Raw genomic sequence first — 109,785 nt, forward strand, 5'->3', positions numbered from 1 at the left:
TATATACATATATATATATATATATATATGTATATAATTATCTCGGATAGTTAAATTTACCATAGCATGTCAACTAAGCAATAATCACAACTGACTGTATTTAGCTCACTGACCCCATCTAATGTTCTGGAGGTTAAACTACACTAACAACAAAATACTCTACTACAGTTACACATACAGGTGAGTGTTGATGCATTTGTTGTTTTTACTGTTCACTCTTTTAATTAAGCAGGGTCTTAAATTAGATATTTCCCTGATTCTCTGACCGATCAAGAAAAAGTAATTAAAAGTAGCAATATAAAAACAAAGCTTATATGGAAAACTACTTTTACAAAACAATATTTGGCAATAAAATAATAAACAATATATTAGTATCATACACATTTTATATACACACATGTTTATTGTGTTATATGGTACTTAAGAAAAAAAAATGGAAAACAGTACATACAATACACAAATATTTTATTCAACTAATTTACATTAAATGAAAAGATAACATTGACATGTAAAGGTTTTTGATGTATTATTACAAGGAATGTTTCAATAAAACAAAAAAAAGTGCCTTTTTCACGTCTTTGGTCAAACACCAAAAATACATTGTTACATGATTGTTTTGATTGAAGAAGTGCTGGCAATTTAATTATGTGTGAGTATAATAAAACAAATGAAATATAAGCCACCACGAGGCAGCTGAAGATTGGCAGCAATACATGAAACATCCCATTTTCTCTTTCATTATTGCACTCTGAACTTTACTTATGACATGAGAAACAAAAACATAACAATCAAAAGTCTCATTCTGACTTGTTAAGTCGCCGTCAGCGTCATGACAGTGATCAGGATTACTGTCAGTCCGTTATTCGTCCTTTATCCATCCATTACGTGTGCACTAATTAATTATGTGACAAAAACACAACTAAGTCTATATCATGTTTTCTCTTTAAAAAAATAAACATGTGTAATAATATTAAGGGCACACACATACATCTTATACTCAGTAGGCTTTAGAGAAAAAAGTCATTTTACGGACAAATACGTAGAGATAATGCAATTTATGGCATGTTTTCCTTTAACTTTAACACCAACTCTCACCTAATTAAAAAGATGAATGGCACATACACACAATACTGCATTTTAAATGAGACAAACAGAACCGTATAAATGGTGACATACACAAGATAATAACAAACATAAATAAAAGTAACTGATCAATAATTTATAAAAAGCTTTACAAGGCCATTGCAGGCTTTGAAGAAGTCCTTCATTGTTTAACCTACATGCTATTCATTTTCATATTCAGTCCACTAGGTGGTTCTCTTTCCCTACATATAAAAACCTGTATTGACGAGACAGTGTTCAGGTTTTTTCTCTACACAAGGCACATGGTTCAGAAATGTTCCAGCTCAAAGTTCAGGCCCTGTCTTTTCTCTCTGAAAAGACTTGCTGCAGTTAAACAGGAAAACACAAATGCACATAATCGGACAAAAGAGTACTGCAGTAGTTTAGATGTTAATAGAAGCTGTTGAGATATTAATGCCTGACTCACTTTTATTGAGCCCACTAGTGACGTCACGTTGTCCATCCACAGCTACAACAGAGCAACATGATCTGGATCCTTTAAAGTTGGTTAAAAAGTCTTCACATTTTTCATTTAGGGAATAGTTGGATATTTTGGTAAATATGCTTATTCTCACTCTTCAAGAAAGTTTTACTAGACGAGTGATTCCTCTCTCATGCCTGGACACAAAATATGAAAATACAGCGGGCAGCCTTTCAACTTGCAGAGATGGAATGTAACTAAGCTTATTTACTCAAGTACTGTGTACTCTACGTAATATTAAAATAAGAACTTGTGTACATGTAGCGTACCTCAGTATTTTCATTTATGCCACTTCTACCCTCACTCCACTACATTTTAAAAGAGAAACTGCACTAAAATGAATTAACAGCTTTATGAGTAACTTTACAGATTGGACTTTTTGAATACTATACATATTTATGAATATGCTTTTAAACTTGTTTTGTTTTAGATTTAACTACAGTACAAAACCAAGTACACAGGTAGAGCTGAAATAATTAAATTAATTGCCAACTACTTACATTTTTCAATTGAACAAGCTGAAATTGTATGATTCAAGCATCGCAGATTTGAGAATATGGTGCTTTTCCGTTTAATATTTGTAATAAATAATTTTGATGTTCAATCAGACGTCAATTGATTTGAGAAAATTATCAAGAGACTGATCCTTGAAGAAAAATACAAAAAATTTAGAGAAAAATAAAATTGAGCCTTTCATGAAGTCGTACATTTCTACCATCTCAAACCACTTTAGCACTAAAATTGTGCTTAAACATATTGCAAGAGAAATAATGTTTATATGACATAATATAACTGTATAACAGACGGGCCATTTTATTTGTATAATATCACCATGTTGTGATCCATTATGTTGTATCTGAAGGAGGATTTTCAACAAACACCACATCCCAGAACATTTCAAGCCCACCAACACACTGAGGCAGAAACTGGTCCATCCCAAAGAGATAACACCCAGACATGAGCAGAGCAATGTAGTACATGCAGTTGAATGTAGTGAGGAAAGCACAGACCTGTACACTGGGGAAACTAAACTACCCCTTCACAAACGCATTGCACAGCACAGGAGAGCCAGCTCCTCAGGTCAGGACTCAGCAGTCCACCTACATCTGAAGTACAAGGGACATTCATTTGATGACAACAATGTCCACATTTTGTCCAGGGAAGTTTGAAAGAGGAGTGAAGGAAGCCATCTACGTCAAACCAGAGAAACCATCTCTGAACAGAGGAGGAGGTTTAAGACACTACCTACTGTGTATTACTACTGTAGTAGTAGTAGTAGTACAGTAGCCACATACAACACAGTCTTGGCTTCCATCACCAGGAAGTTTCCCCACAATTCACACCTTAGGACACATGGCTCACAGGGGGCGGGTGGGTCAACGACTCTCAACGACCCGCAAACGACTCCCAACAAAACCAACAGCAGGGTGGCTCCAGCCTATGAGGTGACCTCAACGACTCCTAACGACCCTACAAGGTAAATACCTGGGACTCCCATCACACAGTTAGAGCTGAAGAAGCCTGGTGAAACGTCTTCACGAAATGTGCTATAAATACTTTTACTTGAAATCGTCCTTAATACGCAGGTTATTTCATCGTTAGACAGGGCCAGCTAGCTGTGTCCCTCTATTTCCAGTCTTTATGCTAAGCTAAGCTAGTCACCTCTGACTCCAGCTCCATATTTTGTGTACACAGATGAGAGTGAAATCCTTGAAAAGAAAGCAAATAAGCATAATCCCTTAAAAACAGTTGAACTACTCCTTTAAAATCTTATGTAGTTCATATCAGCCGGTTTCGTCTCCTCACTTCGAACTGATTGCAGTCATTGCAGTGAGTCTGACTCAACCACTTGTGAGTCTTCATGTCTTCTTGGGGTTTGAGTTCTGCTGCTGCTTCTGTTTGCGGAGGTGCGCCTCGATCTCGTGCCTGAAGAACAGCATCCCCAGCTGGCCGTGCGAGGCCTCGTTCATGGCCTTGGACTGCATGCACATGCGGTACTGGTCCGGCGGGAGCTCATCGGCGCACTGCTTCTCGTGCCACAGGTGGAACAGGCCTCGTGACGGCGCCCGCACCACGAGGAGGTTGCTGTGGAGGTACTTCCTGTAGAGGTGGACGTCCTCACCTCCCCAGCCTTTGATGTCGATGTCAAAACCTCCTGCGAGAACAGATAGAATAGAATAGACGTGATTTCAAACTTCTTGATTCACAGCTTTCGTTAAACATGTGGTTGTGTAAAGAGATTTCAAACCTCTTTATATGCAAACACTTCTCAAAGCAATGTTTTCTCTGCACTGTGTTCACTAACTCTTAGTGGAATGCTGTTTGTGAGTCCTGATTAGAGCAAACAGAACGTGATCATAATCTCCGCACGGTGGTTGGTCGTTTTGTGAGGTGGCAGCGAGGAAACTCTCGACTGACGGCAACATATCTCGACCGGGCGTGTTTAAATCTGCTTCTTCGCATGTCTGGACCGTGATGCTCTCACTTGGTGTAACACAAGCTGGGTGTTTTGTTTTGAATTTTGTCTTTCGGCCTCCTCTCTTAACTCCTGCTCCGGGGCTAGACAGAGAGAAGACATGAACCCAGCAGATGAATGGTTCATTTGTTTGTGCGTACTCACGTTCTAAATAATGAATTCCATTGTCATTTCTGATGAGCATAAACCTGCAGGACTAAATGATGTCTTAAAGGAGAAGTTTTGTGACAATTTGTGAAACATGGTAATTTTCTTTCCCGTGGAGATTCATCTGAGACAATTGTGGTTCCTTTAGTTTAGCATAAACCCCTGAGAAAAAAAAAGGGGAATCAGCTCGCCTGCAGACCAGCACACTTGATTGTTTCGTCTGAATAAAAACAAGATTTCATAGAAGTCACTGAGCCGGAGCATGAAGTCGTCCACATATAAGCAGCTGTAAAACCACAACTTATCGTTTCTGTACGCATCAAGTCTTTCAAATTCATTTTCCGTTTTCTTTGACATCTGGAATGACACACTCTCATGTGACACTAATGATTGGGTATTTAGGCACATGAACAGTTTTATCATTTTGGGTTCAATAGCGCCGCTTTGGATAAAGTGACGCCTTCAAGAATTACGGTTGTGGCCTTTTGTCATCATGAATGACCTAGATGATGGTTAAAAGAAATCCGGTAGGTAACAGGTAATGCTGCACTCTGTCAAAGTTGTTACCTCCGCCAGACCACTTTATAATTGTTATTATTATTATTTGTTCATTCAGGGAGCATTAAGCTGTTTTGCAGCAATATACTCAGATTGCATTCATACCAGATATACAATATAGCACACACAATATATGATAATAACCACACAGTCAGTAATAATAAGATGATGAGAAAATCTAATAAAGCAAATAACAGTCACGTCTGGTGGGAATGGTGCAGTACGCAGCAATAAAAACAATAAAACTTTGGAGGGAAACCAAATTGGTGTAAATCTGCCGTGAGAGCCAATGTTCCTGATCTAATATATGGAGGGAGAGGACGGAGAGGCTACGAGATGAGATGCTAATATATGCTGCTACTGCTGCTCAGAGCTACTTCATGCAGAGTAATATAATAAAATTCCATCCGAGTTAGGAGAGTAATGCAATGTCGAGCCATTTTTTTTTTTTTTTTCCACATCCATTAAGTCATGGCACCATTAACATAGCAGTGCATATTTCCGTCGCCATCCAGGAAGCCCATTTTTACCCTCTGTTATGCAACGCCTCTGCACAAATAATCTACCCCCAGGAGCCACTGTTTATAAATTCCTGCATTGCTAAGTAAGATGTTGTGTTGGGTACGACTGCAGTGCTCTAATTGTTGTTGTTCTCTAATATTTACCTATGTTAATGAAGTCGGAGCGGTACTGGCAGGTCATGCCGAAGCCGAAATCCCTCCAGAACCCCGTGTCTTTCTTGATCACCTGCAGGAAAAACAACCACACGTCGTACAGAGGTCAGAAACATATCAGATCCATGCACAGGGGAGGTACTTCAATAGCTTCTCTGGGTTTCTACACAGACGCAGCTGGAGAGGGGGAAATATTTCTCAACCTCCCAGGTATAAAGCACAACGTTTTCAAGAAGTGGCTTGCAGAAAGGTTGAAAAAAGAAGAGGGAGAACATCAGATTTGATTGGTGTGTTTGTGTGTGTTTGTGTGTTTGTGTGTGTTACCAGTTGCTGCTCCACAGTTGGGATGTGTTCAGGGCTTCCATAGATCAGAGTGGGGTTGTACTGGCTGAATAGCACTGGGTAGAAAACCTTTTTACCTGCGATGTAGAGAGACAGGGCTGTCAGACAGCTGGGAAATTATTTTTTACGGAATGTGTGTGTGTGCCTGTGTGAACTTATAGCTTTGTGAGGACACATTTCGGGAAAGTGAGGACATTTGGGTCAGTACTCGCTTTGTAAAAGGGCAATTACAAAGTAAACACTTGCTTTTAGGGTTAGAATTAGGTTTAAGTTTAGATTAGACCTAAAACACAGCATTCTGAATGAGTGCTACGAGGATCAGATGTGTAAATAAATAATTAGAATTCAATAAAATGGGACGTTTAAAAGACCACAGGCACAGGTGAGGCAGCAGTGGGTTGACCAAAAGAGGTTTTAAACTACGGACCTCAAGGTCTTTTCTTTGTTTGTATCAGACAGAGGTGATTGGGATTAGGTATAATGTCCGAGTGGTTAGGGGTAGGCCCAGGGATCAGGGTTAGGATGGTTGGGATGGCTGGTTTGTCAAGACAATAAAATCTCAAGGAGGGTTATGGTGAAATGACCCCAACAGTTAAGCATTTAGTTGTGATGGTTAAGGTGAGGGTAATTAAAGTTGTTATGCCAATGAGTGTTTTCACAAAGATAGAAGTGTATGAATGTGTGTGTGGTTGTGTTTTCTGTGTGCGTCTCACCGGGTTGTGTGTTCAGTCGGCAGCTGTTGAGGAAGTCGGCGGTGAAGTAGATGTCCACGTCGCAGAAGAAGAGCAGCACGTTGCCTCCCTTCCAGGCTCGGGCCCCGACGTCCAGACCTCGACCCCGAGAAAACTCCTCGTCCAGCTGCAGCAGAGTGAAGTTCTTAAAGTTCACCTCCCTGCAGAAACACAGTGAGGAGCGAGAGCGGCGAGACAGACAAGCAGCAGTCAGTTTTCTTACAGCAAAAAGGAGACATGATTGATTTTAGACACATTCATTCAAAACCCAAAAATCTTATTCCAACTCTCCTGTAGTGAGACTGTTTCTGAGGCAGAAAATATAACAGTGTTATGTAGAAAGATGCAATTTCATGGAGGATTATAAAATATTTTAGAAAAGTCTTACATATTACAGATTTTTCACATCTCATTTTCAGATTCTTGATATTTTTCACCTTATATAATGTCTTTATAAAATAGTTATTGCTGTATATTAGTTATTTTATGCCGCCTCCTAAACAATATATCACTACTTTTCTATAAATTGCATTCATTTATTAGTTTATTAATTCAATCTACACAGTTTATCAAATCTCTATTGAAATTCCTTCATTGTATTAGGGGCAAGTTATTGATGGAATTGTTTTGAATTTAATTGTATTAATTATTTTTACTGTGTTGTGTTCCCTTTTTCTGTTTCATTGTGCTGGTTTTATTGTTCTTTTAATGATTTCTTTGCCTTTGCTAAAGCATTTTAAATTGCCTTCCCATTTGAAAGATGTCACATCAAATACATTTTCTGAGCTGATGTGCCCTGATTAAAAAATGTTTTGAATCAAAACATCATACATCTGCTTAATTGAACTGACACTAATGGGACGACAGAGAAAACGAGAGCGAATAATCAAAGTAAACTGGATGTGATGAACTGAGACGCATAGAGCAGAAGTGAGATTTCGACTGACATGTTGGTTGAAAAGCTTCCGAAACTGAGATTCTAATTATAAAATTATTCGGCAGGTAATCTTCCATTCAGCTCTGCAGCCAAACAGGTGCCATTATCTACATTAGGTAATTCAGCATGGAGCATTAATCCTGTCGCTGGATTAACAACCAAGAAAAGTGGCTAATTTACTCCAAGGGGTTCAGATTCACTTAGTGGTGATTGGTTTGTAAGTTGTCTCTTAATTTGTTTGGGAATGTGCAACACTGAAGTACGATGCTCCATCAAATGAAACGCTGAGGGCCTTAAGCTGGCTCTTACATTTTCACCTTCTCAAACAGACAAAACACAGTTTCTTTCTTTTTTACCTTAAAATAGCAGCTTCAAAATTGGTTTGATGGTTCACTTACCATCAAACCATCACTGCCTTTCTTATTTCCATTCCTCAATGTGAATGTCTGTTCATGCTCTATCTAATTTTGCCGGTACGATCTTCTGCTCTCCAGAATCAGGTCCAGCAAGTTTAAGAGTAATGATGAACAGTAGATCAGTTAAAAAGGCTTAGAGGTCAATAAAAAACATTGAATATTTTCACTCGGATATGGAGCCCAACACAATTAATTACCAGAAATGGCTACAGAGGGCACCGTTGCTCAGTAAACGTTACATACAGTTGCTTTAATCCTTTTCATTATTTCAGTTTATTTTATGCTTTCATGGTGGATATTATTCCTAAATCAATTCATCTTCAATCAAATTACAGCAACCTAATGCCGCACGCCACACACGAGGCTGGATCATTTTTTCAGAAGATGAGAACTGGTTTCGATTTCAGGAAAATATAATCATGCTGCTGTGAGAACTGTGCCTAATGAGTGTGTAAATACATCAGAGCGGTGAAGAAGCTGAAGGTCAGCAGGGACCCACAGTCCAATTTTGCCCCGGGCTTCGCTGGCGAGTTAATCTGGCAGCGATCCTCTGTTTTCTCCCCCTTTTTCTGCCTTTAGCATTTTCCACCCGCAGATTAAAACATCATGACCTCACAAGTCGTTACTCAAAAGTTCACATCAGCACAATTATTATTTTCTGGTCTGACTGCATTTCATGTTCTCAGTCTCATCCCGGTCATGATACGCACGAGCTTTAACTGCAGCCAAAAACGAATTACATGGGACATAACAAAGCTTCCTCCTGTGCTTTTTTCAAGGATGTGGTGAGAGTTAAGAGGAACAGCTGGATCCAGATGTGCACAGCTGCAGCTTTTTCCTTAACAACGCGCACTGTTAGTGACTAATCCTTTACTCATGCGCATACACACACACACACACACACACACACACACACACACACACACACACACACACACACACACACACAAACACACACACACTTCAGATGGATGATACTGAGGAGAAACTGGTTCACACGTCTGAGTCCGAGGCAGAACAAACAGGATCAAACCTCCTCTCTCATTCATGTGAGGCCGTGGAACAGAACACGTCATAGACAGACGTACACAGCTTTGTTGGAGGAAACAGGGACGGCCGGAGGAAACGTGGTCAGTTTGTTTTTGCCTGAGGCAGCTTGAATCACACTCCCCATAGTTCCCTCTCACTGTGCGTTTGTGTCGGTGAATATTGTGTATCTGGGTAAATAAATGCGTATTAATGTGAAAAAAGACTTTTGTCTCACTTCCACCATTTGAGCCTCTCCCAAAATAACAAAGTCTTTTAATCCTGAGTGGCTCTAAAAGCCCAGAGCAACATAAACACGACGCCACTTATGAGCATCTTATTTGTCTGTGTGAAAAGCAGCTCCTGTCAACCAGAGCAAACAATGTCCCCACCACCCAAAAATGTCCGATGACTTCAAATGCTGTGTGAAATGTTCAGGTCAAATGAGGACGCGTCCTTAAACATCTGACTGTATGAGTTTACATACGGTCAGTCAGAGTCCAGTCTCCTCGTCCGTCTGCAGTTTATGAATCCAAACAGAGTCGATCTGTTCCACAGTCTACACAGAGTCCCAGGAGAGGTGGACCCAGCCCACTGGCACTAAACTGTCCAGCACAGATGGCAGAGACCGCGCACAATAGCTCCGATTGTCTCACACAATGTAAACGCAACACCACGTTCCCATGTTGACTCAGTCTCAACTTTAAAGGGGCGAGGAGCTCATTTGTCAGAGATGAAGACAAGATTTAAAACTCCTTAGAGAAGTGTCTCTGATATTTGTATTTGTTTTAAAGGAAAGGTTTGGCATTTTGAAGGTTATGCTTCTTTGCTTTCTGTCTGTTAGAAGTTTATTGAGAAGATTGATACCACTCTCATGTCGGTACACAAAATATAGCTTCAGCCAGCAGCTGCTTAGCTTAGTATAAAGACAGATCCCTCTGTTCCCAGTCTTTATGGTCAGCTACATGTACGGTATACAGACCATAGACTGTAAATAACGATGGACGACATGACAGCCGCCAAAATGTGACGCCAAAGTGTCTGGATCGCCACCTGGTGGTGGTCTGCAGCACAGGGCATAAGTCCTGCCTCATCTATGTTAGTGGATAGGACATTGACCAAACTAATAAGTACACGTCAAAAATGTTTTTTCTCAAAGATGGTTTCTGTCATTTTAGTTAGTCCTTATCAAACAGATTTTTGTCCAAGAGATAATTTTCCTCTTGGTTTTTATTACTTTTATTACAATTTTATGAGGTGGACCGTCATGATCGACAGCTGAGATTGTCTCGCGATTGGTCGAGCACATGTATTGGCGGGACCTTGCCACCAGACCGGCTCCATCCCCTCATCATTCTCTGGCTCCAGTTACAAGATGGCAGCGTTCGTATCCAGGATATTTTGGCTTAATTTCTGGATGGTGGGAGGAAGTGGAGAACCATCATCCATCACTATAAATAGTTTCTACAGACATCTAACTCTTGGCAAGAAAGTTGTAATGAGCATTTCAGTTATCCGAAGCATCTAAACACTGAACAACATTTACAAATACACTTGTGCATGTTTACATTTTAAATTAAATGAAGTTGGATATTGGTCATTAATCATTTATTGTGATGATATTTCCATGATTAACAATTTATTGAGGGTGTAATTGTCGAGGTTGATATATTGTTCATCCATCCCTCCAAGACGGTCTCTGATAGAGTCTCCAATTAATCTAACCTGCATGTCTTTGGGTATACTGTTAGATAGATATAGTAGATAAATGGTTTATGTGTGTTGGCCTGTGTGTGTTAAAATAATTCTTACAGACAGACAGGCTCCACTTTTGTGTGTCATGTGGGAAAGTGAGTTTGAATCTCTGTTTTCTGTATTACTTTTTATATCCTGCTCTTTTTCTTCCTTCTGTGCCAAAGGCATCAGCACCCGTATTATGGCCTGAAATAGTCGGTTTGTTTACTGCAGGCGTGATGACTGGTACCTAGTAGCGGCTAAATTATTGAATCTGTGTCAGGGTGCGAAGCTTGTAAAGAGCTGTCATGTTGTGTCTCAGCAGCATGGCTGATCCTGTTAGTTCTGCTCGGGACAGGCAGCGGAGACCTGATTTCCTTTTGCTTTCCCTGGGAATTTCTGCCTCTGTGTAACAATTTGTATGTATTAACTTGTGTGGGGTTATAGCTGGAGGACTGACTGCAGGTCATGGTGACTACTGAATGTGAAAAGTCTTGACTGTAAGCCCTTATATATGCGTGGCCAAAACCAGGCTTCTTTTTTAATCTCAGCACATTTCTCAGATACCAGAGAAGCATGCTTGGTTTTTAGCCGTGGCATCGCTCTCTGAATAGCAAAGTCAGTCCGCTCACCACTTTGGTCCAGACGGAAAATCTCAGCAACTATAAAACAGATTACCATGACATTTTGTACAAACATTAAAACCATAGATATAAAGGTGGATGACGCTTCTCCACTTCCTCCCTCTATCCAGAAATTAAGCCAAAATATCCGGGATACAAATTAACGCTTCCATCCTGTGCCAAAGAGCAAGAGTTTGCCAATCAGGAGTCAATCTCAGATGTCAATCATGACATTTCTTCCCATTTTATTTGAAATATGTAATTAAAACCAAAATCAAGGGTCACCATGAGCTCTTAAACATACATCAGTGTGATGAGAACTAACCAAAATAACATCTATTTACTGACAATAAAATATTAACCGTGTCCATGTCCCATCGACTAACATGGAGGAGGCGGGATTTATGACCTATACTGTAACGAGCCACCAGGGTGCAATCAAGACACTGGCTTCACTATCGCTAGACCGTCATGTACTCCATCTTTAACTACACTCTATGATTCATGCTCCCTGGAGGATAAATCATAATCCTAATGACCTCAGTGATCCTCTGATCCTCCAAATTTTTTGTATGTTATTCATGTTCCCCAGAGGATAAATTCTAAAACCTATGATAATCCAGTGATCGTGCTTTCTTTTAGTTAACATTTAGTTTGTCCAATATGATTCATGACCCAGCACCTGCGAAACTAATGTCCTTTCCATTCGCTATCTAGCATGCTTACACATTTTGCTAAAACGTTGACTATAGTCAACATTACTGGCCAAGGATCAACATGTTAGCATTGTTGTGAACATTATTCGTGCTGATATTAGCTCAAAGCAATGCTGTGCTAATCACATATCCACACAGAGCTGCTCGCTATCTTGTGGCCCCATAAAATACATTTCAGCTAAAGCTGAATTCCTCATCATCGCTCTGTGTTTCTAATGCTGGTCAGTTTCTTTCTTCTAACCTTGGCATTTTTCATGCTCACAATAAATTTTTAACATCAAATTTCTTCCTGTTAGTCACATGGCTGCTGTTAACTGAGGTGGGAGGCTGGTGTGTCCTCTCTGGGCTACTGTAGAAGAAGCTAACAGCGAGCTGGGGAATCAGTAGTCCGTGCATGTGATGGAGAGTCGAGCTATGGGCTTGTTATGATCACTCTCAGGCTGTGCCCTCGGGCAAGTTATTAACACTGAGCAATTTACTGAGTGGGTCCATACTGGCGATCTGCAAAGACACATGCTTTCTCTGATATGAATACTTGGACGTCTTTCTAACTCCTCTCTGATTTGCGTCTCATTTAATCGACTCATAATCTTCTCTCCGTGACCTTCTGCTCAACATTATCTTCTTGCTTCCCCAGATCTGTCAGAGGCTCTACGGAGAGTCGTTGACCTACGTGTGAACTGAATGAAATGCCACTGCAGCACGACAGGCTCGTTTGAGAGGCTGAAACTTGGTCCAAAAGAAAGATCAGAGAGGCAGGCTCTGTCTGTCCAAATTGTTCGTCCTTCTCTTTTTATAAACATGTCCAGTTTTGTTTGAGATGATTGTTTCACGTTATTTTTCCATCCTCAGAAAATCTGCCTCTGCCTTGCTCTCCCATCTACTTTTCACACATCTCCTCTGCTGTCTTTCTGTTTTCCCCTGAGTGATCATCTCTGCTTCTGAAGCACAGTAATTATTTATACATATTGACGGGTATCTCTTTAGAACAGGTCACTCATTCTTCTTCCAGCTTTACACACAACCTCCCTCTTGCTCTCGTTTTCACTCTGTATCTCACGTTGTATAGGATCTTTGTTCTTGCATATGTTAAAGGCTCAGAAACGTACTGTACACCTCCCCAATGGATTCAGCTTGAGTTCTTGCTTTGAAGAACAGATGTGTAAGCGATGTACTTGAAATTTCCGTGGCTACTTCCATCTGCTTTAACAGATATCCCTGGTGTCTCCCCGAATGCTTGAAGACTGCAGCTCTGATTAACTGAAACATTGCCCTCATTAACTATCTACCATCAGTAGAGTCCCAACTTTCATTCAAATTCATCAAATACAAATTCATAGTCAGTTGAGTCCCATAAACATACAAGATTTATTTCATCCAGATCCATTATTGCCAAGGAAATTAAATTAAATCTCGCAATGTTAAAGAAAGTGATTCTGGATCTGCCCCCTCTGATCCGGATCCACACCTAAATTTAGTCTTCCTCGACCCAGTACCACATCCTTCCACCAAACTAAACGGAAACATAACCTCCTTTGCAGGGATGGTAAAACCTTTTTTTTTTCACCCCATTGAATCCAGGAGAGGGGTTGACAGGCCAATGCTGGAAAATTTGCCACAAGAAGTTTATAATGGCTGCTGATAGTCTTGCAAATGTGTGAGGGCTGACAGCTAGGAGTTAGAGCACCGCCCTATTAGGTGGGATTGGAGAGCTCCCCCCCTTTATAAGGACAGGTGCGGGCAATTACTGCCTCTTTGTCTGATGCCTGGTTGATGGTGGCTGCTGTGTTCGTGCAGGTAAGGGAGACTGGGAGAAAGAGAGGTTTTATTTTTCTGCCTTAAATCTAATGAGGTTTCTTATACATTCAGTTTTGTGGCTATGCCTCGACCCAGATTTCTGTGGCCCAATGTTTGAGAGAAGATTCAGGGTTCACCTCCCCGATGTCTGAGCCACAGTACAGAGTCAGCCATTGTCGCTGTGAAGTAGGGCCCCATATTGAGCAAGGTAATATTTAATAGCAACGTAAAGGGTGATTCCCCTCAAATGTATTTGGTTGCAGTTTGATGACTGACCTCGTCTCCCCCTCTTTGCAGATTAAGTGCCAGACCGCTGCTGTGCCTACACCAGTGATAACTGGCCACTAGTATGAGTTGTTTTTTACTGTTGGTCCGACGTCTCATGCATCACGTTCCTGATGGACTGTTCGACCTTTAATAATTGTGTTGATTGCTTATTTTTTAAAAATATTTTATTGTGACCCTGAACTAACCTGATGGGTGGTGGTCACTTGAACAGTGTTTGTTCTTGCAGTGTAAGTTGCAGTGGTAGTGATCAGTGTGCTCATGTGGTGGTGTCTATTGGGGTTTGCGATATTTTCTCCCTGTGGTAAATACGCTGCCTACATAATCTCCTATTTATGTTAAATTGTGTTGTTTCTGTTTCAGTATTTCAGTTATTTTAGCTTTTATGAACATTATGAAATGTTATTCGTTTTTACTTATAACCATCTGTCTTTTTTCCTCTGGTCCTTATTACAGTCCTCCTATTAAATAAAGATTTAATTTTGAACTGAATGCACGTCTCCCGCTCTTCTTGAACCCCCAAAATGTGATTGTGCCCATGCACACTGAGGTCATTGGGGTCTAGTACAATGCTGCTTTACTGACAGTCTAAACACTGTGCTGGGTCACAATGCCTTTTTATAAGAATTCAAGTGGTGCTATTAAAAAGCAGAGTGTGTGACTGCATGTGATTCCACAGCAGAAAAAGGACAAACAGCTGGAGGTGGTTCAGGAGCAGACGCAAACTAAACCAGTTTCTGGAGGTGAATTTAATTTGTAGGAAGGGCAGCGTAGAATCGGATCAGCTAATGATGCCATCACTGCTGGGAACAGATATTGACTTTTGTGATTGAGGATGTACGTGAGTGTGTGTGTACTTGCCTTCAGAGTGAGCAGAGTGTGGTTGACCCTGAACTCTTTTAGACTTTGGATTAACCTTTTGAAATACACCACCACACCCAGGGAACGCTTAGTCCTGATAGTGCTACTTTAGGTGTGTTTTGCTCTGTCCCAGTCTCAACCTTCACAACATCTTGACAGAAACGGGACTGGAACTCGTGATTTTAGGATCCCAGTGTCAGTACAGCTGTTGAGACAGAATATTCCAGCTAAAATGTTCTCCTGGTCTTAAAGATAACTGTTTATACTATAAAAGGGCTGAATTTGAATCTGTTTTTCTCTACATACTTTTCCGGTTTGTGTTTAGTTTAAGCACTGAGTAAAATAAACATGTGTTGCTGCTCAGCTGAACAGATTAGTCGGTCGATAAAAAGCAATTGTGATAATTGATTCATTCTTGAACTCATTCAATAATAACATTCAATACAAATCATATGTGAGAATTGGCTTGTGCTTGGTTTTAAAACTCAATTTGGTGCAAACTGAAATATCTACAAAAAACACTAGTTTGATTGTGGTGAACATGACATTCATGGTCCCAAAAGGATGAATCCTGACTTTGGATATCCATTTAGTCAACATCACCACCATGAGATTGACATTTTTCCTTTTATTGATACTTAAACAATTATGGTTTGTTGTGAAACTTACCAAAAAAATATGAATGTTCCCCATCTCTGCTGAACTCCTATTCTCCTCCTCTAGCACCAACTTGAGGTGTACATTCATGATTTTGACTGAATTTCATGAGAACTATTGGCACAAACATTAATGGCTGCCTAAGCATCGTCTGTGACAACTTGTTGATCAACGGAATTTTCCTTTTGCAGTCAAAACTATATTTCTGTCTCACCTACTAATCATCAGATATTCTGTGATGCACATATTGACACCTGGAGCCACTTTCTTGGCTGTTAATCGCAGTTATGATATATTTTATGTATTGTATCTATTAAATACCTTAAAGGTAAAATGAATCTTCTGAAATATGTGAAGACATTGCTTTGGGCTCTAGTAGTGATGGACTTAAATTGGCAATTAAATTCAGCGATTAAATTATTCACATAAATCAATAGGTTTTATCTTCATCCTTTCACTTTCAGCCTAATAGCACATGCACATCTTCCACTGTGAGCCTGCAGGCCGTTAGCAGTTGTATCTGTGTGTTATATGTATTGTGTGTGCATTTGCCCGGGGTCCCAGATTAAAGAACCACAGGTAGTTATCTTCTAATGATGACACCCATTCATTTCAACCCTGGTCCCAAAAGCCACATTAAAGAAATGATGCAGAGATTCATACCCCCCATTCAACTGATGAATGTATTGTTAGACTGTGAGGAGAATACAAAAAGCCTCAGAGTTCAAAGCAGGGCCATAGCTCTGGGGGGAAATTACAAGGCGGTGTGCTTCAACAACCTTCTCTCCCTGACTGTACCTTGACTCACTTTTGTTCCAACAGTGCATTTCTCAGCTCTCTGTCACTCCTTTAAGAATTCTCCCACATGCAGTACAGAAACAATATTGCAGGTTGCTGGGCTGTGTATTGGCAGAAATCTGGCAATATATTGCAAATGCGATACAGGGGATGAGATAATGTAGTCTCTCGGCGAGAAGGTTCCCGGTTCGAATCGCTGTTTCATGTTCTCCCTGTGTCTGCGTAGGATTTCTCCAGGTTCTCTGGCTTCCAAAGTTTGACTCTAAATTGACTGTAGAAGTGGATGTATGTTGGCCCTGTGATACACTCACGATCTGTCTGGTGAACTTAATTGTTTTGATGAAGTCATCTGTGACAGCGTTACTCGTCAACAAGGTTTGCTAATGCTAACATTAACGGTGTACCCTTATGCTACTTCCGATCTTACATTGATACTCTGGAGTGGAGGAGTCAAATGGCTGAAAATTGATTACCACACTGTTGTAAATTAAACACTGTCTGCTACGAATGTATGTAAACTATTAAATTGTTTTACAGAATTGATCGATCACGAAATGCATCATTGCGATATAAGTGTTTGAATATTTTCCTGTTGGCTGTTTGTGTTCTTTTCTCTACAGCCACAGGCTTTGCTTTCTTTATGCTTCATGTGACACTTCACTCTGAGACTATTTAACGCCGCCTCGTCTCTTATCTCCACCGTTTCCCCTCAGCGACAGCAACAGGAGGCGACACGGAGAGACAAAGAGGCGCAGTGTGATACTGGAGATAGTCCGACCGATTTCAAGGCCACACAAAAACCTTCAGGGCTGGGAAATCGACTAGCGTCACCATAGCAACTCCCTCGGGGAACTGTGGCTCAGTCCACACGGTGGATCTGACTCGCGATCAGCCACGTCTCCTGTGGTGTGGGCGTCCAGGTCCTGTGAGAGGGTTAGCATGAGTCACGGACGATCACGGGCCTGTTATGATTTATCTGTGTCGGCTGCGAGCCCTCAGCCCCTTGGCATGGGTGGCACACTGCTCCATTATTCATCAGCCAGATGACTGGCTGTGGCACGGTGCCGACCCAGGAGGGTTGTGTGTTTTGTGGGTGTCGTGAGATAGAGAGCGACAGATTAGAAAACGTGAGAGAGGGGTTTCTGTTGCATGTGGGGAAACGGTGACAAAATATTTACCCGGCTGTGTTAAACAAAACAAACGTAAATATCACTCCATCTTCTGCTTTCGGCCTCTAATTCAATGATCTGATCTTGGCTGCGGTTCCAACCCACCTGGACGTGTTCTCCAGAGTGCTGCGGACTTCGCTCATCTGCTCCTTCCCAAAATACACCACTGTCAGATGGACTCGGCCGTCCTGCCGCACACACACCTCCCTGTACGTATACACAAAGAGGAAGGGACAATATGGATGAAAGCATTCTCAAAGTGAGCAGGGGACATTACAGGAAGGAAGAGCACTGGGGACAATTGAGAGGTTTTAAATGGGAGGCCTGTAGAGGTTTCAATCTTTCAAAAAAGGAACAACTTGCATAATTTATTGATTAATTAAATAACGTTTAAGTCATTTCTTTAAAAAAAAGGCAAATATTATTGTATTTTTCGCTCTTGTCATAAATTAATTAAAAAGTTAACATCTTTGTATCTGGATGATTGTGATGTGCCTTTTGTAACTATTTCCTTACATTTATCAACCAAAGGAATAATTAGTCAATCAAAAAAAAAGCAAGCAACCCTGACTCTCCTCATTGTGACTCTGTGTTACAGCACAGGCAGAGATTGTGTGTGTGTGTGAGTACACAGACCAGGTGGCAGATGCCTGCGGGCGCTTTGATGGAGACGTGTCAAATACGTCACACGCATGCTGAAGTATAATTCACCTCCTCTGCTCAGGAGACTCAGGACTCGCACACATTTGTCAGAATGTCGCCCAGAAGCACTTGAGAGAAATTATCTTGTAAAACTAGATGAACACAGGATGTTTTAAAAGATGACTGAGTACGTGCCGAGGATACTGAGCAGTCGTGAAAAATATGATTTTTACTGTCAAAGATGCTGTTGTGTTGAAGGCTCTCTCTATTATTAGAAGTAAATTAATTTTTTTGGTAGGGTTATAAATGAAGCATTCCTAATTTTGTTACTCAGACCACAGAATATTAAAACATTTCTAATAATTTTATCATGTGCTGAAAATGAGTCTTTAAACTCCAGAGTCTGGCTGCAAATGTTTGCAGTTTGTTTACGCTTATGTGAATTCACATATCTCTGTATCCTGCACTGGGGAGGCATTTCACAGTGAATCAAGAATGCAGTTACGAGCATAAATGTGAGTAAAGGACATTTGATACGTCCCTCACCACCATCATCCCCTCAACGCACACGCGCACGTGCACCTCCCACACACACAGTATATCCTAGAAGACCGTTAATATGTATGAGGGTAAAGAGTTTGCTCAGCGACTTGCAGAGTCTTTTAAGCAAGTATACACTCCTTGCCATGCTTTATATCAACGTCTGCTGGTCTGCCCAGGGGGGTATTTTAATGGGCTGCAACACTGCTACTAAGCAGGATTTACCATGTAAAAACAGCTGTGATAAGCAGCCGTGGCAGCACAATAAATCACACACATTAAAGAGGATGTTTCCTCAGCTGATGGTGAAAGAGTGTGGAGCTGGAACAAGCTGCTGCTGCTGTTCGCTGATGATTTCTGAACGCATTTCAAAATATGATTTTTTTTTTTAATGACAGCAATTAAGTGATAAACTTTCATTTGACCTTGCAGCTGCAGGGATCCATGAAAAGAAAATCAAACCTTTGTGCTTTTTCTTTTTCATGAATTCTTTATCGCATCCAGAGAGTATAGCCTGGATCTGTTTGTGATGCATCAAAAATGTATGGGGTCTGTGAAACATTTCCAGTGAGCATGTAAGCTGCTTTCAGACATGCACTGAATGTGTAGCCCGGAGGGGCTCTATGTGAAACAGCTAATAATAATAACTTTATTTGTATAGCACTTATCTGAACCAGGTTATTAAGTGCTTCACAAAAGAAATCCATGGCAAAAAGATGAATGAAATGTCCAAGTAAGTTGCTCCTGGAACTTTTCCTGCTAGACCCCCCCCCCCCCCCCCCCCCCCCCCCCGAGTAAAATCTACAGAAAATGTCTGAGTGATCCCATGTGAGAGCACAGAAGGAAAATGTCTGCAAAATTCACCGCAAGCGTGTGGGCGAGTTGATGACGTTTTTAACACATGACCCAAAACAGAAAAAACAAAAATAATACAAATATCTCAGAATGAAAAAGAGGCGCCTTAGGCTCCACTTAGAAGATTATGACAAAGATTTCCACTTGGAAGTAAAACAAGAGTTTGTCGATATGCCTGTGGCGATGTGCTGCAGAACACACAACATTGTGAACATGCCTGACTTGGGCAAACTCTTGCTGCGTTCTTTTTATGTGAGACACAATCTCAAATAAAAAAATATGCTGACCCAATTTCCTGGACATTTTCCGGAGCTCGTGTCCGAAAACGGCTATGGTGACAGATGCAGAGATGGGAGCTGTTATTCATGTTCTTGTCTGAGTCACTTAACTCTCTCTCATATTATTTGCATTGTGATTATGCCTACCAGCACAAAAATAAATTAACTGATAACACTGTGTGCAGTTTCAAAATGTTAATTACATGTTTCTGCAGAAAAGAAAAAAAGCCTCCCTCATGTTAATTTCCTTTCCTCTAATCCCCTCCACTTCTTGTCACTGTCTGCCTGATCCCCAATTAAAATGTAAAACTGGAATAAAAACTGGGTTTGAATAGCAGAGTATCACATTTGTGTGCATTAGTTTTGCCGAGAACCTCCTTGAATAATTTGATTATTGTGATGCTTCTGTTTCTGTCACATTGTTTGTGTTACTGTCAAATCGGAGGAAGAGCAAAGAAATCATGATGAGAAGTGGAAGGTTCAGTCCCACCTGAAGTTCTGCATGAACTGTTTGAACTTGTCTGTGCGCCGGGACAGCGGGACGACGATGTTGATGGGGATGTTTGATGTGTCCACCCTCTCGTTTTTCACTTTCATCAGCGGTCCAAAGGGACGGAACAGGACCAAGCGTCTGAATTCATTACTCGACTCCCCTCTGAAGGTCAGCTCGTACAGCGTCCCTTTGTCCCTCTCTGTGCGAGTGATACCTGATTGATGAGACAAAGAGACATGAAGTCAGGACCTAAAAAAACCTATGAGCACATTCAATGGAACAGTTGGGGAAATTTGCTCATTTTTAACCAAAGTTATATGAAAAGATTGACACCAATCACAAATCTGTCTGTTAGATATAAAGCTACAGCAAGGAGACAATATTTTTAGCTCAGCATAAAGACTGAAGGCAGATGATAAGAGCTAGCCTAGCTCTGTCAAAAGATGTAGCATGTTTAATGTCCATGCTACATAAGGCAGTACCATAGACTGCATATAAAGATGGATGACATGACAGCTCCCCAAAAGTGAAGCCAAAACATCTCAATCGCAACCTGATGGCTGGCTGCAGTATAGATCATAAATCCTTCCTACTCCATGTGAGCCGATTGGACAACGGCCAAACTAAATAAGTCAAAATAACGTTTCTGCCAGTTTAGGTGATTTATCGTACTGACGTATGGTTATCATATTTAGAACGTTAGCATGCTAACATTTGCCGATTACAGAAGCTCCAAAACACTTGTCCCAGATTGGGTCATAAAATATTCTAAAACTAGGATATATAAAATTTTCTCAAATAATCCTGAGGGTGACACGAATATCTGCCACAAGTTAATAGAGCAATACTGCTACCATCGCTAAAAATACCAGCACTGTGAAGCTAATTATGTTACATTTTGTCCCTTTAATCAATACAGTTATACAATACTGAACCAAGTTGTGTTTTACAAGTTTACAAACTGTGCTAAAGCTTCCTCTACTTCCATGTTTATGCTAAGCTAAGCTAATGGTCTCCAGGCTCTATACATTTATATTGAATGCTGTTGAGAGTTACATTTGCTTTCAGGGCTTATCAGTCAGAAAACCTTGAAGGCAAACTTCTCCCATGAGCATTAGCTGAACACACACTGAGAGTGGTATTGATCTTGTCTTTTAGCTCTCAGCGAGAGCTAAAAGACAAGATCTTTAATGTTAGAGCTTTAATGTTAGACTTTGGTTTCTCTGCCTGTTGTTTCTCTGCCTGTTGTTTCTCTGCCTGTTGTTCCTCTGCGCGTTTACTTTGTCTCAATGATTAGGTTTTTCAGTTTTTATTTCTCCCGGGTGTGGCTCTTGTTTAGATCCCATGAGGTTTTTCCATTTGCGTAGGTTGATATCAAATTCTGAAAATTACAATAATATCTTTCAAGGGAAAAGCCTTTTTCGCATCAGCTTCATCATTATTTCTTTGTGTGTGAGTCATCAGTTCTCTGATAGCTACTGTGTGTATAAGAACCAGGGCAAATGAGGCAACGTGAGACATTGTCCATGCTCTCTGCTGCTGGGCAAAGAGCAATAACTGTTCATACACATATGACACATACACACTGAGAGAAAGGCTATTATGGTCATCTGGACCAATATCCTTATTTCATGCAATACGTCTGCTGGTTTCTCCAGAGAGAAAGTTGTTTCTCAATTACCCAGGTATTACTAAGGTTATTACTTGCAAATTGACCTGCTGAGGTCGACGGGAAGGGAAATGGGGAATAGAAAGTAAGAAGTGAAACCAGTCTGAAAAGAAAGAGAGAGTGAGGAAGAAAACAGAAAAAAAGGAAGTGCACGGTCTTCGAGGAGATAAGGAAAAGACTAGACACACACACACACGCAGATAGAAGACGATCAAATACAATGACGGAGAAAGAGCGAGAACAGAAAGTAGCTGTGGGTAAAGATCTAAAGTCTGATAGCAGCTTTCCGGTTAGGTTGGCCAACTTCCTGTGATGGGCGGCCTCAATCCCCAAAGGGACGCGATAAGCTTCAATTTAGTAAATATGTTGAAGAATTTAGACTAAATGCCTTCACTTCCTGTCTCTGTCTTTCTGTCTAAACTGCTTCCCTCTGTCCCTTTCTTGAGCACAGACCTCAGTGGTTGGAGAGGTCATTTTGCATACCTCCACTGTTTGTGTGCAGTTTCAGCTCACTAGCTTGTGTGTGCAGCCTCTGACAGCCGACAGCCAACCCGACTGCCTTTCTCCTGTCTGGCTATAGTTGACAAAAAAAAAAAAGAAGCTGTGTTTTCCCCGATTTGCTTAAAATCGATGGGTAAATCCATTAAAGGGCACTCACTGCAAAATACCAGCAGGAGAGAGTCGCTATTTCATTAAAAGCTCTCTGCACTCTCCTGCTGTCTGGCTCAGGATTTGTAGAGGCTGTTTATGTGAACGCACACACAGATGCGCACAAATGTATGCACATCTATTAAGATTGCCGTCGCGTAAACACACTTAGAACACACAAGACCACACACAGGCTCATGTAGATGTGAGAGGGTCCATGTAAGTGACCTGTGGCTCATTTCCTCTGAGCCAGGTGCACCTCCACCCACTCACACACTGAGGGATGGTGACCTTGCAAGAGGAGAACACACACACACACACACACACACACACACACACACACACTATAATAGCACGTTTGAAGAGATGCTCCACAGTGAATGAGGAGCAGCTGTGTTCATTTCCTGAGCTTGTGATCAGAGCTGAGTCCAGGAGGATATCCTGGCTGCGCACGTACACAACAACACCAACTTGTTTCTGACCTTCCAGGGATTCGTGTACCAAAAAAAAACCCTACAACAACCTCACAGTAACTGAAGGTAGAAGAAGAAACTGAGGTATAGTTATTCTGGGATAGAAAACAAAATTGTCAATAATAGAAATGGAGTACATAATATGGAAAGGTTCAGGTTTGCAAGACTGTCTCCAAGGAATTATGTTGACTTATTTGTTTTTCCCAATTACCTTGTGTTGTCAAGTGTTACGTTATTATCAGAGAGAGAGAGAGAGAGAGAGAGGTTATCCCGTGTGCTCTGATTGGCTGTGGCAATCAATGATTACACCTTAAATCATTCCCTGGAGTAGGTGCACAGCGGGTGGTAGAGGTGGATGGTGCATGAACAAAGCATGGGACTTTAGAATTGAGTCCATGTCTGTGTATGTTTGATTTAGGCAACAGAAGCAGGTTAAGGTTTAATAAACATGTGTTTTTCACACTTCAAGTTCAAGACCAGCCAGTGCCTCAGCATTGAATAACTCTGTTGCAGGTGCAGCTGTATCCACAAGATCTGATATTGTTGCAGAAAAAAATGTTGCCAGAAAATGTTACATTAAGGATCAACCTTTTCCCACTTACCAGGTACTATAATTAACAATTCCTTGTTATATTAATATAAATGTTAATGCAAGATACATTATGATTCCTTTAAAATGTATTTATTGTGATTATAAATACTTTATGAATATTTCTCGTGCCCTTTTCCACTGATCAAAAAAACCATTAACATCTGGCTTTTGTCTGCAAATGGGTATGAATACAATCAACATTCACTCCCAGGTCAAATGACTCTCCAGTAGATGGCTCCGACTCATCTTCTTTAGTTTACAGATCTATACGCTGACGCTGCACTTTCGTGCAGACTGAGTGTATTCCCAGCGTTGGCCAGAGTTTTCACACAAACCTGCATACACCCACTAATTTTGGTGTCAAGAGTTGTAAGCGACAAGGTTGAGATTTGAAGTGTTCTTACCTTCTATGAAGTCGGATGGTGCGTAAACTTTGCTACTTTGCGTCTTCTCTGCTGCGCCCCTGCTGTCCTGGGATGGGGGTGCGTTGAGGCTGTGCAGGGCCGTCTCCAGCACGTCCCCCAGCTCCTCCCTCTTGTCCTTCCTCACCGGCTTCTCCTCAGGGTGACGCGTCAGGCCCATCTCCAGCTGGTACACCCTCTGCAGCGTGAAACTCTCAAATGGCACCACCGCATACTCGCTGGGCAGCCTGATGCCGGCAGTCACCTCAGCCTTTGAGAGCTGGCTCCTCAGGAAGTCCTGGAGATCGGCCTGCTGGCTCTTGGCTCCTTGAGTCTCTACGAGGCCGCCTGCCTGGGACCCGACCCCAGTTTCCGGTCCCTCTGCGGGGCCTCCTCTCTTCAGGCTCTCCTGCACTCCTTTCAGCTGCTGGCTGCGCTCCTGCAAAGCCTCCTTCAGCTGTGCAATCTCTTTCTTCAAGGAGGAGATGTGGTGTCGGTGCTGCTCCTCACGCTCTTGGAGGAGCACCTGGTACGACTGGACACCCGCTGATCCTCCGCTTTGAGCAGGCCCAACTCCGGCTCCTCCTGTCCCACCGGCCCCCGCTCCCACTCCCGGTCCTGTGCCCCCCAGGCTGGGGTGATTTGATCCAGCGCGGGGTAACGCATGACTCAGCGGCGGGTCATCGGAGTGTGGGGGGCTGCAGGTCATCACGTAGAGCAGTGACAGGGAGCAGCAGAGGAGCACCAGCGCGCCCCCAACACGGGAGACCCAGGTTAAAAGTCCACGCCGCAACATAGCTGTATGTAGCATCAAACCTCACCACACACAAACCTACACACACAACCACACGGAGAATATCAAGTAACCTCACACACTCCAGCATCTATGATAAGAGTCCATTTGTGATTATGTTCCATCACCCGGCGAGGAGGCGGACTACTTATCGGTATGAGGTCATTTAATCTGAATTAGGTCATTGCCTCTCCACCGCCTGAGATTGCAACTTGTTTTGTCATTGGTAAAATAAATACATGAAGGTCACAAGCTTCTAAAAAAGCACTTTTCCCCTCTCTGCTGCAGCAATCATCTCCATGGTGTGAAAGAGGAGCGTCCCAGACGCTGTTACATCATCTATCACTCATACGTGACTCATCTGTTCACATGTGCTCAGTCAGTCCATAACGTCCTCTTCCTGTCTGCCCGCCTGCGTCTCTGATGCACTGAGAAAAAATGTTACGTTCCATGAGAAAGCGAATCCTCAGAGGTCAGCGGGGGTTTCTCCATGTTGTTGTTTCCTGAAGGAGAGAGACAGAGGGGTTTGCCGTTAGAGAGATAATCACTCTTAGCATCTTCTCCTCCACAAACTCCAATCTCTAGTGAAACAAATTCGGAACACGCCACGACTGCTTGAACATGTTAGTTTAGGATGGCAGAGAGTTCAACAGCCGACGCCAAACCAAGCATTCCTCAGGGACTGCAGCTCCTGGAAAACAATGTTGTTACTGATGTCTCTGAATATGAGGCTGTGTGCAGGGCTGTGTGTTTTAAAAAGTGTAGTGAGTTTGTGTTCAGTAGATACAGAGCAAAGAAACTAGGACATATAGTACCTGCAGTATATATATATATATATATATATATATATATATATATATATATATATATATATATATATATACAGGTGGTGAATGACTGCCAGACTGCTCTCTGTTCATTTCTTTATTTCACTTCTCTAACCACAGAGTGTCCTGGGATACAATGTCTGTTTTTTTCGAGTGACCTGAAATGACATCCGCGCCTATTTAAGACCATTACATCCATCATGAAGCATGTTTATGCCTCTGCTCCAGTGATGTCCAGCAGCTGGAGGCGTTATGTTTTTTTGTTTTCTGTGCGTTCCTCTGTCCCATTTTTGTGAATATGATATCTCAAGAACGCCACGAGGATATTTCTTCACATTTGGTAGAAATGTTCAGTTGGCCACGAAGATGAACTGATTTCGAGGTCAAGGGTCAAGGTTATTATGACCTCACAAGTCAATTTTTGTATCATTATCTTATGAACGCCTCAAGAGAGCCCGTTCAATTTTGGCTCAAGTTCTCTTAGGATCACAGATTAATTGATTAGATTTGGGTGGTCAAAGGTCAAAGGTCATGGTCATGGTGACCTCACAAATTGTGTTTTTTAACCTTTTGAACATGAAATCTCAAGTCTGCCTGTACGGAACTGCGTCAAATTGTGACCAGTTGTCACTTGGACTCTTACATGAACTGATTAGATTTCAGTGGTCAAAGGTCACTGTGACCTCATATGAGTCCAGAAAAGAAATATCTAGACCGAAACTGCGCTGGTGGCATCCAACTGCAGTGTGGTATTTCTATATTTAACATGGTATTTGAATCACTGATACAAAGAGGATTCCAAAATTAAGTTTCTCTCTAAGGTTATTTCATGCCCAGTGAGAAAAGCACTGGGTTGTTGCAGTTTTCTGGAGGACACTGCAACCACCTTCACCTGCACCCATTGGACGGTGCTAGCTGTCAATTACACCGTATCTACGCCCCAATGCATACTGCGCTTCATCGTCCTCTTCATTTTCCTCTAAATGGGACCACAATTTACTAAAAGAAGATCCTGCTGTATCGACAAAGACATGAAACTAGAGAACTAGATGCTAAACTGTGGATGAAAATGTTATAAGTCAAGTGAGAAGTCTCATAGACTTTTACAGAGACTTACCTCTTTTTATGCAGGTTTCAGACTCTTAACTTTACAGACTCATTGTCTATTTTTATATACATGTCTACCGTCTGACTTAAAGCGTCTTTCTTCTGATATTAGTTTTTTTCTTACTAAGTACAGGTTTTCGCTCTATTTCTCTGAAAATTGTTCAAGTGAAACTATCTTCAAATAGAAAGATCACTCTGTGGTTGAGATACTCTTTAACCATGACCGCCCCAAGGCTGCAATTTGTAATGAGTGGCCACAACTTATCTGTTTATTTTCAGGGATCACAAGCAAAAATACGGATGATATGTCATAATGTCATACACAAATATAGCCAAAAATACAAGATGGTAGATGTTGTCTTGTATCTAAAACTAGAAAAGTGTTTTCCTGGGAAGTTGTTTCGTGTTTGAGTTACACTGCGTATCTGTAAATGTATCTCTGTGTATCAGTCTTGGTCTCTTGACTCCCCACACAGTCAGCTCTTTTACAGCGCTGCCAGAAGCCGAGACTAATGAAAGGATCAGTATATGGCAGGAGTGAATACTGGACTGTGCTCCAACAGACGGCTGAATCAGGGGAGACAGGGCGTCTCTCCAACAGGACCTCCACTGACGACTCTTGGTGAGAGGACGCTGGGGGGGAGGAGCGGTTGAGTAAGTGCTAGAGGGCGAAATATGCCTGCTGCGATGGAGCATCATCCCTCATTTAGAGGAAAAACCTTGTGATGTGTCATTCTAAGTAGCCATTAACCCTCATACAAAGTATTGCACACTTTCTTTGTTTGGTTCACGAGCTGCTCTCGTTAGTTTTGAACACATGCTGGGAACCTCCTTCAAATAATTACATCGCTTCTCCTCGATGACTTTGACTTTTCCACTCTCATGACTTCCTGTAACACACGCAGCTACACTTGAACTAATGCCAGAGAGAGTGACCACCAGCCAGTCGCTCAAATGAAAGCAAGCACTTAGCTCTGACATTGTGAAGGTCAATTTGCCTTTTCATTTTACTGGCGAGCAAATGCACCTCTTTGCATTTCAACTACAGTAAACCTCTGATGTTTTTCAGTCACAGCAGGAGCTGAGCGACGTCCTTATCATGACACAAAAACTGTAATATTCCGCAACCAAATTTGTAATGACTTTGAGGCAACTTTCATTCTTTTAAGATAAATACACACTTTGTAACGCAACATAAAAAAGGCATATTAACTTGCTTTCATTATCATTTAATTGAATAGTCATTTATCAGATGCCTGGAAATTTAGAAAAATATTAATTTTAATTATTTGAGCAGCCCATATTCACAAATCACTTTGTCTCTTATGCCTTAAGAAGGTACTACGTCCTCTGTCCTTAACCATCGACAAGAGTAAGGAAAAACTACTGAAACAAATTTTTTTTTTGAAAATAATAAGAAAAGAAAAAAACTTGGAAACCTCAGAGGGAGCTGTGTGTGATGGATCCCTCTCCCAGGACGGACAGAAGTGCAACAGATGTTGTGCAACTACAAGCAGACAATCAGCCAGTGTGGCTCATGTGAAAGCAAAAAAGTAAATAAATAAAAGTAGAAAACCACTCAGGAGAGCACAAACCTCCGCCAGGTTCCATTTGCGAAACCAAATGGCACAAACTCATAAATTTAGAAAAAGTCGTAAAATGCCCTTTCTGACTATGTTTCCTGGATCCACCCCTTGGTCCGGACCTGCAGCCAAATTGAACGGCTTCTTAAATGGCCCATGTCTCCCACAGTTTCATGGAAATCCGTTCAGTATTTTATGTGTAATCATATGTGAAAAATGATTTGTGGATTTTGTTAAATCTTTTGTTTCCCCTGTGCTTCTTTATGCTAAGCTAAACTAACAGTCTGCTGGTTTCACTTTTCCATTTTCAGTACATGTTTATATATGAAAGTGACATTAATCTTCTCATCTTACTCTCGGCAAGAAAAAAAACAATAAATGTATTTCAAAATATGTTCATGTATTACTTTAAACATTTGATTGATTATTGCTGTTGATCTGTTTTCTGTTCGACTACTGATGTTAAACCTGACACTTAAACCATAATGATGCACAACTGTAGCTGACAGCGGCTCTTTCATTCCCCTGTGACGCCGAGGAGACGCGCTGCTTTTAGAGACAACTGTCAGTCGCGTCACACAAACACAAAAGAAGTAAAGATCCTCGGTGTCGGAGCGGCGAGTCCCTGCTGTCGAGTTATGAGAGACGGATTCATCACTGCTGAGAGGAAAACTGGTCTGATGGAGATTTATGAGCAGAGACTCTCGGTCAAACCCTCTGAATGAATGTGTTGATTCGGGCCTGGTTATTTGACTCCCCGTGGGGATAGGCATGGCTGCAACACGGCAACACTGGCTGCTCAATAATCACGCTGGATTTTATTGGTGGTGAGATGTCTGAGCAGGCGTCTCCAGTTTCCTGCTTTGTCACTGTAGCTGTGCTTATCTTTAGTGTTTTTTGAGGTGTGTCTTTTACACATTGTTCCATCTATTTATCAGTTTTCATTGTGTCTCAAAGAAGGAGGTGGGGGCCACTAATTTCTCCTCTCTGCACAAACACATAATAGCACATTGTAGAATTGGGTGTTGGTTGTTATTATATTCTTGGTTCGTGGAAGAGTTTGACCACCAAACATTCAGATTATGATTTGTGGTCATCATTCTGGATTGAAATCAGAGTGACTTGTTTTTCGATGACTGACAGATGATGTGTCTTTAATTGATGCTGCTTTTTCTCAAGTGGGCTGACACTGGATTTCTGAAGTCAACAGCGCTATGTCATCTGATAAACACAAAACACAAACTGTTTTAACATGGATTCCTCAGAGTCGGTTGTCAAGGAATTGTGACCAAGACATGGGCTGATCTGAACATTGGACATTTGAGAAATAAACTTGATCTCTGAGTATGTAATTGTAATGCAATTTGTTTTGAATCTCTGGACGACACTTTCTTGTAAGGACCAGTATTCATTGTCCGTGCAGCTCTGTATTGGTCTCCACCGACTCCCAATATTTGGCTCTTTATCGACCAAACGTTTCACCAGCTATTTGCTTACTAAGATATTCTGTTGTTTGTTGCTTGGCAGGTAGTTCACAGTGGATTTTAAGAGCTAATTTGCTGAAAACAATTGCCTGCTGTTAAAAAACTGGGGTATGAGAGCTGTTAATGAGGTCTGACTTTTTATGGGTTTGAAGTCCCCAACTTTCATTACACAAAGTCATTAAATCCACTGTTAATGTTAAAAAAAAACATCGATCTATTAGTTGGTCAGTCCACAACTTTGGTCCAAACTGAAATGATCATGTCACCCTCAGGATCAACCATAAGCATATTGACTTTAACATTTAGTTCAAAGCACCACAGTGTGCGTACATTCAGCTGCAGAGATATGCTAACATGTGCTGTTGACTCTTTGTGATGTTGCAGCTGTAACCTTAACTCTTACAATTGACACAGTTGATCAGTATTATTATCATTTCACCCAAATCTGCAGCTCCCCTTGGATTTATACAATGTGATAGCTCATTGTTTTGCTTTTCAATGTTCAACTTTACTGTTTTGGTTCACTCTCATGCATTGTTTTTAGTGAAAAAAGTTATTATCCCTCTGTATATGGCCGATATTCAGCTCAGGGGTTGGTGGAGACCCAAACCAGAGCTAACAGAGAATATATACTAGACTTCCATTCATCAGGTGGATAGATGCATGGTGGATAGATGCAATGAACGCTAGCGCTGCTCTATAACTGAAGGTTGTGTAAATAAACAACCAAGATTACCATATCAACTGAATAGCAGATAGTGGGTCTGTTGTTTTCGTAACTTGTGTCTGATGTAAGATTTAAACTTCAGCCAAGAACCGGAGATTTCCAGTAAACCCAAACTGTCACTGGTTTCTCTGGGAGGAAATTACACCATTATACTGTGTAAGCTCTCATGTGGCAACTTGCCACAACAACCCTTCCCTGACTTCAACAAACACTACATTCATATTTTCAGTAGAAACAATACAGACAAAATTCAACCCAACATAAAATTGAAGAGTTCCCGTTTTCTCTCTGTATGGGACTGTGACTTCCCTCTCTAACCCGGAGCCTGGGAGAACTGATAACAGCTTCCTGCTGTTTGTTACAACCTCTAACTGTCCGTGTTCCCCTGACACAGACTCTAACAAAGATCTCATGGAACTTCATTTACCAAAAGTCTGTTTTGCATAACAGAACTAACACGTCTACATGCAATATAATTACTGTCAAGCCCTGTTTACCAGCAGAGGAACAAGGCAGAGGATACGACTTCCTCAGATGACAAAAGTGATAAATGTGTTTTCAGGCGTATCACATATTTCATTCTCTCTGCTAGAAGTGGAGACAGAGGTGCAGGGAGGAGAGTGGGGAAGGGTCAGAGACAGAGAGATGAAATAAATAATCAGCCTGTCATTAAGAAGAAAAAACGATGGAGGGGGAAGAGAGTGATTTATTTGGTGGCTCGAGATATTTCCAACGCAGAGCTCTCCAGCCTCCAAAATCACTTCCTCCCCTCCTGCTGCAGCTTCCTGCCCACAAGGCGTGTGCGTGCGTGCGTGCGTGCGTGCGTGCGTGCGTGTGTGTGTGTGTGTACTTCAGTCTATGTGGGAATAAGTGTGTGTGTTTGTATCTGGTCCATTAGTAGTATTGAGTGAGGAGTGTAAGAGCGGCACGAATCTGCTGTCGCAAAACAGAAAGAATCAATTTCTCCTCTGGACTAAATGCCCCATTTCTGTTTGACCCTCACACTGGTGCAGCAGAAATCACACACAAGTGACAGGTTATGTACGTTTGTACCACAGCCGACACAGGTCGACCTTTAAATGTCCATTAAATGTCTGAGGCGTTTGAGAAACGACCCCGTGACCCTCTTGTCGAAACAAACGTGGCATCTCGGTCCTGCTGTCGGACTGAAAGAGGAGGTGGTCTTTGCTCTCTGCTGGGGTTCAAGCTCCCTCTTCTAGATTAATGTATGCACTGACAACACACAGAATATACGATCAACGACGGAAGCTATTTGCTGATGCATTAATCGAGACGGTGTGAGTGTGTGTTTGCGGGCGCATGAGGGTGTGTGAGTGAGAGATTGCAGCAGAGAGACCACAGAGAAGATAACGTATATCGGCTTTAAAGGGTCATACTAGAGTTTTTGCAGATTTCAGCTCTCAAACTGCAAAACCTGCACTTCACATTGTGGCTGCCAAAATTCAAATGCAGGCTCGGGACGTTTAGATGATTAAAACATTTTTTTCCCCCTTTGAAACCATTGCTTTCCATTGCAGGGTATAAAAATCTATTAACGGAATCATGAAACTTGCTTGAGTTGTGTAATCCCTTGCAGTGAACATTAATTCTGCAATGAGTCTTGTCAGCGGTTCATAACGATAAATGCAGAGTTTATCCATTTAAAGGAGTGATCCAGTCATCAATGAAGGCCATAGTGCCCAAAATATCTTAAAAAAGTAAAAGAATTATTGGTGCACATTTGTTTTTACAGCTTTTCACAGCACCGATGTGTCCAAAGTACATGTTGGGGCTATGGGAGCTAATGGAGCAATGAGTGAAAACTGTAACTGGTCAGCATGGACTGCTTCTGTCGTCTGCAGGTTGTTTCAAAAGAAGATTATGTGTCTTTATCGTATCATTTTAACTAACACACAAATAAAGAAAACCATTTACTGCAGAAGCCACTGTTCACCATGATCACTGCTCAAGTGAATGTAACAACGGTAATTCTGCGACCGCATGGAATCATCCGTATCTGTTTGTCTGTTTGTCTGTTGGTTTATATGCTACCTGGATTACGCCAGAACTACCAAACTGATTTCCTTGGTGGAGCGATGGGGCCCGAGCCCGGGGAGAACCCATCAAATTGAGGTGCAGATGTGGATTAAGCGGAGGATCCAATAAATTATGATAAATAGATTGTTTATGTTATCAGACCACTTCCACTTGATGTGCTCTGCTACACGATGCATCTATTGCCCTTCTGTCAGTCCCATGAGGAGGATCCCTCACATCTGGCTCCCTCTGAGGTCTTTACGTTTGTTTTCTCTGCTCGTTTTTTCCTTACTCTTGGGTTATACAAATACAATTTGAATGATTGAATTATGGATTGATTTACTTCCTCTTTTCTTTAATATTTCGACAATACGAACACCACAATCAGGTGTAGGATTGATGGAGGGACGTGCTTTATATCACAGAGTAAATGAAAGAATATAAACATAGTTACTGTGAATGTAATTCATGACATGACCAGATAACTTAAGACACATCTTTGGTGCAATCAATGCAAGAATCTGATGCTGAGCTACAAATCTTAACTTAACTCTTTAACTCCTTGTATCAAGTATAAATGACTTTTAGTCCCCTGTATCTCCAAAAACACTTAATCCTCCTTTCCACCCTAAGGAAACAGTAGACCTATTTTTTTTTACAGCAGACACTTTGACTTGTCACAGCAGGAAATGCACATGTAACTATAAATTCAACAACAGTTTAATTGCATTACATATCAAATTCCAGTGAGCCTGTATTTTGCAGTCACAGGAGTCTGAAACCACAATCCCTTCTCTCCCTCCTCCCTTCACTCCCTCCTCCCTTCTCTTCCTCCTCCCCTCTCTCCCTCCTTCCTTCACTCCCTCCCTCCCTGAGCGGAACGCAGCCTTCCTTACACTTTTTAAACACACCTGTGTTCTCTCTGCAATGACACGCCGACATGTCGACCCCTGAAAAGAAATGTTTAAAGTGACTCTTTGTTCGACCGTCCGTACTTGATAAACGCTCAGATAACTGTTACTCCAACTCCCCCGACGTACAACACAGGGTTATTGTTTAAAATGTGAGGTCTATTTAAAACGCACTGAGATAACCTCTCATGACACCGTCAGGGGGCATTTTCCTCACACTTGACAAAGACATTACACATCTGCACTCGCAGACTGAGAAGCAGTCAGAATGAGGAGCGGGAAGGAGGTCGATCAATTTAAACTGCTTTCAACACATTACGTCACGAGAATAATAGAGAAAAATGTATCATTCAGACTTGAGTTTAACCGCAGAGGGATTCCACAAGTCATTTAAGTGTAAAAAAGCAATATAAATGGATGTTAAAATTGTGGATTTGTCCTTTAATAAAAAGCCAAATTCTGCCTTCTCTTTAAATGTGTACTCTCTCCCCCCCCTACACATCCATTAAGTCCAACATGTTTACGGATGAGTGCATGGATGCATTAATCTTTTAAACAGTACCCCTCCTCCCTAACCCTCCCCTCCCATACACATCCACTCTCTCACTGCAAACAACCTGACGAGCCACACAACTCCTCATGTCCAAACTCCTTTCCACGTCTACGTCTCTCTATCCATGTCTCCCCGCAGTCTCGTAAGGTTAAGGTCAAGGGCGTTTAATGCATTTACGTTGGCCTCCGTGAATGTTGAGGGCTTCCTCACAGACAGATCTGTCTGAACCTGCCCCCCCGGCTGCCACGCTGTAAAAATGAGGAATGTCCTTTGGAGATGAAAACGAGGAGGAGAGGAGAGATTCATTAAGATATATACGTTTTAAGAATTAGTGTGAAAAAAAGGAGGCAGTGAGAGTGCCCACAGATTACTTGAGGGGAGAGACTAAGCAGTTAGATTAGACACATAGGGTGAGGAGAAAAATAAGAGCAGGGAGTGAGCGTGAGGGAGGAGAGGAAAGAGAGTGAGAGAGAGAGGAAGAGAAGACTTTCTTTGATGTCTCTTGTCCCCTCAGGTGATTCTCCCTCCCATTCATTAGGGGCCGGTTTCTCCGGAACCTTCCTGTCAACATGCCATCTGGAAGGCCCCTAAAAAAAAATAAAAAACACTACCAAACACTACACCCCTCTACTTACTCTACAAGCGTCCTGTTTGCCACTCACCCCTCCTCCCCCTTCTCCCTTTCTGTCCGTTGGTCCTCAAAGTGTTCCATGTCTTCGACGTTAGGTTAGATAGTGTGGATGAAATTTTAATGGTCCCCATGGGGAAAGTGGGTCAGTGGCCCAGACAGATGGATGGACGGATGGATAGATTTTTTTTTTTTTTTTTACATCAACAGTAGATAAAAAGACTTGATCTCCCACTGCAGTTCCCTACACTCTCAACTGTTCCTGTGCCCCAGGTTGTTTTCAGCAAACTTGCCTTTAAAATCCGCTGTAAACTACCTGCCCAGCAACAAACAGCCAACTAGTTGGTGAACGAACTGGTTGATAAAGAGCCAAATATTCTTGAGAACTGGTGGAGACCAAAACATAGATACAAGGACAATGAATATTGGACTTACATTTGTCAAGTGACTCCAAATAAATGCTACTGTTTTACCATGTCAAAAACCATTGGCCAATATATAATACTGTATATTAACCTAAAAAACGGTGAACCCAATGAAGCAGCTGGTAGATAAAGAGACACATATTCTTGGGCATTGGTGGAGAACAAAGCATAGCTACAATATCAGGTGACAGACCACCAACACCAAGAAACATCAGTGCAAATAGATGCTATGTTGCACCATGGGAAAAAAAGACGACCATTGGCCAATATATAATATATTAGGTCCAGAAATGGTGAAAACAATGAAGCATTAAATAAATGTAGTGCCAAATATTGATGGGAACTGGTGGAGACCAAAACATTGCAATAAGGACATTGAAAATTGGCTTACATTTGTTAATTGACTCCAACTAGATGCTAATGTTGTACCATGTCGAAAAAGACTATTGGCCAATATACAGTATAGCCAGTGTCAGTCAGGTTATACATTCAATATATTAGATTTTAATCCAATCACAGATAAATCAGGATACACACTGTCCAGCAATATCTGACATATCCATGCTTATACTAAATACTCAATGTACAGAACGCACATATTGTACATATTTCATATTTCATATTTCATATTTCATTTTATTTTATATATTTTGTAAATCTTTATAAGCTTATATTTCTATTCTTGCATGGAGCTATTGTAACAAACACAATTTCCCCCTGGGATTAATAAAGTATTTCTGATTCTGATTCTGATTCTGATAAGAGACGAGACAGAATCAGATTGTTTGTTCATAGCCCATCTCACCATGCTTTGATAATCAAATCTAAAGAATCCCTAGTCACTCTGATTTCAATCCAGAATGAGGAGCGGGAACGACAAACCCTTGATTTGAATGTTTGGTGGTCAAAAGAAAAATCTGTGATCCACACCAAAACACTGGTTTCTTCCAAAAACCAAAACTATAATAACATCACATTGTAGTGTAATGTAGTGGTGGTTGTCTGCTCTGACAGGACATTCTGCTGCTAACGTCTGTATAATCATGGTGCAGTACAATAAATCTTATTCTGTACAGAAAGACACTCCCTTCACATGCCTCACAGTTCCTGAGTCTGATTTTACAAGCGAGCAATTACGAGTGTCTGATAACATACAATACAACAACATCTGTTCGTCTCTCTGCACATCCTCACCTTTCGCGGCTCCTGCTCTGTGAGTGTAACAGAGGTTGATTTCAATTCATCCTGCACAAATGCCCGAGCTCGTTACTTCCCTCTTCTCACCGGACAGTAAACCACCACACAGCGGTTATTTCATTACATGCGACGGTAAAGAGAGGCTTGTGGTTTTGGCTTTTGTGATGTTTACAGCAACAACTGCAGCCTGAACCCGCTCCACCTTCTGCCGTTGACACTTTAACGCCGGTTTGCGTGAGTGAAATCGACAGCCAGCCCTCGAGGCGATCTACCCTTCAGTGGCAAACCATTTGATTTAATAGAGTTCTATAAAGTGGCTTCATCCAAATGAGCAAAGCCAACTGTAACATCATCAGGGGTAATTTGTCAATACGCTGCAGGGACGTTACATCACAGCCATTGAAATGTCACTGGGTAAATGTCCTGAAAGATTCTGTCATCTGATCCGTGAAACATGAGAATGCATGTGGAGTGTAGCACACACACGATCCCAGACTCATACGCTGCTTTCAGACATGCACTGAACTCCGCAGATCCTCTGCGTGTTCTCCAGAGGAGGGGCGTGTGTGAGCGCAGAAGTCAGAGTGAGAGGCTCCGGATTATCTGCAGACGTTCTCCGCCCGGCCTCCTTGTATAAAGTCAGCAGAAAGTTGGAAGAATCTGACTCTGGGAACCTCCAACTGTGTTGTGCATGTGTGAAAGCCTGGGTAAACTCCGGACCCAATTCAGGTCATGTCTGAAAACAGCTATTGACGTGCACTTAACACACACCATGGACATGCACGGCCATCTTTGACTGAGCCTGGAGAAAATAATGCTCTATTAGTATTTTGGCCGCATAAATATGAGTAGCCTAATAGTTGCTAAAGTTGGACCAAATGAAATCGCGATATCGTCCAGTAATAATATATTTAGATACAAAACAAAACAAAACAATTACTTATGCCCCTTGTCATGGGACACTGTCCCAAGCCGACATTATTTTTGTTTAATTTCAAAGTTTAAACATTGTGGTTTGCAATCGGCTCAAGATGCAAAACCGTATCGCTTTACAGGGAACTATAGCCTCTCTGCACTAATGTGTTAGCATGTGTTACGCTAGCATGGAGTTGGGGGGAGGGGTGCCTTTTTTCAGGTCAGAGCAATGGCCCCTCAAAACGTCTGTGAACGCCCCTGACACACACACACACACACACACACACACACACACACACACACACACAGTATAGATCACATATACGGAGCATCTTAAAGAGGGCAACTCACACTTCCAGGCACCAGGAGCACATATATGTCCTCACGTATCACATCATTCTATCTCCAGTTTATCAGCCGCAGAGGGACGAAGGCTCAGTCGTTTACCCTGAGATAATTACAGTGCGCTGTAGTGTACACACTCTCCAAAGGCTGCCTTGCTAAACAACCTGAAATCCCACATAATCTCCACTTTCATTGTTCCAATATGAGAAAAACAAGTCGGCCCACTCGCAGGCCAAATATTTCAGGGTGCTGGGTGCCTGTTAGTGAGGGCACTAAACAGGATTAGAGCTGTTTCCCTGATAGAGATCTGCTCTCTCTCTCTCTCTCTCTCTCTCTCTCTCTCTCTCTCTCTCTCTCCCTCTCTCTCTCTCTCTCTCTCTCTCTCTCTCTCTCTCTCCCTCTCTCAGTATGCTGTGTGTACTGGCTGTGCATGTGAGTGAGGTGTGCAAAGTGAAGCCGCCACTTTCACTGAGTACATGTCATTTTATTATGTGGAACCACTTCTAAAGGCTGTGGGTGGATTTTTTCCCCCTCTAATTCCTCCATATCATTTGCTTTCAGGTGACTCACGTGTTGACAAGGCGGCTGCTCTTAACAATATCATCTCATCTATATTATAGACGACTTGCCACCAATCCATTGATTAGTTTGAAAACAATCAATTTAGGTAAATAGGAGAACACTTAAACACAGACAACAGAAGATGATATATTTTTGCCAGTGTTTGCTTTTATGGTCAGTGTGTATGGGAAGAATTCAACTTAATTTAATTCCAATTGATAGTTAATTCATTCATGACGCCTCATTAAAAGTAGATCAATATCACTTATAATTAGGTTAAAGTTTTAATTGAGTGACAACTTACAACAAGCACCCTGTTAAGATATTAGAATTTGTTATTAGAATTCATATTTGATGGTTGTATTGGCATAGCTACATCTGTCATATACCTCCAGTGTGATCCCTCTCACCCGGTCAGCTCACCTGTCTTCAGCGGGCCTTGCTTCAGTCCATCCCGGGTGGAGGTTTAGTTCTTGTCCCGGCGCTGCGGTCCCGGTCCCCGGTCCCGTCCTGCAGCCCTCCGCCGGTCCACAGCTCACAGAGCGCGGGGAGCAGCGTGAGCGTGTGTACCACCGAGCACCGTGAAGCTGACCGGAGACCGGCCGAGCACCTCCGGAACATGAGGGGGGGCTGCCTTCAAAATAAAAGTCATCAGTAGTTGTAGCTTAGTAATAAACTCAAACTGTGTGAATTTATTGTTTATTATTTACGTGATGGTTAAATATTATATGTGGAGGTGTTTCCAACATGAGGGCAGTGGATATAGGCCATTTACAGACCTAACATTCTGTCCAGTACAACATAACCTTAATGCTGAAACTATTAATTCATTGATTTTAATTAAATCAATTTATTTGAATCATCAATTTAGATAAAACCTGCAGTGTCAAATAAATAAATAAAACCATACGAAATATAAAAGTAGGTCTCAAGGCTGAACAGTAGTATTCACATTTTCAGAAATTGTATTGACTTATTTGGGCTTTGGGAGGTGCAGCGCTGCACGCTGTATTTAATCTGGCTTAAAACTGTGAAGGAATCTTTCTTGGTTCATGGCTGACCTGGAAAACATCGTCAAAAATGAACCTGATAAATGAAGTTAGTTGTCCTTCCCCAAGACCCAAATAGCAACCGCTTAAAGGGACAGTTCACCCAAAAATGTGTAATTATGCAGTTTTGAGTAAAATTCAAATGTCTGGGTTTACAGACACTTGGATGAAACCACAGGAGCAGGATGAAGGCATTTTATGGTTTTTCCTAGTTTTTCCTTTTTTTAAGTTTGACGCATCGGTCTCCATTTACTTCAATTGTTTTGGATTTGGCTGCAACGCTGTTTACCCCTGAAACTTCAAAAGTGTTTTGTGGACTCAAACCCTTCGCCCACCGACGCCCATCGGGATAGTGGTGAAGAGATAATGAGTGCGTTTTCCTTTTTCTGTGAACTATCCCTTTAATATGTAATAGATCATTATTCTTCATTTATATCCTAGCCGTGATTGTGGATCATGATTGTTGATCTTGATCGTTGTGGCAGATGATCGTGGATAATGATTAAAACTAGATTGCTTAGATGTAGAATATGCCTTTGAAGCCGTCCATCAAATGATCTGCAGCGTTGTTTTATTTTGACGGTTTTGAGCGGAAACTCTGTCGCTACCATGTTGAGCTTGACTGGCGCTCCCTCCGTGCAGGTCCGCCGGTCCACCCAGCTCTGCACCTCCCTCCCCGCCTGCCCTCACATAAAGACGGCCTTGTTAGTTGCTTCAAGACACCGTTAAAGCAGCAGGAAACACTGCTGCCTTTCATTGGTGCAGCCGGACAGAAGTCCTGACTGACTCCCAATGTGAAGTCCACATAAAGATCCGTCTTCATTTCCACTCATCTGAGGCCCCGTGGCTCTCAATCAGGCAGGAGGCAAATATCAAGTGGAGCTGAGGAGACATCACATGTAATGTCTGTGTGATGAAGCCAGGGAGAACTGTTTCAGTCACACAAGTGAAAGAAGCAGCAACAGTCCAGAATGTTGAAAGTTAAAGTTAAAAGATAAACAATAAATGCATCATCATAAATATGATGCCGGGAGTATTCACTCTGCAGAATGGCCTATTCAACAGCAATATGATAATAATTATCATAATTTAAATTTCAGTTTAAATCAATCCTGAAACCAACTGGGAGCCACAGCAAAAATAATACAATAGGTGTGATCGATGTGATCAGATCTCTTAGTTGTAGTTAATAGCCTATAGCTGCTGAATTTTGTAGCTTGAATCTTTGCTCAATATAGGCTGTATATCATATTATTGAGTTTCAATTTTTGATGCATTAATGTGTTTGGAACTTTGATGTAACTACTGAACATAAGATGTCTCTCAACTTCAAAATAAAGGTTTCAGGTTTTAACATCACACGTGTTGAAGTTGCACATTAAGTTAAGTTGCACATTAGACCATATCGGCCCCCAGTCGAGTCTTAAGGCCCCCAAATTAACTTGGTTAAGCAGTTTTTTGAGACCATATCACTGTTGCCCTTGGCCTTTGACCTACCAGGGGAAGCCCTCCAAAGTAATGATTCCACCAAGGCTGGTGAAAATGTGCTGTTAAGTTTTTTTGCATGCACATGCACATGCACGCACACACACACACACACAGGTGTGTCTCCATAAGACTTCAGAGGACATTACATTTACTTATTGTAATTTCCTGGAGACTTACTCCAACTTTAATCATAGTTACAACTTGCTTAACCTTAACCTTAACCTCAACCTCAACCTCAACCTAAACCTAACAGAGTCAAGAAATCCAGACTGAAAGTGACTTTCAGGTAATTTATTCAGTGTTTGTGGTTGTTTTCCATTTCTTCCAGCTACAAACCTTTTGTGTGTCTTTGCAGCCGTTTGCATCCTCTTGTAGTTTTGTTTTTTCCTTTGTGTGGCTGGTTCTGTCTCTCTACAGTCATGGTTTGGATCATTTTGCCGCAATATAGTCATTTTTGTGGTTACATTGTCTCTGTTGTTGTTTTGTGTCTCTGCATTTGTCTGTATAGTTGCTTTCGCTCTCTGTAGTTGTCATGAGCCTCTTTGACTCATGGCCGAGATGCAGCCAATCCAAAAGAAAGTTCAGGTTGTCATGTTTGTTATTTTTCATGTTATTTGAATCCAAACATTTTGCGTCTCTTTGCAGCTGCTGTGTGGTTCTTCTTTGCCTCCTTGTCGTCATCCTTATGTTGTTTCACATCTATCTGTGGTCATTTGATTGACTTTCCAACAGGAAATGATAACAGCCACTTCATGCTGAGGCTCTGATCCCTCGGGGGCCTCTGGGCCTGTGCCACATTGGCCCGCTCACTAATCCATGCATGGATTTTACAGTTAAGTGGGCCAATAAAAACAGTGTAGTATTAGTATCACAGTGCACATACATCATGCTGCAGAAACTCAAACTGTTTAATAACAGTAGCCTGGAGCAGAGTGGGGGATTTAAATTGGGTGAGAAACCACATCATCATGAGCCTCTAGAATAAATGATCAAACGTCAAATCGATCAAACTACTGGTGATGTGTTTGCTGACGTGTAATAACACTATGTAGACATCAGGTGTAGTGTGTGAGAGACGTAGGGTAAACTGATCTCAATGCAGGTAAAATCAAGAGAAGTTGACACTTTATTGATTTCAAATATGAATGCATAGTGACCCCGTGTGGTAGAAAATGAAACAGCAACCTTCATAAATCTGAAAAGAGGCACACCAGAGGGAATATGTTGTTCACTGCTGTGGATCAGCGAAGTTTGCTTTCAACTGGATGATAGATGTCTACTTTGAAGTGCAGTTGTTGTGTCTCTAAGACGCCAATTTTGTTTTGTTCCTCATTTTCCGTCTCTTTCACCTTCAGGAGTTGTGTCACATAATTCTGCGAGATGTGAAGCTCTTTCTCTGCACAGCCCTCGGAGACATGCCTCTGATGAAGCAAGACGTAAATGAACGAAGCCTCGGGGCTCGACCTGGTGTTCTTCTGAAAAACCTGCAGCTTCCAATAAAACAAAGCGGAACGAGCTGGAGACGTCGGCCTGAGCTGGATCATTATAATGTCGTCACACATGTTGGATGTTGTTTTTATGTACAAAGTGATAACAGCAGTGTCAGCCTGCACAAGAGAGAAAGGCAATTAGGACCAAGGACGTGGATGTGCCAGCACGTTGGAAACAATGTCCTGTGGGCTTTTTCTGCATTTTAACGAGGCAAAGGGGAATTACTCCGCTTGTAAAGTGTGGGATGTACACAACGACCACATTGTTAGATGCAGACAATACAAATGAATCGGTACCAAAAAATTCACAGAATATATATGTATATTTTAACAATTAACATTCTTAGCAACTCATAAAAAAACAGGATATAAAAAATATACAGGCAGCTCAATGTAGAACTACAAGTCAAACTTTTGGAAACATACAAAGGCAAGCTCTCTGAAGAGAAGGTGTCTATTCACTGCAGGTGGGATTCAGCTGTATGTTCAATTAGTGCAATAGCTTATAAAGAACATAAGTTCAATATCCTTTTTAACGAACTGCAAAAGTACTGTAGCTGGCTTCTATTATTAACAATAAAGAACAGATTTCCTAAAGACCCACGACAGAAAAGCCTGAGATTTCTCTTAAATGCATAGGATGTTTGGTTAAAAAGAAACAGAAAGATCTAATCATGACTTGTGAGGAGTTCAATCTTTCCTTTTGAAGGATTGTACAGTGCTTAAGAGTTTAAGTGTCCAATATTTAACCAGAAAAAGCAAAAAAGAGAGAGAAATCTAAATTAAACTGATTTTTGCTTCTGGATCATTCCTATCCCTTTTGCCCCTGACACAGGAAGTCTTCACTTTGGTTTCGCTCAGGTCTCGCTGCGGTTGCTTAACGTGAAGTCGTTCCCTAACCCTTAAAGTTCTGAAAGACCTCTGCAGCGTCCAGCCAGGACCCGAAGCAGGCCAGGCCCCGGTCCCTGATCTGTTTCCTGCCCTTTTCCGTGATCACGTCACCGTTCTCCTTCACGATCACCAGTTTGGGCACCGCCGTGATCGTGTAGCGCTGCTTCAACTCACTGAGAGAAAACAGAGACAGAGACAAAGGTTTATTTTTAAAAGATACACATGGAAGAACTCTACTGCTCTGCTTCTTTTAAGATACATATATGCTTGAAGGGGATGGAACAAAAAGTTTAATTGTATTTACTCAGTACTTAAAGTACTGTATTTGTAGTACTTATGTACAAATCTGAGGTATATAGAGAATAACATTGGCTTCACTTTGACCTGCTATAGGATTAAAATACCGCTTGCTTCCCAAAGAAAGATCATCAACAATTAGCTAATTAATTGAGTTGTTGATTAATGAGGAATTAATCATCAACTCTTTTTAATGCTGATTCATGGATTCATTCACTTTTAGAACTGTAAACATTTCAGCTTCTTCTTAAATATTAGGATTTACTGCCTCTCTTTGTCAAATATGATTTTCATCTGATTACCTTAAGTTTTGGACTGTTGGTCAGACAAAACAAGACTTCTGAAGAATTCTAATTATACTCAGGAACTCTGACTCTGAGATTTCCTTTTAAGTAATTGAGAAAATAATCAGCAGATTAATCCATAATAAGATGAATCAGTTGAAGACTGATCTGAGACCATGATACTTGATGTCATGACACTGACAAGGGGCAATGTTGCCTTCATAACGAGTGTTTTTAAAACTTTAAGCACATTTAACGTGTGCACTTCTATGACACTTTGAATTGTGGTATTTCTGTTTTTACTTTAAAAGGTGAAAAGTTCCGTCCACCAGAGATACTTGATCTATTGATTGACTGATTTACACGTATGACAATAAGCAGTACAATATCGATATCGATAATTAACACGATAAATGTTACATTATTATTTATTTTAAGGTTTCAAGACTTTCTTTTCTCCTGAGGGAAAGTTTCTCAAAGGGCAGAGAATAACAAGACAGCAAAACATTTTACAATTCAGAGGTACATCAATTAGACTGTGTGTTATACGATACAATGTGCTTACACGATACATAAGCATAATAATTTGTTATTGCTATGATGACAATTATATTGTGATTATCATTAATATCGTTTTATTTCCTAACTCTACTTGAAAGACAAAAAATGTTTATATTGCCATTGATTGGAATTGGGAAATTATATTGTGATGATTATTGCTTAGTTTTAATTCAAAGACAAGAATATATAACATAAAATAAAGCATGAGATGATCATTGAATAGATCAGACTATAAATCAGCTTTAGATGAAGTTTGTGTCCTCGGATAAACCTAATCCCTGACAGGGTGACCCTCACGAGCATTTCACATAATCTGGAGCACAGCCTAATTCTCAGTATAGACACTCAGTGGTAAATCCTAATAAGATAGAGTGAGAGAGAGTCCTGTTTGTGGGAGGTTTAAAGTTAAACTCATTGCCTTCCATTGCAATACTGACTGTTTGTACTCGTCCGTCCAGGGCAGAGCCAGCCAGTCCCCGTGCATGTCGTGATAATATTCCACCATGTCATCGCTGGACTTGTCGGAGGAGACGAACACGATCTCAAACTGTGCCGGAGGTTCGCCCTCCTCCACCAGCTCCGTGTAGAAGTCGCACAGGACGGGGGTGAAGTCCCGACAGGGCGGACACCACCCGGCAGAGAAGTAGATCCCCACCACTTTGTTCCTCAGCGCCTCCTCCGGGTCCACGAAGTCCCCGTCCTTGTTGAGGAGGGTCCTCCCGGTGAACACCTCCACCATGTCTGCCCCCGCCTCAGGTCACACTCCTCACAGCAAGACTCCCAACTTTAGTTTAACTCATTCTGGTCAACACCTCCGCCTTGTTTGCCGGTAGAAGAAGAAGAAGAGGAGGAGGAGGAGGAGGAAGTGCTGCTTCTCTGAAGAAGTCTGACCCACTTTCCTTAAACCTTCACCTCTCTGTGAAATCCACTTACATCCGATCCCCGTAATCACCTGTGGACCAATGAGGACGCGAGAAAACACTGTTGTGGTCCGTCGAGCACGTGGTTGTCAGGGAGGAGACACACGTTCAACATCACAACACTTCCGGGTTGGACTTCCGGGTTGTGCGACGTGATTCCAGAGGGGGACGCGCGGTGAGTTACGTTTTCTCTCGTGAGTCAGAGACAAAAACATGTGTGTGTCTGAACCTCAGTGTGATGGAAAAAACACACAATGTGACAACGTAACACAACAGCGTGTCAACAAACACAGTTTCCCTGAGAACAAACGTTTTGCGACGTTTTGCCGACGCTGAACTTTCAAGTAGCACACTGGCGCATGCGCAGTTTGGTTTTCTATAGTTTCAATAACCATAACTTCATAATAATGTCTTATGATCATAGACTGTATATAAGAGAGCTTAAAATACATCCATGTTGACAACACAGCAAACATTTCAGGCTGTGTAATATGTGTAAAATATACCCTAAACACATATACTGATGTACAATAACAATATTCATGAAGAAAGCAAAACAAAAGGAACATGAATAAACACAATAAATAAAAAAAACATACAAAACACATGAATCAAAAATAATTGAAATTTAAGCACAGCACTTCATACAATAGCATATAAACAAGTTATCAAGTCACTGTTATCACTGATAAATTATCAATAAAAACAATGTGAAGTTCAAAAATAAAAACTGATGCGTCATTTCTCAAGGTGTTAAATATCTGCATGTGATGAAAAGTATGCAGACTAGTTAAGAATGAAGTATGATGCATGTATAGGCCTACATTTCTTCCATAACGTAAACCCACACACACTGAGCTGCACATTTTCATGTGACATATATTTGGTGCCGGAGGACAGAGTGTATTTAGAAGTATGCATTGCTATAAAAAAAAAGAAAAAAGCTCACTAATAAAATTACATCAAATATATACAAAACAGATGTATCTGAATTCTTGTTATGGGGTCTTAAATATTTGAAAGCAGTTTACAGTTTTATTTCACTTCATTTAGAAAGGCCATTTCAAAGTGTGTGTGTGAAGTGCACGAGGAAGCCAGTGTGCTTCCTTGTCTCTGTCGAAGTGAAGGACTGAGGTCATTTGGAAGGAAACCCAGCCGCTCTATTCTCGTCCAGCTTTCTCTGCCCATTATTTGAGTCAACTGCTGCGTTGAAAGACTGAAGGGACTTTTTTTATAACAAGGAATTCTTCTTTCCAAAAACAATTTCTCAACAACATGACCTCTAATTCCAATTTATCCAACATGCGACGGCTGGTGGAACAACTGAAGCTTGAGGCCAGTGTGGAACGAATCAAGGTAAAGAAAAGAGACATTTAACTGAGAATGGAAAAAGATGATTGAATATTTAAAGAGCGTTACAGTTCAGGGTTAAATAACCTACTTTTCACCATTTCTTATACTGTATTCTTTAAATATGACCAATGGAAATAAGATGTCACGAATTACAGTAGGATGTTTTGTATTTTATACAAAATATAGATTTTGTATGAGCATGGTCATTTCTTTCAGTTAGTGGACCACCTATCATATTTGGGTTGTCGTGTTGTGGAAAATCTTCCTCAAGTATCAAACTTTCTTTGTCTTTTTACGTCGTAGTTCATTATGGAGACCCCTCATTATTAGTGAGATGCTAATAAACTGTAAGGAGTTTCTCACTAATACATCATCATGTCTTCAAGTATTAAGTTTCTCATTTTCTAACAAACATTGCATTTATACATTAGTAAAAGTAAAACTTACAGTAATCCATCAAGATGACAGTTGAAGGGACTTTGGTCCAGATGATGTGCAGCTCTTTTCTAGAAGGTAAGTGATAAAATCGTGAATTGAAGAGCTGAAAATATAAAGAAAGTTTGTTGCAGGGGCATTTTCTGCAACGCGCCAACCCAAAAGTAATTATGATCACTGGCTGTTAACTGATCGATAAAGTGTGAGCGAATGACTTATTAATAAATACATCAATTAATGCATGTAAAACCTTTAAAAAAAGGGTGACTCATCAGAAAGTGATACCATAAAACCAAACATGTTCCCAGGTGTCCCAGGCGGCTGCAGAGCTGCAGCAGTACTGTCTGCAGAACGCGGGCAAAGACGCCCTGCTGGTCGGAGTCCCCACAGGCAGCAACCCCTTCAGAGAGCCACGCTCCTGTGCTGTCGTGTGAAGGTCAGAGACCACGAAAGTTTACTGCCTTTATTTGTGAGTAAACACCTATGACTGACTTTAAAATAAAGAGTCAAACGTTTTGCATTTTTTTTGCAGAGGAAGAAGAAGTGGAAACGTCTGTGGCATCTCACCCACTGAAGATCATGTTTTGTTTTTTAGGCCATTTTTCGACTATATTTTAATGTTTTCGAAGAGAAAACACATGGTTTTTTTGATTATTTTCAAATAAATGTCTTGTTTTACCACATCACTGTACTGTCATTCCATTTCTTAACATATAACAGTGCATTATGTACTTCATAGTCTCTATTGTAACACCTTTTGAAGGCTGTATTAGTTGGATCGTTGCTTTACACAGTGGACAGAGGAGCCAAAGAGCGATTAAGCGGATGTTTATAGGCAGGCTCTAAATTACACCCTGGAATCTCTCTGTGTCGGAGCTTCCTGACGTCCAGTCTAAGTTAGGAGCTCGGCTAGAGAGAGGAAACAGAGTTTCCTGTCTCGAACTGCAAAGACACTCTGAACAGAGTTATGTCCCACTCAGTCTCTCAACCTTACAGCTTTTTGGACGTGTTTATACTCTTATGCTTAAGTCCAAGGCTCTACAATAAGAATTATCATGGTGTAGAAATTGCATATATATATATCTTGTTGGCAATTATGCTTTAGTGTTTATAGTTATTTAAGTCAGTGCCTGATTATTTTATTTCTTTGCGTGTACTATGTAATGCAGATCTTGATTTATAGACATGTGAAGATGAAGAAAGTCTTAGATTCTGTCTAAATCAGCCTAAAAGACGTCTAGCCAGTCACGGGGAGGCTCTCTACTTTGTCACTTCCTTTTCTTCTCAGAACATGATCTCTGGACGAGTCTCAATAGTTTTCCCACTTTAGTGCCTCCTTGCCTACAAACCCTTTAAAAAAAATACAGCACACCAAGGACATGGGATGTTCCTCCTTTTGGAAGCAGAAATGTGATCTAAAATTGAACGTTTGCAGAAAGAAGAACATAATTTGCTATGTCAAATGTATCTTTAATGTTATTATAGCATAGAATAAAACTTAAAAACAAATATTAAAACTTTTACTTAAGCTGTGCTTTGGTTTAAATATTTAAGATACAGTAATGTTTTTATGATTTAACATATTCTTGATAGTATTTATCTTTAAATTTGAATTTAGAATGTCAACAGTTTATCTGAAGATACTGAAAACCTAAGATAAGCATCGTACATTTATTAGAAGTATTTTTCTTTTAAATGGTTTTAAATAGTGCTCACAACAATACAAAAATGTTAAAGATTTTTGTGGAACCTTAGGTACAGTGTCTGAAGTATTATACTGAATATCATAGTGTTTTTTTCTAGCCTATAGGGAGAAACTATCACAGCCAAACAGTATATGCACCTACAATGATCACATAGATTACAGGAAATTAATGTGATATAATCTTTAATGTTTTTCTCAGTTTATCTTTATATATTGACTCAAAATGCCTTCAGGATTGGACAAATTCTAAAATTGTTTCAACTTACTTTTTTCTTCTTCCTCTTAAACCTCCTGCTATGGTGGTGGACCAGCGGGGCTTTGATTTCAGATGTGGCTTGAAGATAATGAATTGAAATCCTGGGCAGCTCACGAGGGGTTAATCTAGTTAGTTTTCAAACCTCTCTGTGCAGTTTTCTCTTTTACAATAATCAAACAGATTCGTGCACAGCTTGAGGTTTTTGGCACATGGCACATGTTTTCCATGTTCTCTCTGATGTTTTCCATCCTTTTGCCAAAGGGGTCAACCGTTTCTCATATGCAGATTTAATCATCATAGGAAAAGCACGCGAGCGTCATGGAGAGACTGGTTTGATTGGAATCTTCGCTTCACTTCTGATGGCTGGTCATACATAGATATTGTAAAAATCAAAGTGAATGTATGACATCATAAAAACAAGCTAGAAGCACAATGTTAGGTGTCAGGATATGTTGAAAGTCTTTATTTGTTTCATAGGAGGAGCGAGGTGACTTGTGCCATCTGCTGGTCATGTTTACAGACTCAAAATATCACCATTCAATATTCCAAATTCAAATATCTTTCTTCATTAAAAGTAACTGAAAACCAAAATGGAAATACTCAACTACTTAATGGAGTCCTGCATTTAATATTTTACTTAGTTAAAAAATATATGTCTTATCAGCCCAATACACTTAAATGATCAAAATTATGATTTGACTTGTTCAGTTTGGGGGGAAGCATGTAACTGCTCTACTATTCATTGTTATGTTACAAGACAATTATCACTGATGAATTAATGTGTAAGAAACAATGCTGTAACATTGCGTTACATGTTTTGTCTGTAAAGATTTGATTCAGTTAGTCAAATTTAATCAAATTTCAGTTGTATAGCCCATATTCACAATTCACAATTGGCCTCTCTAGGGCTTAATAAGTTGCAACATCCTCTGCACTTAACCCTCGACAAGAATGAGGAAAAACTACCAAAGAAAACCCCTGCCAGTTAATTGTACAGAAAAACATCTCCCTCCCTCTGGAATGTGTTGAAGTGGAGGTACAAGGTTTAAGGAAATGAAACTACTCAGGAAAAGCAAAGAACATTAGTCGCTGCCACTGAACCGTTCCCTTTAAACGTTCCTCCAGCTGAGTCATACTCTGCAGGGGTCGGTCTGGATCGAGTCCAGATGTTACAGTGGTGTTACTCATCCTCTGATTCTGTCCCTCCTCCCACATTCATCTGCTCTCTGTTGGTCCAGGAAACCTTCAGAGCTCATGAAAACCTTCCATGGAAATTAGAAATGTATTTGTAAAGTGCTTTGCTGCTGAACAGGTTGTTGGCGGTGACTGCTCCGTCTGTCACTCCATTCTTAAAAACAAGGAAAGTCTCAGGTGTACAGGTGCAGCTGCTCTCTGACAAGGAAATAACCTGTGTGGCTTGAATGGAGCTGGTGTTCTCCTTTAAAGGTGTGGGCGGGGAGCGGAGAGCAGAGTTGGGTTTCAGTGCCACCCCCCTTTTTTCTATTCTCACACTCACCCTGTATTTGCAGTCCAGTCCCAGTCCATGCAGGGAGCCACTTTGAGCTGCGTGTGCGCTTTGATTATAGCCTCAGACTTTTCAGACCATGAGTTAAACGCCATCAATGAAGGAGCACGACACGACACGTCACTGGGGAACTTTCACAGCGTGTCCACACCTTTTTCAAAGGTCATTGACCTCTGAGAAAGCACTGATCCAGTTTGACTTCTACTCGCCAATGACACTGAACTTTCAGTTTTGGGATACGCACTTTTATCCTGTGAGGAGATGGCCAAGGCGTATAGACTCTATCTGGGAATAATAACAGGTACGTTTTGCGTTGTTTCACCCTCTCACTTGAATCTGTGCTCACTTGTAAACAGAGGGATGTGTTTATAACATAGTAATTATTATCTATAATCATATTAGAGTTTTGCAGCCTCAGAGAGCCACAGAGTTTACATATGATTACGTATAATACGTTTTCTAACATCTTCCTAGTGGCAGTTACACATCTGGGGACATATATATAGTTAGAATGTCAGTGTATAGGTTAATTCTGTATTGTTTATATAGTTGGTGCACTTATTCAATAGCCTCATGCTTTCTGAATAACGCACCCCTGTCAGGTTTGAAGACATTTCTCTACCTGCTGAGCTTTATTTGTATAGTAGTGTGATGCGATATTTATATATGCTAATCATTGTCAAAACTGGTGTCCCTTATGTAAAATGACACACGACATGAGGCAGAAGTGGGCGTGAATGAGCGAATTCACCGCTTTCTCTCTAACAAGGCCAGCTGGCATCCTGACTCAATAATAACTCAGATTAGGATTTTAAAAATGTTTATCTCTTATGTGATGCTATACATTTAACAACTTGGTTTTAATATTTGAGCATTTTGTATCATCTGTTTGTGTGTGTGCGTGTGTGTGTGTGTGTGTGTGTGTGTGTGTGTCTGTCTGCGTGTGTGTGTGTGTGTGTGATGTGTTTTCTGTTTGTGTTTCTTCCCGCAGCTCTGGCCATATGCAAATACTGCATCGCAGAGGGGAACGCCACCGTGGAGTCCACCAATCGAACTATAGACAACTGTCATCACCATGGCAACAGAGACAATTGCACAGGTAGATATGGACAGGAGGTCAGGGGCGGGTTCCTCCGCAGGTGTCACAAAAGGCTGTTTTTTGCGTTGAACGTTCAAGATGGTGATTTAATATTACAATGGACAAAGCACATTAGTGGATATGAACATGCAAACACAAATTTACATAAGTACATCTCACAGGAAAGGAAGAAATTGGGAAAAACACAGAGATAGAGGCATTTAATTGTGGAGACTGTCCAGACACCTGGACTGGGTTGCACCAGCTATTCATAAATCCATCATTAAGTTTAAACTTAAAGTCTTTCTAAAAGTCTGACTAGTGAGCTTTTAAATATAGTATTTAGCAATCATATGACGCATGCGTTGCTACCTCATCAAGACCAATAAACTTTGTAAACAAGAAGTCATTGTGGCGTTGTAGAAATCCCAATAATTACAGTTTTAGAAGTACAAAAGATATTTCATAATTTTTGCAGGTTTAGGTGAGATAAATGTTTTGTATGTCTGCATGTAGAAATAGGCCACGTGTTTCACAGTAAGTTCATGCAGTTAAAATGATTGGAAAATGTCTGAACGGACATTTTTTATTCATGAAATTTAATTTGAAATCTTTAAAGTAATTATTATTAAACAGCATTTATCAAGCTTCAGGTCAGACACTCCAACTGCCCCATACAGGGTCACTGCAGGACGCCATTGTTGTGGATTTTCCTGTTGGTTCAGTTGAATATACACCTGTAACTCCTGGCTGTTACTGACATTATTCAGTAATAATCCCCAGATAATAAGTCATCCTCATGGTGCAGGGCATTTTAATTCAGCAACGTGTAAAACATCCCTTGATAAAACGAAGCTAGGACCTCCAAGCGTGCATGCTGTAAGTCAACTCGAAATGGCAAACGTACAAACTATAATACATTAGTGGATCTTCCACTTTCTCAATCAACAAACCAATAAAACAAAATAGAAAGACACAACACATAGCCATAGCCAATGTTATACTGCCTAGCAAGAAATTTGCTAAAAAATACAATTGCTACTGCATTAGTGTTAGTTGAACTACTGGTTAAAACTCTGTCTAATTGCAGCTTTCAATTACCTTTATGCACCTAGTGCCAAATCAGATATAAGGTTTAACTGTCTCAGTCATATATACAACACGATTGTTGAGGTTAAAGTTATTAACAAATTTTCAAATTAGAAATATGTTTTACTAAAAAGAAAAATCTTCATCAAAATTCACTTTTTTTTATGAATTGCTAAACTTTTTGGGACCTACAAAGTTTATAACACGATTGATAACATTCTAATTTGCTAAACAAACAGCTTTGACTAGCGGCTTTAGCTTAACTTAGCTTAGCATAGCATAAAGACTGAAAATGGGGGGAAACATAATTTCATCTCTCTAAAACCACAAAATGTTGCTTTTACGTTTCATTCTTTTTTAAATATTCAACAGACACGATTGGTATTTATCCTCTCATCTAAACCAACTCTTGTTAAGAAAGCAAATAAACACACATGTGTTTCCCGAGTTATTCCTTTAAACTTTGTAACTGGATATTTATCTTTTCATCGCTGAGGTCATGGCAGCAGGCCGCATCTCGTGTTGCAGTGAACAACCGAAGCGCTCTCATTGATGTCACCTCAACAGTGGTGTTGTTTTACAAGAGCGCTTTCAAATATAATCTCAGGGGAATGACTTGTAAAGATAGCGGCGGCCTGTGGTTAGTGGTGGCCATAAGGTCAACGTTATGGTCGACCAGCAGCTGCAGGGTGTGTTTCACTGTGTGTTTGTTAGCTGGCTATAGATGTGAAATGGAGATTAAATCATCATGTGCTTCATGTAGTGAGGAATCACATTAATTGATAAGTGAGACCCGATGACACCAGGCGTTTGCTGGCACTGACAGGCCGGCTTCCTCCATGGATCGTATTGCACACAGTCTATTTATATCACGGCATGCCAGGAGGCGAGGGCGTAAGTCAAAGAAGCAAGCTGACAAAACGTGACAACTAAAACAAGTTTAGGATGTTAGCTTGTTGCTTTATTAACCAAGGTCAATTGAGAAGATTGACACATGACACTCACACCTATGGTCAAGCGATGACGCCCTCTAGCGACTCTACTTGCTTTTTTCCATTTGGGTTGCAGTTGTGATGCTATTACACTTGTTGTTATTATTGTTGTTTCTATTAAACTGAGCCTATACCTAACCAAACCTTGCTGGCTATATTAGAGCCAGTGGTGCTGGGTGATTGCCTTAGCTTAGCATAAAGACTGCATGCAGGGGGAAACAGCTAGCCTAGATTTGTCCAAAGGTACTAGAATTCACCTACCAGCACCACGGTTGCTATTTTATAAGGATTTATGTTGTGGGATTATTTGGAGCTGAGATCATTTGTACTTGTAGTCGTCCAACTGTTTCCCCATTTTTAGGCCTGTAGCTGTCGATCCTGCTGCCAGCTGCAGGCTTACAATGAACAAATAGATACTGCAGGAGAGTGATATTGATCCTCTCACGCTTGGCAAGACACCAAGGGGATTTCCTAAGTACTGACTTGGTTGGACGCCCAAAGTACTGATGGATTCATTTTTTATGTCCGTATGCTGCAGTGGATGTATTTACTGTCTTCCACTTCAAAAACTGCCCAAGAGTTCCCAAACATACAACTAGCAAATGTGAACTTAAACTGGAACACACATGTGGCACTTATCTGGAACAGAAATTTTGAAAATGATTATTCATTTTCTCCAGAAGACCCAAGAGATAGAGAGCCATGGAGCGGCCACTTCTCAACATGTCCTGAAGAACTGGTGCACTACTGTATCCACGGGGAGTGTCGTTACATTCAAAAACAGAAGGCACCGTCTTGCAGGTGAGAAACGTCTACTGCTGAAAGATGGGGAAAATTACAATTTACAGCTGTAGTGAGGTAAATGTACATTGTTATAAAGTAGAGTAAAGAGAAACCTGGCAACAACTATTGAGCAAGATGATCTTAATACAGAATGGATGAAAGAGAAACTGCTTGAGTGACGCTGCTTTCATCGTTTACGTTCTTGCAATATAATGGGTTGTGAATAGGTACATCCCTCTATATTTGGAGAAGCAGACAAACAGCAGGCTATGAAAGTAATCTTTAGTTTTGTCTCGCCCCAGGTGTCACCAGGGTTACATTGGCTCCAGGTGTGGATATTTGGACCTGGACTGGCGGAAAGGAGAGAAACAACAAATCATAATTGCATGCGTCATTGGCGGGCTCGTGCTGCTCATTCTTCTCATAGTGTTCATCTGCATCTGTTCACAGTAAGCCTTTCTGTGTGTGTGTGTGTGTGTGTGTGTGTGTGTGTGTGTGTGTGTGTGTGTGTGTGTGTGTGTGTGTGTGTTATTCCTGATATGTGGAACTATTCCTTTAAAACAGAGGTTTCTGTTATTTCAGCTGCATGTACGATAAGTACGTGGCACCTGTGTTTGATATATGTGTTTCTCTGACAGTCGTAGCAGCAGATTGTGCCGATGGAGGGGCAGACGGAGGGAAGAACCGAGGAACGGGTCAGAGAAGCTCAGCATGATGGATACTAGAGCGACGCACACGATCCCAACAGCAGACTCAACAGAGCCACCTGAAACGAACACTGTATGAGGAGTTTGCATGAGTCTGTGTGTCTTGGAACTGTTTAGATATGAGAGGATTTGTCCTTCATGTGGCAGCTGCTGCCTTTTGTCTCACACTAACGGCAGCTTGGTGTCTCTGAGCTGGACAGGACGGAGGCCCGCTCAGACGGAGGGACATTTGTGGATATAATATGTCTCTGGCTGTGTTCAATCAAGCTGGAGCACATGGAGTTTGCCCCCCTTCTCTTAAATTGCGCCCTGTCTTGGTAACTTGAGGACAAGATGACTCCCTGGATTTATGATAAACAACGAGTTGGGGATGAGTGTCGGGATGGTCGTGCGCTGGCAGGGACACTTTTTTCCAATACAGGCACTTGTAGCCTGCCAACGCCGCCTGCACGGCTCTTAATCAAGTGTTGCTATACTGGAAAGAAGTTGTGACAGGAGCTGACAGCAAGTCACAATTGATGAGGTTATTGGTCTGTGTGGGAGACACCGAGACTGAGAGGAAAGTGACTTGAGTCCATGTTCTCTTTGGGGAAATATGTCAAGTTTATAAATCATTGAATGTAGAGAGATACAAGTGCCAGCAGCTACAGCATGTACTGTAGGTTTGTGTGACATTATTTCTACTTTGTTTACTGCTGCTTTTTTAGCTTAGGTGTCATTTCACAAATGCAAAGAAAAAATCGCATTGATCACTTATTCCTCTGTGCAAAGCAATGTCTCCTTGGCAACTCACGCAGAATATTGTTACTGGTCAACACAAGCAATGCAAGAGGAGCCTCACGTATTAGTAAAGGCTGCAGGTCTGGACGGCCGAGGAGGACGAGGACAAGGAGAACTTGTGCTGGAGTCTTTTTTGATCTGTGTATTTGGAGCCGGCCAGCCTCCGAGCTGCAGAGGCAGAACAGCTCAGCCTGTGTGCGGCGGCTCGGCCAAAGTGAAAGTGCTCCACTGTACGAGACACTTTCCAAACTGCCAGTGACGTGTGTCTGTGTGTGCATTAATTCTGCATCTAAATGTAGAATGAGGACGTTTAAGAGAGAGTCGGTGAAGTCTGCTCCTGCTCTTTCCGTTAATAAATATGTCTATTGTGTATTTGCTGTCCGTTTAAATGATTGAAAAGAATTGAACAGAAAATGTCACTAAATTCATGTGCCTTATATTTGCAGTATTACTACGCAAACAAAGTGGCAAGGAAATGATTGCACTCCCTTTCAGGTGATTGTACTTTGGTTACGGTTTTTTATTGTGTTGTTGCTATGGTGCTGTGTATAACCAGCTGGAGACTGCAGCAAGAGCCAAGAAATTCCTGCCTTAAGAGTGTGAACATAGAGTATCGGCAATTATCTCATCCCTGCTCATTGATACTCACACTGTTGCCAATGTATTCTTTTAAACGTGTGTGTGTGTGTGTGTGTGTGTGTGTGTGTGTGTGTGTGTGTGTGTGTGTGTGTGTGTGTGTGCGTGAGGAACTGAACTAGCCAGTGTGTGAAGATATAAATGAATGAGATGGATACACACAGCATGTATAACTATTATTTAATGTATTTAAATCAGCTTTACTGTGTTATATATTATGAGACTGTTCATAACTTTTGGGGTTTTTTACTCGTTATCTACATTTGAATTTGAAACTATCAGACAGGTGCATGCACACAAAGTAGAAACAAAACAGAAAGTGATCGTATAAGTTTCACAAGTGCTAATGCACTTTTATTTTTACCTTTGGATGGAGCCATCCTGGCCATTTCACCCTGCTTCAAGTCTTTATACTAAGATAAGCCCGGCTGACGGCCTGCACAGACATGAGAGCTCTGTTGATCCTCTTATCTAACTCTTGGCAGGCAAATAAGAGTCTTTCCAAAAACTATTCATCTCAGTTACTGGCTCCTGCCCGTTCTCTCTGTTCTTCACCAACTGTGTCTCCCTGCAAGCTGTTACTTCATTTTTCAGGGTTTGAGTAATGAACACATTTGAAATCCCTTTTGAATCTATATCATCAATCAATACATTGATGTATTTGATGTGTAATTCATCATTATTTACCATTAACAAGTTTTAAGCTTCTAACCACACATTACAAATTGTTTTGGTCGGGTTCTGGTGGAAGTTAATGCGTTTCGCTGTGCGTCAGCTGTAATTCATTTAGCAGAGGCAGGGACCTGACTGATGTGCTTTTGGCTTCTGTTGCCGTGCACTGCTTTTGAAAAATTTAGCTTTTTTCATATTCTATGCCAGGGCGAAAATGAAGTTAACTTTGAGAAGTATTCATCAAAATGAATGAATCAAAATGCCAGCGTTGCAACCGACACTGCAAAGAAGTGATGCAGCATGTTTCCCAGAGCTACTGGTATTTTTAGAACCAAACTGAACTTCAGACGGTTACACTAATCGAAAAGGTTTACGTACAACAATCTATTCTCTTCTCTTTGTCTGCAACCAAGCTTTGAGGATCTATGACCTAATTCCAGGTGACCTGTGTGTGGCTGCCATCACAACAGTGACAGCTGTGGAATGCTGGAGTTTCTATATGAGGGGTGTGTCAATGCGGGACTTGGAAATATGAGGCTGATAAGACAGACAGATACTGTGGATGTTTGATTTGGAGCAGAGGCGCAGTATAAAACCTCTTTCATAATTCTGCCCTGTTATTTTGTGACTGTACGCTCCAGTGGACCTGTTGTGGATATCAGACCTTGGATGACACACACTGATTCACACTGACTGCTAATGACTCCATCTGTTCTCCTGTGGTATGTCTGCGAGCGGCTGGCTGCAGCAGCTGAGTACCGAACAGACTGACAGAGAGAGACACTGCACCTCACAGATCAGCAGGAGCGAGGGGAGTTGTTCAGCCAGGTCATGTGTTGTGTATCCTCCCCTGTCCCATGTGTTTGTGTTCAGTTTTTGTAGTTTGTATGACCGCCACTGGAGGTCAGCAAAACACTACAGCCCTCACAGATATTTCCATTCACCAAATGATGAAATCTAAGAAAGGTACATTTGCTCAGGTAATTTACTAAAGTGCAATTTTTACGGTACTTCATAAAAAATTCCATTTCAAGCATCTTTATTCTTCTACTTTACATTTCAGAGTTTCAGAGGGATATATATAGCTATGTTTTCATTTTTCAGTCATCGTTATCAAGTTGGGATGGTCGGATCATAAGGGATCATATACTATATGAAAATAAATAAGATATACTGCTCTAAATTTATTTGACATTATTGCAAATTAGTTTTGCTGATTCATTTCAATTCCTCATAATGAGCATATTAAACTATGTGACAGATCATTAGTCACATCTTAACCAGATGTAACATTAAAATGTTTATGCTTCTGTAATAATAAGACAAAAGCCTAAACACCAGTACGAGTCAAGGACACTTTGATACTTTTATACTTACATTTTACTCACATTAATAGCACGAATGTTGAATGCAGGACTTTGGTATTGACAGATAAATGGATAGATGGATGGATGGATTGAATACTAATAATTTTATATATAGAGAGAAAGGTATAGTGCCTTGCTTGTTATATATTATACTATATATTAGTTGTGCATTATGGATATTTGGCTCATGGTGATATATTTATCCTTTACGCTTGCCATACCTCACTGTGAATGGTATTCACCCTCCTCAGATTGTCCCTCCTCTCCTCCTCTTTGTCTCTGCTCACCACCTTATTCTTCCTCAACCCGTTTTTAAATTATTTCCTCTCATCCTCACCTCCGCGCACCTTCTTTTTGGTTTTCATCTGTGCCATCCTGCCAGGTGAACACTAATGGATCGGTATGGCTTATTCACTGCTGACCCTCGGCCAATTGAAAGTGGGATAAATGGGAAGCCAAATTAAAAGTCATGGACCCACCTCCCTCTCCTCCTCCTCCTCTTCTTCTTTAACCACATGTCCTCTAATCAGAGCCCGGCTCCAGATCGCTCCTGGGCGCTGCGTCAGGACGCTTTCTTCACGGTTGAAGTGCTGAGACGCGCGCAGAAAAGCTCACAGCAACACGGAGACCTGATGAGCAGCTCTGATGCCCGCACAGCGACATCTTAATTTTTTTTTTTTCATTGATTCACAGAAAGTTTGGCACCATTTTTAACGTGATTATAGACATTCTTTTTTTTATTAAAATAGAGGCTTGCGCAAGTGCGTAAAATCCAAAGATGGTTCTAGTTTTACAGGAGGTGAAGCTTTTGGATCTACAGTCATGACTTTACTGAATATCACCTGGGGATCAAGTTAAAATGTCTGGGGAATTTATCGGAGGTCTGTACGAAGACTCAGCGGGAATAGGGATTAACTTCAGCTTCGTTTTTAACGCGACCAACCGCTCCGCCTCCGCTGACAGTTTCCACCTGTCAGACTTTGGAAAAACGGACTTTGTGGGAGATGGCGCCGCGGTTGTCAGGATTATCATCTCAGTCATTTACTCTCTGGTGTGCGCGCTCGGTCTGGTCGGGAACCTGCTGGTCCTGTACCTGATGAAGTCCAAACGCGTGTGGAAGAAATCCTCCATCAACCTTTTCGTGACAAGTTTGGCGGTGACCGATTTCCAGTTCGTGCTGACTCTGCCGTTCTGGGCGGTGGAGAACGCGCTGGACTTCACTTGGCTCTTCGGCAAAGCCATGTGCAAGATAGTCTCCTATGTGACAGCCATGAACATGTACGCCAGCGTGTTTTTCCTCACAGCCATGAGCGTGGCCCGGTACTGGTCGCTGGCCTCCGCGCTGAAGGGCAGGCGGCGGCGGACGCACTGCTGCTCGGCGCGCTGCATCACGGTCCTCATCTGGTTCGCCGCTGTCTCCGCCGCGCTGCCGCACGCGGTCTTCTCCACAACCGTCAGCGTCTCCAACGAGGACCTGTGCCTCGTTAAATTCCCCGAAACCAACGGGAGCGCACAGTTCTGGCTCGGGCTCTATCACTCTCAGAAAGTGCTGCTGGGCTTCGTGGTGCCTCTGGGCGTCATCTCCGCCTGCTACCTGCTCCTCTTGCGCTTCATCACCTCCAAAAACATCAACTCCTCCAGCGCCAAACGACGCGCCAAGGTCACCAAGTCCGTCACCATAGTGGTGCTGTCCTTCTTCCTCTGCTGGCTGCCCAACCAGGCGCTCACAGCCTGGGGCATCCTTATCAAACTCAACGTGGTCCACTTCAGCTACGAGTACTACACCACGCAGGTGTACGTCTTCCCCGTGTCCGTGTGCCTGGCGCACTCCAACAGCTGCCTGAACCCCATCCTGTACTGCCTGATGAGGCGGGAGTTCAGGAAAGCGCTGAAAAAACTCTTCTGGCAGATGACTTCGCCGACCCTCACCACCATCAGGCCGATCACAGCCACGACAAAGCCAGAGACGGACGGACAGGGACACGTCCTGGTCCCCCTCAGCGCGCCCGGGGAGGCCCCTCTTGTGTTTTATCCTCCGGGAGCAGTGATGCACAATGACAGGAGAGATCTGCCACAAAACAGCACTTAGTCTAAAGTGCCACGGACTGTGTACTTTAATGCTCTGTGAGTTTTATTACATGTTTTAATGTTAATGGACAATCTCTCGCAGTTGGCAGAGGGGCTGCAGTGTGCGTCCAAGTTGGATGTGCGTAATTGGCGAGAAGAGCGCAAACAGAAACTGGCCTGTAAACCACCCATCATCTCAGTTGATCACATTGGCTCCTGCTTGTCTGTCACTTTGCCCACTTCGCATCTGTGGTTTTGCTCTCAGCTCCTCTTTAAAATAAAAGAGGGGAGGGCATTTTCTCTTGTGCCATATTCGTCTAAAATGTCAAATGCGCAAAGTAAAGTGCATTGACAACATCGTGGCCAGTATTCATTCATGAAATCGTTCAGTTCTGACGTCACATGAATCCATATCCTCATGTTTAAGTCAACGAGTTTCACACCGTACCGATAATTGATCTAGACAACGTTAATGAATGCATACAGTAAATTCTGAATGTGGCATGAGCCTATGGTGTCAAAAGCAAAAAAATCGCCTGCACACCAAACACTCCAGAAAGGTGATTTATACCATTACAGCAGTTACATCACACTATATTAACTAAAGTAATGTACATTAGTGGTTATAATAACATTCTCTTAAACTAATTTGTATAAACACAAGGAGAGAAGCTCCTCATTGTTTTATAAATTCACTTTATTTAATGATTCTTGTCTCAGGGAGTTTGATTGTATATTGAGTTAATAGCTCAGAGTTTGCTGTCTTAAATATTGTAATTAAATTGATCTGTGGCCCATATTGATGTAGCTGGTACCTGGGATGCATATCTTGGCTGAGTAAGAGAACTCTGAAGTCAAACCACAGTATAAGTATTCGATAAGTTGCCCTTTTGAGAGCATTTGTGTTTTTATTAAATCGTGATCAAGCATCTGAAAACTTGTTTATGTTGTGCACACATACGAGAGAGGCCTCGTTAAAAATCAGCCACCCAGACGCACATCTGTAACATAATTGTGTCATAGTTTATGCAGAACTCCCTTGGAATTAATTCAGTGAATATAACTTCTAAATGAATTTTGGGCTATGTTAAACAGCCCATTAACTTCTAATTAGTTTGCTTCCTCATCTCTATCCTATGAAAAAAAGAAAAGGGAGGAACTTGCCATTAAAAAGACCTTAATCTCACAATCCTTTATTTATATTTATATTTGCCATTTAAGCAAAACAAAACGTGCAAGTGCATACACTTTTAAATGTCAAGTTGAGAATAACTTCAGAAGGTGGGTCGATCGACTTAATATAAATACAATTTTCACATCTCAACCCAGCACAACATTTATTTAATTTCTCTTAGTGCCTGCAGGAATTCAAACCAGTAACTATCCATTAAAACACATATGGAACCTTGAATTGTTTTGGCTTAATGGTGAAATTAGGAACATCTAAGTGATTTAATAATGTGTATTTGACTTTTTGCAGTCAAGCAGCAACTTTTACCATGTGAGTCAAAGCTGGGTATTAGATCTCTGATCCTTAATTCATGTGTCAACAAGTGACTTTTAATAAGAAATGTACTCAACACCATACTCATTTCCAAAAATCACCCCAGAGGTGGCAAATCACCACAACAATAACACAATGTTGCAGAAGGTCCTTTAAGAGTCTCAGCACTGACCAATAGTTTAACCACCAGATAACAGAAAGTTCAGGACTTAATCAAATGCCGTGGTTCAATTCTGTCTTCAAACATTAAGAATCTAATGAAATTAGAAACAGAACCCGTACATGCATATCTGACGAAGATAGGAGTCTCACAAACCCATTTTAATATTCCACACTTTAAGATCAACACAGCTTTAGTTTTTTTTAGTTTTTTTAATTAAGCTAAACGCGTAGGGGCTAATTGCATGCACATTCCACAGTCTTATCTGATTTCAAATGAATAAAAGCACCTCACACACACACACACACACACACACACACACACACACACACACACACAAACACAAAGCATTTAATCTGTTATTGGAGGAAAAATTACTCAAAATCATAATTAGAAATGGGTGTTCCTCAGGATAAAAGCTAATATCTCTATTGATCTCCAGGGTGCTTTGAAATGCATTTTCAAACAATTATAGATATTATGTGGATTTACATAAGAAAATCACATTTGAATGGGCCCGATTCACAGCGATGAACAACTGAAGCCTGGTTAATGTGGATGGAAATATTTGTGGTGTCGTCAGACACAGCAACTGACTTCTGTAGATGTCAGTGTGTTAAAAGAGGGGGAAAAAGGCTTTGAAAAGTGAGGGAGCTACTGATCTCGCTCCCTCTGCCTGGAAGCAGAAGCGAAGATATAATGAGGAGGTAGCAGAGATCATGAGCATTTGAAAACTTTCAGCAGAGAAAAACAGCCTTTTAGTTCCAAGCTCTGCACATGCTGTACATCATTCTGCTCAGTGAAGCTCAAACACCAAACTGAAGTAACAGAATGTAGGTTTTGAATCTATAATAAATAATTTTTGGCCTTGCCACTGGTGACAAACCCTGCAGCTGTTTTCAGACATGAACTCCAGAAAATGTCCCCGAAAATTGGGTCTGGACATTTTCTGGAGTTTCCCATTTACATATGAAGAGCGCAGCAGGAGGTCGTCAGGGTCAGACACGTTAACGACAACAGGAAATTGTCAGGGACATTCAGACGAGGGGTGGCACCTGGGTAGAGGATGTGGTGGCAGGCAAACGCACATCTATTTCCCTCAATCACATGTTTTTGTTTGCAGGACGTTGACAGCAGCGTTGGCCCTTATCGCCAAATGTTCCCAAATTCCGTCCTCTCATCTTCCTCGGGCCCCTTCATGTTCACGTCTGTTAAGTGTTAGAAACATCATCACACCCACTCGTTCGCTGGGGATTTTCCAGACATATTCCTTCTGTATTCTCACTGAAGCTCACTTGGACATTTTCTGGAACTTTTCCCGCCAGCCCCCAAGTAAAAGGTACGGAGCAACTGAACATTTGGGTTCTCACATAAAGCCCTTCTGGAAAATTTCAGGAGAATATCAGGAGGGTTGCATGACGCATGCCGGTTAAATCCAATTAAAGGAATCTATAAAAACATCAAAGGCATTTTTATAGATATAATAAAGAATCTTTATTTATTAAAACAAATACCATTTAAAATACATTTTACATGAGCAGAATCATTCCACATATCTGATGAAGAAGGCGATGAAGATGCAGCCTAACAGAGACACGGACGAGGCCGAGAGGACCACCACTATTACGCTTCCTGCCAGGTTGACCAACGCGCCGAGCCCCGCGCCCACGATAATCTGAGCCAGCTGGACCATGCAGGTGAGCGCCGCGCAGTCCACACCGGTGCCTCGTTGAGTTTCTTTGATTCCCTGCATCGCCAACTGCTCCTGGAAGGGGAGATGATTGGAGAACAGGTGGAGGGGGAAGAAGAGCGATATCTGATGTTATCAATTCCTCCATTGCCAGAGATGTCCATGGCAGAAAGCAATCAGTACTTGGGTAAATGGATTCAGTGGCACCTTCGGGCGATTAAACGTTGAATGTCATCACCAGCTCACTTGATTTAGCTTAACGAGGAATTGAGTGAGTACACGAGGACACATCACAACTGCTATTGAAAACAAGGCTGTCTTCTGCAGCTATTGATTTTTCAACAGCAACCTAATTGAACTTTTTTAGTATGATCTTGATATATGGATTATTCATTTTGCTGCAGTATTATGAGCAGCTGTAAGTTGCCAATTATTCCATAATGTTCTGAATGGGAGTAATTTAGTATAAAATGGCAAATGAATGAGTTCCAGTTATCATCCAGCAAAATGAAGTTGTCTTTTTTTCAGAGGCCTTTAGGAATAATTGAAAAACCCATTTTCTTCCAGATCCGCACTCTCCAGATATTAAAACACACTTGGTTAAATGCCAGAGACTTGGCAGGGAGATTTAGATATGAGCTACACAAATTATGTCGGGAACCACGTCTCCTGCAAACCTCTGCTGCCCAAATATTTGCAGTCAAGAGTAGCCTCCAGTATGGTGCTACCAGTGTGTCAAGTACACTGGGAATAAACTGGTCTATAGCTTTTCTGACCAAAACTGAAATCTGGATGTATATATTGACGGGTATATTGAGCTCAGCGTGCGAATGGACAAAAACTATTTTTAAAAGTGTACTGCTATATAGTAAAATATGTATATGTTGCATAGTAATGTTTCAGAGATCTTTATGTTGACATGTTACCACCCCTTTTGTTCTGATATTATTAGAGTACCTCATAATATTTTATAATCAATATTAAATATAAATTGAAGCATTACATGATAAAAAAAAGTTTGCATGTGAAATCTTTGTCTACTGTGTCTTACCCACTTACTCTCTTTTAAATATAAAAATGTTGACTTGTTTATTCTATAAGGTTTTTTTCTTCATTCATTGTACCTACATATTTGAGTAGTACAACGACGTTTACATGGTAACACCGTTCATTATATCGACATTATGTCATTTGATGGCTGTAATATAAAACCTGTTTTCCTGGACAACATCATTATCACTGGTTGAATTGTCTTAGTGTAATAAAGTAAATTGAGTTATAGGGGCTCTTAACTCTTTTTACTCATGAAGGTAATTATAGCCGTCTCAATGAGTTACTCTTCAGTCAGGGGAAATAATTATGAATAAATGACTTTTGTTGCTCTGGAGGGAGTTTTCCAGAGTAATCTCCGCTTTGGTTTGAGACTCAAAGCCCGGAAGGGTCTCGTGACAGACAGCCTCCAGTTGCATTGTGGGAAACCTATGGGAAACCTGAACCCTAAAAGTACAAGGAGTGTTTGCACATTCAAATGAAAAGCACTGGAATGGATATGCATATCCTGCACGCCTGCTGTATATATCCCAATCAGGCAATGGTAACTTTTGTGTGTTATAAAAATGCCCTTTCACTTTTTATACCATATGATAACAAATGCTTGGTTAATCCAAGAATTTGTGTCTCTAATGATATTTGCTCCCATATGATCACAAGTTATTTTTCAATCCTAGTTTGAAGCCACCTCTATATAGGATGTAAATGCTTTGATAATTATGAAAATAATTATTTGATTTTTTAAATAGTTGTAAATGAATCTACAAATCATTGCACTTCTAGTAGACATTGTTCTATGGCTCCCTTTGCTTGTATTTGCTGTATTGTTATGTGAAGCAACACCTTCGACTGCAGGCTGACCCTTAGTAAACACCCTTTAGAAATAAACTGACTGACAGTCATGCGTGAAAAGTCAAAGGTTCCCTGCTGAGCTTTTGACCCCTTGCGGCACCTTGCAGCGGATCCTTGGTTTGTTGTTTGTTGGATGCATGTTGACTTTACAAGCGAATGTACAGTCATGAGGAGTTTTGGTGGGTAACAGTGAATGTAAATATAACATTGTTTGTTTTTAAGAAATCGCCACAGGGCACTGTCACAGTGAAGAAGGCTTAGTCGAAAGAAGGCCCAGCTCTCTTTGAGCACATGTTTTTTTTCTGATCCTTTGCATCTAAACCTTGAAAAAAAACCCCATCTCTTTACCTGCTCTTCACGCTGATACTCTGATATGAGGTTGAATGGGATGGTGTAGAGCGTACTGGACATGACACCGAACACGGTGCACAGGATGAGCGTGGCAATGATGTTGGGGAAGAGGCCGATCAGGCTGGTGCCCATACCGAACACAAGGTAGCCCAGGAAGTATAATCCTTTCAGGCCGATGTATGGGAGAAGGAAACGCTGCACATCTGAAAACACACAAACACAGAGGAGGTCACTTTTACTTTCACTTGATGGACTTTCTGCACACTGCAAAAAGGATGTGGCCACGTGTGTCCCAGACCACCTCTGAATGTGATCTAAAGCCTCTTTTCCACTGGCCTAAGTGACATCTGGCTTTTTCCTGCAATGGGATATGGATGGATACAATCAACATTCGCTCCCAGGTCAAATGACTCTGCGGTGAACACAGTTTTCTATCTGCTCTGGCTCTGATCGACAGTGATAGAAACAAGACACCCTGGAGAGTTCACTAACTCTTCTTTATTTTGGCAGTCTAGACGCTGCACCTTCTCTGGCACAACGTTACGACACATATTGAACTTCCGGGCATTGGCGCGTAAATAGCCATGAACTTTGTGTTCTTATTTTTATTTGCATCTCCGGCGCAACGTGCAACAGCGATTATTTTCTTGTACCGTGCAAAATGCAACTCTGGCAAGAGCTTTTCAGCTCCTGGCAAGTTTATGACATCGAACATGATTCATCAGTAAAAAAAATAAACAAATAGGGGCAAACTCCTGTAGCGGAAATGGGAAAAGCGTCAATTGCCTTTTTTTTGTGAGTTTAGTGCATATGTCCACTTATTTTGGTTTTAAAGAGGTATGAGTGATAAAATCTAAAATACGTCCTCAAGGCATCTTGGGTGTGTTCACAACTTAGAGCTGTGATCAGATCACTCAGGACCGATGTGATATGTCTCTTGGATGACCTGGATGACTGTGATTGTTAATAACACCAAATACAAAATGCATTAATTCAGGATATTAGATTTGGTCTTTTTTTAGCACTGCACCTCTCTGAGATGTTGCCAAAGTGTTAAAGTCCCTGCAGCATGAAAGCTGACAGGACGTGTAATTGACTGTCTTGAGTAGCAACAAAAACGTCAGCATCCAGACTATAAATAGAGCCAGATTCCCCAGTCAGGTGCAGCATCAATGCCTTCATTATTTGTCCAAACTTTTCACAATATAGCAGACCTTCTGTTTGGATTTCAATCAATACAAGTCAGCCCTCCTCTGGGAAAACGTGTTTCATTCAAGCACGGCCTGCTAATGGCTGGCTAATGGCTGGCTGACGCCTGTACGCCCAATGCAAGAAGAGAGGTGAGTGGTCGTTGCACACAGCGATCTAGTTTCCGTACACAAGCTCATCGGGCTGTCCTTCACAGGAGCAGATGATGTCACTGCAGGATGTGGTGATTTTAATTAAGAGTGGCTTTAATGATTAATGTGGAAACAACCACCCGCACATTCTCCTGCCACTCACCCACACAAAGGCGAGAACAATCAAGTGAGTCCCTTTGAATGATTTGGTTTTCTGTATGAATTGGTCATGAACACAATGTGATAGCGCGGATATCGGGCCCTTGTTTTTGTCTTCTTCAAACAATCACATCGCCGGTGGAGAAAGTAAGAGAACCCAAGGACAGCTTGAATCTAATTTTGATCAGTGACTTCAAACAAACGCTTCTCCGTAGCTGATCAGACCCGGACGGTGTTCAGAGGGAATATTGAGCCATTCGTCTTCCTGACAGAACAGCTGGAGGTTCTGCAGGATCTGACTCCACATGAATGATTTTCTTTGTGTTAAGTCAGTAGATTTGAATCTACTGAGCATCAGGTGCTGGACAACCACCCTGAAATGTTGCTGTAAAGCCATTTTCAGACATGAACCTTTTCCAGGGGTGTCTTTCATATATGAAGAACGCAGCAGCAGGTTCTGCTGGCTCAGATGCATTCACAACAAAGGGAAAATGTCCACAGCATTCAGGTGGGGGGGGGGGGGGGGGGGGGGTGGCATCTGGGTAGAGCATGCAGGAGGTGGGACATCACATATGTATGGACTCCGTATGGATCTTATCGCCAAAAGCTCTTGATTCTCGTTGTCTTTCGAAGTTGACATGTTTGTCAGCCTCTTTTACACGTATGACACATCTTTTTCATCCTGAGATGTTTTATAGTTATTTTTTTTGTTTTTGTTTTTGTTTTTGCCTCCATCGCGTGCTAGACTATTTACCAGGTGGGCTGGCAGAAAAAGCAGCCCTAAATCAGGATGCTCTTTTCACCATACACTTCCCTTTTGAGGAGATATCTTCATGTTGATAGCTGTTGAAGGTTTTCCAACCTTCAGTATGCATGCTGGAATCACATATTCAATAATAACACACTCATGCATGTCATGGGTTAAATTAGTGATATTGCATTTTTACATTTTAGAGAATTAGATAAAGAGCAAGTCATATTTTGAGGCAAATGTCCATATAAATAGAGGTAGTTCCACATCCGTTCACTTGTTGCACATGTACTTACAGGAGTAGAGAGCAGACGACACAGCGTTTATACACAGTCCCCAGCAGCCCACTTCCACTCCTCTCTCATATGTGGTGTAGGCTGTCGAGTTGTGCTCTGCATAAGGGTTTCCCTTGTATACAATCTGCAAAAAAGAGGAAAGAAGAAAGTGTACATTTCCAGGGGAGAAACAGTAAAAAGCCTGCTAATTACATCCAGTGTCATTACTTTCAAATACTGGTACTGGTACAGAGGAAGTAAACAAGAGTATGCAGCACATTGGATTAACAAGTGGATATTTTAGAGGAGAGGAGAAATTAGTGTTGAGTTTTATTAGTTGTTGAAAACAGAGCTGGGTCGCAGCAGAGTTAAATTACTGTGTAATGTAAAATGCATGTTGCTGTTTATGCGGTGCAATAACAAATAAGAACACACAAGAGCATATACAATATATATATATATATATATATATAAAACCATATACTATAACAAACATAACACTACTAACACTACAACAAATCAAAAAACACAACGGTTAATAGAAACAGACAACAACAAATCAAAAAGATTTGTGATTTGTTGTGTATTCTTATTTGCTGTCGTGTTTTTTGTATTGTTGTGCTTTTCTGATTTGCAAAACACAACAGCAAATAAGGAAACACAATGGCAAAACAAAAGAAACATAACGGAAAATATTAACGAGAAACCACAATAATAAAAAAAAATACATTACTGCAGTGTAACAGAGAAAAAGAAGGATTGAAGGGTGAAGAAGGTTTCTTCCACTCTACAGGGATTTATTTTTTGTCTTGAGGCAAAGAAGGAGACATTTTTTTAAATCTGACCCCAGTGGCCATGTACCTCTAACACTGCAGCAGCTTGTAATGTCGGAGAACAAAACAAAATGTACCATTGTCAAGTGTACAAAGCTGAAAGTTTTCTACTGTGCACGTAGGTGGAAACCAAGTTATTATTTATTCTCATAAATACACAGAGCGCTGTCGCCTCACAGGGAGCTGACCAGTTCTATTGTTTGAGAAGTTTGTATGTTCTCCATGTGTTTGCATGGGTTTACTCTGGCTTCCTCCCACAACATGCAGCTTAGCATGTTGTGGGAGGAAGCCAGAGCATCCATTAGTTGGAGACTCCCAGTCGCCGTATGTTTGTTGTCCAACATGTTTAATGTACAATGTCCAAGTTTTACCCTTTTAGTGTTGAATCCTTTCACTGAACCTATATCAAATACCAGAAATACAGTATTTGCTGGTACCTGATTCTTATAGGGACATAAACTGAAAGTTATATTATAAAGTACTACAGCTGCTTTAAAGCCAGGTAATCATAAAAGCTGACATCTAACCACTGAGTTTCTCATATAAATATTGTCCGTCCTCTTGATATATGCTTCTTTCTTTTTTTTAACCAATTGGAGGCACATTCCCTTTAACTCAACACGGGAGCCACCTGCTACACATTTCTTATCCACGATAACAACGTCTGCAATTTCAGATTTTGAGCCGGTGCATTAGGTCTTGGTGAAGCGCGGCATTGGGTGTTGCGTCACGGCGCGAAGTGCATCCTTTGATCAGCATTCACACTGTGACACCCTGCAGCATTTGTCATTTTTTTACGTCAACAGAGGATTACACATAATAAAAGGCAGCCCCCCCCCCCCCCCCCCCCCCACCACCACCACCACCCTGTCCCACCTATCTTCCTCCACAGAAACAGGGATTAATGGAGCATGTCACTTACATTTCATCTTATTTCATTGCGTCACTTTGCCTCATGAGTCATGTTAAGGGACGACAAATAATGATTCATCTCATATAGTTCGGCTGACAAATAATTTGTTCATTGTATGAAATATCTGAATTCTAGTGGAAAATTCCTCAAGGTAAATTCCTCAAATTGCTTATTTTCCCCAAAAGATTTCACAATAACATGAAGCAAATAAAATAATTTAACCTGCACATTTGAGTAGATGGAAACACTCCAGATTCAGCTCTTCTCCTCGGGCTGCTTCATGAGAAACATCTGCTCTCAGATTTCTCCTCTGCTCCTGGGTTTTTTGGTGCAACAAGTCTGTCACAATTCCCCAACCAGTAGAATGACAGGTTGTTGACAAATTAAATTGTCCATCCCTCACCTCCTACGCATGTCAGCAGTTGTATGATTGTAAGACGCAGAATTTAACGGCACAACAGCTGTTAGCAAACACAAGAAGGTCAGCAACGCATGTATTTGATTATTCAAGTTGCGTTCTACACTGGTAGCCGAGGCTAATGTCGCCTTCTTTCCTCCAGAAGGGGGTCGTGTGATAGGATGTTGTGAAGGAAAACACCCAATCAGCAAGTGGTTGTGAGCGTCCAGGTCTTCTTTCCCAAACATCTCCAGAATAAAACTCTAAACGGGAACAGCTGCATTTCCAAACTTCTCGTACTACGTATCTGAAGCAGAGTTAAAGGGTTTTCGAATGAAAAAGTAGTACTGTGGATGTAGCCTGAGACTCCAGCTTCTACAGCACCATTGAGCACACTAGCTACGTCACTGTCTGGTTATGGGGGGTAGCCGCCTCGCTGACCGTAAAACCCCCCCAGAAGGTTGTAAGAAAGAGCTGAGCTCCTAATCAGCCGACCAGCTCTTCATCTATCAGCTGTGTCGTCTGAGTGGGGCACACAGAATCATCAAGGACTGGAGCAAACCAGCACTCAGCCTGTTCATCAGACAGAGACGGAGTCACCCAACCGCAGCATCTCATTTAGAAACAACAGGATGATGAAGAGCCTCTATACCTGCAGGCCTTCAGGCTCCGGATTAGCCACATCTAACACCTCAGTGTAAGCAGCTTATCTCACTGATGTCTTGGTTAATGCACCTGCATGCTATGAAGGACTCAGATGAGACCATGTGCAATCCCGCTTTATAGAGAATCCTTTTTGTGCCTCATTATGTATCTCTTACTTCTTTGAGATAACGCCTCTTTCTATTATAACGATCCATTTATTTGGTGAGGTTATGGACAGCTGTTCAAAACACCCCAAGGTTATTGTGGTACAGTTGTTCTTGACATATTATGCTAATGAAAAAATACATTTGAATTTGAACAACAAAAGAAACAGAGTACTGAATATGCAAATTGAAATGTCAAATTCAGATGCCTTGTGAAATTTGAAAGACCGTAAGTGATGATCACGTGCTCAGCCTATGTGTGTGTGTGTGTGTGTGTGTGTGTGTGTGTGTGTGTGTGTGTGTGTGTGTGTGTGTGTGTGTGTGTGTGTGTGTGTGTGTGTGTGTGTGTGTGTGTCAGGCTGTGCGTGGTCGCCTGTCCCCCAAAACGTCTCTATACTTCCAATCAACCCACCCAAATATAGACCAATCCAACCTTCACCTCATCGCCAACGTCGTTCAAACTCGTGGTTAAACGCTTCTGCGGGGCTTCAAACGTGTTTTCTGTCTCCTTACATGAATTTAGCGTGTTCAGGATTCCTTCAGCCAGCGTACAGCACCACCAACACATGGCCACATCCACATGAACACGTTTTTGTTTTTAATGGCATTTTAAAACCAAAATCATCACGTGTTTTAGCTTCATACCAGCAATAATCCGTGTCCTGTGCACGTGCATGCTAAGGAGGCAGATTGTCTGATAAAATCCAATCGGGAAGCGAATGTGGGCGACTGCGTCATCGTTTCCAACTTTAGAGTTTTCAGACTAAAACGGGGCCAGCAGGGATTCCAAACGTCTCTGTTTGAGGCGTTTGGAAAAGAGGATGCAGCCTCTTCTTCAGCTCTGCCATCCAGAAGCAGCACCATCGCTCTGCCTCACCCTTCCCTGCAACCCTCTGCACCGAGTGGACCCTGAACTCTGGAGCACGGCCTCCTGGAATCACTTTAGTTCGGTGCCTTTTGGGAGTTTACTAAGTTCACATATTTACCTTGTTTACACCTTTTCAGCTGTTGTTAAATCATTGTGTTTTTCCTGCCCTTCTCTCCGCTGCCTCTCATTGAGTCCATCCCTTTTGTAAAACCTGAACATGAGTCTAGCAACATTTTTCTTTCAGCTCTCTAATGTGGAGGAACCACACTCTGGAGGCTGGAACAAGCAGAATGCCTTTTGATTAACTGATTATAAAAACTCAAATCTGAACCAGAAATGACAGCGACACTAATGACGGCAATTAACTTCAAGTGTCTTGGAGTGAGTGGAAAAATGAGCAGTGATTAGGAGCTTCACACAGAACACAAACAGGCAGAAGCAGCCATTTGTGTTGGTCACAAATGGCTTCGCTCCTTTTTATTAAATGTGTGCATGACCCTATGCAGGCACACACACGATATCCGTACCTGTCCCATGAAATCGGTGAAGAAGAGCATGTTGCAGAGGAAGGCCGTCCATCCCAGTAGGTGACTGACACACAGGCAGCGATAGTGGCTTGGCATGTTGATGATGGCTTTCATCAGCGACCTGAATGTCATCCTCTTCTGCGCCTGCGGGTAGACACGCAAACGTCAAACACATCACTGCCAACAGCAACAACACTGACAGGATTATTTAGACAGATATGGATATTTGGATAAATCAGCCCTATCTCCCAGCCCCTACTACTCTACTGGTATTTACACGGCAAGCGGCGCTTAATCACACATCTGACGACAGCTAAAAAAAGACATGTCTGCACCCTCAAGATCTTAAAGCAAATGAATGATCTCAGATGACTCACATTGAGGATGTCGCTCAAGGGTTCGGAAACAGTATAATAAAGGATTAAGAGGCAACCTTAAAATGCCGACAATAAATCTCTTTGAAACAATCAATCATAAATCACCCAGAAAATATTTTGGATTTGTGTAGCACTAAATAGAAGGACAAGGACTATCTAAGATAAACGATGAACTGTCAGAGATGATTAATCAAAGTCTTAACATCCAGGCGAGGCGGCAAAACCGTGTTTAAAGACGGAGATACAAACTCCTCTGGTAAACTCTTCTCTTTATATTGTTTATTGAAGCTCAGCCGGAAGGGATCATTGATTGATGATTGAGTTTACAGAATAAAAAAATGTAATTCATCAGTACTCGCTGACTAACTCCATGCATAATGCAGGAATTTGTCTCACTGGGTTACACCCACATTACGACATGAAAGATTCAGCAGGTTGTTTGAGGAGTTTTGTCTGCAGGGAAAAGCCTCATTAACCACTTGAACTTGAAAAACCCCTAATATTCACATTTCCACCTGTGAGCAGCTTCAAACTTGAGAATATTTTTAGTGGTGGAGATAGCGGGATGGCTCCTATGGCCTTGGCCTTATTTCCAGATGTTCAGGATCCCCGGAGGATGGACCCTAATGGTTTTGGTGATTCATTGGTTTGACATTTTGGTGTTTTTTGTGTTAAATGTCTTGACAAATGAAGCAAGGTCAATCAGGACTGCCGGGTGTTTGTGGCAATCCAATCAGATTCCGCCCTGATCTCAATTAGCCAATCACGCTGTTGCTGCCCAACTTGAAATCTGTTCTCTCTCTCTCACTGTAATGGTCTAAAGGGGTCTGTATTTACCTTCACAGGACAGTTGTGTCTGTATTTACTTTCACAAACACATTCATACATTGCAGGCACAGCCGTCAGGGACAGTTATCTTGCCCAAGGGCACTTCGGCATGCAGAAGAAAACCCCACTCCACCTCCTGAGCCACCACCGCCAGCTGTCATTTCAGTGATTCACTGTGACCCACCTCCTCCCCAACCACCTCCTGTCTCCATATCTAGTGTCCACGCATCTCACTCAGCTCCTCAACGTTCTCTAGGTCCCATCAACCATCGCCAGTGTCTGGAGTCCAGTAGGTGTTCGTTCACATTGCAGCCAGACCCCCATTCAACCTTGACATCTCGAGGGGGTCTCAACACCAAACAAACTCTCATTCACCTTCTCTTATTCTCCATGGCAATAAAGTTTCCATTTTTCAATTGAAGTCTCTCCTGTCTGAAGTATTGGATGGATTGCAATGAAAATGTACACAGACATTTGTGTTCCCCTCGGGTTGACTCCCTATCATCACTGTGTCAGGACTTCACACTGCTACACTGCACGGCCATTCTCTGTCCTTTCCCTCTACATGCAATGCATTTCTATGACCAGGATGAGCAGTAGTTTAGAAAATTGATTGATGAGATTAAAGAAGAATTAAAATATTTTCATCCAGAGTACATGTTCACCCTGCACATCGCATACCTCTTTGTTTGGCTGCTTGGCACTGGAGGTGACAGAGTTGGCCTCGCCCAGAGCAGAGAACGACCTCGGCCTAAGGTCCGGGACCGACGCTGGGACGACGGTGGAGACGAGCTCTTTAGACATTGTTCCGTAACCATTGCTGTGGGATCCCAGCGTGCGCAGGGCACTGGGAGGTGACGAGTCGGTGGAAGATGGGTCCTTGCCCAGAGCCTGCTCTGGAATACTGAAGAGGTGCACAGTGAGGAAGATGCTCCAGGTCAGCGCTGCGAAGAAGAAGATGACTTGGTACTCGGAGCCCAGCAGCTGCCCCATCACGGAATGACCCCAGTCCATGGCGCCCACCAGATAACCAAAGGCCCCGCCCAGGCCTGGAACGCACAGAGGCAGAGGTTAAAGCCCCATGCAGATAGAAAATTGCAATTATTACAAAGAGAAAACACGCCGTCCGATCCTGTTACATCCTTTATCTTCCAGGATACAGTATTTAATAGAAACAGAGGAGAGTGTGCTCCTTCAGGTCAATTGAATGGGACACAGCCTTGAGGCTACATGGTGTGTGATGGCATGTTTAGTAGAATCACAATTCTGTTGTGGTGGTACCTGTCTTGTTGTTGGGGTAGCATAAGGAAAGGATCTCCCCAGTGTGTGTGTGTGTTTGTGTGTGTTTGGCAAGTACTATTGTATAATCATACACCTACTGTCGATAAACTAGATTAACAGATTGTTTTGGCCACTTCGAGGGAACAGGAATATGTAGCTAAAACAATACAAGTTGATATAGTGAAGTTGCTTTTTGGATTTGTTGCTATCAATCATCAGGCTTCTTCTTCTTCAAAGTTTTCTTCCTCAAAGTTTATCTTGCAGTTTTTGTAGTGTTCTTTTTGTGTAGTTGAGGCTGACTTCGTGCAACGTCCTTCGCAACCGTCACATCAGTTAAAAAACAATAACTTCTACAGGTGCTTGTGCGTTCAAGCACTTCATTTGTTTTCGAGGCAGGATGACGTGAATATTGAGCTGTGGGTTCTGTCACAAGTAGTTTTCTAAACCTCCTAATCACTGTTGCAACATTCTCCATTGCTGATGCTCTCATAAACTCTCCCATCTTTTCTCCAGGTACTTCAGGGTCATAAAGACATACCGATCAGCTTAACTGAAGACTTTTAATTGCCCGTATAGGTTTGAATGTGAGCTTGAATAATTGTTTGTCTCTGTATGTGTGCCCTGTGATACGCTGGTGACCTGTTCGGGGTGTACACAGCTTCTTGGCCAGTTCCAGCTGGGATTGACTCCAGCTCCCCCACAACCCTTGATGAATAAGCAGCATAGATAATGGATGGATGGATGGACACGTTTATTACTTGTTCAGGCAGTTCCCTACAGTTTGTTTTTATAACCCTGTTCATTCAGTAATTCCTGGTTTGAAATTAATAAATGTTGCTTATACTTTTGGGCCTTTGCGTCTTCACTGTTGTTGTTAATTAACCACACAATCAAATATCACACAGTTAAACTAAAATGCTACAAAATTGAATTAACATTTCAGTGATATTGTGTGTACTCAGCTTTGTTGTGAACTGCAATTCAGAATTTCTCTGCCAACTCAGATCTGTATTAAATGAGGAATTACCCATTATTATTTTGGATCAGAGTGTGTTATTTGTTGACTTTATCACTGCACTGAGGTGCATCTTAATGCAATATCCAGACAGTGGATGTGGCCCATCAGGAATTTGGATTGTCACTGATATTAAAGCTCCCTGACATACTTCAGAGAGAAAAGAAGTCTCTGCTCTCTCCTGCTGTGATTAACAACACCGTCTCCTCTCCTAAATATAAAAAGGAAAAAGAAATGGCGAGTCCTGATAACTTCAGGAAAGATGAGAAACTGACAGCCTGTGCAGTGAGAAATTCACGGAGGGACGCTGAGCAACGAGCCTTGATTTTCATGTCAAAAATCTGTTCGTAGTTTGAGGAGATGAAAAGAACACCCTCATTCAGTATCAAAGGAAGGCATGAATTATTCTGATGATCTGAACCAAATTGTACAAACTCATGAAGAAATTAAAGAATATTGTTAAAGAAAACAAGGAGAAATGTTGACACTGAGGAGAAGGGTTAGGGGTTAGGGTGAGGGGTTAGGGGAAAGGGGAAATTGAGTCAAAATGTTGAGGATATTGAAGAGAAATATTGATGGAATTGAGAAAAAAAAGTTTAGGAATTAAGGAGCATGTTGAAGAAATTGAGGAGCAAGGTTTAAGAAATTGAGGGAAGAGGTGGAAAAATCGGGGGAGAATGCGGCAGAAATTTTGAAACAATCTGAAGAAAATGTTAAAAAAAACGTGGGTGAAAACCTGACCTTTGCGGGGGGGGGGGGGGGGTGAAAATGTATTTGATTGATAAGACTGATGAACTGGTTCAGCGATTCATCAAACTGGTGTCCCCTGAGCAGATACAGGCCTCTACAGTCAGTCACCTCAAATAGAGGCTATTTTTCTACATTTCAGCGAGTGGCAGGCGAAGTAATAACCACCTCAGAAGTCCCGCTTCACTTGCCTCCGCATAACCTCCGTTTGTGTGCGACGTCACACACTCCATTGATTCAAGATCTGTCTCCACTGTCTTTCTGTGTCATCTTGAGCACAAAACTTTCAGCCCCTACGATAGCTCTGACGTTTTTTTATATTGCAGCGCAACAGAGCAAAACAGAGGCATCGCTGTGACTCACTGTGAGGGACTGAAGAGGAGAGAGGAGGAGATTTAAAATCTGATCCGGGCGCAGCTGAATTTAAATAGGCCGTCAAAACTTTAGCAGATTCACATAACAGCAGCAAAAACTGTTTCCTGTAAAACCTAATGAAGCTCACAGTTTTCACCCAGGAGCGACCCAAGTGGCTCATATACATTAATGGGAAGAATAACAAAACTTCCAAAGTTCTGGCTTTACAATCACACAGAGTTCACACTAGCACATCCGTGAGCCTATGATCAGGCTAAATGTGCTTATGGATAATAGGAGTGATGTGGTCTCAATGTGAATGTAGCCAGGTATAACTCTGGCCTTGTTTACCATGTGCAGAGATGTTCAATCCAACTGAACTGACAATACGGAATCACCATTATGGCTACATCCACACAATCTCTGTCCAGACAAGCTTTTTAGCTCCATATCAGTAATGATCTCTGTCAATTCAAACACACCTGAAAACCCATGTTACCATTCACTGGTCATTCAGGTTGTCCGCTCTGCATTTGGTTGCTTAGTTGCAGAGGCACGGAATGTAATGGAGAGAGGTATAAGAGCAGGGAGTTCTTGATGAGATGGAGCTGGAAGAAAGATGTAGCAAAACTTTGCATTCAGCATCGGTAGTTGAGTTGTGAAAGATAACACCCGATCTGGAAGCCAGCTGTTTCTGCTCGTCCATACTAAATGCAGCCGCAGAGTTTTCCAACAATAGCCCAACCGCAGCAGCATTTCCAAAAGTTCTGTAGCAGTGAGGACGCCAGGCGAATTTGAAAGTCAGCCTTATTCACTTTTGTAGCATATGAGCTAACTGCTTTGCAAGGCAATGCAGGACTGGCCAGCAATGCATACACAAATTTGAACTTGAGTGGGTTAGTCTGAACCTGCTGTGGATACATAGAGGAGATCATTATTTTATTTTCTAGTGTCCTTCTTTCCTAATCTCCCGCCTACGACAATTCAGATACAGATAAATACATCAGGTAAATTGGTTGAGAAAGCACAGGTTCATCATAAACATCTGGAGGGAGCACGCTTTACACCAGCTTGTGAATGTTAATACGCCGACTGCAAACGAGGAAGAAGTAGAGGAGATGACATTGTGCAATCTGTTTACTTTCTGAGAGTCTTCGCAGTCTGTCAGGAGCTTTGAGCGGCATCTCACTAATCACTAAATCTATCGCATCTGCTGTTTGTTTTCCACTTTATTCGAGAGAGTGATCTTTCAGTAAGAGAGCAGGATGATTTCACAGTCAGATTTTTGTAATGTCTTCGCTCAAAACCCTGCGCTCGCACTCAAACTGTATGTGTTTACATTTGCTTTGTCCTGCTCTCAAACCGAGAGACCACGCTCTTGAATAAATAAAATAAAATATAGGGTGAAAAAAAAAAAAATACCAGGCTGATATTAACATTATAAACAGTCCTTGTAAAGGCCTTTTGTTCTGAACTCAAAAGTTTTAACATGAGGCTGAACGTACTAGTGAACTTAACCAAGTCAGAATTTCCGGCAAATATCACAGCAGTTCACTATGGTGATTTATTTACTTACTAATGCGTTTTAGAGGTTGAAGTCATTATGTTTCGCAGTGATTTGGTCATAAACCAAAGTATTGGACAAATTCAAATTGTGGCCAGATGAAACAATTGATACTGTCACAAATATGTCAACCTCAGGGTGTCACTAGATGAAAGGTAACAGGATCAAAGTCTTTCAGATTGTGGTTCTGATTTATGAAAATCCATCCGATAGATGTTAAAATATTTCAGTTTGAACCAAAATGGGGGGGGCCGACTGATGATGCCATCCAGAGAAATATTCAAGGTGTGTGCAAATTGGTGTAGATCCAAATACAACCCCCAGATGTAGTGAATTTGAAAGTGGTTTCTCCGTCCGTTCCATCTGTTGTCTCCAGTTTAACGTGTATCTGTAGAAAGTCACTGACCAATGACGCTGTTGTCAGAGCCTGTGAAACTCCAAGTATTGCTAATAGTGTTTCACAACCGGAATTTACTCCCAGGGTTCAGCGCGCATTAATTAGCCTTATGAAAAAAAACAGTACATGAATCACTGAGCAACACACCACGGTTTCTTGCTCCTGCCTCCTCAGACCTCACATGCCAGCAGTGGCAGGGAGTCATGTGCCTGGCCTCTGTCTCTCTCTCAGCCCAGACCCATGACTGCAGCACATGACTAGCTCAGGGCTGGATTACAGCCTGCTCACACCACCCAGTGCCTGCTGATAGCTGAGCCAGTGCACACACCAAAAACACCAACACCAAGCAATGTACGAAATAAATGTTTTCTTAATTCTGTACGGTTTCTCCTCATTTGAAACATGCAGTATCCGTTGAGGATGGAGTTTGAAAGGAGAATATCAAAATATGACTTTTCCCACATGACGGCTGTGTAAATCACAGAATTATGCGATCTTCAGTTTTCTAATTGTAACATTATTAACTCAGCTCGGGTTTTCTCTTCACATATCAAAAAGGGGCTGATTTGGCTTGTGAAGTATTTTGCTGTTATACAACAAAGTGGGCTGGAGTGGTGGAGTGGTGGTGTTGGTGGGTCCTCAAGTGGTCATCTGAAATGTCATTATCTGACATTATCCCGGATGCCGTGTTCACGTCAGCTGCATTCAGGGCTCTCGACAAAAATTGAAAATACATCTGCTGTGTCTCATCACAGTTTAAGAGTCTATTCATCCACCTCACTACATGAAGGGAGGAAGGCTGAGGGGTTAAACACGGGAAAACATGTCGGCATTTATCTGTATCACAGTCGCTGGGAATTCTTCTCTCTCTAAACCCACACAATGAAAGGAGTCCCTTAAGAAAGAGTGTGTGATTCCCTGAGAGATTTATTATAAAATGAAGCGTTTATTTATCCTAAGCCGTAAAACCAAGAGGGGGTATATTTCACAAATAAGTGTATTGGCAAGATTTCAGTGACAACCTGGATAAACAATTATCACATTCTCATAAAACAAAAACATCCTATATGTTTTGGCAGTTTCAGTGCAACAATAAATAAAATATGTTGCATATTAGATAATATATTTCACTGTCATGCAAGCAAGCAATGGAAATATTATCATACTATCAGATTTTGTTAGTTCATGAGCAAACAGTTAAGCCGTTTTCAGATTTGACCTGCGGGTAAAGGCCGGAGAATTGGGTCCGGAGTTTAACCGCAGTTTGCCTTTCACACATGCAACAGCAACAAATCCTCCGCATTATTCAGGTGAGAGGTGGAGCAGCCGGGTGCAGCAGGCAGAGGCAGAAGGTGACGTATTAACTCCGCTGCAGAGGTCACGTGATCAAGTTTACACCTCAAGCTCTCTTGACATCTTCATCGGTGTCTTCTACGTGTGTGTCACCGCTTTTTGACCTGGAGATATTGCTTTTTTTCATTTTTGCGTCTGTCGCCCTCTTATAGCTCTGTTTTGGATCTTTACACGCTCCTCAGGGAAATATTGGTTTCTCTAGTGGGAGGGTCGATGATGCAAGGAAAAATACATAAGTGAGGCAATTAGAAGAACTGGTATGTACTCCGGTTTCACCAGCGTGTCTCGTCTGCCACTAGGTAAAGGTCCAGTTGTGTACAATGACATATTAAAGCTATTGTTTCTGGAAGCAGTGAGATGTGGGACCACCATTAAACCAAAGCACGAGATAACTATGACATGAGCGCATACCTCCACCGAGGCCCAACAGTCTCCTTCAATTCAATCAAGCTGCACCAAATTGAACGCACTCATAGATATCAGATCCCCAAATGTGCCTGAATTTTGTCGTCAACATCCATGAAATATTACCTGTGAAAATGTCAAAAGACGCATCTCACAATGTGAAAGAAAGTGAAAAAACCAGAGGTGAAAACCCTGATGGAGGTCAAAGTGATTTCAAAAAAGGAGGGAAGCTGAACCTGGGTAATAATTATCTGTGTGAGTGAGTCCTCTCACATATACTCTTTATCCTTTTAACATGCATAGGTATTTAACAGCAGATTTAAGTCAATTCACATTATTCAGGAACAGGATTAATGCTTTATATATTTATTTGGTAGTCTTTAAACTACGATAATCATTCATTCTGTAAAACGGGCTGATGATTATTTGCAAAGTTTTATTTTGAATTCAACGTGTGTGCTTTTTTTTTAGCTTATGGAATAATTTTGGCTAGAATATGCTGTTAAGAATTGTTTTTAAGTTGTATTTAAATATCTGGAAATCATCTTGCGGGCCCTCACTCTGTGTCTAGTGACCTCCCAGGGGGTCTCATCATCAGTGCTCTCATCTAACTTGTGTAAAAAAAGTAACAAAAGCCCAAACTAAAGGGCCCTTTGTCCTCTCATTGACTCTTGTAAGTAGAAAGACATGCAGCCAACACACAGACACCAACACAGTTTCTGGAAATCTTCACAGTGTGTGCTACCTCCGCCCACGTGCATGTAATCAGTCACACCACAAGAAGATCCAGCTGAACTCTGAGAACGGCTGCCATATGCTGCTCTTGAGTTTAATGACACTCTCTCATCTACAAGCTGCCCCCAGGGCAGTATTACCACTGAAACACTCACCAAGCAAATAATGAATGCTGATTAATTCAAGGATAATCGTCAAGATGCACAGCGGAAACAACCACGGAGGAAATGTCGATGGCAGAAATAATCATAAATAAACCAACGCAATGAGTGGTGGAGTGGGAGCAGCAGCTCTGTTACTACAGACCTGTTAGGAGCGCGTGGTAGTGCAGACCTCGCTCCTTGTCCTGATGCGAGCACACGTCAAACAGATAGGCCTTGATGGGCCCGTCGATGAAGTCGGCAGCGAAGTCAAACAGCACGACGCCGAACATCACCACCACGATGGCCCATACCCTCCTCTGCTCCCTGTCAATCACTAGAGCTGCAAAACAGAACAAAGCAGAGGATTTAGATTATAATAACAAGATAAGCTCAGCATCAATATATTCATTTTACAGAGGTGTCAAAAGTTTTCAGGTGCTGTGGAATGAATAATCCACAGCACCGGGAACAGGAGTCCCAGTGGAAACGCACAGAGACAGACGATACGAACAGCCCTCAACACAAAGAAACCAATTATTTGTGACAGGTGACAAAAGTAGAAGCCTGACTGAGTGTGATGTCCAGTCGAGTTCTCTGTTCTCTTTAACAGAACTGGAGATCGCTCCAAAAATATAATCACCTGCAAGGCACATGTAAATTAAAACGGATTTGTCATTTTCTATATCTATACTTCTATATCTATACTTCTATATCTATACTTCTATATCTATACTTCTATCTATATTGAAGTATAGAAGAGTGTGATTAGTTTGCATGGGTTTTCTTCAAATACCCAAGCTTAGGTTAATTGGAGAGTCTAAATATCCTGTAGGTGTGAATGTGAGTGTGAATGGTTGTTTGTCTTTATGCCTCCATCCTGTGATACACTGGTGACTTGTCCTGGGTGTAACCTCTCGCCCAATGTCAGCTGGAATTGGATCCAACCACCAAGGGGATGGATGGTTGGTTGGTTAGTTAGTTAGTTAGTTGGTTGGTTGGTTGGTTAGTTAGTTGGTTGGTTGGTTAGTTAGTTGGTGGGTCGGTCGGGAGCTCAGGCAGGCGTTGGTTTGTTTGATGGATGGATGGTTTGTTGGTTGGTTGGTTGGGAGCTCAGGCAGGCGTTGGTTGGTTGTTTGGATGGACGGTTGGTTGGTTAGTTATTTAGTTGGTTGGTTAGTTAGTTGGTTGGTGGGTGGGTCGGTTGGTTGGGAGCTCAGGAAGGCGTTGGTTGTTTGGATGGATGGATGGATGAAGTAGGTTTCAAGTCATGAAAAGTCACAGTGAGTTACATCAGCACCTCCTGACACTCTTTCACTTGGAATCTGACCTATTTCTAGCCTTTAAACAAAAGGAAATATACAATTTAAAGTCCTCAGAGCAATTCATGTGCAACAAGAAGCCGTTCTTCTTTTTCTCTCAGATTAGATGGAGGGGCAGCCACAACAATGCAAACATTATGCCACACATGATTCCTGCAGCATTTACGACAACCCCCCAGAAACCCAGAGAATGTAATCAGCTTATCAAGCGTACATCAGGAGGAGGGAAATACTTTATCGTCCATATGATGATGATGATGATAGAGACAAGTCTTTTTAATAGAAACTAAAACGAGCACAGAACGTTTCAGAAAGTAAAAGTGACTTTTAAACAAGGAGGTTTATCTTATGATCAAAGCTTTTAATTAAGACTTCTGCATTTGACTAAAAACAGGGGCGGATCTGATTGGCCCCTTAAGTGTCTCTCTCCTGTCAGTAGTTAAGAAGAAAATGTCACTTTCTAACTGTTTTAAATACACAAGGAACAATTTTTAAAATATAATTCATGATGTGGGGAGTCGCTCAAAACTATATAGTCAACAGTAAGCAAGGAATGACTTAAACGTGCACCTTACTGAAGCAGGAGTGGTGTGTGGATGTTGGACATAATTGGCTGCTCTGCGTAAATCTTGGCCTCTTAATTGCCCCCCATTCAGAAAAATCCTATATCCGCCAGTCTCAAAATAATTTGTTGTAGCCCTCAAATCACAACTAGTATACTTTGCACATTTCATTCCTACTTTTCATGTGTAGCAGGCTGTTAAAACTACTTTTCAGATGGTTTAGAATCATGTCCAGTAATTTTCTCTCATCCTCTTATCCTTTAATTAAAAGATACGATCAGGATATCACTGATGTGTTTTCAAACCCCATGATCCCAAGTTGACACTGTCGACTGTGAAAATCAAAAGTTGGCGAAACATGTCAATGTGCACTTAACTCCTCGTTGATCCGGCGGAGCTGCTCAGCGGGAAACAAAACGGCACCACAGCGACTCTGCAGTGAATCCACTCACTTATCTTCTTTTCCAAAAATTCAGGACTCACATTTTTGCTTCTCGTGATGTCGCCCGGGGGCCCGGCACATTCCCATGTAACGGTTTGGGTGTTTTAAACGTTATCAGCCACTACTTCAAAGTGAAGGCACAATGAGATTTCCCCGGTCATACCTCACCATCTATCTGCGCTGTAGCGGACTCACAACCACATACTTTAACTTCAGTCACAAGTTAACTGTTCTAGCCTGCCAGAACATCACAGCCTCACATTTAACAAGTTGAATCTTTCTTTAATTTCCCTGATGGTGTGTCTGGTTTTTCCCACAGAGAGAGGACAGACGCTGGTACAGTTCGGCGTCTTAAAAAGTCAGGGGCGAGAAGACGAAGCTCGAGGGCACAAACATAAAAGTTATAATCATTGTATCAGTGAGGGAAAAAAATCCAATAGGATCACAAGCCTTAATGGTATACAATGGCAGAAACAAGCCGATGTTATGCGAGGGTATCCTGACAGAAACATCAAGATAACAAATGCTGCATTTGTTGAGTTTTATGAAACAGGTAACAATTCTTTTTTTGCATATTTCCAAACAAGAGCAGAATTGAGACCAAAGTGCTGTCAAATTTCCACAGCGTCTTCTACAATGTGACTGTTTCTCCGAGATGAAAAGAAATGATTCATTATTGTCTCTTATTTTCCTTCAATCAAAGCAACAGCCGGCTCCAAAACAGGAACACATTTTCTCATATGACAGGACAAAAAATGTACGGCACCTCCCCCCTTTTTGTCCCCCACTGTCTGGCTCTTGAAGTCATTCATTTCCCCCAATCACTCCCACCCAATCCCAACCGATCCCTCACCTGAGACGACAGCATCTCCATTGAGGAACAGGGTGAGTCCCATGAGCATGAGGATGCCCAGGACCACGATGTAAGGCCTTCGCCGGCCCCATGACGAGCGGCAGTAGTCGCTGGCCGAGCCGATGATGGGCTGTAGCAAGAAGCCCAGGATGGGGCTGAGCAGCCACACCAGGCTGTACAGGCTGCGGGGAAGCCCCACGCTCAGAAGCACCGGCGTGACAAAGGCCGCCTCCACGGCGTAGCAAAATTCCCTTCCAAACATGACCATGCCGTGAAGGATGAGGCGGCCCCGAGAGCGCCTGGGGGGCTCCACGACCCCAAAAACGGCGCTCTCGCCACTGTCCATGTAGTCCTGTTTGAAGCCAGTGCGGTCTGTCGAGTACTGGTCCAAGGAAGAGGTGATGTGTTTGCCAGGCTCCGGCACCTGGCAGGCCTGTGGCCGCACAGACTGGTCATCTGAGAGAAGCGTCATGGATGAGAGAGGGGAAAGAGGGGTGCAAGGAGAGAGGGAGGAGGAGAGGAAGAATAAAAAAAAGGAGAAAAGAGGAGATTTGGGTGAAATAAAGGGACAGTGTTGTGGTGTCTCTCTGAATCAGCCAGGTGATGAATAAAAACAGGCCAAATGCCCAGATCCTCGCACTGGTGCTGAGCTGAGGCTAATCCTCCTCTCTACTGCATAGCTGAGCAATGAGCCCACACGGCTTTACTTTACATGTGAAGGTCTGCACTCAGCTCTGAGCGGAGCAAAGTTGAACTTAATGAAGAGGAGAAGGAGAGGGGAGGAGAGAGGGAAGTGGGTGTATTTTGCAGATTCTCGGAGGTCTCTTGTCTTGGAAGCACGATAGTAAAGGCCAGGGGCGGCTCTCGGGTGTGTGTCACATGTGTTTGTTGTAAAAGAGTTATTGATGCTGCAAACAGTAATGATTAGACAGTGGTAGTCATTTGTTTTATTGACTATAGATGCTGCCCCTTTAGACAGGAGGCCATTTCCAGTTTGTTTTATTACTTTAATTGGAACTTTAAAGGGCACATTTTTAAACAATTTTTACATTATGTAATGTTTAAAATTATCATTATTTGTCTAATACTGTACATTTCTGCCGCGCCTCTTTTCATCATCTTCCTGAAATGCTCCATTTTCACTCACCCAAAAAAGACCAGTCTCCTCTGATTGGTCAAATGACCCACTCTTTCGGGATTGGTCAGCAGCTCAGAGCATGTGTGGCAAACGTCATGCCACTAACCCCGAGGCTTCCCGATCAGTCGTACACACTGACACCACCATAGCCACGGGAACAATGGTGCCGGCTCTGCGGTGACATGTAACTTGGTGATGTAGATCATTAAGAGGGGGAAAAAAGCCTGGAATCCAAATGAGGTATTTCAGACATTTTAGGAGTTTCCTGTGGGAGAAATCAACTCTCTTTACTTCAGACTTTGGGATTTTTTGACACACACAAAAAAGCTGCATACTACACAGGCATGTGAGGAATAAAAAGATATGTACATTTATTAATTACTTAATTACCCAATGTGCAGGGTACCCAAGGTGCCCCTGTGAAGCCAAATAATGATATTTCAATTTAAAAAAAAATACTTTAAGTATAAATACACTTTTTAAGTTTGAGATCAAAACTTTAAATTTCAGTTTACATTTTTTCAATGATTTGGCTCCATATGCCTCTCCAGTGCGTCTCATTTTAAAGGTTCAGTGAGTAAAATCTAGTGACATCTAGTGGTGAAACTTCACGTTGCAGCTGAATACCCCTCACCTCACCTCAGCCTCTCCTTCCAAACATGAAAGAGAACCTGTGGTACCCTCAGTTGTCATAAAAAACTCTAAAGGGGTTTAGTTTGTCCAGTTTGGACGACTGTGAAAAGCATGTCAGCCTCAAGAGAGGACCCGCTCCTGAAATAAAGTACTTATATATAAAGGGCCCATTCCAGGGTAAAGAGAAGAACAGTTCGTACAATTTAGATGAAAACATCACTAGGATTATTCTTAATTCGATTTCTGCCAATAGATCCCTTTCACCTAAACCCTACACACTGAACCTTTAATGTACACAAAGAATCTCATTTTTGAGTGAGTGGTAATGGTAATGGTGTGTGCACGCATGTGTGGTCGCATGAGATTGCTCTTTCTCATGTGGTCTCATAGATCCTCAGAAGTGTCAACAGAGAAAAGAGATGAGGAGTTTTTACTACGTGTGCCATGGGATCATCATGTGTTCGTTTGAACTGTAGAGAAGTGAGATGATGCAGGGGAAATACCTCTGTGGACACAAACCTACCGAACAATGAACACTGAAGAAATTCTAAACCCATAAAAAAATAAAATGCCAGTTGAATGTTTATTGGGAAATTTAATATTACATATTTACAATGTTAGTAAAAATGTAAATTAAATACGGAATTGACTTTAAAGAGAATTGCTTCACATTATAATGAACTGATCTTCATCAAAACTTGGCATACATGAGTCGCAGGCCTGCGTCCCGCCCCTGCAATGCAAGGAGCTCTTTGCCCCTGAAGCCACTTGTCCCGATCTGAGAAATTCTTCCCCAAACAATGAATTCACAAGGGCTCTTTTGTGGTGTGTTACAGCAGCACTTTAAGCTAATCAAGTGATAATGCATGTGATCCCTGTGGAGGGATGCTGCTCCGAAACAGAAAGGTGGGAGCAGTCAGCAGGGAGGAGCAGCAGGAGGCCAAAGGGAAAAAAGATCTGTTTTGTTCCTCTAATGCTAAGGTTGGGTACGGAGGAAAAATAGGAGAATGGCTACTCATGTGAGAAATAGCTCAGTGCCTACGCTCTGACCCTCACATGCTCACCGCTCCAGTTTCTGATCCCCCTTCTATCACCATAGCTGAACTTGTGAGAAGTGGCACAGTAACTGGAGTGAGGGATCCTGCTTTTATCAGACCATCATCAATTTGTTTGTCGATTTACAGAAAATTAATCGACAACCATTTTGACAAACGTTTCAGTCTTTCTTTAAGAAACAAATATTGGTTATTTTTTACCTCATCAAGACAAATTCCAGTGAACTCTGTTAAGTAAGTATTTAGTAAGTAAGTATTGAATCTTGCATATCTTTGTGACGATCTTATGATTTGGGGGTTCAGGGAAATTATAATGAACACTTTTAGCAATTTTTTCAAAGACCAAATAAGGATTGGTCAAATCAGAAAAATAATAGATTTGAATTTTGATAGAAATAAACATGTTGTAAAAAAAAAGATCCCAATCTTGCTCCTTATTTAAAATTATTCTCACTGCAATATATGTGCTAAAAGTTGAGTCTGACAATAAGTCTGTTGCTAGAGTGCTTTGGATGCTAATAAGAAGTTGCTAGCCACCAAAATGAATTCCTTTAATCAAATTCAGATTCAGATGGGGCGAAGAGTGCTACTGCTGCCTGGCCCAATATCCGCTGGGATCGGCTCCAGCTCCCCCCGTGACCCTCAAAGGATAATCAGTATAGATAACAGATTGATGGATGGATGGTTGGCTGGGTGGGTGGCTATATATACACACAACATACATGGTGAAAACTTCCAAGCTTAAAGGGATAGTTCAAAAATGAAAATTCATGTACGATACGATATCTGCAGTTACTGCTTAGTGGTGAGTAGTAATGAGTGGATTTTCATTTTTTGGGGTGAACAATCCCTATAAGTTCTTCAAGTAATTACCATGTCTGCTCCATATTCTCCATGAAAACCAACTGCATACTGGAGATTAAAACACAATTCAACTCACATATACATTTAAGGATTTGAAGCCGCCACTAATCTCCCGCTATGCCCTGTGCTTGGCCTGGCAAGGTGAGAGTCAGATGTCCTGAATCACACAGCGGACATTCCTCACATACTTGCGTGCCTTAAGGTCTCACACACACCACAACAGAGTGTGTAGTACAGTCATGAACAAAGCTGACAGCTGATGGCAAAAAACAGCCTGGCGGTAAAGCGGTGGGAGCGATTATGCCGGCGTCATCAGCGACACATGACGCTCGGCTGCACGCTCTGAGGCCATTGTGGAACACAGGAGCGCCCATAGGTTGCTTAGTGACGGGCAGACGATTTGTGTCCATGCTGGGAAGAAAATTGCAGAACAATTTGTGACCACGTCCAAAACACTTAACACAAAGAACAGCAAATTGGAGAGATATGACAACCGATTTCGATTTTTGATATTTTCAACTAGCACCAGGAGATGGTTAACTTAGCTCTGCATGGATCTGCCCATAAGTACACAAAGCGGCATTCCATTGGCTACAGCTAAGGAACATTTCAAGCATATCTTCAGCAGCTCAAATTGAAACCAGGCCATTATTTTGTGTCGTTTGATTTTGAATTCAAGTAACTTAGTGTTACGTAACATAAATATTTCCCATTAAACCTCAAATCGTTGCTTTCACATTTCACTTTTGGACGGAGCCAGACACAAAGTTTTGAATCGTATCTTTTGATGCTGATGTTCTCATCTATAGCTCCTGGCTAAAGAGGGAAAGGTTAGATCCGCAATATTACATAAAAGACATGTTGTCTCTCGGCTCAGCTGGTATCTCTGATGAATAATGATCTACCAATTGTATAGACAGTGGAATGTCAAGTAGAAAAAAAAAAATGCATATCACTGCTTCTCAGAGCTTACATTTTTGTGTGTAAATTGCTTTTTCCAGTCAATCATCCAAAAACCCTTATACCTTATATGTGATAAAAACATATCTGAGAAGCCGCCAATATTTGGCAAATAACTTAAAATGAACTGATCATTGAAAAGGGTAATTTTCTTTAAATTTAATCCTTCCAGTCAAAGCCTTAAGAGTATCAGCACTGGAAATGTTTTATATTATTCGACATATTTACTGAGCCTCAATTATCCACACAGTACCTTGGGGTTAGAGACGATGATTGGTTTGCAAAAGTAACTCCACAGGAATCCTAATTGCACGACAATTTATTATTCATCTGTTGATCAATCTATTCATATGTCTTTAATCAAGACAGCACACAGCAGGATGAAATCCAGCAGAGTCAAACGTTGCAGAGGGGAGGAGGAGAGACAGTTTTATCATCCAAAGTTTCCCCTCACCCAAGAAACCTTGGCCAAGCTACATCTTGTTAGAAACCACAAGAGACAAGGCATAAAACGTTTTTTTCTCCTCTGTGTGTGTGTGTGTGTGTGTGTGTGTGTGTGTGTGTGTGTGTGTGTGTGTGTGTACGATCTTGCTTTTTAAAGTTTTGCACACAAATTAAATCCAAGTGCTCCTTTTTCATTCATATCTGTTATGTCAAAGCCAGCCAATGAAAAAACACCCATTTTCTGCTCATTTCAGGGGTCAGCTTGAGTTTACTGATAACACACAGCTTGAAACAAATTGGCTCATGACAATATGCACAGTGGAATTAACCTATAATCTGCATTGTATCCTATTACCTAAAACCCACGGGCTCACTGCTCAGCCACAAAGTCAGTTAAAAGTCATCCCGACACTCGGCGTCTGTCATGTTGTTTCAGTGTGCAGCTGCTGCCTGTTTCTGTGTTGGCCATAATGGAATTGTTTTTCTGTGCTCACTTCGTTAAATCTTAATTCCGCTACTGGCTTGAATTTAAATGTAGCTTCTGTGGCGATGGCTAAGTTAGTGTTTCTTTCATAAGCCGTCTCCACTTCCTATCACTATCCAGAAATGAAGGGGAAAACATCCAGAATACGAACACTGAGGTTGTGCAGCAGTGATCACGGTGTGGAGCTGCGCAATCAGGGCCTCAACGATACACTCGACCGATCATCCTCAGCAGCCAGCCACCAGGTGGCGATCAAGACATTTTGGTTTTACTTTGACATTAAGTCTATGGTTTGAATAATCACAGCGCCGTTGTTGAGTGTGTGTCGCCCTTTACTTTGACTTTGAACACACTTTTTTTTTTTAAATACACCCTGCACATAATTTATGTTCTTTAATTGTCAGAAGAATTCCTGATCCACTGGTCCTCAGTCATTTAATCATTCAAATCTTTGGCAGCACCAACTGGGCTGTATTAAATTACTAATGGAGACCCCCCACAGTGATGTCACTCACTGGTTTATGCAAAGCCATGTTGAAGGCTCGAGTTTGGCATTTTGTCCAGATGGAACGAAGTTTTTAAAAACCAGAAGGAACCATCTTCGGAGCCTGACTGGGAGCTTGAGGACACTGGATGGAACAAGCTGTCAATCACACAGTATCCATGCCCCAACGCATACCAAGCTTCATCCTCTATTTGACTCTTAAAGGGACCATAATTCGCGATATTAACATTGTGCTGTATTGAAGAAGATGTGAAACTAGACACGATAAACAAACTCTATAAGAAAATGTTTACTGATGTTATGTATCAAGTGAAAAGTAGAGTCATTTTCTTATGGAATAGACTTATAGAAACTCATCCGTCCCCCCCTGCTGCTCACTCGAGAGAATACAGGTTTCAAGCACTTCCACATTGGTTTCACTTTCCAAACCCAGAGTCTACATCCATTTTTACACATGGCACTGACTGATTCAATTACAAGTATTAACATCAATGAAATGTTGTAACCGTTCATCCAGGTGACTTCAAACTTGGTGGATTTGTAAATGAAGACATCAGGAAATGTCGTATAGGTTTTGTGGATGAGGAGTTTTCTAGAGAAATCTAGGGAACAAGAGCTACACAGACACATGGAGATTTCTGGAATTATTAGACGGATTAGTATTTCATACTTTAATTATTATTTGAGAGGCAGTGCGAGCAGAGAAAGCTGATCTTAACATTTCTGCCAGAGCAGCTCAAGACTCTTAGACTTGGACTTCACTTGTATAAATGTCTAAAGTTTTTGATGATTGACTTAAATCACAGCCAAGCTAAAAAAAGATAACCCTTAGGTCACCTGTTGGTTTTACTTTATCTTTTCTTTTTATTTCCTTCTTTAATCATACTCTATTACTCGTCTTCATCCTCTGTTCTTGTAGTGGCATTCAATTTAAACTGTGCCGAACTGTGTTATCTTATTTCCCAGTGTAAAATTACAACGTAGAAAAACTCATTACCTGCACTTCACTTGTTAATGTATATTAATCCCTGTGTAGAATGAAAGGTGACTTAAAATTAATATTTTAAAAACGTATTTCATTTAATCCTCCCTTTGTCTTTATACATAAAGCAGAACCATTTGTGTTTGTAGTTGAGGCGAATGAAGAGAATAAAAGACTGTGGGAGCTTTGTTGGGTGTGTCTCTTGCTCTCTTTGATCACTCTGTGTTGATGCTGCTAAATTCATGATTAAGATGCTCTTATTTACATATTCATGTCCTGTTTGTGTGAAACTTGATTTGCAGCTACTAAAGACGACCTGTTATGCAGTAGGTTGACTCACTGTCAACCTACTGCGCTGCGGATAAAATTATTTATTCTGTTGTCACAACATCAGCAGAAAGAGGCAAACATAAACAGAGGGAAAGGACAGAAGCTGAGCTGTGACCTGGGCTCATAGACTGTACATGAAGATAGACGACCTGACGGATCCCTAAAAGTGAAACCAAAGTGATCTGGATGCTGGCTGCAGTACAGGTCATAAATAATGGCTCCATGTCAACAGATGGGACGTGGACCAAACTAAAAAGTCAAAGTACCCTTCAAAAAAGTTTTCTCTGTACAGTGGGAGGAAGTAGAGACATGACGTCCATCTTTATTTACAGTCTATGGCCGGGCTGGAATAAAAACAAGTGAACATAGAGAAAGTTTTAAGTTTAAAGGCTCTGCAGGGTTCATAAAGATTTAATAAGATCTTGTTAAAAGTATATCAAATGCGGCTTATTACCTGGTTCATGATCATATCGACCACTGTATGAAAGAATGATGGAAAACCAGTAAAGATATGGGCAAAAATTATGATTTATTTATTTTTTTAGTACTTTACTCAGAAGACGGCAGTTGCACTAAAGGATAGAAAAGGCAGCAGTGAAAAAGGTATGAAGTATTTATGAACATAGCATAGTATGAACAACTGACTCCTTCAAATCAATTATTTGTATAAGTTACAAGATTATTCAGGTCTGGGTTTGACTTGTTCTTGTTCCTCTACAGCTTTGCCTTAGCAGCATTACACTCGACAACGCCAGCTGCGAACATCTGCTTTATCTCTGCTGATGTAAAGCCGTACTGCTCCAAGACCTCGACCGTGTGTTCCCCGATCACAGGGTCGGAGGTGAGGCAAGGCACCGCCGGAGTCCGAGAGAGCACGGGGGCTGGGCGGGGGCTTTCCTCCCCGTCGGAGTCCTTCATGAAAGAGGCTCTTTCCTGGTTATGTGGGTGTGAGCTCACCTGGTCGAAAGACAACACAGGTGTCACACAGGCGTCCGTCCCATCAAAAATCCTGGACCAGTCCGCCTGGGTCTTTGAGGCAAAACGCTCTGTGAATATCTGTCGCAGCTCTGGCCAATCGCTGAAGCTCATCTGAGCGGGCAACTCTGCAGGGTCCAACTCTAAACCTGTGAAAAAGAAATGGAAAACCACGAATCAATAGCAATAAAGGATGTAAAATGAAAAAATGTCTAAGGTCTCAGAGAAGTGGGCACCAGCTGTTCCATCCTGATAGCCTGTCAAATTTCGAGTTCACAAGGTCTTTCAGTTTGAATTTTATTTTTTTCATTTGCGTCAGCGATGTCAAGTTATTCAAAATTCTTCACACAAAGAGCAAAGTATTCACTTAACATTTTTTAGACTGTATATTTGCTACATTCTGATCTAGGAATGTCGGTGGGAAGGAACATCATGTAGGAGAGAACGTGAAAACGTACAGAGGACAGGACCAAGAGAGTATATCTGTATCTATCTTACAGATGTACAGTTTGAGTATTTATACATTCGTTTTGTATTACATTACTGAAATTACTTTAGAAAAACCTTTTGCTGCAATTAATTTCAGTAACGTAGGCTGTTAAAGTAAGAGCTGCCGTTCATTTTGTTGTACTGAGAAACTGAAAAGGTAAAAGATTGGAGATATATATTGTCGCGTTATTTTTCGGTCAGTGTATTCGGACAGAGTTTTCTTTTCTTGTCGGGAAGGAAACCTCAGTGTGCAAAGATGTGCAGTATTTAATTTATGTTTGTATTTTGGATGTGACATTATCTGTTGTAATGAGCAGTGTGTTCGTCAGTGTTTTGAAAAAGTGAACTCATTAAAGAGGAATTAGGTTAAAAAAAACTGCACAAGCTTCCTATGAGGGAATCACAGCAAGACTCCGGAACATGAAATGATTTGTTTGGGCTGAAGAGAGCCAGCAGTGTGAAACCCCTTCTGCAGGTGAAGACTAATATAGCCTTTGCTGCCCCAAGCGTATAGAGGTTGAGGGGCACAAGAACCTGAGATACCTGCCGAGGATGCCGAGCGGTTCCCAACAATGCAAACGCTGTAACCATCCTACCACCATCGAGAGGAGAGACTTGCAACATCCCATTCTAAGTAGCTCTGTAGCAAAGCATTGCTGCTCAATATACATGTTTATCACTGTTAACATTTACCATAACTTTGTGTATTCACGTCGCTCCTCGCCTAATGGGCACAATTTCCAGTTAAGTCTTTCACTGAAATATTATTGACATCCTGCAGGTGTCTTCCCTGTTTTTAGAGCTTAACAGTGAGGGATCACAGCATGAGACTGGAAACAGTGTAATATGATCAAACCTCTGCCAAAGATAGGGAGAGGTCGAAGTAGACCTGAATATCTACAGATAACGTACAGCAGCATATTTTTAGCTACTTCATTGATTTTGTTGCTATTGACACTTACTCAGGTCGTCCTTCAATCCCCTGGTAGTAGAATGAAGAGAAATAACTGTGTTATCCAATTTATTGAATGTCATTTTTCCAAAAGGGCCCAAAAGTTCAGACACCTGTGATAGAACAGAAGCTATAACCAGAAGTCACACAGAGGACTTGGATCAGTGCTGGAAGAATCTGCCACAATGTGATAGTTACTGTGGACGAGGTGTTTTGCGATAGGATCAACAGCACGCAAGAACCAGCACACGTCCACATCGTTAGGGTGAACAACACCTTCTCCCGAGCCAAACTGCCAGAGAGCGGAGCCTTCATGCCGTATGCACATCACAGTATCGTATTGCTGCTGCTTATGGCATAAATGTCACGTTTCGAACAGTGACCGGTTGCCTAGGAACTGCTTTTTGTTTCAGACGTCAAACTTTAACGATTCTTTCGCGGCCAGGCGATGGGGGTTGAAGCATGCGTTTCTTCTCATGCTGTGCCCCCGCTGTGCCCTCGTCGTTTCCCCTGGGGTTTTCTTATTGTCACTGACATGGCACAGCACAGTGTAATACAAGCCACCTCTGTAATAGGTCCAGTTCAGACCTGGCATTTACATCCGTCCTGACAGATCTGATCACAAATGGGCAGCTCTGAGTATGTCAGCTCACACCTGGTATTAGAATGTGTCTCCACATGTGACAGCTTACCTCCCTGCTCTATATGCAAATAACCATGTGCACCTTTTCTGTTCACAAAGAGCAAATTATGTTGTTTTTAACCAGTAATTGCTATGACAGATGTGTTCTTTGTCAACATGTGTGTGTCTGTGTGAAAGGCGAGGAAAGAGCGAGGGAGACAGCTAAGTGATGAGCGGCCACAGATAGAACATTTTACCCTTTTTGATGACGCAAATCAAAATCAATATGTGGCGGTCAGTGTTAATATTGTGGTTGTGGCCACAAATAAATCAATGTATGTGAAACACTGAGAAGAGTAAAAATACTTTGGGTTCACTGAGACTGTAGCAGGACAGAGGACGTCAGCTGAGTAGGTGGTCCGACAATTGTGGACCAGGACACATTTCAAATCAATCCTTAACCCTTGAGTACGGCGAGGAAAAAATACCAAAACAAACCTGCAGAGAGAGCCCCATGTGAAGGATCCCTCTCCCAGGACAGACAGCAGTGGAATAGAGGCCGTATTTAACAGAGCACTTCAACAAAATAACAATATTTACAATGATAATGAGAAAAGACTGCGTCTAACAGCATGTGCGTCAGGAACAGGATCACACAAGTATATTTCAGAACTTCACTCTATACTTGTATAATACACACCTTGAAGTAGCTGTCTGTAGAACTGTGGTTCTATGGCACCCACGGCCATGAATTTTCCATCTGACGTCAGGTACGTATCGTAGAACGGCGCTCCACTGTCCAACATGTTCTCCCCTCTAGAACGGTCCCACATACCAATACGACGAGATTTCCATACAAATGAACCCACATAGGCAGCTCCTTCCACCTGTGTGCAGAGAGAGAGAGGAGAAGGAGAGAACAAGGTCAGTGCAGATTTAGATTATATTAAATTATATCATAATATATTAAATTATACTTTCTATGCAGGATTACTGAAGTTATATGTAGATTATAAAGGACAGTTAAGTGAATATAAAGCGCCCTGTTTTACGCTAAAAAGAAGAGCTGTTCATTTTGTTATTTATGTATTACCTCCAACAGTCAGCTTAAATTCAATCAAGCTGCACCACGTTGCACAAACTCATAGATATCAGAGGACCATAATTATGCCTATAATGATTTTTTTTTCATCAAGATCCATTAATTATCCGCCGGGAAATCAGTGAAAATGTCAAAAAACAACAACGCAGATAAAACCCTAATCTCCTTGGTGGAGGTGATTATACCATCCTATATGACATAATACAAAAAACTTAAGCTTATATAGATTCAAAAATATTTTGGGGTCATATGGTAGGAATGACATAAGAAGGTCAGAAAATGATGTCATATCATAATGCATCCATTTTGGAAACAATACGATTAGAGACACAATCTACAGCTTATTCAGATGAACCTGTCAATTGTCCTTATATGGTCAAAATTGGTTGGTTTGGTGGTTTATCGCCAGGATGACACAAAAACTGCTAAACAGGTTACCACAAAATTTTGTGGAGTAATGGGACACGAGCCAAGAACGAACCATTACTCTTTTTTCTCACTTTCTTTTACATTGCAAGATTTGCAGGGCATTTTTCAGCATTTTCACCAATTTCTCAGAGAATAATTCATGGCTGTTGATGGAAAAAAGAATCTGACACATATAGGCGACTGAATAGATAAGGGTGTGAAAAGTGCTGCAGCTTGATTGAATCTAAGGTCACTGTTGGGCCTTGGCAGAATTATATGCACTCTATTCATTAATTGCTTCATTCATACATACATACATACATACATACATACATACATGCATACGAGTAAATTCAATAAAAATGCAAACAACCTCCCGTGTTCTATAACATACGCACAGTTTTTCTTTTTCACAGTGTAGCAGAACTTGATATGCTTGAGTGGATACCAGCAGCAGATCAATCAAGCAAAAGATGTGTGAGTAGAAAATATACACAGACGGTGAAATGTCACGCTGCTGCAATAACAATAAGCTGTGGCACCGGTTCAATACTTAAGAAAGCTTGTGAAAACAATGCATTTCAGGAACTATTCATTCTCCTGACATCGACTGCGTTCTCCACCCGCCGCCTTTACTCGTCAATGTCTTTGAGTCTTCATAAGTTCACAAACTGTTTCTGCTGCAGCTGCTAAACAAATGAAAACACCTTGATCAGACCAAGGTTAATCAAGTGCAAATTCAAATGATGCTCTTGCTTTGTTTTCCCCGGTGGGACAGTGAAAAAAGAACAAAAAGAACTGTCCCTGAAAGAGCCAAGATGTCGTTCTATACACCACATGAGTGAGGCTGCAGGACTATTTTCAATTGTGCTGCTGCTGAATGCAGCCAATTCAAACCTTCTAGCCTGTGAAGTGCGTGCGACTTCACAAAGAACTGCAGACCGATCAACAAAAGGTGGGGGGGGTTTACAAATTGGAAGAGGTAGCACACACTGGACTTTATAATGGCTCAATTACTTTGTACTTGGATTGCTGCTCCGTGACTCATCAGGGACAAAGCACGGAGGAACAAACAGCTCTGACACTGGTCAGCACTTAAAAAACTATACTCAAGACTGATGCTTGAAACTTTTTTATTTTCAGTGAATAACAAGCAAGCCTCCTACTTGGACAGAAAAAAGGCAATAACCGAGTAGCTTACCTTTGCTCTTAATTATCAGAATGTGGCTTATAGCAATTAACATGGTCAAAGGTACATCCAATATTCTCTCTCTTTTCAATCTAAAAAAAAGTATTCCACCAACTTCTTAGTGAAATATCTGGTTCTTTAGCTGCTAAATGCTCCACAGTAACTGTGCCTATCTGCTGGTTGGTAATGGGAAGGTGTACAGTGACTTTTTAGAGCTGTTTCTTTATTTTTGCTGAAATCCCCTACACACTAGCCACTTTGCATATAAATGGCCTAAAAGGTGTGAGTTTAGGTTTAGGTTTAGATATGAGTGGCAGTCTTGTTTTAAACTTGTAAACTTGTTCAGTGTGTAAACAACCTTGTGTTCTGCCAATGCAGTGCATGCTGGGATTGTTTCCAGCTCTCTCAACCCTCTACAGGAGGAAGGATTGCTGAGTGGACTGTGTTAATATAATTAATAACGTGCTTTCTTTAAGGGCTCAGGTGGTGCTGTCACAACTTTGGAGCACCTCATGTTAAAAACGTGTGCTCAGCCCTGAAGCGTCACGTTTGATAGTTTTGAGACAGATGGTGCAGTAACTACGATTGCATCTGACTATGAAAGTGAAATGTTGACCGACAACATATCGGTTTTCCACCAAAGTAACTGGTGTTGCAGTATAATGTCTATTTGTAGCAACTCCATTGTTTTTATGCCTTTTTATAGTTGTGTTAAGGGACTCACAACACTTGGTTAAGGTTTGGGAAAGAGGTTTAAGCTATTATGAGGTTTAATAGAGAAAAACTTCACAGTGACTTCAGATGCAACATGTTTATCTATTTATTTATCTATTTTACATCATTTAACGGAAACCATGATCTTTCCCTACAGGACCCCGTTCTCTTTAATGACACTCCTGCACTCTATACACGCGCCATCTAGCCCAAAGACTTCCTGGTGACTCTGCTGAGGTTCATTCAAAAAACTGTAATCAGTTTTGTTTTCCTCCAAAACATATTTTCTATAGAAATGTAATTTTGAAGCGACAGTGAATATATGTGAACATATCATCCTGGACTGTGATGTTATGATGTCAATTTCAAATTTTCTGAGTTTTACAAACCCAGCCCTCATTATCTCATAAATTAATTAAAAACAATGTGTTAAAGATGATGTTTGAATTCATTTTCTGAAAATATGTGCGCTCTTGATGAACTAATTGTTGTTTGCATATAGTAAACTCTCACTCTCACTGGGCTGAGGTTTGTTGTAAAGTCATTTTACCAGGAGGTGAGGGAATACTGGTGATAATAAATAATAAATAACCTAGAATGGTCCTCAGTGGAGCGTGTACCTCCTCCAAAGAACATTCCAATTAAATTCAAGCAAGCTGCAGTAAAATGAACACTCAAAGATATTAGTTCTCTAAATATGCCTGATTTTTTCCCATCAAGATCGATGGATGAATCCCTGGGAAATTGGTGAACATGTCAGCTGACAAAGAAACAGGGGTGAAAACATAACCTCTTTGGCGGAGGAAATAAACAGTATCTTAATTTACTTTTATGTCTGACAATGTCTGCAAAAAGTGAACATTATAAATTCTATAAAGGTTCAAATTCAAGGCAACGCTGTTGTATTGAAATGCAACAGTTTGTACATGATTAAGTGGCTAAAAAGTGACTCCAGGAACAGAGATCTGAAGCCACATGCTGTATTTACATTGTCGACTGTTTCACTCAGACCCCGTGGGAGAGTCTAATGAGTCAGATAAAAGACCTGATGCAGATGTAGATGGTCAAATGCATAAAATTGTATCTGGGCACCTACGCAGACGGGCAGCATCAATCGACACTCCCTAATTTATCTCTGGTAGACTTTAACACGCGGTTTATGCCTTGCCACCTATTTCAGATCATGCTGTGAAAATCTAAATCATTATACAAATGACAAGAACTGGCTCAGATCTGAGGGAACAAGGTGAAGAGTCAAAAGGCTCCAGAGACAACAAACTTGGAGATCTAGCGTTTATCTGATCATTAGAGGCAACACTGCCCACGCTCAATTATGAATCTTTACATTTAACAAAGTAATGAAGGCTTTACAAATTAAAAGTAAGAAGTAAAGAAACAAAAAATAGATAATAAGTTGTCGGTACAGTGTGTTCTACCTATAATTTAAAGGGGGGGGGGGGCAGTAAAACAGAAACTGAATTCTGCATAAATACTGTATTCAAAACAAAACAAATGTTCACATGCGTTTTATACAATTATATAAAGTACATCCACGTGTACATTTTAAAAATGTATTTTGTATACTGCTATATATAAACTAGAGTGGTTTCCGTCCCTCCAGGTGTTCCAGGACATAATGTATTCACGATGTGATGTCACTGTGACCTTTGACCACCCAAATCTAACCAGATAATCCTAGTGTTTCCCATTAATCATCTAGACTGTGGTGTATGATGTTTTTACCGTCCATGCAGACAGTCAAACCTCGTAGTTTCAGCACAAAACATAATGCCCCTGGCCACACGGCTGTCGCTGGTGCAGAGGCAGACAAAAAGGAATAATTGAGAGTTTTTCCGACGAGTAACTTCCCAGCTTCTTTTCAGCCAGTGGAGGTCAGACAGCAGAATTCACGCACATTTCAAATAACTTCCCCAAGGGCTGTTTAAATCATCCAACTAAAATTGAATCAGAGTCTCAAAGTCTGCGGCAGTGTAGTGCACCATCACCTCAAAAGATACTACACTGCAATAGAGAACAAACATTGTTTGGGTAATTACATTTCTGAATTGTAAAATCTTGCCATAAAGTTATTTGTGTTGTTTGATGAATCTTCCACCTGGTTTACACGTAATCCTCTCACTGGTACCTGTAGCAGTACAGCCTCATTAATGCAGCACCTTGCATACAGTCTGTTTGCAAAAGGGCTGCTGTCAGTTTGAATGTGGCCTGACCCCAGCCCACAGCGGCGCTCCCATCTGCTTTTTATGCAAAGCGTCTCCACTGTAATTTTCTTCAGGTTGTTTTTTGTTGACACTATTAGAAAAAATACTGTTGCATATTTAGGAAAGTTAAAAGAAGACAACATTTCTATCCGTGTTTCGATCAAAACAACACGTTCTGTGGAGATGTTGGTGACTCAGTGCCACAGCACACGTTTACTACAATCTGACAATATGTTTACCATGCTTGCATCGATGATCTGTCCCTTCCCAGACTTTGTCCTCTCCAGCAGCGCCAGGACTATCCCCAGGGCACAGGTCAGACCGCCGCCTGCAAAGTCTGCTAACAGATTCAGTGGAGCGTAGGGCTTCTCCCCGCTGCGACCCAGCAGGGATAAAAGGCCTGTTGGGGAAATGATAAGAGAAGAGCTTAACACAAAATGGAATGACAGCCTTGCAGGTGGAGGAAGTAATTGAATTGTGGCCAGACCAATAAAAAGGAGAATCAGTTAGTCTTAGTGCCTGATTGAAACAGGGAGAGGGGCAAATAAAAACTGGAAAAAACAAAAACAAGGCAAGGTTATCAGCTCCTGAGAACAGGAATGTTTTTATTGTGTACAAGGCAGCGCAGCTCTAACAGGACACAAGTGTAAATAGCACCGTCTAAGATTTGATATTTATCAACCACATAAGTAAAGTGCCGTCTACTTAACTTGAACTTTCTCTACTTTCTTCTACTCTGGGAGTGAAAGAGGTAAATTAACTGTGGCAGGTGTCTCCAAAAATCTTGCGGCCCCTCTACTTTAAACCTCTTTTACACTAAAATGAGCAGCTATGCATGGGAAACAAAGCGAATAACTCGTTTTCAGTTGTCAGGGGAGAGAAGTTTGCCTTTCGGATTATTTCCCCCAGTGAGTCATGTTCAATGTGACGAATGCACCACATTCCTTCAAAAGAACTCATTCCGCATTCCCATATGTTTATTTATAGTTATTGACTACAGGGATACCCGCTCTGAATATTACCATTGTTGTATCCAATAACTGATCTTAAAATGTCACAAGCTTGTTTTCAATGTATAAGCAGAATGAAGGTAATTTTTTAAGCAAATCTTCATATTGGGGTTGCCTGGTGAATCAACAACTACGGGAAACATTTATAATGGGGCAAACAGAAAGGCACTTTATCGGTATATATAAGGAAAGTATAAAAATGGAAAACGAACCCTCATTAAAACCTGCAGTTTTGTCGTCGTGAGGGATTGTGTCGGAAAAACACAGCTTCAACGTGTCATGCATTTAATGAAAATTTCACTCATTTTTTAGCTTTAAGTTAAATACAAATGTTAAGTGGTAAACCCAAAACGACTCATGACGTGATTCAAACGAGTTTAACTACATTAAGTAGATTTGAATTTGACAATATCAGCCTGTGTGAACTTTCCAAAAGTCAGGTTGTTTCCAAAAAGTCAGGGTTAATGCAGAAGTGATGAGACAGGTACATGGGGAAATCGAACCATGTGAAAGAAAAGGTTGAAATCCTGCAGAAAGTCAGTAGAGAGTTCATTACAGAAACTCAGTGTTGACATTTGAGCAGGAATTCAGTCTTTTCTTTCACACGTTTCCAAGGGTCATTAAAAACAAAGATCACACAGTGACAGTGAGTCGCACACTGTTTGTATCTGTATGAATACCTGATGCTGTTCCGTGAATCTGCAATCTAATGTGATATCTGTGAGTATTGAGTCTCCACACGTGTTTCATTATTACCTGACATGGCGAGGTAGTTGATGTCATGCCCAGCTGCAGTGGCATAGGAGCCACTCTGTCCATATCCTGTCAGCCGAGCGTAGATCAGACGAGGGTTTTCCTTCAGCAGCTCCTGTGGCCCGAGGCCCAGCTTCTCCATCACACCTAGGCCGTTACAAGGAAGATGTCAAAATATAAACAAAATCTCTATGATAAAGATCTGCATCTGGGTATATGCTGGTTCTCGCTCAGTTTAAACCAGGTCGTCATAGCCTCGCTCTAGATCTTGGATTCATACGATTTACTTTCTTCTAAAGTCTGTGAGATGTGACAGAATATGCATCATCATTAAATATGACATTATCTTCTCCGGTGGATTCATTTGGAGGACTATTTGAGCATGAAATAAGCAACAATTAAAAATAACTATAAATCTATGTAGCAAGGTTTTTCTCTGCACTCCCCTATTCATTATCTGTGGAGGGGGCCAAGCCCCCAGGCTAGGAAAATATCAAGTAAAATATCATTTAAACTAAGCGACGTTCAGTCAGCAAGGCGATCTTCTATCTTTTGGTTCTTGCCATCTCTTGACTTGACCAGCTCATTTTCTCTTTTCATCTAATCACAACCTGACATCTTGAGCCAATCATCTGTCAGCTGTCATAGTTTCAAATGTTCTCTCTCCACTTTCTGTCATTCAGCTGTCAGCTCAGTACGGCAATCACTGAGAGCCCCCCCCCCCCCTCAACCCCTGCACCATGCCGAGACGTCCCCTTTCAACCATCCAATCAGAAGCCCTTCATGAGTCTCCTTGAAAAGCAATGCACATAATTCATAGGCCTGCTTCCAAGGTGTTCTACTTCCCTCTGGGGTCTTAGTCTATTCCTCTGTTCACAATCCATTTGATTTCAATCTAATTAACTCATTATTATTTGTTCCTCTACGAGTCTCTCCGGATTTAACTTGTAGATAGTAATTAAAGCTAATTTCACCTCGAGCAGCTACAAAATGTTAAACATCAGTAATAACAAACAATGTGATGTATATGATCATACTTCTGTAGTTTGACCTATAAAAGGACTTTGCTTTAGGGTCACGTAAGCGCCAGGGGTCTGACCTTTACGATAGGGCTCCAGGACCACATCAGACTGGACGCAGAGCTTCCTCAGCAGGTCTACGCCCTTCGGGGTCTTCAGGTCAATGGCCACAGATAGCTTCCCCCTCGCCTGTGTGTCCAGCGCCATGGCGACCTTGGTCCGGTCCACGCGGATCACCTTGGCCCCGAAGTCGGCCAGGATCATGCCACAGAACGGTGCTGGAGCCAGGCCCGCCAGCTCGATTACTCTCACGCCAGCCAGCGCCATGGTGAACGGACTACAGGGTAGAATATTAGAAACACCTCTGAGTACAATGTAACACCATGCAACAGCACAGTTAGGAATTTCACAAGTAAATACTATTATTAATGGGAGGTTTTCACAGCAAATTTTTTTTTTTACAAATAGCTGAAATGAACAATTATCCCCATGACAGCAGCCCTCTATTCTGCCCTCAGCCTCGAGCTGCTCTGTGTATGTTACTTGATAATTGCCTCTGTGTGAGCTTGTTAGACCGAAACGCTCCTATTGTAGATATATTTGTACATTTTGAAAAAAGTTTCTTTCATTTTCCCTTGCACCATTTCCTCTTGGCCATTATATTTATAAAGTCAGGTGTAGTGAATGTCTTTTCATGTGTTTTTCCAGGCGACCCAGCGATTTTTGAAGCACTACACACTGTTGTCATCTGGCCTCGGTTCACCTGACACAACACGTGTGTAGCATCACCAACATATCACCAGTGTTACGTGAGTAATATAGACAGAATGATAACATGGGTATATAACATGTGCATTTACAAAGTAAGAATACTTGACACCAAGACCAGATATGAACAAATAAATATGTAATATGTAAAAACAGTGAAGGCTGAATACTTAAATACTAAAATATTGCCCAGTTGTGTGTGTTTTGATACAGCTTGTTGACTTGCACAGGGTTCATGCACTATTTATTCCAGCGCCCTCAAGCCTGAGGGAAAAGTTATTTCCAACTCTGGTGTTGTGAGTCCAGTGAGTCCTGTATCTGCATCTACCAGAGGGCAGGAGAGAGATCAGGATGTTGTGGGTGTGTTGTGTTCATTATGATCATCACGGGATTCCCCAGGCACCACTGGGTGTTAAGCTCCTGCAGGCTGGACAGTTCGGACCCAGTGATGTGCTCTGTGTGCTGCGCACCACCCTCCCCAGGGCCTTGGGAGCCCATGCAGAGTTCCCATAAAAAAGACTGAATCAACGAAAGTTAAACATTTGCTGATTCCAGCTCTTGAAATGAGAGGATTGCTGTGCTAATAGACATTTCTTTGTTAGTTAGTTAGTATTTAGTGAGAGTGTAGTTTATTTACAAGCTGAGGGTGGCGCCTGGGTACAGCCTGCAGGGACAGGACATGACGCACACATTCTCCTGCGGATAATATCTAATTCATTTTTGTTTACAGCACATCAACACTGGTGCAGGCCGTTATTACCAACAGCTCACGAATCGAATTGTCTTTCCACGCTGACATATTAGTCTGCATTTGTGTATGTCACCAACACGTCCACTCGCTAACTGTGTATTTTCCAAATTTGTTCCTGCTGTATTCTCACATGGGCTCACTCGCACATTGCCCTGAACTTTATCTTGGGAGCCTGGCAGGAAAGGTTCAGGAAAACGTCTGGAGCAAATGACTTGGACATTTTCATCCTCACATGAGATCGGACTTCAGTGCTTGCCAGATAGAAGACGCAGAAGAACTGTGGCAGGTTGGGGCAACCTACCACCTAAAGTACACTGACAATCTGAAGCGTGCAGAGGAGAAATGCTGCCGATTTGGTCACACCAAATATTGATTTACTGCACTACAAGCTAAAGTATTTCTTTTTTAAAGCACCCTCACTTTTCTCTTTGCAATGTGCACACTGCTGTAGAAAAAATAGCAAACACAGAGAAGTGAGATGTGATGGTTTTCTATCTATTCACCTACAGCTGCAGGGACTTTAAACCTGAGTAAAGTACAAGTTAGCTATCTCACTTTATTAAGTCCAAAGTGACAGACTTTAAGAAGTGCTACAGAGGTTTGTTTAGAACCCTGTTTGTTAAAATAGTCTTTAAAGTATTTTAAAAGACTAAAGCACTTAAATGCAAACTGCTCTCCTGCAGATGTTTCTAACAATAACAATGTAATATTGTTGTTTGAATTGCCAAAATAAATTTTGACAGGAAACCAATGTTGCATGTTAGAGCATTATTGTTATGGGCAAGGAAACAAGCCTTTTATAAACATATAGCAGTGAGTCAAAGTGAAGCCTCTGACCACAGTTCAGTCTGACCTGTGTTTATAAGTAGAGGACAAGACTCCTTTGCTGCAGGTGGACTGTTTGTTTGTTTATATGTTATTAGACTATGTAAACATATAGCAGGGAGTCAAAGTGAAGCCTCTGACCACAGTTCAGTCGTATCTCTGTTTGTAGAGGAGAGGACAAGACTCCTTTGCTGCAGGTTGACTGTTTGTTTATAAGTTATTAGACTATATAAACATATAGCAGGGAGTCAAAGTGAAGCCTCTGCCCACAGTTGAGTCTTACCTGTGTTTATAAATGGAGGACCGGACTCCTCTGCTGCAGGTTTACAGCACGTAGTGTTTCTGTGAGTCTGCTGAAGGTGGAGTGATCTGGATCTGACACAGTCCCGGCGGAGGAGCACAAGGTAGCGACACAACCACCACACACATACATCTGATGATGACACACGTTTCAAACAGCTACTATCGATCAATCCGCAGTTCGAGGCACTCACTTCCTCTACAAAACAAATGGTGGAGCCACAGACTCCCAGTGACTTCTGGTTTCATTCGGGCTCCTCCGTTCCCCCCAGTTGTCCTCAGCTCTCGTGCTTCTGGCTATAAACAGCTGGAGGTTGAACCGGAGACTCCGTGGTGTCGATACCCAGAGCTGACCCCGCCGAGCTGGCAGCTCTTCCGTCTGCGCCGGTGAGGAAAAAAAGCGCACCCTGTTCCTGCGCGACTGCCGTGACGTCAGCGCGATGGTGGAGAGGTTTCTGGGAAATTGAGTCTTTTATGATTTCACTTCACTCCAATTAAGAAAAGAAACATATTTGACTATAACTACATCTATTATGGCGGTTTGAGAAAAACAGCACATTTAATGACCTTAATAACGATTTCGATACATAATTGATGTAATGAAATAAAATGTAAATATTAGATCAAATTAGTCTGGATTTATTGAATATATCATCGACAAGATTGTATTAGATTTGATTAACTTCCAAGAGCTCAAACCACACAGAACATATCTTGAAAATGAAAGTATAGACCATAAGCAATACACGTTATACGTGTACATTTAATGCTCTTTAATACTTTAATATAGTGTAATTTACAGTTTTCTGTTATGTATATAAATATAATATATTATAAACATATGATACATTATAAATCATATATAAATATATAATGATGCTGTCATGTTGGAGCAGTTGGAACAAGCTGCGACCAGAATTTTCCTCAGGATAAATAAAGTCTTATCTTATCTTATCTTATCTTATCTTATCTCGTCCCTTTCCCCTACAATATGTCATTATATTTTTTATCATATAACTTGATAACACATGATAAATGTGCCAATGTCTGAAGTGCATGGGATAATTAAAAATCACTTTAAAACCAGTCAAAATCCCTTCAGACTGATGTAGTGGCCATCGGCTTTGTTCAGACCTGGTATAAACATCTGTCTGAGGTGATTTGATCGAAGGTGGACGGCTGTAAATACAGATGTGAATGCACCAGGAAGCATTAAAGAAGCATTTAAGATCATGTGATGACATTATTGTGTCCTGGGCAGCATTGGACATTGAAGGATCGCCAATACTCATCTGACGTCCTCTGACCTGCAACAGTTTCATTATGAACACAAAGTATTTTTACACTTTGCACTGTTTTCACACATTTTGATTTATTGTGTCCTCGACCACAACATCAACGCTGACCAGCACATAATGATCTTCCATTTGTTTATTGCTTTTTACTTTTCTTTCATCAAAGTATAAGCCACACACAGTGCATTGTTTCGCCCAGCATCTCCTTGCCCCCTCTCTCTCTCTCTTCACACAAGCTCATCTGTCAGTGGACCCATATGTCTTTGTCAGACTGGCTAAAAACAGCATCATTTGGTCTTTGTGAGCAGAAATGGCATACGTGTTTATTTTTCACACAGAGCAGGAGAGGGATTTCAGTTACAAGTGTTCACAAAGATGCATGTGGAGACACATTCTCATGCCAGGTGGGAACTTATGAGCTGTGCATACATTGATTACAAATTTTGAATGGGTACATAGAGTCCATTTAAAAAGACAGCGATGCCCTTCAGCCCTTTGTCTGTTTTATCTGATGGATCAGAAAAGTTAGAAAACGATGTCAAATAAATAAGTAAATAAGTAAAACAAATAAATGAATTTTCACAGGAGAAGAAAAAATGACCTTGGCAAAGAAAAAACAATCACTGGCCTATCAGTGATTTTGTATATTCACGAAGTAACATTTTAAACAATTGAAGTGATGAGGAGTGCGAATAACTGTAATTATTCTGTACCCTGGCATATCCACACAAGCAGGGTATTGTGTGTGTGTGTGTGTGTGTGTGTGTGTGTGTGTGTGTGTGTGTGTGTGTGTGCGTGCGTGCGTGCGTGCGTGCGTGCGTGCGTGCGTGTGTGTGCGTGCGTGTGTGTGTGTGTGACACTCACCAGTGCATGGATGGTATTCATAAAACTTGGTGGTATAATTATCACTTGGCAACGTATCTCTAAGTGAGTTTTAAAGCTGATGGGTCAAAGATCAAAGTCGACAATAATGTGATCTGAAAAAATACATTTTCCAAGATATCTACTTAAATAATAGATTCAGAGAGATAAACCAAAAAGTTATACTGATCAGGAAATGAGTGCCCATCATTCGATATCCCTCCAGTTATCTCTGCATCCCACAGGACTATAGACACGACCTAAGGATAGGTCGCATAACGACCTCACCATGGCATTACTGCAATATTAAAAAGTTTTTATTGCTTGATTGGGGTATATTCAGCAGACGCCGGGTATTTCTCCCCCCCTGATGTTTTTCATTTCATTCCAATCCTTTAGGTGCATCAGAGGAGATGAGAGAAATGAGCTTTATAGGAGCTGTGGCCTTTTAAAATCCTGTTCCTGCTAAAGAAATGGATTTACCCCTGTGATTCCTTTGGCTGGATCAGAGAAAATTACATTTATTTGTTTTCAATAGAGCCCCTGCTGCGCAATTAAACACGATAAAATCCCTGCTCACCGTATTGTTTCAAAGAATATCATGAAATATATAGATTTTTA

General features: G+C 41.4%; 7 protein-coding genes across 13 annotated transcripts; 3 read left to right on the forward strand and 4 right to left on the reverse strand.

Annotated features, from left to right (window-relative positions):
• Window positions 1-2,318: 2,318 nt before the first annotated feature.
• On the reverse strand, window positions 2,319-38,817 carry csgalnact1a (chondroitin sulfate N-acetylgalactosaminyltransferase 1a). Of its 2 annotated transcripts, none has more exons than XM_034603020.1 (8): window positions 38,658-38,817; window positions 24,145-25,437; window positions 20,356-20,572; window positions 17,656-17,757; window positions 6,514-6,692; window positions 5,783-5,877; window positions 5,450-5,531; window positions 2,319-3,758 (listed from the first exon to the last, which is right to left on the reverse strand). In XM_034603020.1, exons 2-8 carry the CDS (start codon window positions 24,950-24,952, stop codon window positions 3,463-3,465), a joined length of 1,779 nt encoding a protein of 592 aa, XP_034458911.1. In that variant the 5' UTR covers window positions 24,953-25,437; window positions 38,658-38,817; the 3' UTR covers window positions 2,319-3,462. The 2 variants fall into 2 exon arrangements, with proteins under 2 accessions (XP_034458911.1, XP_034458912.1); XM_034603021.1 differs by lacking the exon at window positions 38,658-38,817 and adding an exon at window positions 37,776-37,946.
• Window positions 38,818-42,565: 3,748 nt separating this feature from the next.
• On the reverse strand, window positions 42,566-45,464 carry nxnl2 (nucleoredoxin like 2). 3 transcript variants are annotated; one of them, XR_004615713.1, is made up of 3 exons: window positions 44,732-45,464; window positions 43,012-43,325; window positions 42,566-42,961 (listed from the first exon to the last, which is right to left on the reverse strand). XR_004615713.1 is itself a non-coding variant. In XM_034603028.1 (3 exons), exons 2-3 carry the CDS (start codon window positions 45,031-45,033, stop codon window positions 43,157-43,159), a joined length of 471 nt encoding a protein of 156 aa, XP_034458919.1. In that variant the 5' UTR covers window positions 45,034-45,112; window positions 45,228-45,344; the 3' UTR covers window positions 42,566-43,156. The 3 variants fall into 3 exon arrangements, 2 of the variants coding, with proteins under 2 accessions (XP_034458919.1, XP_034458918.1); XM_034603028.1 differs by having other exon boundaries at window positions 42,566-43,325; window positions 44,732-45,112; window positions 45,228-45,344; XM_034603027.1 differs by having other exon boundaries at window positions 42,566-43,325.
• Window positions 45,465-46,323: 859 nt separating this feature from the next.
• gng10 (guanine nucleotide binding protein (G protein), gamma 10) lies at window positions 46,324-47,685 on the forward strand. 2 transcript variants are annotated; one of them, XM_034603030.1, is made up of 3 exons: window positions 46,324-46,570; window positions 47,311-47,471; window positions 47,535-47,685. In XM_034603030.1, exons 1-2 carry the CDS (start codon window positions 46,490-46,492, stop codon window positions 47,434-47,436), a joined length of 207 nt encoding a protein of 68 aa, XP_034458921.1. In that variant the 5' UTR covers window positions 46,324-46,489; the 3' UTR covers window positions 47,437-47,471; window positions 47,535-47,685. The 2 variants fall into 2 exon arrangements, with proteins under 2 accessions (XP_034458921.1, XP_034458920.1); XM_034603029.1 differs by having other exon boundaries at window positions 46,339-46,570; window positions 47,311-47,438.
• A 1,144-nt stretch (window positions 47,686-48,829) lies between these two features.
• Window positions 48,830-56,289, forward strand: btc (betacellulin, epidermal growth factor family member). 2 transcript variants are annotated; one of them, XM_034603026.1, is made up of 5 exons: window positions 48,830-50,789; window positions 51,480-51,587; window positions 54,331-54,448; window positions 54,733-54,879; window positions 55,069-56,289. In XM_034603026.1, the coding sequence occupies exons 1-5, from the start codon at window positions 50,750-50,752 to the stop codon at window positions 55,214-55,216; spliced, it is 561 nt and encodes a 186-aa protein (XP_034458917.1). In that variant the 5' UTR covers window positions 48,830-50,749; the 3' UTR covers window positions 55,217-56,289. The 2 variants fall into 2 exon arrangements, with proteins under 2 accessions (XP_034458917.1, XP_034458916.1); XM_034603025.1 differs by having other exon boundaries at window positions 48,832-50,789; window positions 54,328-54,448.
• Window positions 56,290-59,151: 2,862 nt separating this feature from the next.
• Window positions 59,152-60,957, forward strand: rxfp3 (relaxin family peptide receptor 3). Its single transcript, XM_034603071.1, has one exon. The coding sequence runs from the start codon at window positions 59,452-59,454 to the stop codon at window positions 60,679-60,681; it is 1,230 nt and encodes a 409-aa protein (XP_034458962.1). The 5' UTR covers window positions 59,152-59,451; the 3' UTR covers window positions 60,682-60,957.
• A 2,797-nt stretch (window positions 60,958-63,754) lies between these two features.
• slc45a2 (solute carrier family 45 member 2) lies at window positions 63,755-86,215 on the reverse strand. The gene is made up of 7 exons (XM_034602638.1): window positions 85,515-86,215; window positions 82,501-82,677; window positions 75,025-75,392; window positions 73,139-73,282; window positions 68,813-68,936; window positions 66,264-66,469; window positions 63,755-64,088 (listed from the first exon to the last, which is right to left on the reverse strand). Exons 1-7 carry the CDS (start codon window positions 85,984-85,986, stop codon window positions 63,867-63,869), a joined length of 1,713 nt encoding a protein of 570 aa, XP_034458529.1. The 5' UTR covers window positions 85,987-86,215; the 3' UTR covers window positions 63,755-63,866.
• A 7,203-nt stretch (window positions 86,216-93,418) lies between these two features.
• Window positions 93,419-107,438, reverse strand: amacr (alpha-methylacyl-CoA racemase). 2 transcript variants are annotated; one of them, XM_034602641.1, is made up of 6 exons: window positions 106,992-107,438; window positions 104,445-104,701; window positions 103,349-103,492; window positions 101,822-101,982; window positions 96,648-96,834; window positions 93,419-94,033 (listed from the first exon to the last, which is right to left on the reverse strand). In XM_034602641.1, exons 2-6 carry the CDS (start codon window positions 104,689-104,691, stop codon window positions 93,624-93,626), a joined length of 1,149 nt encoding a protein of 382 aa, XP_034458532.1. In that variant the 5' UTR covers window positions 104,692-104,701; window positions 106,992-107,438; the 3' UTR covers window positions 93,419-93,623. The 2 variants fall into 2 exon arrangements, with proteins under 2 accessions (XP_034458532.1, XP_034458533.1); XM_034602642.1 differs by lacking the exon at window positions 106,992-107,438 and adding an exon at window positions 106,737-106,755.
• Window positions 107,439-109,785: the final 2,347 nt, after the last annotated feature.

This window comes from Hippoglossus hippoglossus, chromosome 12, assembly GCF_009819705.1.
Source record: "Hippoglossus hippoglossus isolate fHipHip1 chromosome 12, fHipHip1.pri, whole genome shotgun sequence".
NCBI lineage: Eukaryota > Metazoa > Chordata > Actinopteri > Pleuronectiformes > Pleuronectidae > Hippoglossus > Hippoglossus hippoglossus.

Bases quoted from the DNA above. Each gene is read 5' to 3' on its own strand.
- csgalnact1a (XM_034603020.1), bottom strand. From the start codon at position 24,952: ATGCTACATACAGCTATGTTGCGGCGTGGACTTTTAACCTGGGTCTCC. The intron at 17,758-20,355 runs GTGGGACTGAAC...GTATACGTACAG, and splicing joins CAGTTCATGCAGAACTTCAG to GGAGGTGTGTGTGCGGCAGG. The intron at 3,759-5,449 runs GTAAATATTAGA...CTGTTCTCGCAG, and splicing joins CTCCGACTTCATTAACATAG to GAGGTTTTGACATCGACATC.
- nxnl2 (XM_034603027.1), bottom strand. From the start codon at position 45,033: ATGGTGGAGGTGTTCACCGGGAGGACCCTCCTCAACAAGGACGGGGAC. The intron at 43,326-44,731 runs GTCAGTATTGCA...GTTTTCTCTCAG, and splicing joins TGGACGGACGAGTACAAACA to TGAGTTGAAGCAGCGCTACA.
- gng10 (XM_034603030.1), top strand. From the start codon at position 46,490: ATGACCTCTAATTCCAATTTATCCAACATGCGACGGCTGGTGGAACAA. The intron at 46,571-47,310 runs GTAAAGAAAAGA...ACATGTTCCCAG, and splicing joins CCAGTGTGGAACGAATCAAG to GTGTCCCAGGCGGCTGCAGA.
- btc (XM_034603025.1), top strand. From the start codon at position 50,750: ATGGCCAAGGCGTATAGACTCTATCTGGGAATAATAACAG. The intron at 50,790-51,479 runs GTACGTTTTGCG...TTCTTCCCGCAG, and splicing joins CTATCTGGGAATAATAACAG to CTCTGGCCATATGCAAATAC. The intron at 54,880-55,068 runs GTAAGCCTTTCT...TTTCTCTGACAG, and splicing joins TTCATCTGCATCTGTTCACA to TCGTAGCAGCAGATTGTGCC.
- rxfp3 (XM_034603071.1), top strand. From the start codon at position 59,452: ATGTCTGGGGAATTTATCGGAGGTCTGTACGAAGACTCAGCGGGAATA.
- slc45a2 (XM_034602638.1), bottom strand. From the start codon at position 85,986: ATGACGCTTCTCTCAGATGACCAGTCTGTGCGGCCACAGGCCTGCCAG. The intron at 82,678-85,514 runs GTGAGGGATCGG...TCTGTTTTGCAG, and splicing joins TGGAGATGCTGTCGTCTCAG to CTCTAGTGATTGACAGGGAG. The intron at 64,089-66,263 runs GTAAAGAGATGG...CTCCCCTTCCAG, and splicing joins AGTATCAGCGTGAAGAGCAG to GAGCAGTTGGCGATGCAGGG.
- amacr (XM_034602641.1), bottom strand. From the start codon at position 104,691: ATGGCGCTGGCTGGCGTGAGAGTAATCGAGCTGGCGGGCCTGGCTCCA. The intron at 101,983-103,348 runs GTAATAATGAAA...TTTCCCCAACAG, and splicing joins CAACTACCTCGCCATGTCAG to GCCTTTTATCCCTGCTGGGT. The intron at 94,034-96,647 runs GTGTGTATTATA...TCTTTTTCACAG, and splicing joins CTACAGACAGCTACTTCAAG to GTTTAGAGTTGGACCCTGCA.